Source organism: Oncorhynchus kisutch, linkage group LG11, assembly GCF_002021735.2.
Source record: "Oncorhynchus kisutch isolate 150728-3 linkage group LG11, Okis_V2, whole genome shotgun sequence".
Lineage (NCBI taxonomy): Eukaryota > Metazoa > Chordata > Actinopteri > Salmoniformes > Salmonidae > Oncorhynchus > Oncorhynchus kisutch.
In genome coordinates, this window is record NC_034184.2 from 10,068,617 (window position 1) to 10,212,795 (window position 144,179).

At 45.1% G+C, this 144,179-nt stretch overlaps 3 protein-coding genes, 1 long non-coding RNA gene and 1 pseudogene across 11 annotated transcripts in view; 4 read left to right on the forward strand and 1 right to left on the reverse strand.

Annotated features, from left to right (window-relative positions):
* The window catches only part of LOC109900068 (kinesin-like protein KIF19), a 79,339-nt gene extending 61,510 nt beyond the window's left edge, over positions 1-17,829 (forward strand). The window contains exons 5-19 of the mRNA XM_020495792.2: positions 1-34; positions 3,966-4,160; positions 9,302-9,448; positions 9,976-10,098; positions 11,022-11,178; positions 11,290-11,464; positions 11,701-11,899; positions 12,278-12,548; positions 14,559-14,674; positions 14,782-14,945; positions 15,179-15,284; positions 15,483-15,606; positions 15,909-16,303; positions 16,488-16,656; positions 16,873-17,829. The exon at positions 1-34 is cut by the window's left edge and continues 92 nt beyond it. Of these exons, the coding sequence (XP_020351381.1) occupies positions 1-34; positions 3,966-4,160; positions 9,302-9,448; positions 9,976-10,098; positions 11,022-11,178; positions 11,290-11,464; positions 11,701-11,899; positions 12,278-12,548; positions 14,559-14,674; positions 14,782-14,945; positions 15,179-15,284; positions 15,483-15,606; positions 15,909-16,303; positions 16,488-16,656; positions 16,873-16,988 (2,491 nt within the window). The 3' untranslated portion in view covers positions 16,989-17,829. The remainder of the gene's footprint in view (positions 35-3,965; positions 4,161-9,301; positions 9,449-9,975; positions 10,099-11,021; positions 11,179-11,289; positions 11,465-11,700; positions 11,900-12,277; positions 12,549-14,558; positions 14,675-14,781; positions 14,946-15,178; positions 15,285-15,482; positions 15,607-15,908; positions 16,304-16,487; positions 16,657-16,872) is intronic.
* A 5,451-nt stretch (positions 17,830-23,280) lies between these two features.
* On the forward strand, positions 23,281-41,986 carry LOC109888145 (casein kinase I). 6 transcript variants are annotated; one of them, XM_031835245.1, is made up of 11 exons: positions 23,314-23,593; positions 23,701-23,803; positions 35,740-35,850; positions 36,258-36,406; positions 36,582-36,810; positions 36,967-37,137; positions 37,402-37,550; positions 37,705-37,873; positions 38,192-38,331; positions 39,008-39,083; positions 40,050-41,986. In XM_031835245.1, the coding sequence occupies exons 2-10, from the start codon at positions 23,728-23,730 to the stop codon at positions 39,038-39,040; spliced, it is 1,227 nt and encodes a 408-aa protein (XP_031691105.1). In that variant the 5' UTR covers positions 23,314-23,593; positions 23,701-23,727; the 3' UTR covers positions 39,041-39,083; positions 40,050-41,986. The 6 variants fall into 6 exon arrangements, with proteins under 6 accessions (XP_031691101.1, XP_031691103.1, XP_031691105.1 ...); XM_031835241.1 differs by lacking the exon at positions 39,008-39,083 and having other exon boundaries at positions 23,281-23,593; XM_031835243.1 differs by having other exon boundaries at positions 23,313-23,803; positions 37,687-37,873.
* Positions 41,987-49,129: 7,143 nt separating this feature from the next.
* On the reverse strand, positions 49,130-69,089 carry LOC109900065 (monocarboxylate transporter 4-like). 3 transcript variants are annotated; one of them, XM_031835247.1, is made up of 8 exons: positions 60,116-60,248; positions 59,766-59,851; positions 55,766-56,044; positions 54,545-54,688; positions 54,028-54,164; positions 53,349-53,816; positions 52,928-53,108; positions 49,130-52,238 (listed from the first exon to the last, which is right to left on the reverse strand). In XM_031835247.1, the coding sequence occupies exons 3-8, from the start codon at positions 55,986-55,988 to the stop codon at positions 51,940-51,942; spliced, it is 1,452 nt and encodes a 483-aa protein (XP_031691107.1). In that variant the 5' UTR covers positions 55,989-56,044; positions 59,766-59,851; positions 60,116-60,248; the 3' UTR covers positions 49,130-51,939. The 3 variants fall into 3 exon arrangements, with proteins under 3 accessions (XP_031691107.1, XP_020351380.2, XP_031691106.1); XM_020495791.2 differs by lacking the exons at positions 59,766-59,851; positions 60,116-60,248 and adding an exon at positions 68,990-69,089; XM_031835246.1 differs by lacking the exon at positions 59,766-59,851 and having other exon boundaries at positions 60,116-60,247.
* Positions 69,090-69,160: 71 nt separating this feature from the next.
* LOC109900066 (uncharacterized) lies at positions 69,161-78,306 on the forward strand. Its single transcript, XR_002256548.2, has 3 exons — positions 69,161-69,340; positions 74,920-75,028; positions 76,232-78,306. It is a non-coding gene; the product is annotated as an uncharacterized LOC109900066 (long non-coding RNA).
* Positions 78,307-79,123: 817 nt separating this feature from the next.
* On the forward strand, positions 79,124-120,732 carry LOC116376359 (uncharacterized; annotated as a pseudogene).
* Positions 120,733-144,179: the final 23,447 nt, after the last annotated feature.

The following is a 144,179-nucleotide window of genomic DNA, read 5'->3' on the forward strand; positions in this document are numbered from 1 at the left end:
CATCACAGAGGTCTGCACTATCAACGCCCGAGAGGTGAGAGGTCACGTCTGGCCACGCTAACTCCATGCTTTACAAGATCAAAGAGCTTGTAAGCAAGCATTTCACGATAAAGTCTACAACTGTTGTATTCAGCGCATGTGACATATAATATTTGATTTGATCACACACTTTACATAAAACACATACAGTACCAGTCAAATGTTTGGACACCCATATTCATTCAAAGTTTTTTCTTTATTTTTACTATTTTCTACATTTTTTAAATAATAGTGAAGACATCAAAATCACATATGGTAACCGAATCATGTAGTAACCTAAAAGTGTTAAACATATCAAAATATATTTTTGATTTTAGATTCTTCAAAGTAGCCACCCTTTGCCTTGATGACAGCTTTGCACACTGTTGGCATTCTCTCAACCAGTTTCATTAGGAATGCTTTTCCAATAGCCTTGAACGAGTTCCCACATATATCGCAACAAAGCATCCTTCACTCATGCTGCCAAACAAACCTGATCATCCTACAGATTCTCGACTTCGGCGATGTCATCTATAAAATAGCCTCCAACACTCTACTCAACAAACTGGATGCAGTCTACCACAGTGCCATCCGTTTTGTCACCAAAGCCCCATACACTACACACCATTGCGACCTGTACGCTCTCGTTGGTTGGCCCTCGCTTCATACTCATCGCCAAACTCACTGGCTACAGGTTATCTACAAGTCTCTGCTAGGTAAAGCCCCACCTTATCTCAGCTCACTGGTCACCATAGCAGCACCCACTCGTAGCACGTGCTCCAGCAGGTATATCTCACTGGTCACCTCCAAAGCCAATTCCTCCTTTGGTCATCTTTCCTTCCAGTTCTCTGCTGCCAATGACTGGAACGAACTGCAAAAATCTTTGCATTTGGAGACTCATATCGCCCTCACTAGCTTTAAGCACCAGCTGTCAGAGCAACTCACAGATCACTGCACCTGTACATAGCCCATCTGTAAACAGCCCATCTATCTACCTACTGTACCTCATCCCCATACTGTATTTTTTTTATTTTTTATCTTGCTCCTTTGCACCCCAGTATCTCTACTTGCACATTCATCTTCTGCACATCTACCATTCCAGTGTTTAATTGCCATATTGTAATTACTTTGCCACCATGGCCTATTTACTGCATTAACTCCCTTATCTTACCTCATTTGCACTCACTGTATGTAGACTTGTTGTTTTCTTTTGTTCTACTGTATTATTGACTATGTTTTGTTTATTCCATGTGGAACTCTTTATCTTGGCCAGGTCGCAGTTGCAAATGAGAACTTGTTCTCAACTAGCCTACCTGGTTAAATAAAGGTGAAAAAATAAATCAATAAAAAGATATGCTGAGCACTTGTTGGCTGCTTTTCCTTCACACTGCCGTCAAACTCATCCCAAACCATCTCAATTGGGTTGAGGTCAGGTGATTGTGGAGGACCAGGTCATCTGATGCAGCACTCCATCACTCTCCTTCTTGGTCAAATAGCCCTTACATGCAAAGCACAATCACACCTCCTCCTCCATGCTTCACGGTGGGGCCCACACATGTGGAGAGCATCCGTTCACCCACTCTACGTCTCACAAAGGCAGGGCAGTTGGAACCAAAAATCTCACATTTGGACTCATCAGACCAAAGGCCAGATTTCCACCGGTCTAATGTCCATTGCTTGTGTTTCTTGGCCCAAGCAAGTCTCTTCTTCTTATTGGTCTCCTTTAGTAGTGGTTTCTTTGTAGTCATTTGACCATGAAGACCTGATTCACGCAGCCTCATCTGAACAGTTGAACTGTTACTTGAACTCTGTAAAGCATTTTATTTGGGCTGCAATCTGAGGTGCATTTAACTCAAATTAACTTATCCTCTGCAGCAGGGGTTACTCTGGGTCTTCCTTTCCTGTGGTGGTCCTCATGAGAGCCAGTTTCATCATAGCCCTTGATGGTTTTTGCGACTGCACTTGAAGAAACGTTCAAAGTTCTTCAAATGTTCCGTATTGACTGACCTTCATGTCTTAAAGTTATGATGGACTGTCATTTCTCTTTGCTTATTCGAGCTGTTCTTGCCATATTATAGACTTGGTCTTTTACCAAATAGGGCTATCTTCTGTATTCCAACCCTACCTTGTCATAACACATCTGATTGGCTCAAACACATTAAGAATGAACTTTTAGGCCTCCCGGGTGGCGCACTGGTTAAGGGCGCTGTACTGCAGTGCCAGCTGTGCCACCAGAGGCTATGGGTTCGCGCCCAGGCTCTGTCGTAAACGGCCGCGACCGTGAGGTCCGTGGGGTGACGCACAATTGAACCAGAACTTCTTCTTTAAGAGGCTCCTCTGTCCTCCGCTCGTTACCTGTATTAATGGCACCTGTTTGAACTTGTTATCAGTATAAAAGACACCTGTCCACAATCTCAAACAGTCACACTACAAACTCCGCTATGGCCAAGACCAAAGAGCTGTCAAAGGACACCAGAAACAAAATTGTAGATCTGCACCAGGCTGGGAAGACTGAATCTGCATTAGGTAAGCAGCTTGGTTTGAAGAAATCAACTGTGGGAGCAATTATTAGGAAATGGAAGACGTACAAGACCACTGATAATCTCCCTCGATCTGGGGCTCCACGCAAGATCTCACACCGTGGGGTCAAAATGATCACAAGAACGGTGAGCAAAAATCCTAGAACCGCATGGGGGGACCTAGTGAATGACCTGCAGAGAGCTGGGACCAAAGTAACAAAGCCTACCATCAGTAACACACTACGCCGCCAGGGACTCAAATCCTGCAGTGCCAGACGTGTCCCCCTGCTTAAGCCAGTACATGTCCAGGCCCGTCTGAAGTTTGCTAGAGAGCATTTGGATGATCCAGAAGAAGATTGGGAGAATGTCAGATGAAACCAAAATATAACTTTTTGGTAAAAACTCAACTCGTTGTGTTTGGAGGACAAAGAATGCTGAGTTGCAACCAAAGAACACCATACCTACTGTGAAGCATGGGGGTGGAAACATCATGCTTTGGGGCTGTTTTTCTGCAACGGGACCAGGACGACTGATCCGTGTAAAGGAAAGAATTAATGGGGCCATGTATCGTGAGATTTTGAGTGAAAACCACCTTACATCAGCAAGGGCATTGAAGATGAAACGTGGCTGGGTCTTTCAGCATGACAATGATCCCAAACACACCGCCCGGGCAGCAAAGGAGTGGCTTCGTAAGAACCATTTCAAGGTCCTGGAGTGGCCTAGCCAGTCTCCAGATCTCAACCCCATAGAAAATCTTTGGAGGGAGTTGAAAGTCTGTGTTGGCCAGCAACAGCCCCAAAACAGCACTGCTCTAGAGGAGATCTGCATGGAGGAATGGGCCAAAATACCAGCAACAGTGTGTGAAAACCTTGTGAAGACTTACAGAAAACGTTTGTCCTCTGTCATTGCCAACAAAGGGTATATAACAAAGTATTGAGAAACTTTTGTTATTGACCAAATACTTATTTTCCACCATAATTTGCAAATACATTTTTAAAAATCCTACAATGTGATTTCTGGATTTTTTTTGTTGTCATTTTGTCTGTCATAGTTGTAGTGTACCTATGATGAAATTTACAGGCCTCTCTCATCTTTTTAATTGGGAGAACTTGCACAATTAGTGGATGACTAAATACTTTTTTGCCCCCCAAGAATGAACTTTTAACAATGCACACTCGTTAATTGAAATGCATTCCAGGTGACTACCTCATGAAGCTGGTTGAGAGAATGCCAAGAGTGTGCAAAGCTGTCATCAGCTTTGAATAAGTAGGTGTGTCCAAACTTTTGACTGATACTGTAAATACAAACTATACATTGTTATCTAAATACGTATATTGTATATTATGAAGCCTACATAACACATCTACAAGCACTTCATATTAGAGATACATAGAGCTACATAGAGCTTTATGACTGTGTTCCTGCCAGATCATGGATCTGCTGATGAAGGGTAATAAGCAGCGTACCCAGGAGCCCACGGCAGCCAACCAGACTTCGTCCCGGTCCCATGCCGTGCTGCAGGTGTCGGTCAGGCAGACGAGCCGCTGTCGAGACCTTCTACAGGAAGTCCGCTTCGCACGCCTCTTCATGATCGACCTTGCCGGCTCAGAACGAGCCTCACAGGTGCAGAACACTATGTGTGTGTAGGGGTGTGTGTATGAGTATGGTGTAGGGGCGTGTGTGTGTTTTTTTTTCACTTGTTATGGTCTGTGACTTGTGTCCATAACATAACATCACAGTCTCCTTCCAGACATTCCAGTGTGTGTGTGCGTTTGGGGGGGGGGGGGCTCTAAGCCCTATATTGTACTAAAACCCATAGGTCCCTGATCAGAAGTAGTGTACTATGTAGGGAATAGGGTTTATAGGACACTTTAATAAAGGCCCTTCACAGTGTAAGAACAATGGATTTACACTGTAGACCATTAAGGGAAAGAAGGGGTTAATGTCCCTATAGTTGACCGTCTATCAGCGTCTTCTTTATGACAAAATGGATGATATCATTGATTTAATTATTATTTATTTTTTTTACATTTATTTAACTTGGCAAGTCAGTTAAGAGCAAATTCTTATTTACAATGACGGCCTACCAAAAGACAAAAGGCCTTCTGCGGGGACGGGGGCTGGGATAATAAAATTAATAAATATAAACAATATAAATATAGGACAAAACACACATCACAACAAGAGAGACAACACAACACTACATAAAGAGAGACCTAAGACAACAACATAGCAAGGCAGCAACACATGACAACGAGAGGTCGACCGATTATGATTTTTCAACAGCGATAACGATTATTGGTATCGTATTATCCAATACTGGATGAACACTTATTTTTACTTAATATAATACATAAATAAAAATCTATTTAGCCTCTAAAAAAATTATGAAACATGTTCAATTTTGTTGTAAAAAAAACAGTGTTGGAGAAGAAAGTAAAAGTGCAATATATGCCATGTAAAAATGCTAACGTTTAAGTTCCTTGCTCAGAACATGAGAACATATGAAAGTTGGTGGTTGCTTTTAACATGAGACTTCAATATTCCAAGGTAAGAGGTTTTAGGTTGTAGTTAATATAGTATTTATAGGACTATTTCTCTCTATACCATTTGTATTTCATATACCTTTGACTATTGGATGTTCTTATAGACACTTTAGTATTGCCAGTGTAACAGGATAGCTTCCGTCCCCCTCCTCGCCCCTACTTGGGCTCGAACCAGGAACACATCGTCAACAGCCACCCTCAAAGCATCATTACCCATCGCAAGGGGGAACAACTACTCCAAGTCTCAGAGCGAGTGACGTTTGAAACGCTATTAGTGCGCACCCCGCTAACTAGCTATCCATTTCACATCGGTTACACCAGCCTAATCTCTGGAGTTGATAGGCTTGAAGTCATAAACAGCACAATGCTTGAAGCATTGCGAAGAGCTGCTGGCAAAACGCACAAAAGTGCTGTTTGAATGAATGCTTACGAGCCTGCTGGTGCCTACCATCGCTCAGTCAGACTGCTCTATCAAATCATAGTGTCACGATCGTCGTATGGGGACCAAAGCGCAGCGTTGTTAGAATACATTCTTCTTTATTTCAGGAAGAACACTTAAACAAAACAAGTGTGGTGGAGGTACCTGTACCAGACAGGGGGAGACAGGCCAGGGAGAGAGGGGTGAGTGTGGTGGAGGTACCTGTACCAGACAGGGGGAGACAGGCCAGGGAGAGAGGGGTGAGTGTGGTGGAGGTACCTGTAACAGACAGGGGGAGACAGTCCAGGGAGAGAGGGGTGAGTGTGGTGGAGGTACCTGTACCAGACAGGGGGAGACAGGCCAGGGAGAGAGGGGTGAGTGTGGTGGAGGTACCTGTACCAGACAGGGGGAGACAGTCCAGGGAGAGTGGGGTGAGTGTGGTGGAGGTACCTGTACCAGACAGGGGGAGACAGTCCAGGGAGAGAGGGGTGAGTGGTGGAGGTACCTGTACCAGACAGGGGGAGACAGGCCAGGGAGAGAGGGGTGAGTGTGGTGGAGGTACCTGTACCAGACAGGGGGAGACAGTCCAGGGAGAGAGGGGTGAGTGTGGTGGAGGTACCTGTACCAGACAGGGGGAGACAGTCCAGGGAGAGAGGGGTGAGTGTGGTGGAGGTACCTGTACCAGACAGGGGGAGACAGGCCAGGGAGAGAGGGGTGAGTGTGGTGGAGGTACCTGTACCAGAGGGGGAGACAGGCCAGGGAGAGAGGGTGAGTGTGGTGGAGGTACCTGTACCAGACAGGGGGAGACAAGCCAGGGAGAGAGGGGTGAGTGTGGTGGAGGTACCTGTACCAGACAGGGGGAGACAAGGTGAAATCCTAGCAGCAGTACAGCAGGCAATGTGAGTAGGTTTCACAGCCACTTGGGAGAAGCTTTTATTTCTGGAGGTGGATTTCTTGTATAAAATGCCAGGGAATGGTCTTTGAACAGCAGGAGGGGCTTCAGATGATGCTTCAAAGACTCCTGACACTTGTTGGGCCCAAAGGCCTTTTACTTCACACCGTAGTGCTAATTGAATTTGTTTCTGACTCAGTTCCAGGTTGGAATGGTGTCCTCAGGTCTCTGCTGTTTGTTGGTTAGAACACCCTCCGTTTAGCTTGGAAAAATAAAACCTTGTAAGCAGTAATCTCTCCGGTTAATTTTGGTCAAAATTAGGTTGTAGGTTTGTAGTTTTGATCTGGAGTGAAGGCCATGCTGTGGAGGGTAGCATCCTGCATATGTACCTGCCGAAACATCCAAGTTTATCTAACTCCAAATCTATCCTTTTGTAAAAAGAAAACATGTTGAAAATGTGAGAGCTCACATTAAGCCGTGTCTCTCTCTCTGAGGGATGGTGCTGTAACTTTACCGTGACATCTATAGCACAGTTTTATGGTGCTGCTTACTTTTGTTGAACAGATTACAGTTGGAGTGACGCCAATACTGGCAACAGAATGTCTGCATCCCAAATGGCACCCTATTCCCTATAGTGCACTACTTTTGAGCTATGGGTCAAAAAGTAGTGCTCTACATAGGAAATATGATTCCATTTGGTTCCTGGAAGAACATAGGGCCTGTACTAAAGTTATCCTCTTGGTTCCTGGAGGATCATAGGGCCTGTACTAAAGTTATCCTCTTGGTTCCTGGAGGAACATAGGGCCTGTACTAAAAGTTATCCTCTTGGTTCCTGGAGGAACATAGGGCCTGTACTAAAAGTTATCCTCTTGGTTCCTGGAGGAACATAGGGCCTGTACTAAAGTTATCCTCTTGGTTCCTGGAGGAACATAGGGCCTGTACTAAAGTTATCCTCTTGGTTCCTGGAGGAACATAGGGCCTGTACTAAAGTTATCCTCTTGGTTCCTGGAGGATCATAGGGCCTGTACTAAAGTTATCCAACGTTGGGGCGGCAGCGTAGCCTAGTGGTTAGAGCATTGGACTAGTAACCAAAAGGTTGCAAGATTGAATCCCCGCGCTGACAAGGTACAACATCTGTCGTTCTGCCCCTGAACAAGGCAGTTAGCCCACTGTTCCTAGGCCGTCATTGAAAATAAGAATTTGTTCTTAACTGACTTGCCCAGTTAAATTAAAGTCTTTTCACATTTGGTATACTTAGAATTTCTCCTGTGAACTCTGAAGGCTTCTTAATAGGTGTTTTCTTCTCATATTCGTTGCTGTGGTTCCCTGTAGTCGTTCTACTCTAGGCAAAGTGCTTAAAAACCTATTCAGGGTCTGTGGGTCTCCCATGGGACGGTTGAGCTAACGTAGGCTAATGCGATTAGCATGAGGTTGTAAGTAACACAAAAAATTCTCAGGACATAGACATATCTGATATGGGCAGAAATCTTAAATTCTTGTTAATCTAACTGCACTGTCCAATTTAGAGTAGTCATTACAGTGAAATAATACCATGCTATTGTTTGAGTTTTGATCTTGAAAAGTTATTAATAAACAAATCAGGCACGTTTGGGCAGTCTTGATACAAAATTTTTAACAGAAATATAATGGTTCATTGGATCAGTAGGGAACTTTGCACATACACTATTGCCATCTAGTGGCCAAAATCTAAATTGCACCTGGGCTGGAATTACACATTATGGCCTTTCTCTTGCATTTCAAAGATGATGGTACAAACAAAAAAGAATCGGTTGGTTTTTTTCTTTGTATTATCTTTTACTAGATCTAAAGTGTTATATTTTCCTACATTCCTTTCACATTTCCACAAATGTCCAATTGTTTCCTTTCAAGTGGTATCAAGAATATGCATATCCTTGCTTCAGGGCCTGAGCTACAGGCAGTTAGATTTGGTGAATGTTGTTAGATTAGCGTCCATATTAAAACAGCCAGACCTCATAAACACAATGGTTTGTGTCCCAAATACCACCCAATTTCCAGGGCTCTGGTCAAAAGTAGTGTACTATACAGGGAATACGGTGCCATTTGGTACGCTACCATGACAAAAACATGCAATCATGCCTGAATGGAGAGAACACGTATATTTACCATGGAAACTTTTAGAACATTTAACCAGCTAGGCTCTTCTATGGATGTATATCATAGCCTATAGGCTACCGGTCTCTTAAGATATAGGAGAACAGAGGGGGTTCCACTACCTCTGGGATGTTTTCTGTCAGTGAGATGTGTTTTGTTCCAAGGCTGGTAACACTTTCTATAAAGTACCTATGTAATAACATCCCTTATAATGCATTATAATACATGTATGATGTGTTGTGACATTGACAGCGTTCATAGTAACTCATAAGCGGTTATAAAAAAGCTGCGTGATGTTTTACTTGCAACTCTTCCAATGTAACTGCAGACAGAGGAAAGAAAAGGAGGGTTAGAGCCCCCTCTGCTGGTTAACATAGGCAGTATCTGTCCTAGGCTGTAACTCATCAAACCCGAGACAATGGCCGTCTACTACTTTGTAGACAGACTGACTGATCTACAAATCACCTTGCATCCTAAATAACCACTCTATTAATTGTTGACCAGTCAGTCTGCTCAGTCGGTGATCAGCACAATGTATGCTCTGGAACATGTGGGGCGGCATGTTGTGGTTAGAGCGATGGGCCAGTAGCCGAAAGGTTGCTAGATTGAATGAGCTGACAAGGTCAAAAATCTTTCGTTCTGCCCCCGAATAAAGCAGTTAACCCACTGGTTGGCCGTCATTGTAAATAAGAATTTGTTCTTAACTGACTAGCCTAGTTAAATAAAGGTTAAATAAAAACACGAGACCAGATAGTAAACCTGCTTTCTCTCCCAGACACAGAACAGAGGTCAGAGGTTAAAAGAAGGGGCCCACATCAACCGCTCCCTCCTGGCTCTGGGTAACTGCATCAACGCCCTGAGTGAGAAACATGGTAACAAATATGTCAACTACAGGGACAGCAAGCTGACGCGCTTGCTGAAGGTACAGTACCCATAGTGGTTGGAGCGTTGAGCCAGTAACCGAAAGGTTGCTGGATCGAATCCCCGAGCTGACAAGGTCAAAATGTGTTGTTCTGCCCCTGAGCAAGACAGAAAACCTACTGTTCCCCGGGCGCCGAAGACGTGGATGTCGATTATGGCAGCCCCCCACACCTCTCTGATTCAGAGGGGTTGGGTTAAATGAGGAAGACACATTTCAGTTGAATGCATTCAGTTGTACAACTGACTAGGTTTCCCCCTTTTCCCTTTCCTATCGAAGACGTGCTGTATGATTACAATACACTATACTAGCACCATACCACACCACACCATACCACACAACATTCATCATGAATGACCACACCATACCACACTACACCACACACCATATCACATCACACCACATCATGCCACACCACACAAAACAATACAGTACAGTACTTTTTGTTGTCCTTTTGCATCATTCAGAAGGATTATTCTCCATTCCACTTGCATTCATTCACTTCCTGTTCTGATGTGCTTGATTGACAGGACTCGTTGGGAGGCAACAGTCGCACAGTGATGATAGCCCACATTAGCCCCGCCTCCCTGGCCTTCGAGGAGTCTCGCAACACGCTGAGCTATGCTGACCGTGCCAAAAGTATCCGCACACGGGTGAGTAATACACAACAAAACATTTCCCTCCTTCGCTGAGGTGTGGGACAAGAATTTTCAAATCAATCATTTTTCAAATCAATCAATCAACAATCAAATGTAATTTAAAAAGCCCTTTTACATAAACACAGTTATCAAAGTGCTTTACAGTAACCCACCCTAGACCCCCGAGATCAACTTAAAAGATTCCATTATCTCTGCAGCATAACAGTTATAACGACGCTGTCAATATTAGGCTTAATAGTTTGTCAGCTGGGTTCCTTCTTGCTGAATGTGTTCTACCACATCATGTTATTACAGTGTTATAAGACAGTTCTCTCTCTCCAGGTGAAGAGGAACCTGCTGAATGTGTTCTACCACATCATGTTATTACAGTGTTATAAGACAGTTCTCTCTCTCCAGGTGAAGAGGAACCTGCTGAACGTGTTCTACCACATCATGTTATTACAGTGTTATAAGACAGTTCTCTCTCCAGGTGAAGAGGAACCTGCTGAACGTGTTCTACCACATCATGTTATTACAGTGTTATAAGACAGTTCTCTCTCTCCAGGTGAAGAGGAACCTGCTGAACGTGTTCTACCACATCATGTTATTACAGTGTTATAAGACAGTTCTCTCTCTCCAGGTGAAGAGGAACCTGCTGAACGTGTTCTACCACATCATGTTATTACAGTGTTATAAGACAGTTCTCTCTCTCCAGGTGAAGAGGAACCTGCTGAACGTGTTCTACCACATCATGTTATTACAGTGTTATAAGACAGTTCTCTCTCTCCAGGTGAAGAGGAACCTGCTGAACGTGTGCTACCACATCATGTTATTACAGTGTTATAAGACAGTTCTCTCTCCAGGTGAAGAGGAATCTGCTGAATGTGTTCTACCACATCATGTTATTACAGTGTTATAAGACAGTTCTCTCTCTCCAGGTGAAGAGGAACCTGCTGAACGTGTCCTACCACATCGCTCAGTACACTAACATCATCTCTGACCTGCGCAGCGAGATCCAGCGGCTCAAGAAGAAGATCGCCGATCAGGCTGGACGTCAGCTCAACTCTGACCGAGCTGACATCCGCCATGTCCAGGGTAATGACCTCACCTTGACCTCTCTCATAGCTCCTTCACAGTGTCTGTGTCTGTCTGTCTGTCTGTGCCTCCAACAGACCTTAACACTCTCCTCTCCTGCCACCAATGTAGCGGAGGTACAGGCCCACAGCACGCAGGCGAGCCGAGCAGAGATGGACCAGCTGAGGGAGCAGCTCCTAGAGGCCTTCAGGAGTCAGATGGAGATCAGGAGGAGCCTGATGGAGCTGGACAACAGCAACATGGAGATCCAGATGGACACCTCCAAACACCTGCTCACCATCGCAGAGTATGTGTCTTATGACTGTCCCAAATGGCACTCTGTTCCCTGTACAGTGCACTACTTATGACCAGAGCCCTTAGGGCTCTATATAGGGAATAGGGTGCCATTTGGGACCTACAATAATCTCATAGCACTCCCTCTACACCTATAGCCTCTAGGTGTAGCAGTTTAATGACTGTGATAGTTAACAGAAATGTCTAAACAGCTGCTCACAATTGCGTGCATTGTTGTTCGTCTTGTAGTTGGGAGCAGGAGCGGAGTCGTTGTCTCAGGAAGTGGCGAGCAGAGAGGAGGAAGGAGAGCATCAGTAAGGAGGAGAGTGAGAAGGATTTTGACTGCCCTGAGTCACCCCCAGACAGCACTGAGACCCAGGAAGTAGCCATGGCCAGAGAGAAAGTGGTCACTCTCATTGCTGAACAGAACAAGATACGCGAACAGAAGGTAGGTTACTGTAGTCCTCTGCTCTCACCTCTGGGGGAGGCTACAGAATCACACAGTTTAGGCCACCTAGCTAGGCATTGATAAACTAGGCATTGATAGACTTGTTGTACAGTACTGGGGTGGCTGGTGGTAGGAGATATTGGAGGACGGGCTCATTGTCATGGCTGGATTGAACTGAATGGAACGGTACCAAGCACATGGTTTCCATTTGTACAATAGGCCGACATGTAGCATGATGAGGCCATCATTGTAAATAAGAATTTGTTCTTAACTGACTTGCTTAGTTAAATAAAGGTTAAATAAATAAATACAATATTTAAATATTATGGTGAGGGTTCCCATTGAGCCCTGCCTGCTGTTTGTCCTCCTGTCCTGTAGGCTTTACTGGAGCGCTGCTTCGTGGAGCTGCGGGAGCGTGCCAGGCGCCTGGAGGAGCTGCTCCCTTGCAGGGTGAGCTCTGAAGAGCAGAGGGAGGTGCTGGGCCTTCTCTGTAAGGTACACGAGCTGGAGATTGAGAATGCCGAGATGCAGTCCCACGCCCTGCTCAAAGACAACGTGATCCGGCAGAAGAACTTTGTGGTGCAGCGCTTCGAGCAGCACCGCCACCTCTGTGACGAGCTCATCCAGCAGCAGAGACGGTTTATTGACGGTATGTCCAAACAATGCTTTCCTTTTTTACTACACTAGCTATAGACTTCAGACTTGATTGAACGTGTAATAATTCAATATTGGTTATGTAGGTGTTGTACTATATATTTAGTGTTGTATTATGACAACTATTCTAACATGGATTGTATTGGGTCGTAGTATTCTAACCTATATTGTATTGTGTTGTAGTGTGAGTAGTATTCTAACCTGTATTGTGTTGTAGTGTGAGTAGTATTCTAACCTGTATTGTGTTGTGTTGTAGTGTGAATAGTATTCTGACCTGTGTTGTAGTATGAATAGTATTCTAACCTGTATTGTAGTGTGAGTAGTATTCTAACCTGTATCGTGTTGTGTTGTAGTGTGAATAGTATTCTAACCTGTATTGTAGTGTGAGTAGTATTCTAACCTGTATTGTGTTGTGTTGTAGTGTGAATAGTATTCTAACCTGTGTTGTGTTGTAGTGTGAATAGTATTCTAACCTGTGTTGTGTTGTAGTGTGAATAGTATTCTAACCTGTGTTGTGTTGTAGTGTGAATAGTATTCTAACCTGTGTTGTGTTGTAGTGTGAATAGTATTCTAACCTGTGTTGTAGTGTGAATAGTATTCTGACTTATGTTGTGTTGTGGTGTGAATAGTATTCTGACCACCTGTGTTGTAGTGTGAATAGTATTCTGACCACCTGTGTTGTAGTGTGAATAGTATTCTGACCACCTGGGTTGTGTTGTGTTGTAGTGTGAATAGTATTCTAACATATATTGTGTTGTGTTTTAGTGTGAATAGTATTCTAACCTGTATTGTGTTGCAGTGTGAATAGTATTCTGACATGTGTTGCAGTGTGAATAGTATTCTAACCTGTATTGTGTTGTAATGTGAGTAGTATTCTAACCTGTATTGTGGTGTGAATAGTATTCTGACCTGTGTTGTAGTGTGAATAGTAGTCTAACCTGTATTGTGGTGTGAATAGTATTCTGACCTGTGTTGTAGTGTGAATAGTATTCTGACATGTGTTGCAGTGTGAATAGTATTCTAACCTGTATTGTGTTGTAATGTGAGTAGTATTCTAACCTGTATTGTGTTGTGTTGTGAATAATATTCTGACCAGTGCTGTGGTGTGAATAGTATTCTGACCACCTGGGTTGTGTTGTAGTGTGAATAGTATTCTAACCACCTGGGTTGTAGTGTGAATAGTATTCTGACCACCTGGGTTGTAGTGTGAATAGTATTCTGACCACCTGGGTTGTGTTGTAGTGTGAATAGTATTCTAACCTATATTGTGTTGTATTGTGAATAGTATTCTAACCTGTATTGTGTTGAAGTGTGAATAGTATTCTAACCTTTGTTGTGTTGTAGTGTGAATAGTATTCTGACCTGTGTTGCAGTGTGAATAGTATTCTAACCTGTATTGTGTTGTAATGTGAGTAGTATTCTAACCTGTGTTGTGTTGTGGTGTGAAGAGTATTCTGACCTGTGTTGTGTTGTAGTGTGAATCGTATTCTAACCTGTATTGTGTTTTAGTGTGAATAGTGTTCTAACCTGTGTTGTGTTGCAGTGTGAATAGTATTCTAACCTCTCTTGTGTTGTGTTGTAGTGTGGATAGTATTCTAACCTGTGTTGTTGTAGTGTGAATAGTTTTTCAACCTGTGTTGTGTTGTAGTGTGAATAGTATTCTGACCTGTGTTGTAGTGTGAATAGTATTCTAACCTGTATTGTGTTGTTGTGTGAATAGTATTCTAACCTGTGTTGCAGTGTGAATAGTATTCTAACCTGTATTGTATTGTGTTGTAGTGTGAATAGTTTTCTGACCTGTGTTGTGTTGTAGTGTGAATAGTGTACTAACATGTATTGTATTGTGTTCTGGTGTGAATAGTATTCTAACCTGTGTTGTAGTGTGAATAGTTTTCTAACCGGTGTTGTAGTGTGAATAGTATTCTAACCGGTGTTGTGGTGTGAATGGTATTCTGACCTGTGTTGTAGTGTAAATAGTATTCTTACCTGTTTTGTGTTGTTGCAGACCACAGACTCCTGGTGCCCCCCCACCTTCAGGAGCTGTATTGGATGTACATGAGAGAGCTGGATGAGAGGAACCTGGACAGATCCCTGGACAAGGTCAGCGGGAGCACACTCAAGGTAGATAACAGAGAACGTGATTGAGATTGAAATCGAGATCAAGCACAGAGACACACAATTCCGACATATAAACATATCCTTCTCCCTGTACCATATGCTGTCTACAGGAGGGCTCCCTGCCCAAGATCACTCTGCCCAGCCGAAGTCGTGACCCGGTGCAGGACGTGGACTCAGACCAGGAGAGCGTTCGCACCATGGGCTCAGAGACCAGGCATGGCCGGGCCAAGACCCGCAGACATACCCTGCCACCCATCCTACCTGAACCTGAAGGGTAAGAGGACGGAGGGAGGGAGAGGGAGGGAGAGTGGGGATGGGAGGGAGAGTGGGGATGGGAGAGTGAGTGAAAGAGTGAGAGGGTGGTGTTTGGTTTAGGAAGAAGAAACCCTCCGTCTTATCCTTTTTAGGAAGGACATTAGTTTAACTGATGCTCTTTCTCTCTATCGATCTTTCTCCCTCTCTTGTGCTGTCTCTCTCTCTCCCTCCCTAACTCCGTCCCTCTCACAGAGACAACAACCATGTGTTTAAGGGCAGTCCCCATGCCAGGCAGATGAAACATTCTGCTGTGTTGACCCCTCCTCCAATCCACATCAACGGCCAGGGAAACAGAGAGGTGAGAACACAGTACCATCCACACTGTGGATATCTACTAGGCCTGATGCAGCTCCTGCCATTACACCTGTGGAGACACCATAGTAATGGAGGGTACAGCCATATCAGGGCTAGATTTCTACCAGGTTACATATCTGCATACTTCCCTATGAGAGTGTCAGTATAATGCCACATGTCCCTTCTCTTCTGTCCTCTCCAGCTGCAGCCATTGGCCCTAGAGACAACTCTGAACTACAGCCACCTCAGCCACAGTGTCAGCAGTCACCTGGACTCCTCCCCTGAGAGCAGCGAGACGGGCCAGGATGTCCCCCTCACACGAAAGGGTAAGAGACCTCCAGGGGCAACAGCAGACAGGAGAGATACAGGATAGGGAGAACTGCACGGACCACAAATTCATGGATTACAGAATATAGCCAGGGACAATAATATTTACATTTTATTATCTTATCTTAGGTCAGGATGTTGGTGTACTAGATGAGATCATAGTCTCCTTTGATTCTACACCTATATTGCTTGCTGTTTGGGGTTTTAGGCTGGGTTTCTGTATAGCACTTTGAGACATCAGCTGATGTAAGACAGGCTTTATAAATACATTTGATTTGATTGATTTGATTTGATTCACCAGAGAGGCAGCAGATCCTCAAAGGAGTTCACAACATTGCAGTGAAGGCTGCTCGCCGCCGCACCAAAGCCCTGGAAGGGGATGCCCTGCGACTGCCCCCTCCTCCCTCACCCCTGGACCCCAAGAAGCACAAGAGCATCCTGTCTCCGAGTGAGGCGCCCCCTAGGGGCCTGGCCCTGCTCCGCAGCCGGCAGCCCAGCCCCGAGCCCCGCCACGACACCTCAGATGAAAACTTATCCAGCAGCACGGGGGAGAGGCCTGTCTCCCAGGGCACCTGGACACGTCCACATAATCGCCAGCCGGCCTCCAAGAACCCAAACCTCTCCCTCCGCGAGCAGGACTTCGAGGCTCGCACCCGGAAGAGACGCTCCCGCTCGTTCGAGGTCACAGGTCAAGCAGTGAGTAGTGTTTATTATCTAGCTCCCTGAGTAGTATCTAATGATTCAGGACTTTATGTTAGTGGAGTCATCAGCAGCTGTGATTGATCGATTTGACAATTACATAGACATAATGAAGCGGCTCCAGTACATAGCCTACATGATATCAGCCTTAACACACTACCCCTGCCCTCCTCCTGCTCAGCTGTATCAGTCTAAGACAACGGCAGCCCAGCGTATACGCCCGTTGGACAGCACATCAGACCCCCACCTCCACATCAACGGGCAGCCCCAGGCCCCCTTTTTACGTCCCCAGCACAGGGGGGTCCCTTCTCTCACCAAAGTTCGGCTGCCACACAACAACCACCAAACAGGTCAGCCTCCTTTTACCCACACCTCCACATTAAAAATAATATTACTGCATGCAACCATGGTGTGGTTCAAGCCTTATGGCGTCCACTGCACTACAATCAGGACAAATTGGATTCATTGCCCTTGAATATCTCCTCACAGTGTAGCTAATTAAATATATCAACACACAGTTCTTAAACAGGGCTCTGTATACAGATTTTGACTCATGCTTTTTACAGGCCCCATCACAGAGTCCTCCGCAGGCCACCTGAGCAACCTGAAGCGTGTGTCTCAGCTGCGCCAGCCCATGCTCTACACCACGGGCACCGGAAGTCAGCGCACCCGCAGGCACTGAGGGCCTAAAGGCCTACTTCTCCTGGGTTATGTTCATTAGGGCATAGAATGGACATTTTTTGCAATGGAAACCAAAAATGAGTCCAGGTAGTCCCTTCCTGTTTTCTTCAGTTTGGTGCCTAATGATCATGACCCAGGGTTTTCTTACACAGGACTTCCCAATACCAGCACTACCCTGACCAGCTGACCCTGAGAATGTTGACTGGACTAGATGGACTGGACTGGTATGGAGAAAGCTGGACCTCCAATCTCCACCTTCATGCTCCTGATTGACCCACAGCCCAGTGGGGCCTTGAGCCCCCTTTTGTCCTCTGGCCTGTGACCTCTGACCTGTGACTTCCACACTGGCTGTACATTGAACCCAGATACCTAGCTTTTCCTCGTGCTGATCACTAGTAAGTAAGGTGGATGATGCCCTAAGACCTCACCATCACAGACCCCAAAGATCTTCTGTCTATGACTTTTACTCTTCTGTCTGTGACTTTGTCTTAAATGGCACCCAAGTTCTATATAGTGCACTACTTTTGACCTGGCCCTGGACAAACGTAGTGCACTATATAAGGAATAGGGTGCCATTTCAGACACAGACTGTGACTGTTTTCTCTGCTCCTCGTTTCCCTGCTCAAGTGGTCCTGTGAGTGACCGTCCAGTGGCCACCACTAACCGCTACTATCGCCCTGTACACATTCCGGTTCTACAGATGATTTGGTACGATTGTGATACTAAAGATTTTTTCTACATACAAATAATTACAAAAGCCTTGTGGACACACTGCATAATAGTTGTTTCTTCTCTCTTCTTCATGAACACGTTTTATAAATAAATATATTCTTTCTACAGCTTATCAGCGTACACCCAATATGTTCCCCCTGTTGATGATGCTTATTATTCATTATGGTTGAACTAAAAGATTATATGCAACAAAAATGTAATTCAATTGGAAACAATTAAATATATATGTCAAATGTAATTAAATAATAATGAATGTTGATGCTAATATTATGTACAATGTATGATAACAATAGCCTAATATATTCTATATGCTGTAAACTATTGTCTTTTAACAGTTTCACTCAATTCATTCTAATTTACTTAATAATTATGACACGCCCCTCACTATTGTCATTGGTTGCACTAATTCCACTGTTTGTCTACATAACCTGGTTCAAGCATTCATGACATTACCCTGAAGAAGACAGTGATGCCGAAACGTTAAATAAATAAATTACTGGGAGTTTAAATATACAGTGCCTTCGGAAAGTTTTCAGACCCCTTGACTTTTTCCACATTTTGTTAGGTTAGAGCCTTATTCTAAAATGGATTAAATAGTTTTTTCCCTCATCAATCTTCACACAATACCCCATAATCACAAAGGAAAAACAGGTTCATTGGGTATGACGCTATAAGCTTGGCACATCTGTATTTGGGGACTTTCTCCCATTCTTCTCTGCATATCCTCTCAAGCGCTGTCAGGTTAGATGCGGAGCTATGCTGCACTGCTATATTCAGGTCTCTCCAGAGATGTTCGATCGGGTTCAGGTCCGGGCTCTGGCTGGGCCACTCAAGGACATTCAGAGACTTGTACCGAAGCCACTCCTGCATTGTCTTGCCTGTGTGCTTAGGGTCGTTGTCCTCTTCGCCCCAGTCTGAGGTCCTGAGCGCTCTGGAGCAGGTTTTCATCATGGATCTCTCTGTACTTTGCTCTGTTCATCTTTGCCTCGATCCTGACTTGTCTCCCAGTCCCTGCCACTGAGAAACATCTCCACAGCATGATAATACCACCACCATGCTTCACCGTAGGGATGGTGCCAGGTTTCCTCCAGATGTGATGCTTGGCATTCAGGCCAAATAGTTTAATCTTGGTTTCATCAGACCAGAGAATCTTGTTTCTCATGGTCTGAGAGTCTATTGATGCCTTTTGTTAAACTCCAAGCAGGCTGTCATGTACCTTTTACTGAGGAATGGCTTCCGTCTGGCCACTCTCTCAGAAAGGCCTGATTGGTGAAGTGCTGCAGAGATGGTTGTCCTTCTGGAAGGTTCTCCCATCTCAACAGAGGAACTATAGAGCTCTGTCAGAGTGACCATCAGGTTCTTGGTCACCTCCCTGACAAAGGCCTTTCTCCCCCTATTATTTAGTTTGGCCGGGCGGCCAGCTCTAGGAAGATTCTTGGTTGTTCCAAACTTCTTCCATTTAAGAATGATGGAGGCCACTGTGTTCTTGGGGACCTTCAATGCTGCAGAAATGTTTTGGTACCCTTCCCCAGATCTGTGCCTCGACACAATCCTGTCTCAGAGCTCTATGGACAATTCCTTCGACCTCACGGCCTGGTTTTCGCTCTGACATGCACTGTCAACTGTGGGACCTTATATAGACAGGTGTGTGCCTTTCTAAATCATGTCCAATCAATTGAATTTACCACAGGTTGACTCCAATCAAGTTGTAGGAACATCTCAAGGATGAGCAATAGAAACAGGAGCTAAATTTTGAATCTCATAGCAAAGGGTCTGAATACTTATGTAAATAAGGGATTTCTGTTTTATAGATTTGATAAATGTTCAAAAAAATCTATGCATATTCATTTTACCCCTACCTACATGTACAAATTACCTCGACTAACCTGTACCCCCTCACATTGACTCGGTACCGGTAGCCCCTGTATATAGCCTCGTTATTGTTATGTAATTTTGTGTTACTTTTTATTTTATTTTTAACATTAGTTTATTTTAGTATATGGGGGGGTTGGGAAACCCTGCCATAAACAATCCATCTGTACAGTCACAACATGAGCACACCACTTAACTGCATGGCTACAAAGTGAACTCTGTAGACAGGACACACTCTACAAAGTGAACTCGGTAGACAGGACACACTCTACAAAGTGAACTCGGTAGACAGGACACACTCTACAAAGTGAACTCGGTAGACAGGACACACTCTACAAAGTGAACTCGGTAGACAGAACACACTCTACAAAGTGAACTCGGTAGACAGGACACACTCTACAAAGTGAACTCGGTAGACAGGACACACTCTACAAAGTGAACTCGGTAGACAGGACACACTCTACAAAGTGAACTCGGTAGACAGGACACACTCTACAAAGTGAACTCGGTAGACAGAACACACTCTACAAAGTGAACTCGGTAGACAGGACACACTCTACAAAGTGAACTCGGTAGACAGGACACACTCTACAAAGTGAACTCGGTAGACAGAACACACTCTACAAAGTGAACTCGGTAGACAGGACACACTCTACAAAGTGAACTCGGTAGACAGGAAACACTCTACAAAGTGAACTCGGTAGACAGGACACACTCTACAAAGTGAACTCGGTAGACAGGACACACTCTACAAAGTGAACTCGGTAGACAGGACACACTCTACAAAGTGAACTCGGTAGACAGGACACACTCTACAAAGTGAACTCGGTAGACAGGACACACTCTACAAAGTGAACTCGGTAGACAGGACACACTCTACAAAGTGTTTTTGAGAAGTTTTATTTTGAAAGGTAAACAAGTTGTTCAACAGTACTGGTGTGATCCATAACAGGTGTCTAGACATGAATATGGGCCTATGTCCTAGAGTCATTCGGCTGTCATAGGTATAGATTACATGTCAGCATATTGTTTTCATAAGAGTGGAAGTGCTGAATGTACCTGCTATGATTGGATTAGTTTACCTCACATTGGCAGGCAGGCAGCAGGCTTACCAGCAGGCTGTGTTCTAACATGCAGCAGTCGTGTGTGTACTTGTGCATGCACTAGCTAATTGTAAGGGGTTTTATAGTACCGTTGTCTTGGGTCAATGGGAATGTATTTCCACTAGTGGAGGCGGATGAGGGGAGGACGTTTCATAATAATGGCTGGAACGGGGTTAATGGAATGGCATCAAACACATATCACTCCACTACTTCTGCTGCAGCCATTACCACGAGCCCATCCCCAGTTCAACCTCCTGTAGTTTCCACATAAAGACGCCAACACAAACATGAGTGACTTTGTAGGCTATTAGCTTTTGTTTGTTGACATTTATCAAAGAAAGAAAAACAATTAGCTTTGCTGTCCAATGAAAATATTTAGGCTACACAAATAAATAATTTTATTACAGAAATAAATCATTTTATTGAACATTAAATCAGAATAAGCAAAATACCTAGAAACATTGTAATAACAAAGTCATGATCAAATCTTTCCTGCATGTTTCTCTGCTGAACTTCATTACACAACTACACAATACTTTTCGATCTCTGTTCTTTCTCGTCCCTCCTGCTCCGTGCATTGTGAAACACGTGCAGTCCAAATGACATAATCCAAACATCAAGAGCTGCGTCTGAGGGGCCAAACCACATAAATAGTGCCCCTAACAATTTCAGGGATTGGTCCATATGCGACCAATCACAAAAATCACAAACGCTCTTCAGATTAGTGGGCGTGGCCTCCAGGGTTTGGAGCTCTGTCATGAGTGAGAAAGCTTGTCCATCTGTTCCTGAGCCATAGAAAAGTCCTATTGACACTGAATCCTATTTCCATAATTTGAAATGTATGTTTTTGACATTCTTAGAAATACAATTGACATTTTACATTGTGAGAATTATATTTTTGCTCAGTTGTTGTTCTGTATGCAATATATATACAATGAGACCTATTAGAGTTTTTAGGGGGTTTTCCTGTGCCTGAGACACACACACACACACACACACACACACACACACACACACACACACACACACACACAACCATCTCTTAGCATGTCTTGACCTCAATGGCCTGACTTGCTGAGGCATCTTGAACTTAAGTCTAGAAATGAAAACAAATACTATTAAAATAGGAAAATGGGCAAACATGAGTAATGGCAATTTATGAATGACTGAATGTTTCCATTTTGAAGAAAACAATATATGAACTGTCCCTATATGAGCAGTTGACAGAGCCAGTAGGAGCCAGTAGTAATTTCCTTCTCCTGACCCATGGCCCAATGATTTGTGTCTATCCTAGATGTGTCCCTTCAAATAATATGTACCAAGGAAAAGTTAGATGCTGGGAGAGAGAGAGCTTTATCAACCTACTTCCATCTCTATCATGCTCCATCCACAACAAGAACTATGTGTTTTCTCTAATGCATGCATCCATCATCAACAGTTTTTTTTTTCTGCAGTTTGAATATCTTATTCTGGGTAGAAAAAAGAATGGATACTGTTAAAATTCTGAATCTCAAAATAATGACTCCCCCTGCACAGTATCCAAGACTAAACAACTAGGCAATGCAAGGTTCATGGATTCATTTGGCCTTTTTCCTGCTCCCATACTAAATAATCCTGTATATCTAGGGTATTTTGGTCTATTCAGCCCCAGACGAGTGGCTGTGTCACAGGATTACTGAGAGTGCAGGACAGGATTTATCCCTGATGTAACTTGTCTATCTCTATCTGTTTGTTTATCGTGTGTGTGCATGCGTGTGTGTTCGTACATATATTCATATGTCCTTGCTTGCCTGTCTTTTTGCTTTCTGTTGTTGTCCTCTCTGCTGATTTGGCCTCAAATAATTCAGGTCACAGTATATACCTTAGCCACTGTGACATCATGGCATTAGGGGTAGATTTAAGAACCCCCAAAATCCTAACCTAATTAGGGGAAACCACATTCTGTGACACCTTAGATCAGTGTCTAAGGAAATGGCACCCTATTCCCTAGTGCACTACTTTTGACCAGGGCACATAGGTCTCTGGTCAAGTGTAGTGCACAATATAGGGAATAGGGTGCAATTTGGGACATATATAGGCCTTATGTCAACTTCAACCTACTCTGTATGGGGTGGTGACCTACTGTGCCTCAGATTGTTTGTACATCACTTCGTTTTTAGATGAGTGTGATTGCCTAAGCATTCTAGCTATACATTCTATAATATGTTTTGTCCTTAACTCTTAAAACATGACACAAGGAAACAGAAAATTACATTATATTTCAAGTCTGTACATTTCCCTAGATCCTGCCATCTAGGTGCAACAAGGCGATACAGACAAAGACAATACCGATATAACTGTCCCCTCGAGTGGCTGTGTGACCGGATTCAGTACTTTTTTCATAGTTTCACCATCATTGTTGACAGGTTGTATGTTATGCCCATATTGATGCAGAAGTCCTGTTTATAAACATGAAATAGTACGTATTTAGTGTTGTTAGTTCGATTTTTTGATTCAGTGTATCAGTCTTTCTACATACAAAGTAACACTTGAATAATTTCCAAAGAGCAAAGCGCCCTATTTAAATGTGACCTGCGCAGGGTTGCTAGGAGAAATGATGTCACAAGCGAATGCCAGCCAGCCAGTCCACAGTGGAAGAAATTCCTACAGTGGAGAAGAGGCTTTTTTTTATTTTTTAGAAGGCTTCCATCAAAATCCGTCTCCATCGTTCTTGATTTTGGAAAGAATGATATTAAAAACAGCTAGAACATAATCTACACATTCTAAGCTTTCAGGCAATACCAATATCGTGGTGTTCCGAAGAAAATATAGATATAAAAGGGATGGGGACAATTGGATTGTTACAGAAGGAACTTGATCTTCTGGGATTCATGGGGAGGGGGGGCGTCTGAATAAAGGGGTTTGTATTCCAGCAAAGTAAGGTGATATTTGGGGTGGATTGGTAACCAAAAAGAGCAACAACACCAAGGTTGACTTTTTTTTCTTTCTCAAAACGATATTCTGAAGGTTGCTTCGTAAGAATAACATTGAACCATGGAATTGAGAGTGGGAAACCGATACAGGCTGGGCAGGAAAATTGGAAGTGGATCTTTTGGAGATATCTATTTGGGTGAGTAGCTAGCTAACGAAAATGTCATTAGTATTACACAACGTTACCGTAGGTTGGCTAACGTCAATCGAACATTTTAAACTAGCTAACGTTAGCTAGCTACCATATACAGCGTCTGTAACATGCTAACCTAGCTCGCTACATTGCTAACATTAATCCAAACCAGCTAGCTAGCTACGTTAGCTGGCCAGCTGATAGGAATTTGCAAATATGTTATTGGTTAGCATGACCAAAACAAACTGTCAATTCCCAGCACCTATTGTCCCCTTGGCAAGCCAATAACGTTCGCTAGCTACGTTGGCCACCATCCATAGTTACCTAACCTTAGCTTGGATCACGAATGAGAGGCTTTTTGATAATGTGTAAATTAGCTAGTTCACTTCACAAACCGACCGACCGAACAAGTCACCCAGCCCAACAGAGTTTGCCAGTAGTCACCCCATCTGTCAGTTAATTTCAAGGGCTGGAGGGCAGTTAGCTAGCTGCAGTAGAGCTAGCCAAATGTGCTTCCCAAGCAGTTACACTCAGTATATGATATATATGAAGCCCTTTATCTGCTTCCATACATCCAGATTAGTTCGTGGATACCATTTCTCTGTGTCCCGTATGACGGAAGTTATAGGTAGTTTACCAGCCAATGCTAACAGCGTAAGCACAATGATTGGAAGTCTATGGAATCTACTAACATGCTAGCAGTTGCCATAGACTTCCAGTCATTGCGCTGACGCTAATTGGCAAATTCCTTCAAACTGCACACAGACATAAATGGTATCCACGAGTTAATCTGGCTCTAGGGAAGTAGATAAAAGGATTCAATGCCAAAATACTGAAGTATTCCTTTAAGAGTTGTGTTGACATCTAGTTGTTTTTAGTGTGTTGTGTATGTGGCCCTGTGGTTTTTCCAGTCAGCTGGTATCTGAAATTACATTCTGATATGTTATCACCCCCAGGGTTGAGCTCACAGACCTTTGTCATAAGGTACGATGAACAGTTCCTGCTTTTTGCATGAGTCAATTTGAATCTTGTCATGCCATAATTGTAATGGTTTTGTTATAATGCTGATATGTTTCCTGGAGTGAAGTCATGTTTTTTTTCTTTGGGTAGTCCTAATATTCCTCCCCATGTTGAATGCTGAATAGGTTTTACTGGACCCAATCCAGTGTTTGAATTTGGTGTATGTTCTGTCCTCATTGTAGGTGTGTTCAGTTGTCTGTAGGAACTCCTGTGGTTGAGTTGAAGCAGGAACAGCCACAGGGTTGGACATGATTCTACAGCTTCTTGGCACTACTGTAGTTAGTGTATACAGGCAGAAAGAGCTTATTGTTTATGTGGATGACATCAGTGAAGCTTCTAACAGCCATGTCATTGTTTCACAAACCGTCAGTGTGTAACATATGAGAAAGTCAGATCAGATTATAACCCCCACTACTGCCCTGCCTGTGGTAGCCTGTCACGAGTCAAAACACCCCAGCTCTCCACCCTGCCCTTTTTCTAAACAAATAGGTCTAAACTCCATGTAAGTCCAAAAGGTTGCTTGACTTGCTTCTCAGTTGAATTTTTGTTTTTGAAAGGCTTGGGTCATTTGGCTACTGACTAGACACTGTGGCAGATGTTATTCCAATCTGTGAGTTGTTTAACACTAGAGCTGTGACTGTCTTGGAATTTGCAGTTACGGTAATTGGCCAGGCCAATGAATAGTCATCGACCACCATTGGCTGCAAAAGAAACACATTACGTTTCTCTGCAACTTCACTATTACTATTACACTTTGTAATTATCACTAGGACATTTTTATTATTTTATCAGATTAAAGAGATTAAATCCAGACAGGCTTGTTTTAGGTAAAACTTTATGAATGGACATAGAGAATTAGTGAACTCGTACACACAACCCACCCACCTGAAAGGACACCTCAATCAAAGCCAACTGCAGTGCATCTCACTCAGACACTGAAGCAAACCACATTTCTTCTTTCCCAAAAATGCATTAAAAACCTTGCCTTTACTTAATCCTTTCTGTAGGATATTACAAAAATACTTTACATTATGGGATAATGTAGCCTATCATAAATTAACGAGGAAAGTTTTTTAAGGGGGGGGGTATATAGACAGTTCTGATGGGCATGAAGATGAATTTGACAATCATTAGGCAATATAAACATGTCAAATCAAGTTGTATTGGTCACATACACATGGTTAGCAGATGTTAATGTTTTGTGTAGCGAAATGCTTGTGCTTCTAGTTCCAACAGTGCAGTAATATCTAACAATTTCACTAACTTATCCACACAAGTGTAAAGGGATGAATATGTACATATAAATATATGAATGAGCGATAGCTGTGCGGCATAGGTAAGATGCAGTAGATGGTATAGAGTACAGTATATACATAAGAGATGAGTAATGTAGGGTATGTAATCATTATATAAAGTGGCATTGTTTTAAAGTGACTAGTGATACATGTATTATATCCAATTATTAAAGTGGCTAGAGATTTGAGTCTGTATGTTGGCAGCAGCCACTCAATGTTAGTGATAGCTGTTTAACAGGCTGATGGCCTTGAGATAGAAGCTGTTTTTCAGTCTCTCGTCCCAGCTTTGATGCACCTGTACTGACCTCGCCTTCTGGATGATAGCGGGGTGAACAGGCAGTGGCTCGGGTGGTTGTTGTCCTTGATGATCTTTTTGGCCTTCCTGTGACATCGGGTGATGTTGGTGTCCTGGAGGGCAGGTAGTTTGCCCCCGGTGATGCGTTGTGCAGACCTCACTACCCTCTGGAGAGCCTTACAGTTATGCCACTGTACAGTTAACTCGTCCAACGCTCTAACCATTGCACTCCACGAGGAGCCTGCCTGTTACGCGAATGCCTTAGAAGCCAAGGTAAATTGCTAGCTAGCATTAAACTTATCTTATAAAAAAACAATCAATCATAATCACTAGTTATAACTACTAATCCAGTTTAGCAGGCAATATTAACCAGGTGAAATCGTGTCATTTCTCTTGCATTCATTGCACGCACAGTCAGGGAATATGCAACAGTTTGGGCTGCCTGGCTCATTGCGAACTAATTTGCAAGAATTTTACATAATTATGACATAACATTGAAGATTGTGCAATGTAACAAGAATATTTAGACTTAGGGATGCCACCCGTTAGATAAAATACTGAACGGTTCCGTATTTCACTGAAATAATAAACATTTTGTTTTCGAAATGATAGTTTCCGGATTCGACCATATTAATGACCAAAGGCTCGTATTTCTGTGTGTTATTATGTTATAATTAAGTCTGATTTGATAGAGCAGTCTGACTGAGCAGCAGCAGGCCTGTAATCATTCATTCAAACAGCACTTTCGTGCGTTTTGCCAGCAGCTCTTCACAAGCACAGCGCTGTTTATGACTTCAAGCCTATCAGCCTAATGGCTGGTGTCACCAATGTGAAATGGCTAGCTAGTTAGCTGGGTGTGCGCTAATACCGTTTCAATCGTCACTCGCTTTTAGATTTGGAGTAGTTATTCCCCTTGCGCTGCAAGGGGTGCAATGGGTCACGTTGGTGGTGCGATGGGTAACGCTGCTTCGAGTGTGGCTGTTGTCGATGTGTTCTTGGTTCGAGCCCAGGGAGGAGCGAGGAGAGGGATGGAAGCTATACTGTTACACTGGCAATACTATCGTGCCTATAAGAACATCCAATAGTCGAAGGTATATGAAATACAAATGGTATAGAGAGAAATGGTCCTAAAAATACTATATTAACTGCAACCTAAAACCTCTTACCTTGGAATATTGAAGTCTCATGTTAAAAGGAACTACCAACTTTCATATGTTCTCATGTTCTGAGCAAGGAACTTAAACGTTAGCTTTGTTACATGGCACACATTTTTACATGGCACATATTGCATATTGGCACATATTACTTTCTTCTCCAACACTTTGTTTTGGCATTATTTAAACCAAATTGAACATGTTTCATTATTTATTTGAGGCTAAATTGATTTTATTGATGTCTTATATTAAGTTAAAATAAGTGTTCATTCAGTATTGTTGTAATTGTCATTATTACAAATAAATAAATGTGCTGATTAATCGGTATCGGCTTTTTTGGTCCTCCAATAATTGGTATTTGCGTTGAAAAATCATAATCGGTCGACCTCTAATCCAGATGGGTTAGGGTAGTGTGATTGCGTCGTCTGTCGACCTATTGGGGTGGTAAGCAAATTGGAGTGGGTCTAGGGTTTCAGGTAGCGTGGAGGTGATACGATCCTTGACTATTCTCTCAAAGCACTTCAAGATGACAGTAGTGAGTGCTACGGGTTGATAGTCGTTTAGCTCAGTTACCTTAGCTTTCTTGGAACCACAACAATGGTGGCCCTCTTAAGCATGTGGGCGCAGCAGACTGGGATAGGGATTGATTAAATATGTCCTTCAACACACCAGCCAGCTAGTCTGCGCATGCTCTGAGTAAAACATTTAAACGGGTTAACCCTCGCAAGACTGCCGGCCCAGACAGCATCCCTAGCCGCGCAGACTAGCTGGCTGGTGTGTTTACGGACATATTCAATCAATCCCAGTCTGCTGTGCCCACATAGCCACGTGGCTAGGGATGCTGTCTGGGCCGGCAGTCTTGCGAGGGTTAACCCGTTTAAATGTTTTACTCACGTTGGCCACGGTGAAGGAGAGCCCACAGGTTTTGGAAACGGGCCTTGTCAGTGGCACTGTATTGTTCTCAAAACGAGCAAAGAAGTTGTGTAATTTGTCTGGGAGCAAGACGTCTGCGACGGGGCTGGTTTTCTTTTTGTAATCCGTGATTGACTGTAGACCCTGCCACATACGTCTCGTGTTTGAGCCGTTGAATTGTGACTCTACTTTAAACTGACGCTTAGCTTGTTGGATTGCCTTGCGGAGGGAATAGCTACACTTTGTATTCGGTCGTGTTTTCCGGTCGCCTTGCCATGATTAAAAGCAGTGGTCCGCGCTTTCAGTTTTGCGCAAATGCTGCCATCAATCCACGGTTTCTGGTTAGGGAAGGTTTTAATAGTCACCGTGGGTACAACATCACCGATGCACTTGCTAATAAATGTGCACACAGCCTGTCCATAGCCTCGTGATCAGCCTGTCCATAGCCTCGTGATCAGCCTGTCCATAGCCTCGTGATCAGCTGTTAACCACCCATTGCTTCACAAAAATGTATTATGTTGACACTTTTAATTTGAGGGCTTTATCTAAATCTGTGCAACCACTTATTGATAAGGGTAAACTCTGGTGAATTTTTGTCTTTTAGGGTTGCCTATAGCACATGCTCGTTTAGCTTCACTTTAGCAGGCGTATAATATATAGGTTATACGAATGGTGCATTAATGGGGGGGGCGTCTGGAATAAAACTAAATTGATTTGAGTGTAATTCCCCTTTAATTGCACCTCTGGCCCTTTTTTAATTGTGCGTCTAGTGAGTGAGGAATGTGCCGGTCTAGAAATGTTTATGTGCTGCTGCTGCTAGAAGCTTAACGTGTAAAGTGCTGGTTTCATGAGTTGAAATAAAAGATGATGTTCCATGCGCACAAAAAGCTCATCTCAAATGTTGTTCACATCCCTGTTAGTGAGCATTTACCAAGATAATTCATCCACCTGACAGGTGTGGCATGTCAGGAAGCTGATTAAACAGCATGATCACCTTGTGCTGGGTATAATAAAATTCCTCTCTCTAAAACACACAACACAATGCCACAGATGTCTCAAGTTAAGGGAGTGTGCAATTGGCATGCTGACTGCAGGAATGTCCACCAGAGCTGTTGCCAGACAATTTAATGTTAATTTCTCTACCATATGCTGCCTCCGTTGTTTTAGAGAATTTGTCAGTACATCCAACCGGCCTCACAACCGCAGACCACATGTAACCATGCCAGCCCAGGACCTCCCCATCAGGCTTCCTCAACTGCGGGATTGTCTGAAAGGAGGGTGGGGGATGCGGAGGAGTATTTCTCTCTGTAATAAAGCCCTTTTGTGGGGCTTTGGTTGAGCCTGGCTCCCAGGCCCACCCATGGATGCGCCCCTGCCCAGTGAAGTGAAATCCATAGATTAGGGCCTAATTTATTTAAATTGACTCATTTCCTTATGTGAACGGTAACACAGTAAAATCTTTTAAATTGTTGGCTGTCACATTTATATTTTTGTTCAGTGTAGATACAAATGGTATACATACTCATGATCTACTTCTTCCATGTAAGTCTACTTTGCATTTAATATTTTAATTGCGACGGTTTTTGTTTTTTCCTTCAACCCACACAGGTTATCACATCAACTGGCTACACACAGTGATACACAAATGCGCACTACACAGACGGGCAAAATTGCTGGAAATTGGCAGATAGTTAGGTTTGGCTTTTTCAGCCAATAGTCGCTAACCAGGGGTGGGATCATGTCAATATGACAGTTGCTGGGAAATTGCGGTGTCTGACTTGTGAGATTTGTTTGCGAAAGTTTAAGATAAACATGAAAAATTGCATATACTTTCAAAATTGTTTGGCAAACTACTCATAGGTGTGCTTTGACCTGTTGGAGACCCCTGCTATAGACAATGAACAGAATTGTGTGTGTGTATATATATATATATGTATGTGTGTGTGTATATATATATATGTGTATGTTTATTGGTGGAGAGACTCATCGATCGACCATATTGCTTGCTGAATGGCTATAAAATAGGCTACAGCATTGTCAATGAACTGTCAGGAAAATTTGAATGGCGAGAGCGACGTGTAGCCTAGCTCTAGTGTGATGTGATCACATTGGTACCTTGCTGCACTTACTCATTGCAAATGTAAAACAGGAAGAGAGAAATTTTGTGAATTCACACAACAACCCCACAGACCTCTGTGGCAGTGCGCGGCCTGTCAGTGACAGTGTCCCAGATAATAATTTATATTGGTCAAAAGCTTATTCGTTTGCAAAAAGAGCAATTTAAAAATCCAGCATGTTCCGAATAAATAATTGACGGATTGTTGCAGGACGATATTTTGCAATTGGTGTGAAAGGCATCATAAACAAGACGTGCCCATATAAGGGTTTCCGTTAAGAAAATGTAGGGCCGGACATTCAACCGGAAGCATTTAAATCGACTGTACATTTGAGAAATTTACCGAACCCCTAAGCATTGGGTGCGTAACCTGATAAAGGCGTCCACCCACGGTGCTCAGAATGACAAATCACATTTAGATTATGGTCATTAATTTTACACAGAACATGCAAATTGAGGATGCAATGATGTGTATCCTTACTTCGCACTTTGAAGATGTTAACTGTCCACGTGTACTTTTCCTCAGCCAACAACACGAGTACCAAACCGCAATATCACCAGCCTATGCATAGGCGGTGCGTGAGTTTCAAGTTTGGGGAAGCTCATTTTCACCATTAAAAATGCACCTTTTTATAATCAATCATTCCATGCATCATCACATATGTAAGAGCCTTCTATTCGTAATTTGATAGTCATCATTTAGGATCATATAATTCAATCACTGTTCGCAAAAAAATATTTCAATGCATGGCAGTGTGTGGATGGCGTAGATGCCTGGCCTATAGGCTATATCAGATACTTTTCTTTCGCAGTGCGTACTCACCTTGGATTTGGCGTATGCTCTCCACTGGTGCCAATAAGATAGGCTATAGGCCTGCTGCTGTTCCCTCAATTAATAATTTTGATAACTAAAAGACAGATTTGTCTTTTTCATTGTCTTTTCAGCAATGGTCATTTTGTTTTCCTGCGATTGAATAGTTTAATTTTGTGATATGCCTGACCTGTACTTTTCACTGACCGTCGCAGCTCAACAATCTTCTATTTGTTATTTGCCGCACGAGCAATTGTTTCCATTCCTTCCGACTGTAGGCAATGTGATTCAATACAATCCACAACGTAATCTTTCTTTTAAGGGGAAGCTAATGATCCTCTGTGGCCAAAGTATGCTTTAGTAGCCTGTTTTGAATAATTTTATTTATTCATGTATAGACAGGAATAGGCTTATTATGCCATATAATTTTGCCAATTCAATTAGGGAAAGCTTAGCTAGTATTAGTTTTCTTCCTAATTATTTGGACCAAAATATCGGACTTGAGAAAGGGCCTTTACTGAAAATAGGCTTTTTGCAGTATTTAAATCATGACATGAGCATCTAATTCTTCTTAAAGATCCAGATAGTTTCCTAAAGTAGCCTTTATGAATGGACATAGGCCTACAAAGCGAATCATCAAACTCACAATCACATCCTGCAAAAGGACCCATCAACGCTGGTTTGGATAGGATTGTCCGTTTGACACATTGTAGGAACCAGAACAACCTTGTCGACTGCTGTTGAATAATTAATAGTCAGACACATCCAACTTTTTTTCTAAAGACTGCTTTATTTACTAGCAAGAACTGAAAATATGCATTGTGTAAAAAGAAGTCCACATCAAGCTTTTCTTTTTAGGCTTCTGCAACCCCGCTCGCTGCTGGAGCACCAAACAACAGTTGGAAAGAGGAGATGTAGACGAAGTTAGCAGAACTGCTTATAATTGTTAAAACACTCCCGCTATTAGATTAAGTTGATCTACATTGTAAATAAAGTTAATACAGAAGTTAATTACTGATTTGTAAAAATGATTCTAAAAAAGGTATGGAACACAGTTATTAAGGGCTTACTTGGTACATCTATCTCATCATGCCCATCTAGTGTGGAGGTTGACAGGAGAATAATAACAAAACCAGTTGATATTGCCAATCATTTCAGATTTTTTTACACAGAAAATTAAATTACTAAGCAACAATGTAGACAAATTCTTCCAAACAAGCTATTGTCCAATGGATTGATGATCATATTATGAGCAATAAGATCTGCTCTTTTAGTCTACAAACTGTGTCAGTGGAGGTGTTAAACCTATTGAAGTCATTACCTGATGGTAAATCTACAGGTTATGGTTTTATGGATAATTTCTTTTGCTTCGCTGTGCTGCTCCCCAGATTGCAGTTCCACTGAGATACATATTTAATTGGTCACTGGAAAAGGGGATGTTTGCAAATGTATGGAAGCATGCGAAACTGTGTCCTATTCCGAAAGACTGCAAAGAACCCATTACTCCTGCCAATAGTCGACCAATTAGTCTACTCCCTACACTCAGTAAGATATTGGAGGGTATTGTGAGTAGACAAATGTGGGAGTATATGGAAAAGAATGATCTGATTACAGCCAATCAGCCTGCTTATCACAAAAACCATTCCACTACCACTGCATTGGTTGACATGGCTGACCAGTGGCTCAATGCTATCGATAATGACAGGTTTGTAGGTGTACTATTTTTAGATTTCAATGCAGCATTTGATTTAGTGGATCCTGAAATTATTTTGACAAAATTAATGCATTATGGTTTTAAGGAGGTAGCATTGAATTGGGTACAGTCATATCTAACTGACAGGAAACAGTCCACCTATATCAATGGTTCATTTTCTTCCCCTAATGTGTTAAACTGTGGAATACCACAGGGCAGCTGCCTTGGGCCACTTCTCTACTTAATATACACCAATGACCTTCCCTGTGCCTTAGTTGAAACTCAAGCTACTATATTTGCAGATGATACTAATATTTATGCAGCAAGACAATCGGTTCAACAGGTACAGCAAGCCTTGCAAGGAGATTTGGAGATTATCAGGAAATGGGTTTGCCAAAACAAACTTGCTTTAAACACCAAGAATACCAAAGTTATGTTGGTCTGTTCAACTAGGAAAAGGCCAAAACCGCATGGGATACAATTAAGTAACAAATAACATTTCGATTTAGAGCAATAAAGAAATGGAATAAATTAACTGAGCAAACTAGAAACCTTTCAATATATAAGTTTAAACATGATTTAAATACAATTTAAATATAGTATATAGAAATGTTGTGGGACTATAGTAGATGAAGAATCAATATTTTTTTATATATTTATTTTTAGATTGAGTATTTATTGGGTCATTATGTTAGTGTATTATGTATGTTTGTAATAGTGTGTTATGTGAAAGTGTGTTTGTATTATAAATTGTAATTGTTAAGGACTCTTGGAAGATTAGTCCAAATGGGGACAAAAAGAGATCCAAATCAAATACAAAATGTATGTAGGCCTATTAAACAGTTTGATGGCTATTTTATCTTCATCCACAAATGTCAATTACAGGGTTATTCAATTACTGTCACAGTCCTATTAAATGCACTGTTTGTGCATATTCAGGTTCAGAGACACTCACTGACCTTTGGGAAAGTAGATTTATTTTCTCCTTGCATGGCTGCAGTTTAACTTATGGTCAATATATAAATTGTTGCAGATGAGAAACCTCGTGTCCAATGTAACTCAATGTTCCAACTCAACAGACATGAAGTGTAATGAAATTGCACCACTGAGTGTAGGGCTGAGTGGATGTTTTTAATGAGTTGTGACTGTGAAATAGGAGACGTTTAGTGATAAGGCCATCCAGCCCACCCCACCTGCACCGAACCACTTAGGATATGGTGTGGGTGTTTTGCTTTTGACACCCTAGCTGGATTGCATAACCAGACCATACATCTATATCACTCTCCTAGGTCACATGAAACATTCTGACACCGGAAGACTTATGTTGAGTTCATATAGTTTGACTACCACGTGAAGTACAATTTGTTCATTTCTAAAGCATGTAGACTTGACTGCCAATTTTGTGGATAAGGCTAAACCGCTATGCCATGGGGGAAAAAATAAACGTGTCAGTCCTAAGTGCCTAGTTCTTATCCATTGTAATGGGAGAGACAGAATGTCATTTTAGAGAGGGAATGGATTATTCTCCATCCCAGGTCAGCTGTGTTCCTGTGTACTCTTCAGGTGATTGGGGGGAGGGCATTCATCCTACTCACACACAGAGGGGAATGGAACGCTACAGTCAGCTGTAATTCCCTCAGATTAATGCAGCCCCCTTTATGTAACCACATGTACGACTCATCCAACATGTTATTGTGTGTTCATGGAGGTGTTAAGTGCTTTTCAGGAGAGGGTCTGAGTCATTCACTGGCTGGTGGCTCTGTTGTGTAGCTGACTCTCGCTTCGAGTTCCACACCTGGAGTGTAGCCTACTTTTGAAAGGAAATGTCAGATTTATAAAGCTCCCATTTCCAACTGCTAGCACACAAGCAGCAAATGTGCACATCTTCAATGCATTTTTTGACTTGTAGCTTTTGCAAGCTGCCCAAAGAGAAGTAGGCCCAGTTCTAAAGTAGAAGAATAGAGAAGTAGGCCCAGTTCTAAAGTAGAAGAATAGAGAAGTAGGCCCAGTTCTAAAGTAGAAGAATAGAGAAGTAGGCCCAGTTCTAAAGTAGAAGAATAGAGAAGTAGGCCCAGTTCCAAAGTAGAAGAATAGAGAAGTAGGCCCAGTACTAAAGTAGAAGAATAGAGAAGTAGGCCCAGTACTAAAGTAGAAGAATAGAGAAGTAGGCCCAGTTCTAAAGTAGAAGAATAGAGAAGTAGGCCCAGTTCTAAAGTAGAAGAATAGAGAAGTAGGCCTGGTCACACATGCTGGCAGTACTCCTCATGAGGAAACGTTAAGATTACAGTTACAGTTGGTTTGTTTACCTGTTTGAGTTGCATTCTTTTGTGGCTGGTATGATATGAATGGGACTTGGTGTATATGCCCCGTCTACATGTTAGTCATTTAGCAGACACTCTTAACCATAATGGCTCTGGTTAAGTGTCTTGCTCAAGGGTACGTCGATTTTTCACCTGTCAGTCAGCAAGGGCATGCACATCACCAGGCCCATGAGTTTCCCCTCCCTTACTGGTCAGGTAAAACTGTCTAGGCCCTAGTCCTTTATAAGCCTAAATCATACTCTGCACTGAAAGCAATAACCCACCTGGTGGCTCTTTATCCATCTACATACATTTGTATTGACAGTATTTCCTCTTTCTCCCCCAGGCACAGACATCTCAGTGGGAGAGGAGGTTGCCATTAAACTGGAATGTGTGAAGACCAAACACCCACAGCTCCACATAGAGAGTAAGATCTACAAGATGATGCAGGGAGGAGGTGAGACATGGGTCTGAAACATTATACATGGGCCAGGCTGTGGCTATCAGTCTCTCTTTCCCCATCTCCCCCTTCTATCTACACCCTTCATTCTTCCTTCTCACCCTATTTTCCCCCAATGTCCAGTGATGTGAAAACCACATTAACTAGCAGGCAGTCATCCACATGAGTCAGTCATGCCAGCCAGCAGCCTGAGCGAATAGAGACTTAGTGGAACCTGTCATCAGATCACAGAGCCAGAGGAACAGCACTTGTGTGGGATAGGTATCACACAAGAAATCATGTTAACCCGATAAAGAATGGGATTTCCTTTCCCTACAGTGGGTATCCTTACAAATCACACTCTCCCTTCCTTTCCCTACAGTGGGCATCCTTATAAATCACTCTCTCCCTTCCATTCCTTACAGTGGGCATCCCGTCCATAAAGTGGTGTGGAGCAGAGGGAGATTACAACGTGATGGTGATGGAGCTGCTAGGCCCCAGTCTGGAGGACCTGTTCAACTTCTGCTCCCGCAAGTTCAGCCTCAAGACTGTCCTGCTGCTGGCTGACCAGATGGTGAGACACAACTGACCATTAAATCCTCAGCTCTTATGCTGGCTATTAGTGTCCTCTGTATCTTCTACAGTTATGGCCACTATGTGCTATAAAATCTGCTAACAAATTAGAAGCGCAAAGTAAAGCTGTCAAGGAGGTGTAGTGGCCACCCCTGCTCTCCTCTCTTCTCCTCCAGATCAGCCGGATTGAGTACATCCACTCTAAGAACTTCATCCACAGAGATGTGAAGCCTGACAACTTCCTGATGGGCCTGGGCAAGAAGGGCAACCTGGTATACATCATCGACTTTGGCCTGGCCAAGAAGTACCGCGACGCCCGCACACATCAGCACATCCCCTACCGCGAGAACAAGAACCTGACCGGCACTGCGCGCTACGCATCCATCAACACCCACCTGGGAATAGGTAGGTCGCACACCTAGAGGTTGATCACATGCGCGCACATTCCTCAGCACAAGCCTCATAGTGGAGCACTTTCCTTCGATCATGTCAGATCTGGAAAGGATGCTTTTTGAAGGTATTCGAACATGGCCAGTGTGACTTTCTCCTCTCCCTCTGCAGAACAGTCTCGGCGTGATGACCTGGAGTCTCTGGGTTATGTCCTGATGTACTTCAACCTGGGCTCTCTGCCCTGGCAGGGCCTCAAGGCCGCCACCAAGAGACAGAAGTACGAACGCATCAGTGAGAAGAAAATGTCCACCCCCATCGAGGTGCTCTGCAAGGGATACCCCTGTGAGTAATGTGATTTTTTTAAAAACATTTACTCCATCCTGGTTATGTTTACGAAGGGTTTCTGTGCTTGTCATGTAGTAACAATATACTCTTGGCGTGTTTCTGTCCATTTGTCTTGTCCTTTCCGCACCTCTCTACAAAGAGATCATGCTGTGACCCTGTAAACATGGGAAATAATTTCCCTTCCCAATGAGAAAGTATTCTGATTAAAAGATGATGAGAAAGTATTCTGATTAAAAGTAACACTTTTCTTCCTCCTCACAGCTGAGTTCTCCACCTACCTGAACTTCTGTCGTTCTCTGCGGTTCGACGACAAGCCAGACTACTCATACCTCAGACAGCTGTTCAGGAACCTGTTCCACAGACAGGGCTTCTCTTATGACTACGTCTTTGACTGGAACATGCTCAAGTTTGTGAGTACTGCCTCTTAATTGTTAATTAACCAGGATGAAACATATTAATGATTTATTACACATTAGTCCTCTTAACCATTAGCTAATGGTACCTCAGCGGCAGCTTTCTGATCTAGTCTCCATTTCTATCCTTCTGACTGCCCCTAATTCCAAGGGGGCCAACCGTGCAGCAGAGGAGGCGGAGCGGGAGCGGAGGGACAGAGAGGATAGGCTGAGACACAGCAGGAACCCCGGGGCCAGGGGACTCCCTGCCGCCTCAGGACGACCCCGAGGAACACAGGACACGGCGCCGCCTACACCCCTCACACCCACCTCACACACAGGTTAGTGTTTCTGACGCACATCTTAAACCCCTCACACACAGGTTAGTGTTTCTGACGCACATCTTAAACCCCTCACACACAGGTTAGTGTTTCTGACGCACATCTTAAACACCTCACACACAGGTTAGTGTTTCTGACGCACATCTTAAACCCCTCACACACAGGTTAGTGTTTCTGACGCACATCTTAAACCCCTCACACACAGGTTAGTGTTTCTGACGCACACCTAGATGACTTTGATGTATGGATTACTTAACAATGTGCTTGACTATTGTCTTGTCATGGTCAGGGAGCATAGTATTTATTTCTCCTCTCTAGCCAACACGTCTCCACGACCGGTGTCTGGTATGGAGCGGGAGAGGAAAGTGAGCATGCGGCTTCACCGGGGAGCTCCCGTTAACGTCTCCTCGTCCGATCTGACGGGACACCAGGACACCTCCCGCATGTCCACCTCACAGGTACAAGCTCGCCCCATCCCTAGCGTCACCCCCTCGGGCCTCACCAGATGACCCTTAACCTCATACGACCATGCCCCATCGTGACCCACTCCTGCAGAGAAATATGCAACACATAACTAACGAAGTTGTCTATAGAAACTTGAAGCAGGAATGTCCTGACGGTCTTGAAATGTCAGTAAGAGTAGCTATACGTCTAGCAGTGCATCAGTAAGGCCAGGATCACATCAACATAATCTTTTAAAACATGAATGAACATAAAGCTGTTTATTGGAGGGAGGAACTTCAGCTAGCTATGTAAAGGGCCCTGGCGTTAGCCTGCCAAAACAAGACAAGGATAAGAAGGGGAAGGAAATCCACACCAGGATTGAGAGGAAACCCTGAACATCTCCCCACTCTCCTTGGGCAGCGTCAACATCTCCCCACTCTCCTTGGGCAGCGTCAACATCTCCCCACTCTCCTTGGGCAGCGTCAACATCTCCCCACTCTCCTTGGGCAGCGTCAACATCTCCCCACTCTCCTTGCCCATGTCTTAACGTTTCCACCAGGTTGTCATGGGAGTTTATCTCCCACTCCCAGGGCATTGGTGTGACGGTAAGCATGCCATACTACAGACCCAGATCCACTTGTCTGACTTGCCCTATGGCCTTCTCTCTCCCTCCTTCCCCCCCAACCCCAGAATAGCATTCCCTTCGATCATCACGACAAGTAGAGGCTCGCCACATCCTCGTGTGATGGCCCGATGGCCACACTAGGTGAGTCCCGCTCAGGCTGGCGCTGTGTCCTAAAGCACCAGGGATGCACGTCTCCTGTCTTATTGGGCAGCGCTGTCTGTCTGCAGGCTCTCCATTCCTCTGTTACACTATGAAAGGGGGTTGAGACCATGTGATCACTGGAGACAAGTAGCTTCAATGTTAGCAGCTAATATCGCTGATGACAATAGGAGCTAGACTTCAGCAGGCCAGACTCCTCTCTTTCATAGCGTACTGATCAGTGTGTGAGTCTTCATATCAAACACTGCAGCCCTTGAGAACTGGAGTGCTGCATTCCAGCCTTGTGATAACAAATATGTGGGGAATTAGTGTTTCCCTTATTCCTGGCTGTCACCCCACCTAGCTCTGTGACCTGTGACCTATCCTCCGCTCAGTGCGCGTGGCTTGTTGCAGTGGTTGGACTGTGCTGATTCCTGTCTGACGTTCTCCAGCATGTGACTGCATTAGGTCCTATTCTGCTCCTAACTCTCTAGTGTCCTTCAAACCCTCTCTCCCTTGACTTTTACCACTGCTCAATGCTGCATGGTTTTTCATACATCTCCAGAGATTCTCCTCAAGCTACAGTTTAGGTTCGCCACGGCTGAAAGCGTAAACTCTGGTGAATACTGAATTGAGTTTTATTTTTCTGACACGTGAATGACGCACCAGACTAAAGCCATGTGATGAGGTGGCCCAACGCTGCCTACCCTCATCTATCACCCTCAGCATATCTGCTGCACTACTCAGAAATACTGCTGCTGCTACTGAGAAATATGACAAGATGACGCTATTTTCAACCCTTCATGCATGTCTTGAACCTTATGAAGAATATTGTACGTCTGGTATTTTTAATGACATTTTAAGTGCAGAAGAGAATGAAGTATAATGAATGGTAAGATGGAGATTCCATGCAGAGAAGCTAGAGTAGAGATCCCTGCCTGCAAGTATAACAGTTTCTCTTTCTCTCAGATGGTGCCTGGTATGATCCCTGGTATGATCCCTGGTGGCCTCCACTCTGCAGTGCCTCGATGAGACAATACCCACAATGCACCTGGCACAGCGGAGGACTGCACCAAGCCTGGCTCAACCAATCAGCTGCCAGCCAGCCTAACTACTTCAGAAACCATCTGAAGACCACCTCTTTCCTCTCCTGACCTAGTGTTCTCTGGTTGATCCTCTCTTTTTCCCACTAGATCTCTTGTTCCTTTCCCGCTCGCCCTTGATTTCCTTGTACTCTCTCCCAAACTCTTACAATCGTTGTGATAAAGAATCTCTGAACTACAGACCACATCTGCAACCTTTTTTCTGGGAGACATTTTCAACGTCTGTGCAGAGGCCATGGTCTTTGCTGCCATGGCGATCTAACAGATTTAATTAAGATGACAAATGGAACGACAACAACCGCCACCGTTATCGCCATGGTTACTACTTATCATCCATGGCACTTTGTCAATAGACACCAAGTTCTACTCCCACAGTACATTACTAAATAACCCTAATCGATAAATCTGATATGAAAAGAGCTAATCGATGATTGCGGCTCTATTTGAAATGGATCGGTTTTGGTTTTTCATTTGTACTTATTTACAGACCTCTTCTCTGACCACCAGCAGGCTTTTGTTTTCACAGCCCTGATCTGTAACTCTAAAGCCATTTGTAATATATACTATTTGCATGTTTTAACACTGGACATCCCTTTGACCAAACTGAGGTGTATGAGTCAGGTGGAGGGTTTCAACTCTAAACCACAATTGAAGTCTGTTTTCTTTATGGGGTTCTATGATCAACATCCCTCAAGTTGTATGTGTTATGGAGGAGCCCCTGTTAAGGTTTCCTCTTCTCACACTGAGTCAGACTGCCTCATGGTCTACTGTACAGATCTACATTCTCATTCTGTTATTTGTAATGTTTCTAGGCTGTGAAATTGTATTTTAATGAAGATGTGAAATGTTTCAGCTTTTTCCCTTTTTGGTTTCCTTATTGTGGTGAATTTGGGTTTCTGACCGTAGGTCTCACTTGGGGCTGCTCTAAAGTGGGACATCACTGTCCTATAATCGGTCTGTTTTGGGCTGTCAATCATTGTCTGTTCCCAGGCTTTTGCCTTGTCTGTCCACAAAGATGAAGTGCAGGATCGTTTTAGTTAGAGTTCCTCAAATACACCAGATACCCAGAGACTTAAGTGTCTGTTAAATGGCTGCCATTTTAAACTATAATTTGTTTTGAGTGTGAATGGAGTTTTTATATCAAAGGCTCACAATTACTTACTGGCTCCATGTGAACACTAGTGTTATTTTTACATTTTTTGAGAAGTAAAATGGTCCTGCACTGATGTGGCTAGAAGCAGTTGACTAAACCGCTGTCATTACTTCATCTATTCCCTGATAAAAGAACCGATTTACACTTCTCTTGGGTGGGCTATGGCCTTGGATGTTCCAGTTGATGGTCGTGTTCCCCTGCTCAGACGTTGCATGCATCGACCAGTGATTGCATGCCACATCATCGAATGTGCCGTCAGGTACCTGATTGCGATAATGAGGTTAGCTGATGCGTTGTAAGATCTAGCATGCGTCGGCAAGGCCTGGGCAGAGTAACACGCCATGTCTTTACTGGTTCTCAGCAAAGAGTGGAACAAGAGTTTGGGATATTCAATTTGACCTGAGGATAATTTCAATCAGCAAGATGAGATTTAAGGGCAGGCACAGCTGAACTGTTGCCATGGTTCAGCTCTATAGGACTGTTTTAATAATTATTGACTAGTCATTTCTGGTTTGACTCATGGCCAGTTTGGTCAATCACTGACTCACCCTCCTCTGTGTAATTAACTAAGCTACCAGCTCTAAGAATATTCCTTTATCTCCCATTTGTGTACTTTTAAAAACTGTAAATAAATGAAGTACTTTGTACTACCCTGTGTGCTTTCATTTTCAAATGTGATTTTTTTGTATTTATGGATGTTTTAATTTCTACCACTAGACATGCACACTATGATTTGCCCTAAACTGGGACACCTGATGGGAAGAGAGACACCCAAAAGACAAGTGGAGATGGACTGTGACCCAACCTGGGGAACTAAGATAATGGGCGTAATGCCAACCTAGAGATGGTGCTAGTGGGGCACCTATCTAGGATATATAAACAGGTGCATTATGAGTGTCTGATTCAGATGTTGTGACCTGTCACATGTAATACCTGAGTAAATGATTATGCTTGCATTTTACTTAACTCTCCGACGCTAGTTATTCACATACACAACATGGTGTCAGAAGTGTGAACCCAAAGCCAAGCACTAAGGAAAAAGGGATAAGTTATGTGGACAATGTAATCACTATCGGTTAAACGTAAATAAGTGAGCGAGGACGACAAGCCTGCCATGTCAGTCAAATTCCGGTGCCTAGCGCCATGGATATGAAAGGCGATTTGTATCAAAACAACCAGTTTTTCCGTGATCAGTGGGAAAATTATGAAATTCCTACAGGTTTAGATAAAAATGAGCGCCATATGCTTCAGCGTCACCTAGATCTGGGGGAAGAGGATAGAGCAAATCCAAAGAAAATCCTTGACATTTTACAAAGACATTTTGAACCCACTCGTAATGTGATTTATGAAATATTTGTTTTTAGCACGTGAACAAACTCAAGCAGAGATGTCTGGTCAATATGTTATGAGGCTGCGTCAATTGTCTGATTTATGTGATTTTCGGGTCAATGAGAGACGAAATGATCAGAGACAGACTTGTGATTGGCTGTAAAGGTAAGAGCAAGTATGCCACGCGAACCCCAATTTACGCTGACCAAAGCCATAGATTTATGTAGAGCAAGCGAACAGATCCAATTTTTAAAAATTAACAGATTCTCAATTATGCCACTCGGAACAAAGAGAGACCATGTCGATAAAAAATGGAAACAATTAATCAAACAGTGATAAGGCAGAAAAATACTAAACATGGGTGTATGTACTGTGGATCAACACGCAAAAGCCAAATGCCCCACATATTGGGTTATATGCAAATTCTGTCTAATAAAATTAAACATTTAGCTAAAAGTGTGCAGACAAAGACAAGGTAAGCCTGTCAATCTGCTAGAACACGATACATGCAGTGATCATAATGCTGATGAAGTGCACATGCTATACATGACAGACTTTGAACAATTATGTTCAAAGTTGCAAAGATAAATGGTAACTGATTTAATCCAAGCAGCACTATCAAACGCCAGCTAGATGTTTTGACAGCTGAAGGCCTGAAGCCAGACCCCAAGAAGGTGGAGGCAGTACAGCAAATTCCCCCACCTACAGACACAAAAGCAGTGCAGCGACTGCTTGGTTTTGTAAATTACTGTCTGACGTATGTGAGCCATTGTGTTGGCTGACCAATAAAGTTGTGCTGTGGGCATGGCTTCCTAAACATGAGGCTGCATTGGAGCAACCAACCAATACTGAGGTACTATGACCTCTGAAGAAGTGACCCTACAATGTGATGCAAGTGACAAAGGCCTATAGGGGAAGCTCTCCTGCAGAAGCGGCAGCCCATTGCATTTGCTTCAAGGACATTGTCACCCACAGAGCAAGGATATGCCCAACTTGAAAAGGAGTGCTTCGCCATAGTGTTTGCCTGTGACCGTTTTGATCAATACCTTCATGGTGGGGCCTTTATCACGGGGGACACTGATCACAAACCTCTTGATGTTATCATCGAAAAACCTCTTGTCTTTTTTTTTTATTTTTATTTTATTTCACCTTTATTTAACCAGGTAGGCTAGTTGAGAACAAGTTCTCATTTGCAACTGCGACCTGGCCAAGATAAAGCATAGCAGTGTGAGCATACAACAAAGAGTTACACATGGAGTAAACAATTAACAAGTCAATAACACAGTAGAAAACAAAGGGGGGGTCTATATACAATGTGTGCAAAAGGCATGAGGAGGTAGGCAAATAATTACAATTTTGCAGATTAACACTGGAGTGATAAAAGATCAGATGGTCATGTACAGGTAGAGATATTGGTGTGCAGAAGAGCAGAAAAGTAAATAAATAAAAACAGTATGGGGATGAGGTAGGTGAAAAGGGTGGGCTATTTACCAATAGACTATGTACAGCTGCAGCGATCGGTTAGCTGCTCAGATAGCTGATGTTTGAAGTTGGTGAGGGAGATAAAAGTCTCCAACTTCAGCGATTTTTGCAATTCGTTCCAGTCACAGGCAGCAGAGTACTGGAACGAAAGGCGGCCAAATGAGGTGTTGGCTTTAGGGATGATCAGTGAGATACACCTGCTGGAGCGCGTGCTACGGATGGGTGTTGCCATCGTGACCAGTGAGCTGAGATAAGGCGGAGCTTTACCTAGCATAGACTTGTAGATGACCTGGAGCCAGTGGGTCTGGCGACGAATATGTAGCGAGGGCCAGCCGACTAGAGCATACAAGTCGCAGTGGTGGGTGGTATAAGGTGCTTTAGTGACAAAACGGATGGCACTGTGATAGACTGCATCCAGTTTGCTGAGTAGAGTGTTGGAAGCCATTTTGTAGATGACATCGCCGAAGTCGAGGATCGGTAGGATAGTCAGTTTTACTAGGGTAAGCTTGGCGGCTTGAGTGAAGGAGGCTTTGTTGCGGAATAGAAAGCCGACTCTTGATTTGATTTTCGATTGGAGATGTTTGATATGAGTCTGGAAGGAGAGTTTGCAGTCTAGCCAGACACCTAGGTACTTATAGACGTCCACATATTCTAGGTCGGAACCATCCAGGGTGGTGATGCTAGTCGGGCATGCAGGTGCAGGCAGCGACCGGTTGAAAAGCATGCATTTGGTTTTACTAGCGTTTAAGAGCAGTTGGAGGCCACGGAAGGAGTGTTGTATGGCATTGAAGCTTGTTTGGAGGTTAGATAGCACAGTGTCCAAAGACGGGCCGAAAGTATATAGAATGGTGTCGTCTGCGTAGAGGTGGATCAGTCTGCCCCGAAGCGACTTCAAAGGATGTTAAAGCTTCAGCGTTATCAACTACAGGCAGTATACAAGAAAGGAGTAGAGCTTCACATTGCAGATTTCTTGTAGAGGGCAGCACTACCAACAACTAGTCACCTGCAATATCGGACAAATGAGACAGTATATGCTCTACAGGCTGAGGTTGAAGATGTGAACCATGCTACTGATTAAAACATCTCCCCGCAGACACAGGATGCTATTAAAGCTCATTCAACAGAGGACAAGACTTCTTGAATGCTTCAGTTTTTTATCCTAAGAGGCTGGCCGGACACAAGAAAGAGTACACCCATCCTGGTGAGGGACTACTGGACATACAGAGACAAACTCACAATGCAGGAAGAAGTCGTCTACAAAGGCGACAGGATGGTAGTGCCAGAAACTCTATGCCCAATGATTCTCTCTCGTATCCATGCTGGGCACTCAGGGGTCGAAGCCAGTCTCAGGAAAGCCAGAGACTCAGTATTCTGGCCCAACATGACCCAAGAAATTAAACATTTCGTGGCTGTGTGCAGCATATGTAATGCTAATCTACCTAAGCAGCAAAAGGAAACGCTGCAGCCACATGACATGCCAACACGTCCTTGATCTAAAGTGGGAATGGATCTGTTCACAGTAAAGAACGTTCCTTTTCTGATTATAGTGGACTACTATTCAGACTTTTGGGAGGTGAAGAAAGTGATTGACACAACAGCCGCTTGCATCATCGACTGTTGTAAGCAGCAGTTTAGCAGATATGACATACCTGACAGTGGTGTAGTTACGGATAATGGGCCCCAGTTCACGAGTCAAGACTTTGCATTGTTTGCAAAAGCCTAGGAGTTCCATCATGTGACGTCCTCACCCTACCAGAGTCAGTAATGGTAAGGCGGAGTCAGCAGTGAAAATAGCAAAGACTATGCAGGAAGACACAGATGTGTGACAAGCCATTTTGGCATAGAGAAATGCACCCAGTTCAGGAGAGCATAGGGCATAGGAGGGCCACATGGGAAGGCCACTGTGAATATATCTTCTAGATGGTGTGGGCAGGGCACATAATGAGGAGACGGGGAAGATCTCTGCCAACCATGCCTTCACAATTTCAGGAGGCTGTGGAAGAGGAAGGAGAGGCTCCCAGAGTTGCCTAACATCCCAGGAGTGCCAGGAGAGGACCTGAGGATACCAGAGGTGCCCAACATCCCAGAGGTGGCAGGAGAGGACCGGAGGATACCAGAGGTGCCCAACATCCCAGGAGTGCCAGGAGAGGACCTGAGGATACCAGAGGTGCCCAACATCCCAGAGTTGGCAGGAGGGGACCTGAGGATACCAGAGGTGCCCAACATCCCAGAGGTGACAGGAGAGGACGTGCCCAACATCTCAGAGGTGGCAGGAGAGGACCTGAGGATACCAGAGGTGCCCAACATCCCAGAGGTGACAGGAGAGGACCTGAGGATACCAGAGGAGCTCCAACATCCCAGAGGTGACAGGAGAGGACCTGAGGACACCAGAGGTGCCCAATATGCTACCAGTGCGACACACTAGGGCAAAGGCTAACATAAGACCTCGCCAGCGGTGCGGGGATTATGTCCCTTAAGAGATGGACAATGATTTTTTTTTATCCTATAAAAAAAAAATGCTTAATGTAAATAGGTATTTTCACTGTGGTATTATAATAGTATGAAGTGCTCGAGTTAATTCTATATGAAAAGGAGGATGTTAAGATAATGGGCATAGTGTCAACCCAGAGATGGTGCTAGTGGGGCACCTATCTAGGATATATAAACAGGTGCATTATGAGTGTCTGATTAGGATGTTGGGACCTGTAACATGTAATACCTCAGTAAATTATTATACTTGCATTTTACCTAACTCTCCGACGTGTGTTATTCACATACACTTAAAGGACTGTGACCCGACCTGGGGAACACTCACCAAGAAGGACTGTGACCCGACCTGGGGAACACTCACCAAGAAGGACTGTGACCCGACCTGGGGAACACTCACCAAGAAGGACTGTGACCCGACCTGGGGAACCCTCACCAAGAAGGACTGTGACCCGACCTGGGGAACCCTCACCAAGAAGGACTGTGACCCGACCTGGGGAACCCTCACCAAGAAGGACTGTGACCCGACCTGGGGAACCCTCACCAAGAAGGACTGTGACCCGACCTGGGGAACCCTCACCAAGAAGGACTGTGACCCGACCTGGGGAACCCTCACCAAGAAGGACTGTGACCCGACCTGGGGAATCCTCACCAAGAAGGACTGTGACCCGACCTGGGGAATCCTCACCAAGAACGACTGTGACCCGACCTGGGGAATCCTCACCAAGAAGGACTGTGACCCGACCTGGGGAATCCTCACCAAGAAGGACTGTGACCCGACCTGGGGAATCCTCACCAAGAAGGCTGCAGACCGGAAGCAGTGGTGCGCTCTTGTGGACGCCTCAGGTACCTCAACACACACAGATGATTTAGTGAGTTAGTAAATGTTTATCACCCTGTTTGAGATGATCTCCTAGATCAGGGGTATTGAAATCTTACCCTACAAGGTCCGGACTACTGATGGTTTTCTCATGAATTGCTGCCACCTGGTGTCTTAAGCATAAATGAGTCCCTGATAAGAGGGGAAGAATGACATTAAGCAGTGGAACTGTCTTTAAGGTTCCAACATTTATTATCATAGTCAAATACAAACCACTCCTGTATTAACAACCATTGACCCATAAAGGGTGATTTTGGACAGCCTTGAACATTCTCCTGGTGCTGTACCTCAACAAAAAAAAGATGATTCTGCTGACTGAGATACCCTACGAAGTGTGTTTACCATGGTTCTCAAGCCGATCTCAATGTCTAGGTGCCAATCCCATCTGAAGTGATTAAGGGCCGTTGTTTATTTGGCACATTGTGCTACCACCAAGACTACCTCCATCTATGGTACTAAATACAACACATCCTGCCTACGAGGATTGGAGAGTAGGCCTTGGCTTAAACACTCACTAACATGTTTGTGTTTCCATTCCCAATAGAGCATCTAAAGAGAGAGAGTCAACATGCTCACTATCAAGTGTTAAAGAACCAGCCACTTTCTCCACAGAAGAGATATTTATTGGGATGGCATAGGAACACGTCAAGAAGCAGCCGTATCTCAGAAGAATATGAATTGAATTAATCCACATGAACGTTTGACATTCAACCATGAGGGTGCTCGTGGACATGGTTGTGGTTTATAAGTGTCTGCAGATCTATAATTCATAAATACAAAGATCTCACACAGACAGACAAAATAGGCAGACCAATATATACAATATACCAACATGCAGAATCATATAGGACAATACTGACTACACACAGTTTTCCAAGTGCAAAGCCAACCTTCGTAGAGCAGAGCGAAGTGCTTCACTTTGTTTAGCTGGGATAACTTATCAGGTGACATCACAGGCATTGTAATACACTGCATCAGTGTAAGAAAATATCAACATACCACTATATATTCTATTACTGGGTAATCAGCTTTTCATATTGTCAATTTCACAGCATCCCCAGATGCCAATGTATTAGGTTTAAGGCACTACTATATAAAATAGGTCTTACTCCATATTACATCAGTGGACTGGGGTTAGCTATAATGCCATATCCTGTCACATGTTAAGGGGTCCCGCTTTTCAGATCTAAAGAGATAGACAGTTGTGTAGGGTTTGGTTAAGTTTGGATACACCAACACTACATAACAGGATCTTTGTAAACTCCCAGCTGTAGACTGCCAACATTCTTACTCCACCTGTCAGCGTAAACAACATAGACAAATGCTTGAAATATCCTTTAAAATGTACATCTGCAGTCCGAACAAAAACACTGAAACAAGCACTGCATTCTAGCAGAAAAGTGACACGCTAATGCCCTCATATATATATATATAAAAATGTCCAGTTCAATGTGATTTATCAAACATCTCAGCTATGACAAAATCCTTACATTGGAAGACAAACAGTGAAATATATGTAATAAAATAAGGCTTAAACTTATTCAGTTCATGGAGTAAATATATATTTATATCAGAAACTGTGTGTGTGCGCGTGTGTTAGGTTACTGGCTGAAGATGACTTTTTTATTGAAAGAAACGGATAATGATTTCAACAGAGAGATGCTCTCATAAAATTTCACCATAAAGACCTAGTGCAGTCAAAAACGGGATTTCTGTTTTTATTTTGACACGAGGTTGGAATAATACTGTGAAATTGTGAAAATGCCCTTTAAGTGTAAGAGCTGTTTGAAAAGACTGCCTGAACTTGAAGCCAGTTTTGGTGGGATGGAGTTTTGTCCTGCCTGGTGACATCAATAGACCAATAAGAAACAGAGTTCCAAACCTCTTTGCCAATAACTGATAGTTTTCCCTTCCACACTCAGACCAATATTCTTGCTTGAGAAATTGCTCTTTGCTAAGAAAGCTTTATTTTATTTGACCATTTTAATGGAAAACAATCACAGTAAGGTACTTAAATTATTACCCAGAAATGATTTGCCATTGAGATTTTTAAAAACTGTTGCATTGGACCTTTAATAAAATAGTATATGTCACACCATCAATCATACAATAACCCATGTTGCCTGCAACCTGCCACAACATGGGTAGTTGAAATAATACTTTTGTGGCTACTTTCTCGAACACAGATCACACCTAGTCCTGAACTAAAAAAACACTTTTAATTAAGAATTTCCATTGAGCATGCTTCTCAGTCCAGGACTAAGCTGAATCTGGGTTTGGGAAACCGGCTCGAGGTCTTAAAAAAATAAAATTAAAATAAAACTCTTCTCGTACAGAGATGTTTCTTGTCTTTGAAAAGAAATCACTTCAAGATCTCAAGTCACTGGAGGCCACTGTCACCCAGGAGGAAAGAAGTCACTTCAAGATCTCAAGTCACTGGAAGCCACTGTCACCCAGGAGGAAAGAAGTCACTTCAAGATCTCAAGTCACTGGAGGCCACTGTCACCCAGGAGGAAAGAAGTCACTTCAAGATCTCAAGTCACTGGAAGCCACTGTCACCCAGGAGGAAAGAAGTCACTTCAAGATCTCAAGTCACTGGAGGTCACTGTCACCCAGGAGGAAAGAAGTCACTTCAAGATCTCAAGTCACTGGAGGCCACTGTCACCCAGGAGGAAGGAAGTCACTTCAAGATCTCAAGTCACTGGAAGCCACTGTCACCCAGGAGGAAAGAAGTCACTTCAAGATCTCAAGTCACTGGAAGCCACTGTCACCCAGGAGGAAAGAAGTCACTTCAAGATCTCAAGTCACTGGAAGCCACTGTCACCCAGGAGGAAAGAAGTCACTTCAAGATCTCATGTCACTGGAAGCCACTGTCACCCAGGAGGAAAGAAGTCACTTCAAGATCTCAAGTCACTGGAAGCCACTGTCACCCAGGAGGAAGGAAGTCACTTCAAGATCTCAAGTCACTGGAAGCCACTGTCACCCAGGAGGAAAGAAGTCACTTCAAGATCTCAAGTCACTGGAGGCCACTGTCACCCAGGAGGAAGGAAGTCACTTCAAGATCTCAAGTCACTGGAAGCCACTGTCACCCAGGAGGAAAGAAGTCACTTCAAGATCTCAAGTCACTGGAAGCCACTGTCACCCAGGAGGAAGGAAGTCACTTCAAGATCTCACGTCACTGGAGGCCACTGTCACCCAGGAGGAAAGAAGAATTCCATTGTTTCTTTCATCTCTCCTCACTGTGGAGTGTCTCCATAAACAAATACCATCACTGTGGAAATGTCCTGGAAATGAAGTTGTTCGTTATTATTTTCTGTATCAACAACTGATGAGTCAGGCAGTGACAAGTATTGGTTAGTTCAAGGTTGAATGGGTGTGTGTGCACATGCTCTTTGGTTCCTGAAAGTGTGTGTGGCAGTGCGATTCCAGAAAACATTTAGTGTTCTTTCTGGTATGGGTGCTGGTCTGTACACAGCTAATTCTCCAGTGTTAAATCTACCACTCTTCCAGTGTCTATATGGGTCCACACTTTCCAGTGTTAAATTAACAAACCGCTTAGTGTAAAGCCTTATTTTCAAATTTCCCAGGTTGTCTTTCAAGTAAATTGTGGAGTTACCACCCATGACTGTATTTGTTAATGACAGAGACATGGTTGTTGCATTTGTTCATTTTCAGTCTTGTGGCCTTCACCAACTAAGATCCTAAGCAAATGTTATCATTAAAATTGAATTCTTTATGACAATACATATTTCATAAAGCCTTATTTTGATGTATCCTGTGAGTGGCCTGAAACTCACGGTTTGGCCTGCAAGTAAATTTATGCTGGCTTGCAAAGTGATGTGTAATTCCTAATGGAATCCAGCCAGAGTGGGATATCCAACATTTGGAATGTTTTATTTTTTATTCAGAATGATTGCCAGGATTGGGAATACTAACATACTGTAGGAGACTACCAAAAGTATCTAAACTGGAACAACCATTTCAGTAACAGGTGCAATAAGTCCAGGTAACATATTGGATTAGTTTAGAAAAAGGTACGTTATATTTGAGTAGAACAAGATTAATTCATCTGCAAAAACATAAAACAAAGATTTTAAAAAACAAACATGCAATTTACCATGCTGGGAAATATGATAATGATTGGAGTCAAAGCTGGTTATTAACACCAACTTGGGGTTCTATTACACCACTCAGTGTTAATGTAACACCTACAGAGTTAATTTAACTCCTATATCAACACTATATATATGTTACTGTAAAAACAACACTATGTAACACTGTGCATATTAAAAGTACACCAAACACGTACAGCGCACCGCAATCCATCCCTCCCTCCGTCAGAGTATGTACTCATGTCTTCCCTATTGGTACTTCATCGGGCTCATCAGTCACTCTCTTCATAATTCATTAGCAATCTCCCCTCTATCACAGAGCCGTCTCTGGGTTCCCCACCCCTCCACTCTTCTCTGCTCCCTCCATCGCCTTTCCCGAGCCTGCCCTCACCCCGTCCGGCTGCTCGCTCTCAGTCTTCCCTCCCTCTGGCAGGCTGTTGAGCTTCTCCATCTCTGCGGGGGCTCCATTCTCTAGATGTGCTTCGGGCTCGTCTGGCTTCTTCTTGATGCACAGGAAGTTGCCCAGGCAGATGACAATGGAGGCCAGAATGACCTCACAGCCAGCAAGCAGGAACACATGCATGTAGTTATGGGTGGTGTCCAGCAGACGACCTACGCAGAGGAAAGGAGAAGAGAGAGGTTATACAGGTATGAAGAGTTCATTACCTCCTATCCATTCAAGGCATAAGCGGTTTATTACTAGCTAAAGCAGTTTATTAGTAGCTAAAAATGTTCTTATGTAATTTCTGTCTATACTGGCTTCTGATTGTTTGAAGACTTCGTTCTAGACCACTAACCCCGGCTCAGCCCTAACCCCATGCCCACACCCCGGCTCAGCCCTAACCCCATGCCCACACCCCGGCTCAGCCCTAACCCCATGCCCACACCCCGGCTCAGCCCTAACCCCATGCCCACACCCCGGCTCAGCCCTAACCCCATGCCCACACCCCGGCTCAGCCCTAACCCCATGCCCACACCCCGGCTCAGCCCTAACCCCATGCCCACACCCCGGCTCAGCCCTAACCCCATGCCCAAACCCTGGTTGAACCCTAACCCCATGCCCACACCCTGGTTGAACCCTAACCCCATGTCCACACCCTGGTTGAACCCTAACACTAGCCATAACCCTAACATTAATCCTAGCATCATGTCCACACCCTGGTTGAACCCTAACACTAGCAATAACCCTAACATTAACCCTAGCATCATGTCCACACCCTGGTTGAACCCTAACACTAGCCATAACCCTAAGGACATGTCCACAACTAACTCTAACCTAATGCTTCCCTGTGGGTACCGACCTGCTCCAGGCGGTCCCACCAGCACAGCGATTGCCTCCATGAGCAACACCAGCCCTAAAGCGCTGGAGAACTTCTTGGTGCCCACGATGGCCATGAGAACCTCGAACTGCAGCGCACCTACCATCCCGTAAGAGAGGCCAAAGAAGATACAGAACACCACCAGACCAGGATAGTCTGTCGCCTGCCAAAAGAGAAGCAACAATTAGTTACATTATACGACCATTGAAATATAATTATGATTACTGATGAATCATTTTAATTATATGGATCCAATAGCTTCGTATCTCGAGATCCGGTCAATACAGGAATGCCATAATGATACAATAAATGTATTAAATATGATGTATGTATTGTTAACATCCATATACACTGTAAATACATCCATCCAAATAATATCAATCAAAACTAGTTCCAGCCTTACCTGTGAGCTGACCACGTCGGTGATGCCATTAAAGAGTATGGCGAAGCTGAACAGATACACACATCTAGGACGGACCCACTTCATCCCCGCGATCAGCCCACACGTGGGCCGGGCGAAGATATCAACAAACCCTAGGATGGTGAGGAGGAGGGCAGACTTGGTGTCTTCATTCCCCATCTCCTTGGCATAGCTCACCACAAACACAGGGGGCACAAACAGACCCAGTACCATGATGGACGCAGCTATGGCATAGATGAGGAAACCTCGGTCTTTAAATACGCTAAAGTCCAGGAGCTTCTTTGGAGGTTTGGGCTTTTTTTCTGTTTGGTCTACAGCCTGTAACTCCTGGTCCTGGGGCTTCTTGGGGCCCACCAGGGGCCTCATCAGGGCCCCACATGCGCAGCAGTTGAGCAGCAGACCTCCCAGGATGAGGAAGCCGCCTCTCCAACCGTAGTGGTACTGCAGTACCTTTGGGGGTGAAATATGAAGAAAAACATTAACAATATCGATGATCCGTAACTCCAACAGAGCATATAATTTCCCCATTGTATTTATTTTAATCGTTCATCAGAGTAGCACACATCTTTCATTGTGTTCATCTCTACATCATAATACTGATCATAATCATAATACTGATCTAAAATGCAGAGAGGGAGACTGAAGAGGAGAAGTGTAGTACCTGTCCCAGAGGTGAGAGGCAGCAGAGGGCCACAGGGCTCCCGGCAGCAGACAGTCCGTTAGCTAGAGGCCTCTTCTCACTAAAGTAACGATTCAGCATGATCAGAGATGGCTGGAAGTTCAGTGCCAGGCCCAGACCTGGTAGAAAAGGGGAAACAGTTCAATTGTGTGTGTTTACTAACCCGATATAACTCCAGTACAGAGGTAGATGTGTGTTTACTAACCCGATATAACTCCAGTACAGAGGTAGATGTGTGTTTACTAACCCGATATAACTCCAGTACAGAGGTAGATGTGTGTTTACTAACCCGAGATAACTCCAGTACAGAGGTAGATGTGTGCTTACTAACCCGAGATAACTCCAGTACAGAGGTAGATGTGTGTTTACTAACCAGTTATAACTCCAGTACAGAGGTAGATGTGTGTTTACTAACCCGAGATAACTCCAGTACAGAGGTAGATGTGTGTTTACTAAGCCGATATAACTCCAGTACAGAGGTAAATGTGTGTTTACTAACCAGTTATAACTCCAGTACAGAGGTAAATATGTATGATACTGGTGGCCAAGGACGCCAGAATCATTCCCAAGGAGGCAAAGAGCCCTCCCACCATCATCACTGGCCGACACCCAAACTTGTTCACCAACACACTGCACAGTGGACCTGCAGACACACACATATGCACAATGAGGTGTGTGTAAGGCCAGCACAGAGCTGAGTAATAAAGAAAAGTGTTCCAGTTCTCTGCCCCTTCCACTTGGAATGAGCTACAAAAGGACAGGCAATTACAGGAGCCTCTCTTTGAATGAGTTGAAATCTAAAATCTAAGGTGGAAAAAGAATTGGGGGGCTGTCAATTTCACCAAACCTCCCCCCCAAAATATATTCTGTTCAATGTAGATAATGTGTGCTTAGTGCTTTAGGTTGTAAATGTCTCTGACATTTTGTGCTGCTATTTTGGCCAGGTCTCTCTTGTAAAAGAGAGGTTTCATTTCAATGCGACTGACCGAACATAGTAATATTGTAATATTGTTGTATTAGACATTTTGTAGATTTTCAGTGGTAAAGTAGTGGTGTAACAATGTGTTGTATGATGTATTGTTTAATTTAAATGTTTTGTGATGTAATTGCCTCCCCCTTACTGGGGATCAATAATAAACCACAGGAAGGCGAGCTGCTGCCCTGGCAGGAACTAATGGGGATCAATAATAAACCCCAGGGAGAGTAGCTGCTGCCTTGGCAGGAACTACTGGGGATCCATAATAAACCCCAGGGAGAGTAGCTGCTGCCTTGGCAGGAACTAATGGGGATCAATAATAAACCCCAGGGAGAGTAGCTGCTGCCTTGGCAGGAACTACTGGGGATCCATAATAAACCCCAGGGAGAGTAGCTGCTGCCCTGGCAGGAACTACTGGGGATCCATAATAAACCCCAGGGAGAGTAGCTGCTGCCCTGGCAGGAACTACTGGGGATCAATAATAAACCCCAGGGAGAGTAGCTGCTGCCCTGGCAGGAACTACTGGGGATCCATAATAAATACAAATACCTAGTAAAATAAAATGACATACATGAAGATCCTGTCAGTTTGGTGTAGACTCTGGAGGTTGTAACGCCCAGGTCTGACACCTTCTCTACTCTTTCTTTCTTGTACTGTCTCACCATTGGGAAAACACTTCAGTTGAATATACACAATACCAGTATGCACGTATGCATGTATGTATGCATGCGTGTGTGTGTGTACCTGTGCCATAGAGCATGGCCAACAGTATAGAAGAAATCCATGCACAGTCGCTATATCCCACTCCGAACTCCCTGATCAATTCCTTGAAAAACACACTGACAGCCTTGGGGAAGGCATAGGAGAACCCAGTGATGACAAACCCTCCGGCCAGCACAGCCCAGCCCCACCCTCCGTCTGGCGCCTTCACATCACTAGGCTCATCGTCTACCACGGCTCCTCCCATGATGCTCTCTGCTAGGAGATTCCCTCAACCCTCTGTCCCGTCAGCTTGGGTCAGAACTGAGAGAGAAGAGATGTAGACAGTAATAGAGAAGTGGGTAACATCAGGGTTAGACACACAGTGTATAAGGGAGGGTCAAGTTATTACTACAAGTTATGAGATTGGGGCATCAGTCCGTTATTGGTCTTCTAAGTATAACTCCATAAGACTAAAACATTAGTAATACTTGGTAGTGAGCCGTTAGATCTGTCTGGTACCAGAAACAACACTCTTTGGGATAGGGATTTTCAAGTGAAAGCTACTGTAGTTAACAATCAAACAGCATGGATACAACACTTGGCAATAGGCCGAGGCCTAGAATTTAAGAGTTGGTACATAAGCTAATATTTTAGCAATGTGAATCAATTATCAATAGGCAGAATCATAAGATAAGGCCTACAGCTTAACGCCAACAAGCAAAGAAAGACAGTCAGGTTGTGTGCTTATTTATCTGTGTTGAACTCTGGGATCTTCTCAGGGGCTCTGGTACACATTCCAAAGTTCTTCCATATAAATCAATAAAGTGGCGAGGACTCAATGTCCTAAGGGTGTCTATCAGGAGCTTAGCCCAAAAACATATTTGTGTGCTACAGAGGTCATCCAGGAGAGAGTCCCCTATGAGACATGGACAGTTTGACAACAATTGAATTAATGCATTCACAGTATTTTATAGTTCTAGGGAGGGTTTGACTCAGCCTATGTGACCTCTGATTGGCCGAGCTTCAGGTCAGTCCTTCCATTTGAGTCACAGTGTGAAAGAAGGTGTGGCTGAGTTAGGTCATGTTCATAACAATGTCCATAACTGGCTGTAACTTCTTGATGCAGTCACAGAACCTGTTTCAATGTTCATGTCATTTCCTTGTGTTTCCCTGGATACCAAAATTGACATAGATCATGATTTTTTTTTTTTTTAAGTTATTACATTCTCAAAAGGACACTCAGAGCCAAAGAGTAGGAAATGTAAGGTTTTGGCACTCTGTGTCCTTTGGGGAAGAGAATGTAAGGTTTTCAGTGAGGTTCAAACTCTTATTATTGTAGCAGTCTGGTCCCATGTTGTTTTCCAGGGACTACACTCTGCAACATCTGGTTGTTGTGCAAAGTAGAAGGGTTTCCATTGATAGAGGCCATTTGCTGCCGGGTCCAAGGCTAGTTCCATTGTTATTCAATGGTGCCATTTGGGTGGCTGTAATCTCAATTTTAAAGGGGGAGAACAGAAGAGGGAGAAGGGTCTTTCTCTGTGTGTTCCTGGATGAGCTGAAACCAATGAAGAACTATAACAGCAAATCAAAACAAGGAGACATCCTGTTCCAGCACCCACACCCTGCAGAAAAGACACAGCAGCGTCCTCCACAGTACACTAAATAAAAGCGCGCAGACTTTCACATCAATTGACTTACGTCAATGGGACACTTCTGGGAAAATTCAGATCTGCAGTTAGACTATCGGTTATATACTCCTTCAGTGTCTATTAGCCCTCTGATCTCTCAATTATTTCTTTAGTACAGAAAAAAGGTTTGTAGTCAAGGTATTACACAATATCTGTGATATTCCAGGAAGTTGCTTTTTATTTTATTATTTCACCGTTATTTAACCAGGTAGGCCAGTTGAGAACAAGTTCTCATTTGCAACTGCGACCTGGCCAAGATCAAGCAAAGCGACAGAGTTACAAACAAATGTACAGTCAATAACACAAAATAAAATATTTTTCTATTTATGTTCCCTTGTGTGCAAATGTAGACAATAAATAGGCGAAATAATTACAATTTAGCATTAACACTGGAGTGATAGATGTGCAAGTAGAAACACTGGGGTGCAAAAGAGCAAGAGGATAAGTAACAATATGGAGATGAGGTAGTTGGATGGGCTATTTACAGATTGGCTATGTACAGGTACAGTGATCGGTAAGCTGCTCTGACAGCTGATGCTTAAATTTAGTGAGGGAGATATAAGTCTCCAGCTTTTTTTTATTTTTGCAATTCGTTCCAGTCATTGGCAGCAGAGAACTGGAAGGAAAGGCGGCCAAAGGAAGTGTTGCTAACACTGCTGGAGCGAGTGTTGCGGGTGGGTGTTGCTATGATGACCAGTGAGCTGAGATAAGGCGGGGCTTTACCTAGCAAAGACATATAGATGACCTGGAGCCAATGGGTTTAGCAACAAATATGTAGTGAGGGCCAGCCAGCGAGAGCATACAGGTCGCAGTGGTAGGTAGTATGTAGGTAGTATTTGGTGACAAAACGGATGGCACTGTGATAGACTGCATCCAATTTGCTGAGTAGAGTGTTGGAGGCTATTTTGTAAATGACATTGCCAAAGTCAAGGATCGGTAGGATAGTCAGTTTTACGAGGGTATGCTTGGCAGCATGAGTGAAGGAGGCTTTGTTGCGAAATAGGAAGACAATTATAGATTTATTTTTGGATTGGAGATGTTTAATGTGAGTCTGGAAGGAGAGTTTACAGTCTAGCCAGACACCTAGGTATATATAGTTGTCCACATATTCTAAGTCAGAACCGTCCAGAGTAGTGATGCTAGTCAGGCGGGAGGGTGTGGGCAGCAAATCGGTTGAAGAGCATGCATGTAGTTTTACTAGCATTTAAAAACAGTTGGAGGCCACAGAAGGAGTGTTGTATGGCGTTGAAGCTTGTTTGGAGGTTTGTTAGCACAGTGTCCAAAGAAAGGCCAGATGTATACAGAATGATTTCGTCTGCGTAGAGGTGGATCAGAGAATCACCAGCAGCAAGAGCGACATCATTGATATATACAGAAAAGAGTCGGCCCGAGAATTGAACCCTGTGGCACCACCATAGAGACTGCCAGAGGCCCTCCGATTTGACTCACTGAACTCTATCAGAGAAGTAGTTGAACTGTCCCAGTAGCCAACAACAGTCTCTTATATAAGGAGGCTGCAGTGAAACGGTTTCAGGGAGGGTAGCCGAGGGGATGACTGTTTCATATTTTAGGTGATTACCTGCCGAGGGGGGATAAACTTTGAGGAGGCCAGGATCATTCCCAAGGAGGCAAATCACAGATGTGGCACCTCATTGTGCACGTTATGTTACACATCATGAAATATATTGATACAAATTACAGACAGTAGCCTATAAGTAGCAAAATAGACATCAATTAATTGAATATGAAATGCATTTCACAGTGATTGACATGGGCCTATACTGTTTATATGTTAATGAAGTCAGTTTGAATAATATTTAGCCTACGTTGCTCGTTTGTGTCAATTGCAGCTCTGGAAGAGAGAATCAACACTACAGTGGTGAAAGTGGAGTGGGGTCGTGTTTTCTGTGATTTATATTCATGAATGTATTTTTTTTTACAAAAAGGTATCTCTCCCCCAAAGGGCTTTATTGGCAAGGGAAACATGTCTACATTGCCAAAGCAAGTGAAATAAACAATCAGAAATTAACAGTAAACATTACACTCAAAAGGTTTCAAAGGAAGAGACATTTCAAATGTCATTATGGTTATGTAGTGTTGTAACGAGGACAAAAGGGAAAATAAATAAACAAATATGGGTCTGTAGTCAAAAATATCTAGAAAATAGCATAGCTCAACTAGGTTGTCGCTCTCCCTCCTGCCTTCCCTCCCACTTCTCTCCTAAAAAGCTCTGTTGACGTCAGAGATACACTTGTTTTTGTGAGGAAACATCTAAAAATAACAGGAATTTCGCAATATGAAAAGTGTATCCTAAAATACTACATGTCATGTCTCAAAATGGATATGCATCTTACCTCTATATTGTTTTATGTCCTCCAGATTACACTCTTTAAAAATGCAAAGAGGTGGGTGGGGCTGGCTTAAGAGGGTGTGCACAACACTGAATGGGTGTAGACAAAGGAGAGCTCTCCAGTAATAGTACAAAAACATTCAAAAGGCCATTTTCTTAACAGTGTGGTTACAAGTTTGTCAACAGAATAACTTTCCACTAAAAAGCCATCTACTCAGAAATACTTTTTTTGCCAGCAAGTGACAGAATAAATACAACTTGAATATTGTTGATAATCTATTAATAAATATGAGTTAAAAAAAATCAAAGTAAACATCAGATTCCACAGCATTGAATCTGTAGCAAATCACCTACCCTTGATGCAGCTGTAACTCTCTGAATGGGATGTGAGGTGCGAGTCTTCTGTATGAACTACTCCAGTGTCGCATGTAGCCGCCTGGCTCCCAACCAACAGGCAAACATACACTTCTCCCCTAGCCCCACCTCTATAACCGGGTATCCCAACCCCTCGTGCTCCATGCAGCATTCAGCCAGCACCCCACTATCAGCTCTCCTAAAATAAGATTGACATTTCCCATCCCAGGACACATGCACGATTACTAGGATCACTTTCTCTGTGGATAACAGGCAATGCTGTACAGGCGGGAAACATTCAGATCTTTAACGAAGAGGGGTGCACTGTTACCGTGTTGCTCACATTGCCTAGAAGGCCGTGTCAGTTTGGGATTGGACATCCCACGGCATCAAGATCGAATGCTTTCCTGCTAGGACTTCTGCCAGGCCAAACTGACATACACCACATTTGCAAACACATTCTCTCGCACACCTGTGGCACTGATCCTTGTAGACCACGGATTGGCTATGACAGAGTACTGATGTCTGTTCAGAATATTCAGGGCTAAAGATCCAGTGGGACCAGGCAGGTTGTGTCGCAGGCTAGATGTGTTCCCCCTCTACACCAACACTATAGCTAACAGTATGGGTCTGGCACAGGACAAGCCTTGGGACCTGTTATTTTATCATCGGGGCTTCCAGAAGCCAACAAGTACTAGCTAACCATATCCATGTGGCATTACTGTCGCTCTTGACTTCAGGAATACGTTTCCTGCCAAAGCAGTGAACATCTGTTGAACCCTGAATCCTAAACCAGTAGTTAAAAAGGTTGTAAACCAGTAACTGAACCAGTAACTGAAAGGTTGATAGATCGAATCCCCGAGCTGACAAGGTAAAAATCTGCTGTTCTGCCCCTGAACAAGGCAGTTGACCCACTGTTCCTAGGCTGTCATTGTAAATAAGAATGTGTTCTTAACTGACTTGCCTAGTCAAATAAAAAAATTAAATACAAATCCCTAGAGCTGGCCGCCTGGCCAAACTGAGCAACCATGGGAGAAGGGCCTTGGTCAGGGAGATGACCAAAAACCTGATGGTCACTCTTACAGAGCTCCAGAGTTCCTCTGTGGAGATGGTGGTCCTTCTGGAAGGTTCTCCCATCTCTGCAGCACTCCACCCATCAGGCCTATTTGGTAGAGTGGATGTCCTTGAGTGTCTCAATGTCCGAGTGGCTCATCCAAAGCCCAGACTTGAACTCGATTTAACAGGTCTGTAGAGACCTGAAAATAGTTGTGCAGCGACGCTCCCCATCCAACCTAACAGAGCTTGAGAAGGATCTGCAGAGAATAGTGGGAGAAACTCAAATACTGGCGTGTCAAGCTTTTTTAATTTTATTTAACTAGGCAAGTCAGTAAAGAACAAATTCTTATTGACAATGACGGCCTACACCAGCCAAACCCAGACGACGTTGGGCCAATTGTGCACTGCCCTGTGGTACTCTCAATCACAGCCGGTTGTGATACAGCTTGTAGAGTCATACCCAAGGAGACTCAAGTACTATGTATAGGGTCTGTGACACCATTTTCCCCCCCTTTATTTAACTAGGCAAGTCAGTTAAGAAAAATTCTTATTTTCAATGACGGCCTAGGAACAGTGGGTTAACTGCCTGTTCAGGGGCAGAACGACAGATTTGTACCTTGTCAGCTCGGGGATTTGAACTTGCAACCTTCCAGTTACAAGTCCAACGCTCTAACCACTAGGCTACCCTGCAAATAAATGTAATCAATTTTAGAATAAGGCTGTAACATAACAAAGTCAAGGGGTCTGAAAGCTTTCCGAATGCACTGTATGTTCTGTACACTGTAAAAAAATGTGTTGAATCAACTTAAAGCTAGAATCCTTACTTGAAACAATAACACTGCAGACACCACGCCTCTGTTTTGATAAAAAGATGAGGGATGGGCCTGGAGAAATGTAACCACTCTCAAATGTATAAAACAGAGCAATGGATGCAAGGACCGACAATACATGAAATCAAAATGATATTTTAAGCCATGTTGAGGCTATACATTGTTTACAAACATTGGGGTAAAACAAGCATATTTTGGGTTCTGATGGGGTACGACAGTTGAAGTAAGCTTTAGGAAAGTATAAGATAGTGGCTTGCGAAAGTATTCACACCCTTGGCATTTTCCTATTTTGTTGCCTTACAACCAGGAATTAAAATGTTTTTTTTTTGAGGTTTTATCATCACTCTAAAGATGTACAAATATTTTCTTGGGTGAAATAAACAAGAAATAAAACCCCCCAAAAAACAGAACTTGAGCATGCATAACTATTCACCCCCACCCCCCCAAAGTCAATACTTTCTAGAGCCACCTTTTGCAGCTGCAAGTCTCTTGGGGTATGTCTCTATTAGCTTGGCACATCTAGCCACTGGGATTTTTGCCCATTCTGCAAGGCAAAACTGCTCCAGCTCCTTCAAGTTGGATGGGTTCCGCCAGTGTAATGCAATCTTTAAGTCATACCACAGATTCTCAATTGGATTGAGGTCTGGGCTTTGACTAGGCCATTCCAAGACATTTAAATGTTCCCCCTTAAACCACCCGAGTGTTGCTTTAGCAGTATACTTAGGGTCATTGTCCTACTGGAAGGTGAACCTCCATCCCACTCTCAAGTCTCTGGAAGATTGAAACAGGTTTCCTTCAAGAATTTCCCTGTATTTAGCACCATCCACCATCCCTTCAATTCTGACCAGTTTCCCAGTCCCTGCAGATGAAAAACATCCCCACAGCATAATGCTGCCACCACCATGCTTCGCAGTGGGGATGGTATTTTCGGGGTGATGCGGTGTTGGGATTGCACCAGACATAGCATTTTCCTTGATGGCCAAAAAGCTCAATTTTAGTATCACTGACCAGAGTACCTTCTTCCATGTTCGGGGAGTCTCCCACATGCCTTTTGGCGAACACCAAATGTGTTTGCTTTTTATTTTTCTTCAAGCAATGGCTTTTTTCTGGCCACACTTCCATAAAGCCCAGGTCTGTGGAGTGTACGGCTTAAAGTGGTCCTAAGGACAGATACTCCAATCTCCGCTGTGGAGCTTTGCAGCTCCTTCAGGGTTATCTTTGGTCTCTTTGTTGCCTCTCTGATTAATGCCCTCCTTGCCTGGTCCGTGAGTTTTGGTGGGCGGCCCTCTCTTGGCAGGTTTGTTGTGGTGCCATATTCTTTCCATTTTGTAATAATGGATATAAAATGGTGCTCCGTGGGATGTTCAAAGTTTCTGATATTTTTTTATAACCCAACCCTGATCTGTACTTCTCCACAGCTTTGTCCCTGACATGTTTGGAGAGCTCCTTATTCTTCATGGTGCTGCTTGCTTGGTGGTGCCCCTTGCTTAGTGGTGTTGCAGACTCTGGGGTCTTTCAGAACAGGTGTTTATATACTGAGATCATGTGACACTTAAATATAGTCCATCTGTGTGCAATCTAACTAATTATGTGACTTCTGAAGGTAATTGGGGCTTCATAGCAAAAGGGGGTGAATACATATGCACACACCACTTTACCACTTTAAGTTTTTTTTGTTTATGTCTGTGTATGTCCATTACATGAAACTTTTAAATTACAGGTTGTAATGCAACAAAATTGTAAAAATGCCAAGGGGGATGAATATTTTTGCAAGGCACTGTATATTCTTCAAGAATCACTGGATATATATAATCTATAACTCCAAAAATGGATGTAGCGACCAAGGATTCTAGCTTTAAAATATCAAGGCAACAAGCTGCAACAGGATTGTGAGCTTGCTCAACAAAATAGTATTGCATTTGATTTAACATACAATTTTAAGGCAACCAAACGCAATAGGATTGTTTATATGAGCAATAGGAGTTTGCGCAAAAATTGGACATATAGCTGAACCAACTTTCAGTTGAGTGAACATACAATTCAACCATATGTTCATATTTCCCAGGGTGCCTTGCCTTTCGAGTGAACTGAAGTTACTTACCACCCATTACTTTATTTGTTAGCGACACAGACATGGTTGTTGTATTCAATGGTTCTTAGGCCAGGGCATTCACCATGTGATTGTCTAAGTGAATATGTCATCATAAAAATTAAACTATGACAATACATAACATAAGGTCTTTCTTTGAGGACCTCATTACACCCTAACATAGTGGTCTGAAACTCCTGGTGTACAAGCCACATCAAGCCTGGAAGTGACATTACACTGGCTTTGAGGATATTCAACAATATGACATTTTAAAATCACCCGCAATCTGCATTGAGAAAGACTTCCAGGTTGGGGAATATTGATTATTGAGACTACCTAAATCTCATTAACTGGGACCGCCATCTCCGTATCAGGTGCAACAACTAATAACAGATTGGATGAGTTTAGAAAAAAATATATGTTTGTGTAGCATAAGATTAAATCAACGTACATGCAAAAACGCAGGTATTGAAACAAACAATTGAGAAGAAAAAAAACCTGCAATAGAGCATTCTGGGAAATATGACAATGCTGGGTGTGGTTGAGCAAACATTAATTTATAATTTTACAAGCTGGTTCAAATTCAGCTCACTTCGAGCAGTTTGTTGAGTAAACAAACTTTTGCAAATTCATGTCCTTTTGAAGTCACAAAATAATGCTGATTAAGCAATTGGTGAATTTATATATACAGTATTTTTTTGCCTCAAATCTCACTGACTTATCTTTGCTATTAGGTCTTATTCATACTTTCCATGAAAGAGCATGGGAGTCACATTGCTCCAAATGTCTTTCTGAGAGAACAGGCTAAAGGCTGAAACCATCAATCTTGTTTCAGAATTTGAACATGTGAAATCCCTGGAGATAAAATGAGATCGGAATAATGCATAATCTCTTTCTAATGTTTAACAGCTTTTTCCTGTTGAGGCTGAGCAATGTTATGATCCGAGTCAGGGAGAGGATGCCCGCGCAGATCATACACCACAACAGCCTACGCGCTCAACATGACAGTAGCAACTTACACTGTAATCGAAAACTCATTTATATGGTTATTTTGAGAGTTATCAAAATTAAAATACTGCAACATACTGTAAATGGTGCACTGTAAAAAAAAAAGTAGCTTTTGTTTATGGTAACTTACTAGCAGCCAATTACCTGCAAGTTACTGAATATTTGCACAAAAAAAAATGTAAGTACAGTATGTTACTATAAAATTCAAAGGAGCTTTGGTTTAACAGTACATTACTGTAAAGAAGTGCTTTCTATACAGTAATGTACTGTTAAGCTAAAGTTTCTTTGGAATTTACAGTAACTTACAGGTAACTGGCTGCCAGTAAGTTACCGTAAAAGCAAGTAACTTTTTTTTTACAGTGAGAGGAAATAATTGCTGTATTTTCCATCCAACAGAATACAATACTGTATTTTTGGAGCACCAAAAACCTTTTCACCACTAGTGGGTGCATGGTATTGTTGTTTCCTAGGCTCATTAACAAATGGAGGTGTGCCTTGTAAGAGGCTACATTTGTTGCACCCGTTAGTGGGTTAGGGTTAGAGCACTGTACCAACTCCTATGTGGTTATAGACCCATCACTTTTAAATGTATAGGGGACAGAATGGAGTGGCAGAAAGTCGGAAACTTTTAATAGTGGAGTATTTTGACGTGTCCTTTTGGTCTGTTTTGCCCTGTAGTTGCTGCCAGTTTGGAAGCCTTTGTTAAGGCCTCCAGTTGTAAGTGTAAGGGAAATAAAACACCAAACATTCATTAATAAGCTGTCGTGTGTAAACCTGCTTGCACCAATCCCATGTACTGTAGTTACAGCTAGTGTGAAATACAAACCCCTACACCTCAATGAATTTGATTAATTCATCCATTCAGATTACGGTAGCATTTACTATTTTTTTTAACAGTCAATAAAGTCAATGAAACAGTATTGTACGCTGTGTCATTACACAGTACTTGCTTTGATACTGTATTTCATATTGCAGTACACCTACTGTAATTCTAATACAGTAACTTACCACTAGCTGTAAGTTACTGTCAAATTCACTCTCACCTTTACAGTATAGGCTATAGCCTAGTTGAGAATTCTCAACTCCACAATATGTAAATCACACCTCATGGAGTTGAGTGGCGATGGGTTTTGGCGGAGTGTACCTCCAACTATACTGAACAAAAAATAAAAATGTAACATGCAACAATTTCAAATGTTTTCCAGAGTTCCAGTTCATATATTGAAATCAGTCAATTGAAATACATTCATTAGGCCCTAATCTATGGATTCACATGACTGGGAATATAGATGTGCATCTGTTGGTCACAGATACAGTAAAACAAAAGGTAGGGGTGTGGATCAGAAAAACAGTCAGTATCTGGTGTGACCACCATTTGCCTCATGCAGTGTGACACATCTCCTTTGCATAGAGTTGATCAGGCAGTTGATTGTGGGCTGTGGAATGTTGTACAATGGCTGTCCAAAGTTACTGTATATTGTCGGGAACTGGAACACGCTGTCGCACACGTTGATCCAGAGAATCCTAAACATGCTCAATGGGTGACATGTCTGGTGAGTATGCAAGCCATGGTAGAACTGGGACATGTTGAGATTCCAGGAATTGTGGACAGATCTGTGACATGGGGCTGTGCATTATGCTGAAACATGAGGGGATGGCGGCGGATCAATGGCACGACAATGAGCTTCAGGAGCAGGTATCTCTGTGCATTGAAATTTCCATCGATAAAATGCAATTGTGTTCATTGTCCGCCCAGCCAATACCATAAACCCACCGCCACCATGGGGAACTTTGTTAACAACGTTGACATCAGCAAACCACTCTCCCACATAACGCCATACACGATGTCTGTGGTTGTGAGGCCGGTTTGACATACTTCCAAGTTCTCTAAAATGACATTAACGGCTTATGGTAGAGAAATTAACATTAAATTCTCTGGCAACAGCTCTGGTGGACATTCATGCAGTCAGAATGCCAATTGCACACCCCCTCAAAACATCTGTGGCATTGTGCTGTGTGAAAAAAACTGCACATTTTAGAGTGAGTGGGACACGATAGTGTGTCCCACCCGCCAACCCCTCTTTTACGCTACTGCTACTCTGTTCATCATATATGCATAGTCACTTTAACCATATCGACATGTACATACTACCTCAATCAGCCTGACTAACCGGTGTCTGTATATAGCCGGTCTTTTTATTTCTTTACCTACCTATTGTTCACCTAATAGCTTTTTTGCACTATTGGTCAGAGTCTGTAAGTAAGCATTTCACTGTATTTGGCGCACGTGACAAATATACTTTGATTTGTCCCCAGCACATGGTGAACCTGTGTAATGATCATGCGGTTTAAACAGCTTCTTGATATGCCACAACTATCAGGTGGATGGATTATCTTGGCAAAAGTGAAATGTGCACTAACAGGGATGTAAAGAAGAGAAATAGGATAAATAGGAAATAAACACTTCTAAGATATACATTAATGATTTATATTGTTGATACTGTGTATTGGTCAATGAGAGGATTTGAAGCCACCGCTCGGCCATATTGTCACTCCCTAGAAGAAGCAGTCGTCCATAGGAATGAATGGAATTCTACAGTATTTACATTCAAATGTTTCAAGGATTGTAGTGGGAACAGTAACATTTGTACTTTCTAAAAATGATGATGTTTTTATATATTTTACATTTTTTGTGTTCAACCTGCATAATATAATGTAAAAGTATGTATTAAGATGTCTAATAAAAAAAACATGTCAAAAACAAATTTAGATATTAATAAATGCATTTCTATAGCTTCTAAAATATGTTTTACAACTGTAGGTGAGTGCCAAGATGGCGGCGCGGTGTTTTTAAAACAGCGCCCCCGTCAGTCATTTAGTGTATATATAAATCATTGATAAACATCCTACCGTAATATGTTAAATAACATCAGCTTGTGATATGGAACTTCACCTGTTTGACTTAGCCTAAAAACACATCTTCCTATCACAACAACCTGTTTGGCTACTAAAACTCATCACATCTACTAGTCTGAAGACCCTACGTTGAATTGCATTTAATTCTACGTTAGGCATAAATGCGCGTTTGGATCATAAAAGTTCCTCTACAAGCCATTATGTTGAATAAAATTATATTTGAACTTACTTTCAACGGTTGGCCGTGTGGTTGGGCCTTTTGCATGTAGGAATGTGAGACAATATATACACAGGAAAGTATAATTACATCCATTTTTCAAAGCGCTGCTAGTGAGTTCATATTTCTATCACCCGAAGCATGGCACAAGATGAAAATACATGCAGGAGACCCATGCATATTTTCCGAGCTCTGTGCATGCTTCAGGTGGTAGAAATCTGGACACATTACCAGCCCTTTGAAAAGTTGATGTAATTATACTTTCCTGTTGATATATTCGCACATTCCTACCTGCAAAAGGACCAACCACATGGACAAACGATAAAGTACGTTAAAATATAATTTCATTCAACATTCTTGCTTGTAGAGGTTGTGAGATGTAACTTACTTGATCCAAACGCTAATTTATGACTGACATTGAATCAATCCAAAGCAATTCAACGTTCTTTTCTTTAGGCTACAATTCAAAGCAATTCAACGTTCAATTCTTTAGGCTACACAGCTACAGTTGTGCAAAAATGACCATAGGGGCATACAGACACAAATAATAAGTAATGCAATATGGATATGAAGTGATGACTTTGTATTAAAGCTCTTATAATGAAGCTTTATAATAAACACCACTGAATGAGGCTGCAAGTCACGATTTATCGACAAAACGGACCTCAGCAATCGGTGACATACAAAATTATCAACGGGTATGGAACTTCAATCATGCCAATGTTCAGCAGTTGCCTAATGATCAGGGTTGTTCATACCTGAGGATGCTTTGTCTTCTGGTCCGGATCATGCGTACACGCCTCCTTCTCATGCACGTTTTTTATTTTAGGGAATGATCTAAGAAACTTGCGTAAGAGGGCTCGGTCCTAAAGCCCTCCATTTTCACATATTTATTCCATGTCTGTGGGTTATACGTTGGTATGATACCCATTTGTCGGAGGTAGCTAAATGTTGTGTAATCATTTTTTTGTCATTGTGGGCAGGACTTTACTTTTTGTTCTTCACAAACCAATTTTGTACATGGAATAATTACACAGATGGACAACGCCAGGGTTTCCATAGAAACATGCGATCAAGTTTGCGTTCAACGCTTTGTTTACATGCTAACGGTGATACATTTATAGCTAAATTTATATATTTTTGCATCATGTAGGCTAGGAGCTATATTAGTTGCATGCTGTCGAGGTAGCGTTAGCCAACCACCTGCTAGCTTAGCCCTCCTAATGTAGCTAACATCAGCTACGAATTTCTCCTGGCAGCTGTCATGTGTATCTGTGTATCTGAAATGTATGTCTCTCTCTTTCTCGCTCTCTCTCTCTTTGTTTGAGTAATGTTCAAATCATATTGTGTTAGTCACATGCGCCCGAATACAACCTTACAGTGAAATGCTTACTTACGAGCCCCTAACCAACAATGCAGTTTAAAAAAAATACGGATAAGAATAAGAAATAAAAGTAACAAGTAATTAAAGAGCAGCAGTAAAATAGCGAGACTATATACAGGGGGGTACCGGTACAGAGTCAGTGTGCAGGGGCACCGGTTAGTTGAGGTAATATGTACATGTAGGTAGAGTTATTAGAGTGACTATGTATAGATGATAACAACAGAGAGTAGCAGTGGTGTAAAAGGGGGGGAGGGGGTTGTAATGTTGTATTATTTATTATGTATCTCATGACTCCTTGCAGCCTGCATAACACAGGCTGCAGCTAGAATGGGGGCGTGCTCGGTCCTCCTTTTCTTGTAGTCCACAATCATCTCCTTTGTTTTGATAACATTGAGGGAGAGGTTCTTATCCTGGCACCACATGGCCAGTTCTCTGACCTTCTCCCTATAGGCTGTCTCATCGTTGTTGGTGATCAGGCCTACCACTGTTGTGACATTGCCATGCAGTCCTGGGCCATGCAGTTCTGGGTGAACAGAGAGTACAGGAGGGGACTGAGCACGCACCCCTGAGGGGCCCCCGTGTTGAGGATCAGAGTGGCAGATATGTTGTTATGACCATCCTTTCAAAGCACTTCATGGCTACAGACGTGTAGCTTCGTCTATGGGTCGGAAGTCATTTAGGCAGGTTACCTTAGTGTTCTTGGGCACAGGGACTTTGGTGGTCTGCTTGAAACATGTTGGTATTACACACTCAGGGACAGGTTGAAAATGTCAGTGAAGACACTTGCCAGTTGGTCAGCGCATGCTCGGAGACAACGTCCTGGTAAACCGCCTGGCCCTGCGGCCTTGTGAATGTTGACCTGTTTAAGGGTCTTACTCACATCGGCTACAGAGAGCGTAATCACACAATCGTCTGGAACAGCTGATGCTCTCATGCATGCTTTAGTGTTGCTTGCCTCAAAGCGAGCATAGAAGTAATTTAGCTCATGTGGTAGGCTCGTGTTACTGGGCAGCTCTCGGCTGTGCTTACCTTTGTAGTCTGTAATATTTTGCAAGCCCCGCCACATCCAACGAGCGTTGGAGCAGGTGTAGTACGATTCAATCTTAGTCCTGTATTGACACTTGCCTGTTTGATGGTTCGTCTGAGCGCATAGCGGGATTTCTTATAAGCGTCCAGGTTAGAGTCACGCTCCTTGAAAGCAGCAGCTCTACCCTTTAGCTCAGTGCTGATGTTGCCTGTAATCCATGGCTTCTGGTTGGGGTATGTACTTACAGTCACTGTGGGGATGATGTCATTGATGCAGTTATTGATGAAGCCAGTGACTGATGTGGTGTACTCCTCAATGCCATCTGAAGAATCCCGGAACATATTCCAGTATGTGCTAGCAAAACAGTCCTGTAGCTTAGCATCTGCATTATCTTACCACTTCTTTAAAACCTCTTTGGGCTGAGATCCCGCTAACGGGATCGATATGACAACAGCCAGTGAAAGTGCAGGGGGCCAAATTCAAAACAACAGAAATCCCATAATTAATATTCCTCAAACATACAAGTATTTTACACCATTTTAAAGATACACTTCTTGTTAATCCCACCACAGTGTCCGATTTCAAAAAGGCTTTACAGCGAAAGCAAACCAAACGATTATGTTAGGTCAGAGCCAAGTGACAGAAAAACACAGCCATTTTTCCAGCCAAAGCAGAAATAGAGATAAAAAAAACAGAACACTCATAGGACTTCATGTTACACAATACATGTATTTTTTGTTCGAATAAGTTCATATTTGTATAAAAAAATCTCAGTTTACATTGGCGCATTACGTTAAGTAGTTCCAAAACATCCGGTGATTTTGCAGAAAGCCACATCAATTTACAGAAATACTCATAATAAACATTGATAAAAGATACAACTATTATGCATGGAATTATAGATACACTTCTCCTTAATGCAACCGCTGTGTCAGATTTTTTTTTTTACTTTACGGAAAAAGCACACCATGCTATAATCTGAGTACAGCGCTCAGAGACCAAAACAACCCAAACAGATATCCGCCATGTTGTGTAGTCAACAGAAGTCAGAAATAGCATTATAAATATTCACTTACCTTTGATGATATTCATCAGAATGCAATCCCAGGAATTCCAGTTCCACAATACTTTTTGTTTTGGTCAATAATGTCCATCATTTATGTCCAAATACCTCCTTTTGTTAGCGCGTTCAGTTCACAAATCCAAATTCATGGCGCGCGATCACTATGAGCAGACAAAAAGTAAAAAGGTTCCGTTACAGTCCGTAGAAACATGTAAAACGATGTATAGAATCAATCCTTAGGATGTTTTTAACATCTTAATCTTCAATAATGTTCCAACCGGAGAATTCCTTTGTCTGTAGAAATGCAATGGAACAGAGCTCGCACTCACGTGAATGAGCATGGCCAGCTCGTGGCTCTCTGGCAGACCTCATTCGCCCCCACTTCACAGTAGAAGCATCAAACAAGGTTCTAAAGACTGTTGACATCAAGTGGAAGCCTTAGAAAGTGCAATATGACCAATATCCCACTGTATATCGATAGGCAATGAGTTGAAAACCTACAAACCTCAGATTTCCCACTTCCTGGTTGGATTTATTTCTCAGGTTTTTTGCTGCCATATGAGTTATGTTATACTCACAGACATCATTCAAACAGTTTTAGAAACTTCAGAGTGTTTTCTATCCACATATACTAATAATATGAATGTCTTAGCTTCTGGGACTGAGTAGCAGGCAGTTTACTCTGGGCACCTTATTCATCCATGCTACTCAATACACCCCCCAGCCATAAGAAGTTAATGACCGAGTCACTGGTGCTTCCGGCTTTAGTTTTTGATTCTAATCAGGAATCAGGAGGATATAATTATGTTGAGATTTGCCAAATGGAGGGCAAGCTTTGTATGCGTCTCTGTGTGAAGAGTAAAGGTGGTCTAGAGTTTTTTTCTCCCTCTGGTTGCACATGTAACATGCTGGTAGAAATGAGTTGAAACGGATTTAAGTTTCCCTGTATTAAAGTCCCTGGCCACTAGGAGCTCTGTTTCTGGATGAGCTTTTTCCTGTTTACCTATGGCCTTATACAGCTCATTGAGTGTGGACTTAGTGCCAGCATCGGTTTGTGGTGGTATATACACAGCTACTAAAAATATAGATAACAATTCTCTTGGTAAATAGTGTGGTCTACAGCTTATCATGAGATACTCTACCTCAGGTGAGCAAAACCTTGAGACTTCCTTAATATTTGATTTCGTGCACCAGCTGTTGTTTACAAATATACACAGTCACCCCTTATCTTACTGGAGGCAGCTGTTCTATCTTGCTGATGCAGCGTAAATCCCGCCAGCTGTATTCTATCCATGTCGTCCTTCAGCCACATACTGTAAGATATTACAGTTAATGTCCCGTTGGAAGGATATTCGTGACCGTAGCTCGTCTATTTTGTTATCTAATGATTGTACATTGGCTAATAGGACTGATGGTAGAGGCAGATTACCTACTCGCCTTCGGATCCTTACAAGGCACCCCAACCTACGTCCCCGATATCTCTGTCTCTCTCTCCTGCGAATAACGGGGGTGAGGTTCTTGTCAGGTGTCTGCAGTAAATCCTTTGCATCCGACTCATTAAAGAAAAAATCTTTGACCAGCACGAGGTGAGTAATCGCTGTCCTGATATCCAGAAGCTCTTTTCGGTCATAAGAGACGGTGTCAGTAACATAATGTACAAGATAAGTTACAAATAACGTGAAAAAACACATACATTAGCACAATTGGTTAAGAGCCCGTAAAACGGCAGCCATCTCCTCCAGCGCCATTGGTATCCATGATTTAGAAAGGGACACACCCGTCTATATAAGATCCCACTGTTGATAGTGCATGTCAGAGCAAAAACCATGCCATGAGGTCGAAGGAATTGTCAACAGAGCCAGGATTGTGTCGAGGCACAGATCTGGGGAAAGGTACCAAAAAAGTTCACAGTGGCCTCCATCATTCTTAAATGGAAGAAGTTTGGAACCACCAAGATTCTTCCTAGAGCTGGCTGCCCGGCCAAACTGAGCAATCAGGGGAAAAGGGCCTTGGTCAGGGAGATGACCAAAAACCCGATGGTCACTCTGACAGAGCTCTATAGTTCCTCTGGGGAGATGGGAGAACCTTCCAGAAAGACAACAATCTCTGCAGCACTCCACCAATCAGGCCTTTATGGTGGAGTGGCCAGACGGAAGCCACTCCTCAGTAAAATGCACATGACAGCGAGCTTGGAGACCTAAAGGTCTCTCTGACCATGAGAAACAAGATTCTCTGGTCTGATGAAACCAAGATGGAACTCTTTGGCCTGAATGCCAAGCATCACATCTGGAGAAAACCTGGCACCATCCCTACGGTGAAGCATGGTGGTGGCAGCATCATTCTGTGGGGATGTTTTTCAGGGGCAGGGACTGGGAGACAAGTCAGGATCGAGGCAAAGATGAACAGAGCAAAGTACAGAGAGGCCCTTGAGGAAAATCCACTCCAGAGCGCTCAGGACCTCAGATTAAGGTAAAGGTTCAACACAGGAGTGGCTTCGTGACAAGTCTCTAAATATCCTTGAGTGGCCCAGCCAGATTAAAGGTCTGAATAGTTAGGTAAATGGATTATTTCATTTAAAAAAATGTTTTAAATAAATTAGCAAACATTTATAAAAACCTATTTTTGCTTTGACTTTATGGGTTATTGTGTGTAAATTTATGAGGGGGAAAATAAACTATTTAATACATTTTTGGATAAGGCTCTAACGTAACAAAATGTGGAAAAAGTCAAGGGGTCTGAATACTTTCCGAAGGCACTGTAAGTGATTTGAAGTTTTAACTGTCTAAGACTGTCACTTTGCCTGAAATATGTGAAAGCCCTCTCCATGTTTCCTCCGTGTTCTCAATTTGGAGAGGTCATCTAGTGTCATGGTGGTTTCAGTGACCGGTGTAAGTGTATTTCCTGATGTCATGGTGGTTTCAGTGACCGGTGTAAGTGTATTTCCTGATGTCATGGTGGTGTCAGTGACCAGTGTAAGTGTATTTCCTGATGTCATGGTGGTGTCAGTGACCAGTGTAAGTGTATGTCATGATGTCATGGTGGTGTCAGTGACCAGTGTAAGTGTATGTCATGATGCTGTCAGTGACCGGTGTAAGTGTATTTCCTGATGTCATGATGGCTTTTGCATCCAGTGTGCATGTGTACCTTCCAGTGCCATGAGGGCTTCGGCCTCTTGTGAGTGACTGTATGTGTGTGTCCTCTTTCTGTGACTCAGCGCTCAGGCTGGTGACATTCAGAAGCAGAGAGAGGAGTACGAAAGGATGAAATGAGATCTCCAACATAAGGCCCAGGAGGTGGAGGGAGAGCTGGCTATACGGAACCAGGTACACAAACACACACACACACACACTTGACAAGGGAAGTGGGAAGGTGCAGTGGTAGGCTACTCTCTAGTTTTAACATAAGAGTGTCATCATGATTTCACCACATCAGCCAGATGGGAGAGACCTTTACATCCACAACCTAGACAAAAGAGCAGTTAATCTACCTTGATTAAATCAGTCAATCACCATTAGACCACCTTTCTGCCAAGCCTATGTGTGTTTCTGTGTGTATGTGCGAGCGTACGTGTGTGTGTGTGGTATTTCAGTCTAAACTCTGTGGCATGCAGTGTGTCCTGCTGCTGGCTGTTGTCCTGGCTCTTTGCTGTGTCACTCAATCTCTAGATAAAATACACATTTTTGAGCTGCAGTGTATGTGTGTATTTGTCTTACTGTGTGTGTATGATTGTCTGTGTGTGGGTCTGTGGTGTGTCTGTTTGTGTGTGTAGTTGTCTGCATGCGGGTCTGTGGGTGTGTGTGTGTTCGCGAATGTGTGTGTGTGATTACCCCCCTTTCCCAAATCTGTGAGGTAAGAAGAGAAGGTGCTAACTCCTGCTGTGATGAATGAGGTTGGGTGAGGCTAGCTGGTCTGCTGGTGCTGGCTCTGTCTATGGAGTCTAGAATAGGTCAGCTGGAAATATACCTTCCGTGGAGGTCTGTATGGACTGTCGGAAACCTCATCAACAATTCATCATCCTCTATTTAACTACTATGACACATCCAGATGAATTTGAGGAATTCTTTATACGTTAATCTCCAAGGATTTTCTCTCTATCCATCACATGTTCAGGAGATGATGACAGACTTTGATAATGCAATGGGGCAGGGAGAGCATGAGTTCAACCTGAGGATGGATCTTTAAAGACTGCTGAACAATTAATCAAATTCGCCACCCGGACTATTTACATTGACCCCACCTTTTTTATTTGGTTTATTAGTAAATATTTTAATAACTCTATTTCTGCATTGTTGGTTAAGGGTTTGTAAGTCAGCATTTTACAGTAAGGTCAACACCTGTTGTATTCGGCGCATGTGACAAATAGAATTTGATTTGATTTGAGATGAGATGAGAGCCGTGGTCCAGTCTCACAAACTCAGAGTAAGGAGCAGGTGTGTAGGTCTGTGTGTAAACACTCCCAGGAAAACTGGGATGATACGTTCTGATCCCTGACAAGCGCAAGTGTGTGTGTGTGTGTCTCTCCCCAGTTGAAGCTGCTCTCTAATGAGACAGAGGTCCACTCCCAGGCCTAGGCTGTGGAGGCCCTGAAGGCCTCAGAGGATCTCTGTCAGCACACACAGCTACAGCACAGAGACTGGGAGATAAAGGACATCACCTCCGTCAAGGACGCACTTAAAACGATTCATGCCAGCCTTATTTCCCATTGTCATTTCAAAGGAGCTAGAAGACAAACTAAAAGCTATGCAGACCAAGAGGAAGAGAGAGAAGGAGAGAGGAAGGGAGAGGAGGGGAGAGGAGGAGAGAGGAAGAATTATACAATAAGAAGGGAGTCCTAGATCTTACCACTACTACTATACAAATGCAACAGACAGAGGCACAAAGAAAGACCAATTAGCAGCATAGGAGTAGAAGTCCTAGACTAATGGTGGTCTATTGGATGGTGTCTTGATGTTCCTATCTGTAGGCATGATGAATTGGACCGGGGAGTGCGTGAGAGAGAGGCTCAGCTGGATGCATTACGGGACGCTTACAGAGAACAGCTACAACTGGCAGAGACAGATACCGATCATCTACGGTCACAACTGGACGCTATTCCAACACACACACATGCAGGCCCCGGAGAGACCACAAGGAAATAATGCGAAACAGACACACACAGTGTCTCACCTGTCTATGTGTGTGTTTATTCTGTGTTAACTGGGTCTGTGTTTTGACTGTGTGAGTGTGTGTGTTTTATCCATGATGTGTGTTTTTTTCTGGTCCAAGGCCCTGGATGATCACAGTGTTTGTACATGCTCAGAGTGTGTGAGAGTGTGTCTTCAGCTTTCCCACCCGGCCCGAAATGTATAAATTATATATTTTCTAAACAGAGACCAGTTCCGAATGAACCAGACGACAGTCAGACCTGTTCCGAATTAACCGGACGACAGTCAGACCTGTTCTGAATTAACCAGACGACAGTCAGACCTGTTCCGAATGAACCGGGCGACAGTCAGACCTGTTCCGAATGAACCGGGTGACAGTCAGACCTGTTCCGAATGAACCGGGTGACAGTCAGACCTGTTCCGAATGAACCGGGCGACAGTCAGACCTGTTCAGAATGAACCGGGCGACAGTCAGACCTGTTCAGAATTAACCAGATGACAGCCAGACCTGTTCCGAATTAACCCGGGCGACAGTCAGACCTGTTCCGAATGAACCGGGCGACAGTCAGACCTGTTCCGAATGAACCGGGTGACAGTCAGACCTGTTCCGAATGAACCGGGTGACAGTCAGACCTGTTCAGAATGAACCGGGCGACAGTCAGACCTGTTCCGAATGAACCGGGCGACAGTCAGACCTGTTCCGAATGAACCGGGTGACAGTCAGACCTGTTCCGAATGAACCGGGTGACAGTCAGACCTGTTCCGAATGAACCGGGTGACAGTCAGACCTGTTCCGAATGAACCGGGCGACAGTCAGACCTGTTCAGAATGAACCGGGCGACAGTCAGACCTGTTCCGAATGAACCGGGTGACAGTCAGACCTGTTCCGAATGAACCGGGTGACAGTCAGACCTGTTCCGAATGAACCGGGCGACAGTCAGACCTGTTCCGAATGAACCGGGCGACAGTCAGACCTGTTCAGAATGAACCGGGCGACAGCCAGACCTGTTCCGAATGAACCGGGTGACAGTCAGACCTGTTCAGAATGAACCGGGCGACAGTCTGACCTGTTCCGAATGAACCGGGCGACAGTCAGACCTGTTCCCGAATGAACCGGGTGACAGTCAGACCTGTTCCGAAAGGCCCATGGAAAAATAAACCCATGCTGATTTGGCCTACTTGTCCTTAAAAACTGTCTACAACAATTACTAAAAACTATTAGTTGTGTTTGGATGTGTAGCCTGTGGTTCAAAACTTTATAGTCTATTGTTTTATTGGTTTGTACAATAATTATTCTCCACCTCACGGTTCAGCTGCTAGAGATTTGAGCTGTAAATGCATAAGGCCTATATTTCAAAAGTGAATATAAAGGAAGAGGAGTTTAGGCCTAACCCTAAAGAGACCGAGAGGAAGATAGAGATATGTCGGCGACATGTTCAACACCGACATGCATTTCTTTATACTTGTCACATAGGCCTATAGGTATACTGAATGAGGATAATTCGATCATTTTCTATCAGAATTATTTTCTTAATGATAAGCATTATATTGTTAGATTAACTCTGGTAGGCCTAAAATATTCTTCCTCACCTAAAGTTGCTTAACTTTATTAGAGTAATATCAAAAGTATCGTTTAAAGAGAAAATACCAACAGGTATTAAATAAAGTTTTGCATCTCGCCCTCTTTGGTTTTTCCTTTTCACCGTGTGAGTGCGATTAGCACTATAGTAGATCAATCGGTATTCTATTATATTGCTGCAAACACATTACATTTGGAACTTAATTTGGGCAAAGAAAATGGCTTAACAGAATGAAACAAAACACTTGTTGCATCTCTAATGAATTGGTTTAAACCTTCAAAGGTTTTGAAAAGGCTTATATTGCTGCAATTACCAACAAAGACGAGTGCCTACCGTAGGCCTACCCAACAAATGACAGCAATAGGCTAATGCTATTTATTTTATAATAGGCTTACTTTTAACTTATCTAAAATTAATCACAGAGCACAAAATTAAAAAGACAATTCGGACTTAATTTAGCCAAAGAAAATGTCTCAACAACATGAAACAAAAGACTTTTTGCATATTTAAATAACTGGTTTAACTAGGCCTATAATAATAATAATAATGATCAAATAAATGCTAATAAATATGAAAATAAAACAATACAAGTAAACAAATTGTATCAAACTTGAATAGCGAGTTGTACACATTTGGCCACTACAGTATAAAACCTTGTCCAAGGACATTCCCCTTTTCGGCTTCTTTTCACTCTGTCTCCTCAAACGTTCGTTTTACAATAATACAGTGAAAATATACAGAGGAAAAACACAGCCTGCAAATGTAACACAACAATACCAAATATATTCAGGACTCACCTCCAGGATGCTAAAGGTACTCTTGATGAAAGGAGGTGAACATTTTAGTGTAGTTTCGGTACAACAACTAACCTGTGTTTTATTGTGTTGTGAAGGCTTCGTATGGAGCTAGAGACAATGCGTAGTGGCACGTACATCATTCAGGTCTCTAAGGAGACGGTTGTCAAGGACACAGAGCTGCTGGCCTTTAAGAAGAGAGAGAGCAAACTACGGCCCGAACTGGATCGGAGCAGGGGGGAGATGGAGAGGTCTGCTTGTGTGGGTGTTTGCGTACGACATGCGTTTGTGTTAAAACCATAAGCAGTGTGTGCTTGTCCTAGCTTTAAAGGGTCATTTATCAACTTCATATTCATCATCTTCAACATATGTGAACATGGCTAATTTCTATGTTTTCTAGTAAAGAAGATAGTTGAAGATACACTGCATGGTCAAAAGTATGTGGACACCCCTTCAAATTAGTGGATTCAGCTATTTCAGCCTCACCCGTTGCTGGCAGGTGTATAAAATCGAGCACACAGCATTGCCATCCCCACAGACAAACATTGGTAGTAGAATGGCCCGCAGTGAAGTGCTTAATGACTTTCAACGTAGCACCGTCATCAGATGCCACCTTTCCAACAAGTCAGTTCGTCAGATTTCTGCCCTGCTAGAGCTGCCCCGGTCAACTGTAAGTGGAAACATCTAGGAGCAACAACGGCTCAGCCACAAAGTGCAAGGCCACACAAGGTCACAGTACGGGACCAGCGAGTGCTGAAGTGCGTAGCGCATAGAATATGTTATATGTTCTCAGTTGCAACACTCACTACCGAGTTCCATGCTGCCTCTGGAAGCAACGTCAGCACAAGAACTGTTTGTTGGGAGCTTCATGAAATGGTTTTCCATGGCCGTGCAGCCGCAAACTGCCTAAGATCACCATGCGCAATTCCAAGTTCGCCGTCATTGGAATCTGGAGCACTTTATACTCGTTCTCTGTAGTGATGAATCACGCTTCACCATCTGGCAGTCCGACGGACGATTCTGGGTTTGGGGGATGCCAGGAGAATGCTACCTGCCCAAATGCATAGTGCCAACTGTAAAGTTTAGGGGAGGAGGAATACAGTGCCTTGCAAAAGTATTCACCCCCTTGGCGTTTTTCCTATTTTGTTGTATTACAACCTGTAATTTAAATTGATTTTTTTTTGGATTTCATATAATGGACATACACAAAATAGGTGAAGTGAAATTTTAAAAAATCTCAAAAATAAGAAACAGAAAAGCGTGGGTGCGTATGTATTTGCTATGAAGCCCCTAAATACGATCTGGTGCAACCATTTACCTTCAGAAGTCACATAATTAGTTAAATAAAGTCCACCTGTGTGCAATCTAAGTGGCACATGATCTGTCACATGATCTCAGTATATATATACACTTGTTATGAATGGCCCCAGAGTCTGCAACACCACTAAGCAAGGGGCACCACTAAGCAAGCTGTCACGCCCTGACCTGAGATATCTCTGTTTTCTTTTATTTTGGATAGGTCAGGGTGTGACTAGGGTGATTTGTTTTTACGCTAGTTTTTGTATTGTCTTGGGTTTTTTGTATGCCTAGGGTTTTTGTAGGTCTAGGTGATTTGTATGTCTATGGTGGCCTGATATGGTTCCCAATCAGAGGCAGCTGTTTATCATTGTCTCTGATTGGGGATCATATTTAGGTAGCCATTTCCCTTTGGTGTTTGTGGGATCTTGTCTATGTGTAGTTGCCTCGTTTGTATAGCTTCACATTTCGTTTTGTTATTTTGTTAGTTTGTTCAGTGTTCAGTCTTTAAATAAATAATAATGTACGCATACCACGCTGCGCCTTGGTCCGATCCTTATAACGAACGTGACAGAAGATCCCACCACAAAAAGACTGAGCAGCGTGTTCAAGAGGAGTGGACATCCTGGGCCCGGGAGAAAGATGAGTGGAGGACATCCTGGACCTGGGAGGAGGTAATGGCAGGGGAAAAGACCCTGCCATGGAAGCAGGTGGAGATAGCACAGGAGGAATGGCGACGATACGAGGGGACACGGCTAGCACGGAAGCCAGAGAGGGAGCTCCAAAAAATTGGGGGGCACACGGCAGAGTCAGGGGTTAGACCTGAGCCAACTCCCCATGCTTACCGTGGGGAGCGTGTGAATGGTCAGACACCGTGTTAGTGATGCGCACGGTGTCTCCAATTTGCATTCATAGCCCGGTGCGCTCTATTCCAGCTCCTCGCACTCGCTCTGATATGCGTGTCTTCAGCCCGGTTCCACCATTGCCGGCACCACGCATCAGGTCTCCAGTGCGCCTCCACAGTCCAGCGCTTCCGGCAACAGTTCCCAGTCCAGCGCTTCCGGCGACAGTTCCCAGTCCAGAGCTTCCGGCGACAGTTCCCAGTCCAGAGCTTCCGGCGACAGTTCTCAGTCCAGACATTCCGGCGACAGTTTCCAGTCCAGAGTTTCCAGTGACGGGCCACAGTCCGGAACCTCCAACGATGGGCCACAGTCCGGAACCTCCACCGACGGTCCACAGTCCGGGGTCTCCACCGACGGTCCACAGTCCGGGGTCTCCACCGACGGTCCACAGTCCGGAACATCCACCGACGGTCCACAGTCCGGGGTCTCCACCGACGGTTCCCAGACCAGCGCTTCCGGCGACGGTTCCCAGTCCAGAGCTTCCGGCGACAGTTCTCAGTCCAGACCTTCCGGCGACAGTTTCCAGTCCAGAGCTTCCGGTGACGGGCCACAGTCCGGAACCTCCAACGACGGGCCACAGTCCAGAACCTCCACCGACGGTCCACAGTCCGGAACATCGACCGACCGTCCACAGTCCGGTGTCTCCACCGACGGTCCACAGTCCGGTGTCTCCACCGACGGTCCACAGTCCGGGGTCTCCACCGACGGTCCACAGTCCGGGGTCTCCACCGACGGTCCACAGTCCGGGGTCTCCACCGACGGTCCACAGTCCGGGGTCTCCACCGACGGTCCACAGTCCGGGGTCTCCACCGACGGTCCACAGTCTGGAACATCCACCGACGGTCCACAGTCCGGGGTCTCCACCGACGGTTCCCAGTCCAGCGCTTCCGGCGACGGTTCTCAGTCCAGAGCTTCCGGCGACAGTTCTCAGTCCAGACCTTCCGGCGACAGTTTCCAGTCCAGAGCTTCCGGTGACGGGCCACAGTCCGGAACCTCCAACGACGGGCCACAGTCCAGAACCTCCACCGACGGTCCACAGTCCGGAACATCCACCGACGGTCCACAGTCCGGGGTCTCCACCGACGGTCCACAGTCCGGGGTCTCCACCGACGGTCCACAGTCCGGGGTCTCCACCGACGGTTCCCAGTCCAGCGCTTCCGGCGACGGTTCCCAGTCCAGAGCTTCCGGCAACAGTTTCCAGTCCAGAGCTTCCGGTGACGGGCCACAGTCCGGAACCTCCAACGACGGGCCATAGTCCGGAACCTCCACCGACGGTCCACAGTCCGGAACATCCACCGGCGGTCCACAGTCCGGGGTCTCCACCGACGGTCCCCAGTCCGGGGTCTCCACCGACGGTCCACAGTCCGGGGTCTCCACTGACGGTCCCCAGTCCGGGGTCTACACCGACGGTCCACAGTCTGGAACATCCACCGACGATCCCCAGTCCGGGGTCTCCACCGACGGTCCCCAGTCCGGGGTCTACACCGACGGTCCACAGTCTGGAACATCCACCGACGGTCCCCAGTCCGGGATCTCCACCGACGGTCCCCAGTCCGGGGTCTCCACCGACGGTCCCCAGTCCGGGGTCTCCACCGACGGTCCACAGTCCGGAACATCCACCGACGGTCCACAGTCCGGGGTCTCCACCGACGGTCCACAGTCCGGGGTCTCCACCGACGGTCCACAGTCCGGGGTCTCCACCGACGGTCCACAGTCTGGAACATCCACCGACGGTCCCCAGTCCGGGATCTCCACCGACGGTCCCCAGTCCGGGGTCTCCACCGACGGTCCACGGTCCGGGGTCTCCACCGACGGTCCACGGTCCGGGGTCTCCACCGACGTTCCACGGTCCGGGGTCTCCACCGACGTTCCACGGTCCGGGGTCTCCACCGACGGTCCGGGGTCTCCACCGACAGTCCGGGGTCTCCACCGACGGTCCCCGGTCCGGGGTCTCCACCGACGGTCCACGGTCCGGGGTCTCCAGCGATGGTCCGTAGTCCAGAGCCTCCGGCGATGATCCACGGTCCGGTTCTACAAAGGCGGAGGGATCAGCGTAAAGAGGGGGGGGCTGCGTCCAGAACCGGATCCGCCACCGAGGGTAGATGCCCACCCGGGCCCTCCCCTATAGGTTCAGGTTTACGGCTGGGAGTCTGCACCTTTGGGAAGGGGGTACTGTCGCACCCTGACCTGAGATATCTCTGTTTTCTTTATATTTTGGTTAGGTCAGGGTGTGACTAGGGTGGGTACGCAAGTTTTTGTATTGTTTAGTTTTTTTTGTAAATCACAGTTTTCATTTTTTTTTGTCTTATTTCTTGTTTGTTTCACAATGAAAAAATATTTTGTATCTTCAAAGTAGTAGGCATGTTGTGTAAATCAAATGATTCAAACAAAAATCTATTTTAATTCCAGGTTGTAATGCAACAAAATAGGAAAAATACCAAGAGGGGTGAATACTTTCGCAAGCCACTGTAATGGTATGGGGCTGTTTTTCATGGTTCGGGCTAGGTCCTTTAATTCCAGTGAAGGGAAATCTTAATGCTACAGCATGGGGCTCCCGAGCGGTCTAAAGCACTGCATCTCAGTGCTAGAGGCGTCACTACAGACCCTGGTTCGATTCCAGGCTGTACCACAACGGGCCGTGATTGTAAGTCCCATAGGGCGGTGCACAATTGGCCCAGCTTCGTCATTGTAAATAAGAATTTGGTAAGAATTTGTTCTTAACTGACTTGCCTAGTTAAATAAAGGTTAAATAAAATAAATAAACAATGACATTCTAGACGATACTGTGCTTTGTGGCAACAGTTTTTGGAAGGCCCTTTCCTGTTTCAGCATGACAATGTGCCCGTGCACAAAGCGAGGTCCATACAGAAATGATTTGTCGAGAACGGTGTGGAATAACTTGACTGTTCCATGTTCCAACATCAAATGAAAAGCCTTACCAGAAGAGTAGAGGCTGTTATAGCAGCAAAGGGGGTACCAACTCCATATTAATTGATTGATTGATTGATTTTGGAATGAGATGTTCGATGAGCAGGTGTCCACATACCTTTGGCCATATAGTGTAAGTGTTTCCAATTAAATCGTCAACCAGTTAGTAGACTATGCCTACACACAATGCACACTGATGATGTCATTTCACGCAGACATATGTTGATCTTTGGGTGGTGCTGTAGAATATGAAGTTGAAACATTTTGGAATTTCCCATTAACTTGTGTGTGTTTGCATGCGTGTGTGTCCGCGTGTATGTGTGTGTATCCCAGGTACAAGCAGCAGCTATGTGTGGGTGTGGCACGAGAAGGTTCTGGAGCAGAGGAGAATCCAGAGACGCTGTGAAGACAACAAGGCTGAACACTAACTGCACAGTGAGGGGTTAATTAATAGCGGGCCTGACACAGGCCAGAGACCAGGTGAGTCTCCTACAGCTAGTCTGGTTCATACACCTATAGACACCTAACTAGATCACAACTTGCTGGGTCTGACACTAATTACGTTGGTAACCAGTTTATAATAGCAATAAGGCACCTCGCGGGTTTGTGGTACATGGCCACTATACCAAGCCTAAGATCTGTATCCAGGCACATTGCGTTGTGCGTAGGAACAACACTCAGCTGTGGTGTATTGGCCATATACCACATCCCCCTTGTGCCTTATTGCATAATTATAGTGACACTAAAGCTGAATTCAATCAGTTGATTAGTGATACACCAATTTTCCTGTTGTCCTCAGACTAGTGCAGAGCTGAGAGAGAAGGAGATAGAACTACAGGACATGGTTACGGCACACTGTTACCATGGAGAGAGACCAGGCCCTGGGTCGGCCACTCAGAGAACAGTTGAGAGACCAGCTAAAACATGGGAGGGATGTCGTCCAATCATGTTAGAGCTTTAACTACTTGTCACAGAGTGAAAGGTGATAGTGATGGGTTACAGTAACATGACAGGCCTGTTATGAGAGAGAGAGAGAGAGAGAGAGAGAGGATGTCAAGGGACAGTCGTAGCCAGATGTCCTACTGCACATCTATTTCTGTTTATAAGAGACATGTTCAGTATTACTAACCCCTTCACCCCAGAAACCAGTGTTGTTACAACAGTTATTCTAGAAAGCAGCAGGAGTCCTCCACTTGTAGTGGAAGTTGGAGTAGGGTGTTAGAGTAGCATACTGTGGGGGACTATAGTGTTGGAGAGGGGGAGGGTAAGAAGGAATGGCTGTGACTGACATTACCCCAGGACCCCTAAAGCTTACTACAAGCTCTACGAAGACGAAAGATTCGGAGTGTTGCGAAGTCATTTTCCGGCACAAATAATACGTAATACGCTCCGGCATTCGCCATACTTTTCTGTTACCTGAAAATGTAGACACGCCATATCATTCCTTCCACAGCCGTGGGGGCAGTGTTGTCTCTTGGTTCCTCTGTCTGATCTTTAGGCTATTCATCAAAGTAGCCTTTTTTGCACTGATAACCAGGCTGCCAGCTAGCTACTATTAGCATGGGAAGGTGACTCTTCCTTGTTTTCACAAAATGAAAAGACTTGTAGTAACCTTAACCCTCGAGTGATGTTACCACAGCTATTCTGAAGAACAGCAGGAGCCCCAAACGTGTCCTGGATAGTGAGAGAAGGGGAGTAGGGTGATAGACAGAAGCATGGGGAGGAGGAGGGGAGTTTGGGTGTGAGAGATGGATTTTTTTGAGGGACCTTAGCTAGGGCATGACTGAAACAATATCCCCTCGCCCCAGGCTGGCCATTCATCTTGAGCATGTAAAGGTCTTTAAATAGTTCAACCAGTGATGCTGCAGCCCACTGACAGATCGGCATGTACCCTCTCTCTGACACATTCTAACTGATCTTATACCACGCCAACAGACTACAGCCACCCTTACTCTTTCACATTTGTTCTTTTTTAATCTTTATTTTAAATAGGCAAGTCAGTTAAGAACAAATTCCTATTTACAATGACGGCCTAGGAACAGTGGGTTAACTGCCTTGTTCAGGGGCAAGAACGACAGATTTTTACCTTGTAAGCTCGGTATTCGATCTAGCAACCTTTCGGTTACTGGCCCAATGCTCTAACCGCTAGGCTACCTGCCGCACCCAAGCTAACAGACAACAGCCAGGACAAAGTGACAGACTGGAAGGGAATGGGGGGATTATGACAGAGACAGGAGAGGCTGTTGCCAAGTGAGGAGAGGTAGCCTTTAAATGCCCCTCGGCACCTGAAACCAAAATTTCCCAGGAGATAGACATATCTGATATGGGCAGAAAGCCTAAATTCTTGTCAATCTAACTGCACTGTCCAATTTACAGTAGCTATTACAGTGAAAGAATACCATGCTATGCTATCAATAAACCAATTAGGCACTGTCACGCCCTGGTCTAAGTATTTTGTGTTTTCTTTATTATTTTGGTCAGGCCAGGGTGTGACATGGGTTATTTATGTGGTGTGTTTTGTCTTGGGTTTTTTTAGGGTATGGGATTGTGGCATAGTAGAGTTGTCTAGGTAAGTCTATGGTTGCCTAGAGTGGTTCTCAATCAGAGGCAGGTGTTTATCGTTGTCTCTGATTGGGAACCATATTTAGGCAGCCATATTCTTTGAGTGTTTCGTGGGTGATTGTTCCTGTCTCTGTGTTTGTTTGCACCAGATAGGCTCAGTCACTTTGGTTTTGTCACGAATCCCGCTTCCTGAGTCTGTGTTTGCCTGTGTTTCTGTCCTGGAGTGTGTTTCCGGTGTCCTGGAACGCACCCTGTCTGGTTGCCGGGCGAACTAGCTTGTTGGGAGATTGATGTTCACCCGCACCTGTATCCCATCAATAATCTGCACACCTGTCCTGATCATCACCTCTCCCCTTCAAAAGCTCTGATCTGACATCCATTCCCTGCCGGATCGTTAGCCATGAACACCATTCACCCGGAACCCATACCCCATCCCTGTCTGCTCGTCGCCAGTGTGTTGTTATCCATTGGATCTGCATATCCACTCCCATCAACCCACCTCCGCTGCCCGCTCCTCCTCCCGGAACTATCTACCTCCACGTTCTCATTGATTAATAAATACTCACCATCTTTATACTCACCTTGTCCTGGTCTGCTTCTGGGTCCAATTCTGGTAATCCATGACAGGTTTTTCTTTTTTCATTGTTTTGGAAGAGAAGATAACGAGCGCCATTCTCCTTGCGGAGATGGTGCTAAATCCATCAACACGGTCGGTCCCTGGGATTGGGCTGGCCAACACGATTCGGTTTGCTTGGAAGGAAAAGGAGTTGGAGCCTTTAGGATGGGAAACTTTTGGAAGGATAATATTGATGGGGATTCTAAAGCTGACGGTGAAGGACGTGTTTTGTTTCCAAGGCAACTCGTTGGAGGGAGCATACGACGTGGCACTATATACAGAGGAGAAACACGATGATATCCTGAGAAGGGCAAGAGCAGTGGGAGGTGAGAGGCCGATGAGCCACTATGAAATAACAAGCCTGGCAAAGAACAACTTTAGGGTTGTAACTGTCAACATTTACAACCAATACATTAAGGACGAAGAGGTGAGGGCCTTTCTGGGGAGATACATGGATAACGTCTCCTCAGCAAGGCACCTCAAAGACTCCCTTGGGTTTTGGAATGGGAGGAGAGGCTTCCAGGCCCTCCTCAGGGAGGACCCAAAGGGACATGGTGGCTACCTCCATTCTCCGGCTATGTTCTCCCTAGGGGCTGACAGGGGGACGTTGTTTTATGCTCGTCAGCCCCCATTTTGCAGGCGCTGTATGGCCTACGGCCACATTTTCGCCTCGTGCAGCACAAGAAAATGCAGATTTTGTGGATCTGAGGAACACGAGGCGAGGGATTGTGACAAGCCTAAGGCGTGCCACGGGAGTGGCTCGTCAGCACACCTGTGGCGGGGGTGCCCGGCTCGTCAGAGGTCATATGCGTCTGCGGCTGGGGGGGGGGGAGCAGGAGCGGGGGATGGGGGAAGAAGAGGAGGGGAAGGAAGCACGCCTCATGACCAGAGTGCAGGTCCAGAGGGGAAGGCCGAAAGGAATGAGGAGGAGCAAGAAGCGGCAGATGGAAGAGAGAAGGAAACAGAAGGCACGGGAGTAGGAGAACCAGGAAAAGCGGCAGAAGAAGGCAACCGAGTGGAGGAGCATGAGAGAGAAGAAAGCGAGGGAGGAGTGGTGGAGAAGGAGACGGTGGAAGAGCAAGTGGAGTGGGGGGCAAGTGCCCTGGTGGAAGAGATGAGGGGTATGGTGGAGGAGCTGTCGGGGGGGGGAGGGTGGTATCTCTCCACTGCTGCCATCACCAAAGAAGAGAATGAAGAGGAGGGTGCGATTGGCCGACAGTGAGAGGGAGGGGATGGTCAAGAGAGTGATGGGGGTAGGAGAAACCTCTGGGTTGCTGCTGGTCTCCCCAGGCCCTCAACTTCTGTTGTGTGGGGACACACCTAACAAGACTCAGGACTGGGTACAGGAGGAGGTGGGGAGTTTTTTGTTTGGGGACTCAGCCTCCCCAATTATTTTCCAAACCAGCTGCAGCACTGGGGAGGGGGAGGAGTGTGGGGTTAGACCCAGGGTGCAGGGCACCCCGGAGCCAAACACTATTCCTGCATCCTGGGTTGGTGAGATGGAGGAAGAGGGGGGGATGTCGGGAGTACGGATGGTGTTTTCACCGGTAGATATGGAGCAGGGGAGCATCGGGTGAGTCTCCTGTTTTTGTTTTTGTTTCTGTCTGGGTTTAGAATTTGAGTGTATTACATGTTTTTATTTCATTCTTTCATGGGGTCTAATTTTACTTTTGTTAGTTTAAATGTAAGGGGTTTAAGGGATTTTGTTAAGAGGAGGGCGGCTTTTAGTTATTTGGAGGGTGTGGGGTTTGATTTTAGTTTTTTTTACAGGAGGTTCACCTGAGGGATGGAGGGGATGTTAGTAGGTTTAAGAGGGAGTGGGACAAGGGGGAGTCGGTTTGGGGTATTGGGGGGGTGCACTCATCGGGTTAGGGATTTTGTGTGGGCACAGGGAGGTAAAAGTGGAGGATTCTTTTGTGGTAATGCAGGGGAGGGTTATAGGAGTGGATGTCACGATAAGGGATTGTAAATTTAGATTAGTGGTGGTGTATGGGCCACAGGTGGTGGCAGACAGGAGGGAGATGGTGGACTGTCTGACGCCCCTGTGTGTCACAAATAGGAAATTAGTGATAGGGGGGGATTTTAATACAGATTTAGGAATAGGGGGGATAGCAGTGCAGGCACCATTACCGGGCTAATGGCTTGCCATGGTCTGGTTGATGGTGGTCTGCACACTACTCCGAAAATGGCCGGTCCTACATGGCGCAACTCCAGGGGGGTTGAGCGGAGGCTCGACTATATTTTTGTACCCAGGTCTTTGGGTAAGTTTCTTTTCGGATCACGATGGGGTGCTCCTGCAGGTGGGGTCACCAGTCTGCCTCTTTGGTAGGGGGTACTGGAAGTTAGATCGGGATGTGCTGGAGGAGCAGGCTTTTGTTGACGGGTTTTATGGTTTCTTTTGGAGGCTTGAAGGCCTCCGGTCCATGTGCGAGGGGGTGTTAGAGTGGTGGGAATTAGTTAAGGTGAGGATTAGGGCTTTTATAATAGGGTATTGCAAGAGGGAAAAAAGGGAGGAGAGGAGGGAGGTGGATCGTATCCAAAGGTTAATTGAACTCGAGTACGAGGCAGGCAACCTCGGCGGGTCGTTTGACTGGGAGAGATCCGCTACCCTAAAGGCGCAGCTCAGGGAGTTGCAAGAGCGGAAGGCTCGAGCTTTCCTGGAGCGTGCGCATAGTGGCTTTCTAGAACACAATAAGACTTGTTCTGCTATGTTCTTTAAGTCGGTTAGGGCCAGACAGAGTAGGAAGGTAATGCATGGCGTTAGGGAAGAAAATGGTAGTATAGTTAGAGAACCAGAGGATATGGTCACGGTGACAACTGATCATTTCCAAGGTTTATTTAAGGAAAGGGAAATAGATGTAGAGCAGGGAAATGTGTTTTTAGAACACTTGTCCAGGCGGTTGCCGGAGGACATTAGAGAAGTGATGGAGGCCCAGATCTCACTAGAAGGGGTTGAGAGCGCTCCTAGGAGGATGGGAAAAGGGAAGGTGCCTGGGATGGATGGGCTGCCGGCTGAGTTTTATCTCAAGTTTTGGGGTATACTTGGACCAGTGGTCCTCGAAGTCTTGAAGGCCATCCTTGAGACGGGGGTCCCGGGGGGATCAATGGCTGTTGGTGTGCTGTCACTTTTATATAAGAAGGGGGAAGTAACAGACCTTGGCAACTGGCGGCCGTTGACCATGCTGTGTGTAGATTACAAGCTACTTGCAAAGGTTTTAGCAGACCGGTTGCGCACAGCCCTTGCCTACGTCGTCCATGAGGATCAGACGTGCGGGGTAGAGGGCCGCTCTATTAGATGGAACCTACAGTTAATCAGGGACTCCATCGCTTGGGTTGAAGATAGAGGACTGCCTTTAATGGTAGCAGCGCTAGATCAGGCGAAAGCCTTTGATTGCGTGAATAGATCCTTTTTATTCAGAGTGTTAGGTCGATTAGGATTTGGGGAGAAGTTCATAGGATGGATTCGTACATTATATGTCGGAGCGGGGTGCCGAGTTAGTGTAAATAGTCACTTGGGTGACGTTTTTGACCTCTCGTCTGGGGTCAGGCAGGGGTGCCCACTCTCGGCTCTCCTCTTCGTTCTGTACAAGGCTTGTTGATCCCTGGAAGTGGTGGGCTGCGTGTTAAGATGACGCAGTACGCCGACGACACTTCCTTGCTACTGTGCAAGGACTCGTGCCTGACAAGGTCCCTTGCCATCTTTGGGGATTTCACCCGAGCGTCGGGAGCGGTTCTGAACCATGCAAAGTCTTCCGTCAAGTTTTTCGGAAGATGGCGCGGTAGAACGGATGTGCCTGGGGGGTTATCTCTCTGTGAGGGGGCCCTGAGGATTCTCGGGGTCCATTTTGAGACCTCCGGCTCAGCGACGCTAAACTGGAACATGCGTATCGCAGTGGTACAGAGGAAGCTAGCAATGTGGAAGGCTAGGTATTTGTCTTTTTTGGGCAAAGTCCTGGTCCTAAAGGTGGATGTGTTGCCGTCTCTTTTGTATTTGGCGTACATCTACCCATTGCCGGCTTGTCTGAGGAGGCCTGTAGTGAGGCTTGTGTTTCAGTTCATGTGGAGTGGCAGGTGCGAGTGGGTCGCCAGGGCACGCATGATCTGTCCCATCGGGGAGGGAGGTAGGGGGGTACCACATTTCCCCCTCAAGCTGGACACAATTTTTGTTTCTTTCTTGTTAACGGAGCTTGCTCATCCAGTGATACACCCGTCCGGTTACCTCCTGCGGGTGTTCTTCTCGTATCAGGCGAGAAGCGTAATGGTGTGGTCTAACAAGGGTCCTCGGGCGGAACAGCTGCCGTGGGACTTTGGTCATGCGGCCAAGTGGCTGCGTGCGCACCCTGAGGTTGAAGTTGCCCGAGTAGGTTTAGATCACAGGCACCTGTACGAGGAGGTCAGAAAGGCAGGGAGTCCGGCGCCTGTAGTGGGCATCTCGGAAGTGGTCTGGGAGGGAGTGCAGGCGCGGGGTCTGGACAACAGGCTCAAGGACCTGAATTGGTTGAGCCTCCATAAGTGGTTGCTGGTACGTTCCATCATGTACCGGTATAGTTTGGTGCAATCCCCCACCTGTCCAAGATCCTCTTGTGGCAGGGAGGAGACTGTACGCCATGTCTTTTGGGACTGTGCCTTTGCCGGAGTAGTATGGGCTAGGGCACGGGTGTTGTTAGGTTTGGTAAGGGGGGATTTTGTATTGACGTGGGCCAGGTTAGAGAGAGGTGTAGGGAGAGCGAGAGGGACGGATAGGGACAGGTTTCTGCTCTGGCTTCTCATGAGTTTTTTTTTAACCTGGATAACACTCGCCAGTCCAGCTTCCCTTCCCCATCCACCGCTGCCCCCTGGACACTGATCTCTTGGCTACATAGCTGATGCACGCTGGACTGTCCATAAATCACGGTACTCCATTCTGCTTGTTTGTTTTATCTGTTGGCCCCGTTGCCTAGTCTACGCCATTTTACCTGCTGTTGTTGTGCTAGCTGATTAGCTGTTGTCTCACCTACTGTTTTAGCTAGCTTTCCCAATTCAACACCTGTGATTACTGTATGCCTCGCTGTATGTCTCTCTCAAATGTCAATATGCCTTGTATACTGTTGTTCAGGTTAGTTATCATTGTTTTAGTCCACAATGGAGCCCCTAATTCCACTCTTCATACCCCTGATAACTCCTTTGTCCCACCTCCTACACATGCGGTGACCTCACCCATTACTACCAGCATGTCCAGAGATACAACCTCTCTCATCATCACCCAGTGCCTGGGCTTACCTCCGCTGTACCCGCACCCCACCATACCCCTGTCTGCGCATTATGCCCTGAATATATTCTACCATGCCCAGAAACCTGCTCCTCTTATTCTCTGTCCCCAACGCTCTAGGCGACCAGTTTTGATAGCCTTTAGCCGCACCCTCATACTACTCCTTCTCTGTTCCGCGGGTGATGTGGAGGTAAACCCAGGCCCTGCATGTCCCCAGGCACCCTCATTTGTTGACTTCTGTGTTCGAAAAAGCCTTGGTTTCATGCATGTCAACATCAGAAGCCTCCTCCCTAAGTTTGTCTTACTCACTGCTTTAGCACACTCTGCTAACCCTGATGTCCTTGCTGTGTCTGAATCCTGGCTCAGGAAGGCCACCAAAAATTCAGAGATTTCCATACCCAACTATAACATCTTCCGTCAAGATAGAACTGCCAAAGGGGGAGGAGTTGCAGTTTACTGCAGAGATGGCCTGCAAAGTAATGTCATACTTTCCAGGTCCATACCCAAACAGTTCGAACTACTAATTTTGAAAATTACTCTCTCCAGAAATAAGTCTCTCACGGTTGCCGCCTGCTACCGACCCCCCTCAGCTCCCAGCTGTGCCCTGGACACCATTTGTGAATTGATCGCCCCCCATCTAGCTTCAGAGTTTGTTCTGTTAGGTGACCTAAACTGGGATATGCTTAACACCCCGCCAGTCCTACAATCTAAGCTAGATGCCCTCAATCTCACACAAATCATCAAGGAACCCACCAGGTACAACCCTAACTCTGTAAACAAGGGCACCCTCATAGACGTCATCCTGACCAACTGGCCCTCCAAATACACCTCCGCTGTCTTCAACCAGGATCTCAGCGATCACTGCCTCATTGCCTGTATCCGCTACGGAGCCGCAGTCAAACGACCACCCCTCATCACTGTCAAGCGCTCCCTAAAACACTTCTGTGAGCAGGCCTTTCTAATCGACCTGGCCCGGGTATCCTGGAAGGACATTGACCTCATCCCGTCAGTTGAGGATGCCTGGTCATTCTTTAAAAGTAACTTCCTCACCATTTTAGATAAGCATGCTCCGTTCAAAAAATGCAGAACTAAGAACAGATACAGCCCTTGGTTCACCCCAGACCTGACTGCCCTCGACCAGCACAAAAACATCCTGTGGCGGACTGCAATAGCATCGAATAGTCCCCGTGATATGCAACTGTTCAGGGAAGTCCGGAACCAATACACGCAGTCAGTCAGGAAAGCTAAGGCCAGCTTCTTCAGGCAGAAGTTTGCATCCTGTAGCTCCAACTCCAAAAAGTTCTGGGACACTGTGAAGTCCATGGAGAACAAGAGCACCTCCTCCCAGCTGCCCACTGCACTGAGGCTAGGTAACACGGTCACCACTGATAAATCCATGATTATCGAAAACTTCAATAAGCATTTCTCAACGGCTGGCCATGCCTTCCGCCTGGCTACTTCAACCTCGGCCAACAGCTCCGCCCCCCCCGCAGCTCCTCGCCCAAGCCTCTCCAGGTTCTCCTTTACCCAAATCCAGATAGCAGATGTTCTGAAAGAGCTGCAAAACCTGGACCCGTACAAATCAGCTGGGCTTGACAATCTGGACCCTCTATTTCTGAAACTATCTGCCACCATTGTCGCAACCCCTATTACCAGCCTGTTCAACCTCTCTTTCATCTCGTCTGAGATCCCCAAGGATTGGAAAGCTGCCGCAGTCATCCCCCTCTTCAAAGGGGGAGACACCCTGGACCCAAACTGTTACAGACCTATATCCATCCTGCCCTGCCTATCTAAGGTCTTCGAAAGCCAAGTCAACAAACAGGTCACTGACCATCTCGAATCCCACCGTACCTTCTCCGCTGTGCAATCTGGTTTCCGAGCCGGTCATGGGTGCACCTCAGCCACACTCAAGGTACTAAACGACATCATAACCGCCATCGATAAAAGACAGTACTGTGCAGCCGTCTTCATCGACCTCGCCAAGGCTTTCGACTCTGTCAATCACCATATTCTTATCGGCAGACTCAGTAGCCTCGGTTTTTCGGATGACTGCCTTGCCTGGTTCACCAATTACTTTGCAGACAGAGTTCAGTGTGTCAAATCGGAGGGCATGCTGTCCGGTCCTCTGGCAGTCTCTATGGGGGTGCCACAGGGTTCAATTCTCGGGCCGACTCTTTTCTCTGTGTATATCAATGATGTTGCTCTTGCTGCGGGCGATTCCCTGATCCACCTCTACGCAGACGACACCATTCTATATACTTTCGGCCCGTCTCTGGACACTGTGCTATCTAACCTCCAAACAAGCTTCAATGCCATACAACACTCCTTCCGTGGCCTCCAACTGCTCTTAAACGCTAGTAAGACCAAATGCATGCTTTTCAACCGGTCGCTGCCTGCACCTGCATGCCCGACTAGCATCACCACCCTGGATGGTTCCGACCTAGAATATGTGGACGTCTATAAGTACCTAGGTGTCTGGCTAGACCGCAAACTCTCCTTCCAGACTCATATCAAACATCTCCAATCGAAAATCAAATCAAGAGTCGGCTTTCTATTCCGCAACAAAGCCTCCTTCACTCAAGCCGCCAAGCTTACCCTAGTAAAACTGACTATCCTACCGATCCTCGACTTCGGCGATGTCATCTACAAAATGGCTTCCAACACTCTACTCAGCAAACTGGATGCAGTCTATCACAGTGCCATCCGTTTTGTCACTAAAGCACCTTATACTACCCACCACTGCGACTTGTATGCTCTAGTCGGCTGGCCCTCGCTACATATTCGTCGCCAGACCCACTGGCTCCAGGTCATCTACAAGTCTATGCTAGGTAAAGCTCCGCCTTATCTCAGCTCACTGGTCACGATGGCAACACCCATCCGTAGCACGCGCTCCAGCAGGTGTATCTCACTGATCATCCCTAAAGCCAACACCTCATTTGGCCGCCTTTCGTTCCAGTACTCTGCTGCCTGTGACTGGAACGAATTGCAAAAATCGCTGAAGTTGGAGACTTTTATCTCCCTCACCAACTTCAAACATCAGCTATCTGAGCAGCTAACCGATCGCTGCAGCTGTACATAGTCTATTGGTAAATAGCCCACCCTTTTCACCTACCTCATCCCCGTACTGTTTCTATTTATTTACTTTTCTGCTCTTCTGCACACCAATATCTCTACCTGTACATGACCATCTGATCTTTTATCACTCCAGTGTTAATCTGCAAAATTGTAATTATTTGCCTACCTCCTCATGCCTTTTGCACACATTGTATATAGACCCCCCCTTCGTTTTCTACTGTGTTATTGACTTGTTAATTGTTTACTCCATGTGTAACTCTTTGTTGTATGCTCACACTGCTATGCTTTATCTTGGCCAGGTCGCAGTTGCAAATGAGAACTTGTTCTCAACTAGCCTACCTGGTTAAATAAAGGTGAAATAAAATAAAAAGTCTCTTTAAACGGGGGCTGTGGGAAGCCAGGTAGAACATGGTGAAGACAGGGAGAGATTGGGGGGTGGAAGGGATAGTGAGGAGGGTGGAAGGAGATTTGAGGGGGAGGATGAAGAGGGAGGAGAGGAAGTGGGGGCAGCATGCTGCTCGGGAGAGGTGGAAGGGGGGTTTAGGGCTGGGTGTCATTTAGATTTGTAAGGGGATAGATTAGGGACGGGGAGATAGGGAAAGGTAGTTTGTAGGGTGACGGGTGACGGGGAGGGAAGATGCTCCCCTGAGGTTTTGTTTGGGGTTTTTGTTTAGTTAAATTAGTTAAATTAAAATATCATTATTTGAGTATGTATGAGAATTATGAGTTGTAAAGAATGAATGATATTGAAGATAATAAATTATTTTTTATTTAAAAAAAATTAAAAAAATAAGGCTGTTTAGGTTTTTCACGTTACGTTTATTGTTTTGTATTGTATCGTCATTATCTTTATTAAAGATGTATGAAGATAACCACGCTGCATTTTGGTCCTCCTCTCCTTCGACGGAAGAAAACCTTAACAGGCACATCTGGGCAGACTTGATACAACACTTTGAACAGAAATGCAGTGGTTTATTAGATCAGTCTTAAACTTTGCACATACACTGCTGCCCTCTAAATTGCGCCTGAACTGGAATAATATATTGTGGCTTTACAATTTTTTTGTTTGTTTGTAAAATGCATGTTTTTTCTTTGTATTATCTTTTATCAGACCTAATGTGTTAAATTCTCCTACATTCATTTCACATTTTCACAACCTTCAAATTGTTCCCTTTCAAATGTATCAAGAATATGCATATCCTTGCTTCAGGTCCTGAGCTACAGGCAGTTAGATTTGGGTATGTCATTTTAGGCGAAAACTGGGAAATAAAGTGTCCGATCCTTAAGAGGGTTTTACACCACCTCTATTGCCACAGCATGTGGCTGTTAACACCACCTCTATTACCACAGCATGTGGCTGTTAACACCACCTTTATTAGCACAGCATGTGGCTGTTGACACCACCTCTATTAGCACAGCATGTGGCTGTTGAAACCACCTCTATTACCACAGCATGTGGCTGTTGACACCACCTCTATTACCACAGCATGTGGCTGTTGACACCACCTCTATTACCACAGCATGTGGCTGTTGACACCACCTCTATTACCACAGCATGTGGCTGTTGACACCACCTCTATTGCCACAGCATGTGGCTGTTGACACCACCTATATTACCACAGCATGTGGCTGTTGACACCACCTCTATTACCACAGCATGTGGCTGTTGACACCACCTCTATTACCACAGCATGTGGCTGTTGACACCACCTCTATTACCACAGCATGTGGCTGTTGATACCGGACTCTATTTGATTTATCACTAATGTTATACAGTTTATATAGGTGTATACACCACTTTTCCTCCGACTCCTGACTCCTGGCCTGGTGCTACTGAGCTTCCTGGTCTGAAGTTCTCAACCTTCATCTGATACTAGACCCTCTTACCTCTCATCTCATCCTATTCTTCCTCTTCTTCAAAAGGGCCCTATGTCAGGGTGCTCTCCACAAGTAGTACCCTACTTTTGACCTCAAAAAATGAAGTTTCACTGATTTCTTTCATTCAGTAGTTTCACTATTCTATCAGTCAATACTTTCACTGTTCTCCATTCAACAGTTTATTATAAATTTTTTCAATAGTTCTACTGTTCTGTTTTCCATTCGTCGTTGAAGCTACTTGGCTCGACTTTCGGAATGGCGACTGACTGAAGGGGACCAGGGCTCCACGCTGACCTTATTTACAAGGAGCACGTTGGAGCAAGTACAGTGCCTTGCGAAAGTATTCGGCCCCCTTTGCGACCTTTTGCCACATTTCAGGCTTCAAACATAAAGATATAAAACTGTATTTTTTTGAAGAATCAACAACAAGTGGGACACAATCATGAAGTGGAACAACATTTATTGGATATTTCAAACTTTTTTAACAAATCAAAAACTGATAAATTGGGCGTGCAAAATGATTCAGCCCCCTTAAGTTAATACTTTGTAGCGCCACCTTTTGCTGCGATTACAGCTGTAAGTCGCTTGGGGTATGTCTCTATCAGTTTTGCACATCGAGAGACTGAAATTTTGAGGTTGGATGGAGAGCATTTGTGAACAGCAGTTTTCAGTTCTTTCCACAGATTCTCGATTGGATTCAGGTCTGGACTTTGACTTGGCCATTCTAACACCTGGATATGTTTATTTCTGAACCATTCCATTGTAGATTTTGCTTAATGTTTTGGATCATTGTCTTGTTGGAAGACAAATCTCTGTCCCAGTCTCAGGTCTTTTGCAGACTCCATCAGGTTTTCTTCCAGAATGGTCCTGTATTTGGCTCCATCCATCTTCCCATCAATTTTAACCATCTTCCCTGTCCCTGCTGAAGAAAAGCAGGCCCAAACCATGATGTAGGTGCACACAAAGAAATTTAGGAGTACAATGAAAAATATATGAGGTAATAAAGTTAGAATCATACATTTTTCTATGCGCACTGGTCCTCCTAAATTAACATTCTTGGTTGCACAGCAAAATATTTAGGCACATATGCAAGTAAAATGGTGGCACTGTAGAGCCCTGCAGGATGTGGGGAGAAGCAAATATGCTATTAAATAATAATTTTACTGCACATTACAGATTCACTAAGTAAAAGGTAGATACTAAATGATGTCTGGTAAACATAAAGAAACCGGGAACTTTAACAGTCAACACCCCGCAAAACTAGTTAACTATGGCGGCAGTGACTAGCCTCAACCAAGACCACTTCCTCTCTGGTAGCTGAATTGGAGGAGAACTGTGCTGCCCTCTCAGCTGAGATGGCAACCTGGCTAACAATGTCCCTCCCACCCATGTAATCATCCCTGGATGTGGTCCAACTGACAGTAGAGTTACTTGGCTTTCTTCAATCCCCAGATTCCACTCTTGATTCTCAATATATTCCATTTAGCAGACGCTTTTATCCCCAAAGTTAATTCTCCCATTCCACACGCGCGTGCGCGCACACACACACGCGCACACACACACACACACACACACACACACTTCAGTGTTCTCTCCCCTTCTGATGCCCTTATGTTTCTAGAGAGGGGCTCTGATCCCGTCCACAGACTTTTTTAAGTGGTGCCCTTTCCTTCAGCATCCCAAGTGGTCTGATGCCCTTTCATATTGGCTGACCAACATGCCTGTCCCTGTTGTCTCAATGGCACTTACCCTGCACCCTCAGCAAGACTTTAATGCCAAAACATGTTGGGTTTGAACTTGAACTTTAATTTTGTTCCCAAGAGTGGCTATCCTTTGTCGGCCTATGGGACCTAGATATCAAAGGGTATTTGTCACATGCTTCGTAAACAACAGGTGTACACTAACAGTGAAATGCTGACTTACGGCTCCTTGACCAACAATGCAGAGTTAAAGATAAAGATATATATATAGAAGTAGTGGCACGAGGAATAAATACACAGTTAATAACAATAATGACTAAAAATAACATGGTTATATCTTGATTAGACAATTATTCAACCCCGAATAGTATGTAGAAACATATTTGGCAGCTATTTAAAACTTCTTATGGATCAAATCACGTTAACAGGGTCGATTTGACAACATCCGGTGAAATGTCAGAGCGCCAAATTCAAATTAAATTATTCTAAATATTTAACTTTCATACAATCACAAGTGCAATACACCAAAATAAAGCTTACCTTCTTGTTAATCCAGCCATCATGTCAGATTTCAAAAAGGCTTTATGGCGAAAGCAAACCATGCTATTATCTGAGGACAGCACCCAATCAAACAAACACATGACAATCATATTTCAACCTGCCAGGTGCGACACAAAACTCAGAAATAACAATATAATTCATGCCTTACCTTTGAAGATCTTCTTCTGTTGGCACTCCAATATGTCCCATAAACATCACAAATGGTCCTTTTGTTTGATTTATTCTGTCGTTATATCCCCAAAACGTCCATTTATTTGGCACGTTTGATTCAGGAAAACACAGTTCCAAATCGCCCAACATGCCTACAAATGATCTAATAAATTACCTGTAATCTTGGTCCAAACATTTCAAACAACTTTCCTAATCCAACTTTAGGTATTTTAAAACATAAATAATCAATCAAATTTAAGACGGGATAAACTGTGTTCAATAGCCGATAAAATGAAAGTGTAGCGAGCGCCAGGTCGTGATACCCAAACAAAAGATTCCACTTGGCTCGACTCCCAGAAAGGAAAGGGCTAATTCTTCATTACTCAAAGGAAAAACATCAACCAATTTCTAAAGACTGTTGACATCTAGTGGAAGCCATAGGAACTGCAAGCATATTTCTATTGAAACGGGCTTGCCATAGAAAACCAATGGAAAACAGCTTGACCTCAAAAGAAAATTCCCTGGATGGATTGTGCTCGGGGTTTCGCCTGCCAAATTAGTTCTGTTATACTCACAGACATTATTCAAACGGTTTTAGAAGCTTCAGAGTGTTTTCAATCCAGATCTACTAATAATATGCATATCCTAGCTTCCGGGCCTGAGTAGCAGGCACTTTTCATCCGGACGTGAAAATACTGCCCCATATCCCAGAGAGGTTTTAAAGCTGTGAGTCTTTCTGGGTTAGTCTCTAATAGCTTTGCAAACCTGGATTGTACAATATTTGCCCATTATTCTTTAAAATATTATTCAAGCTCTGTCGAGTTGGTTGTTGATCATTGCTAGACAGCCATTTTCAAGTCTTGCCAAAGATTATCAAGCCAATTTAAGTCAAACCTTTAACTACTCAGGAACATTCAATGTCGTCTTGGTAAGCCACTCCAGTGTAGATGATTTCTTGGTTATTTTCCTGCTGAAATATTGTATTTTCAGCTGTTTGAAGCTGGTGTACAAAACCGAAAGTAAAAGAGGCAAGAATGTCACTTAAGAACAGGAAGCATAGAAATTGCGCACATAGAACAGATATACCGCTTCTTAGACTTGCTTTCAGCGCTAATGACAGATCTACAACTTACCCTTCTATATGAACTTGGTCAGGTCGGCCAAAAAGTTACATATTGCAGCTTTAAATGGTTGAGCATTTTGCCATGTCCTTTTGGTCTGTTTTGCTGACCGTTTGGAAGCTTTTTTAAGACCTCTGTACGTGTAGATGATATAAAACACCAAATATTCATTCATATGCTGTAATGTGTAGACACTTAACCTATTAGACCGCCTGCTTGCACCAATGGCTTGTAATTGCAATAAAATCATGTGAAATACAAACCCCTCCCCTCAATTAATTTCATTAATCCATTCATCCATTACATTCATTCATCCATTACATTAATTTATTCATCCATTACATTCGTCCATTCCATTCATCCATTATATTCATCCATTATATTCATCCATTACATTCGTACATTACATTCATCCATTATATTCATTCATCCATTACATTCATTCATCCATTACATTAATTAATCCATTCATCCATTACATTCATCCATTATATTCATTCATTCATCCATTACATTCATTCATTTACTTTTTTACAGTATCCTACTATTTTACGGTATTGTACTGTGTGTCATGACACAGTACTTGCTTTGATACCATATTTATATTACAGTAGGTGTACTGTAATATGAAAAACAGAATTTTACTTCCCACCGAGCTGCCTGTAAGTTACTGTCAAATTCATGGCAATCCCTTTGCAGTGTAACCTTAAACATCAACATTCTGAAACAGTATCTTACCGATTCCTACCGACGGTGTATATGGAGGGTCTGAAACTGGACACCCTATTGTCCTAGGGCCTAAGGTCAGGTGTCTATGGCTTCCTGAAAAGGTCGCTACCCCAAGTTGAATTTAGAACAGGCAAAAACTCAGTATCGGTTTTCACTCAGCCGGTCATATCGTTTGTCAAAGTGATGTACTTTATTTGGGTGTTTTCTAAAGGGCACTTTAGAATGAATACTTAGAACAATCAACCATAATATACAGCAGTGGTTCCCAAACGGGCACGCAAGGGACCGCCCCCCCCCCCCAAAAAAAAAAATACAAAATAATAATTATATCTATATATTAGTACCAGTCAAACGTTTGGACACACCTACTCATTCAAGGGTTTTTCTTTATTTAGACTATTTTCTACATTGTAGAATAATAGTGAAGACATCAAACTATGAAATAACACATATGGAATCATGTAGTAACCAAAAAAAGTGTTTAAAAAATCATATATATTTTATATTTCAGATTCTTCCAAATTGCAACCCTTTGCCTTGATGACAGCTTTGCAAACTCTTGTAATTCTCTCAACCAGCTTCATGAGGAATGCTTTTCCAACAGTCTTGAAGGAGTTTGCACATATATTACTCTGCACCCTGATCTCTCATTTGATGAACATATCAAAAATATTTAAAGGACAGCTTTTTCCATCTTCCTAACATTGCAAAAATCTGAAACTTTCTGTCAAAAAAATTATGCAGAAAAATTGATCCATGCTTTTGTCACTTCTAGATTAGACTACTGCAATGTTCTACTTTCCGGCTACCCGGATAAAGCACCAAATAAACCTCAGTTAGTGGTAAACCCCGCTGCTAGAATCTTGACTAGAACCCCAAAATTGTATCATATTACTCCAGTGCTAGCCTCTCTACACTGGCTTCATGTTAAGGCTAGGGCTGATTTCAAGGTTTTACCGCTAACCTACAAACCAGTACATGGGCTTGCTCCTAGCTATCTTTCCGATTTGGTCCTGCCGTACATACCAACACATACGCTACAGTCACAAGACGCAGGCCTCCTTACTGTCCCTAGGATTTCTAAGCAAACAGCTGGAGGCAGGGCTTTCTCCTATAGAGCTCCATTTCTATGGAATTGTCTGCCTACCCATGTGAGAGCGCAGACTCGGTCTCAACTTTTAAGTCTTTATTGAAGACTCATCTCTTCAATAGGTCCTATGATTAAGTGTAGTCTGGCCCAGGGCTGTGAAGGTGAACGGAAAGGCACTGGAGCAACAACCACCCTGCTGTCTCTGCCTGCCCTCTCTCCACTGAGATTCTCTGCTTCTAACCCTATTACGGGGGCTGAGTCACTGGCTTACTGGTGCTCTTCCATGCTGTCCCTAGGAGGGGGGCATCACATGAGTGGGTTGAGTCACTGACGTGATCTTCCTGTCCGGATTGGCGCCCCCCTTGGGTTCGTGCCGTGGGGGAGGTCTTTGTGGGCTATACTCGGCCTTGTCTCAGGGTAGTAGGTTGGTGGTTGAAGATATCCCTCTAATGGTGTGGGGGCTGTGCCTTGGCAAAGTGGGTGGGGTTATATCCTGCCTGTTTGGCCCTGTCTGGGGGTATCGTCGAAGAGGGCCAAAGTGTCTCCCGACCCCTCCTGTCTCAGCCTCCAGTATTTATGCTGCAGTAGTTTGTGTCGGGGGGCTAGGGTCCGTCTGTTATATCTGGAGTATTTCTCATGTCTTATCCGGTGTCCTGTGTGAGTTTAAGTATGCTCCCTCGAATTCTCTCTCTTTTTCTCTCTCTCTTTTTTCTCCCGGAGGACCTGAGCCCTAGGACCATGCCTCAGGACTACCTGGCCTAGAGCTAGTTAGAGACAGCAGGTGCGGTAGAGAGAGAGTCCAAAACAGCAGGTCCGGGACAAGGTAGTTCATCCAGTGAACAGGTCAGGGTTCCATAGCCGCAGGCAGAACAGTTGAAACTGGATTCTCAACTGTTCTGCCTGATGCTATTGAACCGTGACCTGTTCACTGGACGTGCTACCTTGTCTCGGACCTGCTGTTTTGAACTCTCTCTCCCTCTAACCGCACCTGCTGTCTCTAACTAGCTCTAGCTTTATAAATACATTTCATTGATTGATATGCTGCTTTTCCTTCACTCTGTGGTCCAACTCATCCCAAGCCATCTCAATTGGGTTGAGGTCAGGTGATTGTGGAGGCCGGGTCATGATGCACACTCCATCACTCTCCTTCTTGGTCTAATAGCCCTTACAGCAGCGTGGAGGTGTGTTGGGTCATTGTCCTGTTGAAAAACGAATTATAGTCCCACCAAGCGCAAACCAGATGGGATGGCGTATCGCTGCAGACTGCTGTGGTAGCCATGCTGGTTAAGTGTGCCTTGAATTCTAAATAATTAACCGACAGTGTCACCAGCAAAGCACCCCCACACCTCCTCCTCTATGCTTCACGTTGGGAACCACACATGCGGGGATCATCTGTTCACCTACTATGTGTCTCACAAAGACATGGCAGTTAGAACCAAAAATCTAAAATTTGGACTCATCAGACCAAAAGACAGATTTCCATCAATCTAATGTCCATTGCTCGTGTTTCTTTTCCCAAGCAAGTCTCTTCTTCTAATTGGTGTCCTTTAGTAGTCGTTTCTTTGCAGCAATTCGACCATGAAGGCCTGATTCACGCAGTTTCCTCTGAACAGTTGATGTTGAGATGTGTCTGTTACTCAAAGCATTTATTTGGGCTGCAATCTGAGGTGCAGTTAACTAATTTATCTAATTTAACTAATTTATCCTCTGCAGGAGAGGTAATTCTGGGTCTTCCTTTTCTGTGGCGATCCTCATGAGTGCCAGTTTCATCTTAGCGCTTGATGGTTTTTGCGACTGCCCTTGAAGAAACTTTCAAAGTTCTTGACATTTTACGCATTGACTGACGTTCATGTCTTAAGCTAATGTCTTCACCTTTATGTCTTAAAGTAACGCCCCAGTAGGGGCCGGGGTTAGAGCATTGGGTCAGAAACCAAAAGTGTTGCTAGATCGAATCCCCGAGCTGTAAAAATCTGTTGTTCTGCCCCTGAACAAGGCAGTTAACTCACTGTTCCTAGGCCATCATTTTAAATAAGAATTTGTTCTTAACTGACTTGCCTAGTTAAATAAAGGGAAAAAATATATATAAAAAATGATTGACTGTTGTTTCTCTTTGCTTATTTGAGCTGTTCTTGCCATAATATGGACTTGGTCTTTAACCAAATCTTCTGTATTCCACCTCTACATTGTCACAACACAACTGATTGGCTCAAATGCACAAATTAACTTTTAACAAGGCACACCTGTTAATTGACATGCATTCCAGATGACTACCTCATGGAGCTGGTTGAGAGAATGGCATGAGTGTGCAAAGCTGTCATCAAGGCAAAGGGTGGCTACTTTGAAGAATCTCAAATACTGTATAAAATATATTTGGATTTGTTTAACACTTTTTCGGTTACTACATGATTCCATATGTGTTATTTCATAGTTTGGAATTCTTCACTATTGGAAAATAGTGCAAATAAAGAAAAACCCTTGAATGACTAGGTGTGTCTTTTGACTGGTACTGTATATACAGTGAATTTTGAAATTATTCAGACCCCTTCCCATTTTCCACATTTTGTTATGTTACAGCCTTCTTCTAATAATAATATATATACGCGTCTGTGAGCAGTTTCAGCCAAAGACCACTCGATGGGGGCAAGGAACTGATTGTAGTCGATGAGTGATGGCGGCCATCTTTTTTTATGAGTGATGGCTGGCAAACCATTTTTATATATATACACATATATACAGTTGAAGTCGGAAGTTTACATACAGTCATGGCCAAACGTTTTGAGAATGACACAATTATTCATTTGTTTGTTCATTTGTTCGCTCCTTCAGTGTCTTTAGATATTTTTGTCAGATGTTACTATGGAATACTGAAGTATAATTACAAGCATTTCATAAGTGCCAAAGGCTTTTATTGACAATTACATGAAGTTGATGCAAAGAGTCAATATTTGCAGTGTTGACCCTTCTTTTTCAAGACCTCTGCAATCTGCCCTGGCATGATGTTAATTCACTTCTGGGCCACATCCTGACTGATGGCAGCCCATTCTTGTATAATCAATGCTTGGAGTTTGTCAGAATTTGTGGGGTTTTGTTTGTCCACCCGCCTCTTGAGGATTGATCACAAGTTCTCAATGGGATTAAGGTCTGGTGAGTTTCCTGGCCATGGACCCAACATATCAATGTTTTGTTCCCCGAGCCACTTAGTTATCACATTTGACTTATGGCAAGGTGCTCCATCATGCTGGAAAATCATTTTTCCAACAATTGTTTACAGACAGATAATTTCACTTATAATTCATTATATCACAATTCTAGTGGGTCAGAAGTTTACATGCACTAAGTTGACTGTGTCTTTAAACTGCTTGGAAAATTCCAGAAAATTATATCATGGCTTTAGAAGATTCATGTAGGCGAGTCAATTGGAGGTGTACCTGTGGATGTATTTCAAGGCCTACCTTCAAACGCCTCTTTGCTTTACATCACGGGAAAATCAAAAGAAATCAGCCAATACCTCAGAATTTTCTTTTAGACCCCCACAAGTCTGGTTCATCCTTGGGAGCAATTTCCAAATGCCTGAAGGTACCACACTCATCTGTACAAACAATAGTATGCAAGTATAAACACCATGGGACCATGCAGCTGTGATACCACTCAGGAAGGAGACGTGTTCAGTACTTTGGTGTGAAAAGTGGAAATCAATCCCAGAACAACAGCAAAGGACCTTGTGAAGATGCTGGAGGAAACAAGTACAAAAGTATCTATATCCACAGTAAAACGAGTCCTATATCGACATTACCAGATAGGCCACTCAGCAAGGAAGAAGCCACTGCGCCAAAACCGCCATACAAAAGTCAGACTATGGTTTGCAACTGCACATGGGGACAAATATGGTACTTTTTGGAGAAATGTCTTCTGGTCTGTTGAAACAAAAATAGAACTGTTGGGCCATAATGACCATGTTTGGAGGAAAAAGGGGGAGGCTTGCAAGCCGAAGAACACCATCCCAACCGTGACGCACAAGGGTGGCAGCATCATGTTGTGGGGGTGCTTTGCTGCAGGAGGGACTGGTGCACTTCACAAAATAGATGGCGTCATGAGGAAAATTATGTGGATATACTGAAGGAACATCTCAAGTCAGGAAGTTAAAGCTTGGTCGCAAATGGGTCTTCCAAATGGACAATGACCCCAAGCATACTTCCAAAGTTGTGGCAAAATGGCTTAAGAACAACAAAGTCAAGGTATTTGAGTCGCCATCACAAAGCCCTCAATCCTATAGAAAATTTGTGGGCAGAACTGTAAAAGTGTGTGCGAGCAAGGAGGCCTACGAACCTGACTCAGTTACACCAGCTCTGTCAGGAGGAATGGGCCAAAATTCACCCAACTTATTGTGGGAAGCTTGTGGAAGGCTACCCGAAACATTTTACCCATGTTAAGCAATTTAAAGGCGATGCTATCAAATACTAATTGAGTGTATGTAAACCTCTGACCCACTGGGAATGTGATTAAAGAAATAAAAGCTGAAATAAATAATTCTTTATACTATTATTCTAACATTTTACATTCTTAAAATAAGGTGGTGATCCTAACTGACTTAAAACAGGGAATCTTTTTCTTGGATTAAATGTCTTGAATTGTGAAAAACTGAGTTTAAATATATTTGGCTAAGGTGTATGTAAACTTCCGACTTCAGTTGTATATACAGTACCAGTCCAAAGTTTGGACACACCTACTCATTCCAGGGTTTTCTTTATTTTTACTATTTTATACATTGTAGAATAATAGTGAAGACATCAAAACTATGAAATAACACATATGGAATCATGTTTTAACCAAAAAAGTGTTAACAAATCAAAATATATTTTAGATTTGAGATTCCTCAAAGTAGCCATGCTTTTCCTTGATGACAGCTTTGCATACTCTTGGCATAAAGGACCTCTACCCTAACCTCCAGCACAGAGCTCAGCCAAGCCCACTGATAGCGCTGCACAGCCTAGCCCATTGACAGCGCTGCACAGCCTAGCCCACTGACAGTCCTGCACAGCCTAGCCCAATGACAGTGCTGCACAGCCTAGCCCACTGACAGCGCTGCACACCTAAGCCCACTGACAGCTCTGCACAGCCTAGCCCACTGACAGCGCTGCACAGCCTAGCCCACTGACAGCTCTGCACAGCCTAGCCCACTGACAGTCCTGCACAGCCTAGCCCACTGACAGTCCTGCACAGCCTAGCCCACTGACAGCTCTGCACAGCCTAGCCCACTGACAGTCCTGCACAGCCTAGCCCAATGACAGTGCTGCACAGCCTAGCCCACTGACAGCGCTGCACACCTAAGCCCACTGACAGCTCTGCACAGCCTAGCCCACTGACAGCGCTGCACAGCCTAGCCCACTGACAGCTCTGCACAGCCTAGCCCACTGACAGCGCTGCACAGCCTAGACCACTGACAGCTCTGCACAGCCTAGCCCACTGACAGCTCTGCACAGCCTAGCCCACTGACAGTCCTGCACAGCCTAGCCCAATGACAGTGCTGCACAGCCTATCCCACTGACAGCGCTGCACACCTAAGCCCACTGACAGCGCTGCACAGCCTAGCCCACTGACAGCGCTGCACAGCCTAGCCCACTGACAGCGCTGCACAGCCTAGCCCACTGACAGCTCTGCACAGCCTAGCCCACTGACAGTCCTGCACAGCCTAGCCCACTGACAGCTCTGCACAGCCTAGCCCACTGACAGCTCTGCACAGCCTAGCCCACTGACAGCGCTGCACAGCCTAGCCCACTGACAGCTCTGCACAGCCTAGCCCACTGACAGCGCTGCACAGCCTAGCCCACTGACAGCTCTGCACAGCCTAGCCCACTGACAGTCCTGCACAGCCTAGCCCAATAACAGTGCTGCACAGCCAAGCCCACTGATAGCGCTGCACAGCCTAGCCCACTGACAGTCCTGCACAGCCTAGCCCAATGACAGTGCTGCACAGCCTAGCCCACTGACAGCGCTGCACACCTAAGCCCACTGACAGCTCTGCACAGCCTATCCCACTGACAGCGCTGCACACCTAAGCCCACTGACAGCTCTGCACAGCCTAGCCCACTGACAGCGCTGCACAGCCTAGCCCACTGACAGCTCTGCACAGCCTAGCCCACTGACAGTCCTGCACAGCCTAGCCCAATGACAGTGCTGCACAGCCTAGCCCACTGACAGCTCTGCACAGCCTAGCCCACTGACAGCTCTGCACAGCCAGGTATAAACACTGTTTACTCACAACCCCTAGAAGTTCCACACAGTCTTGGATCAACCCACACCTCAACACCAACCTGTCATCACCATGTCATCACCAGCATGTCTCACTGCTTACTCTGTGTTCGCTCACACCGACAACCTCTCCCATCTCCTCCCCTCCTGCATCACAAACAAATCTACCATGCATGCTGTATCCCTAACCCCATCCATCACCAGCCCCCATTCCAATCACCTCCCACCACAAGAACCACGCGCACCCTACCAGAACCCTTAAAAACCATCACTATCACATGCCTCCGCTACCACCCTATCATTCTGCTGATAGACCCTAACTAGCCTAAAGCCCAGGCCAACAGGTGTCAACACTAACCCTTCACACAGCTGAGTGCCGACCTGTAAGGAGGGTATTAATGTACACAGACAGACAGTTAAAATGTAATATGAGTATTTATGGTTACAGCTAGCTAGTAGTGGACTGGCTGTGGAGGCATAACCCTCAACCTCTAGCATATAGAGAAGGGTAGTAATATAATCGTGACTCAGTCACACACATGCCTGAGTAACCTGTGTGTGTGTGTGTGTGTGTGTGTGTGTGTGTGTGTGTGTGTGTGTGTGTGTGTGTGTGTGTGTGTGTGTGTGTGTGTGTGTGTGTGTGTGTGTGTGTGTGTGTGTGTGTGTGTGTGTGTGTGTGTTCTCTCCGTGTTTATCAGCGGCAGGTACGCCAGAGTACACCCAGGTTCTAGAAGAGGAGGTAGCAGGGCTGCCGGTACTGGCGCATAGAGGACCACTAGAGGGCTCCACCAGACCACTCAACACTGCTTTCGTTATCCCGGCAACCACACTCACCCCCATCGACTCCGTCAACGCATACCTCCAGAACCACATCCGCTCCCTCAATGAGACATTTCAATAGTATACTATATAGTGGTACTAGGACAGAGATAATGGTGTCACTTGGCACACTTTATCAAGTTCTGACTAGAGATCTGAAAATGGTGGTTACTTGTGTTTCAGTCTACTGCTATGCAAAATATGTTTTATTTCTATTCATCAATGATGATAGGAATTTGTCTTGATGTTGTAAGTATAAAAAACGACGACAACATAAAATTCATAGCCATTGTCTACATGATGTTTTCTGCAGGTGGTCTGTAAGTGTAAAAGGTGGCCAACGCTACAGCTCGGGCTAGCTAATCTGGAGGCTGCCCTGGCCTCGCTCATGCAACAGGTACTGACTCTCTCCAGTATCTCAGCTGGAGACTACCCTGGCTTCGCTCGAGCAACAGGTACTGCCTCTCTTCATCCCAAATCCAGCCCTTCTTTAAGTTAAACTGCAGGCACTGGTATATGTTTAGGCTATTATTGAAGGACTTCAAAACAGTATTAGTAGCCATTATCCACCCGCAAACCCTCTCTCCCAACAGTGCCACTCCAAGATGGAGGGGGAGGAGCTGCGTCTGGAGCTGGCCAATCAGAAGAGGAGCTGGCCATCTGAGGAGACAGGACTATGTTGGAGTCTGGTTGCTGTGGAGATGGAGCTGGAGGAAGTGAGGCAGGAGAAGGAGGAGTACCAGAAAGAAAGCATCCTGAACAACCTGGACACTGTCGCCCTGGATAACCAGGTAAGGCTCAAACATAAGACTTTTAATCAACCATAAACAACCACATACATTGTAAACAAGAGACAATGCATGTAAATAGCAACAAAATGTTGTTGCCGTTTTAATCCTCTGTCAGAACACTTTAATAATGAGATTTGAGGTCAGGTTATTGTCCGCTTGTAATAACTGACTTTACACTGCCATGACACAAACTGTTGTTGTGTACAGGTGTCTGCACTGAAGATGGACATCGCCAACAGAAGGGATCCCATCATCTGTGAAGAGGTAAACCATCTCAGGCAGCAGAAGGGATCCCATCATCTGTGAAGAGGTAAACCATCTCAGCCAGCAGAAGGGATCCCATCATCTGTGAAGAGGTAAACCATCTCAGCCAGCAGAAGGGATCCCATCATCTGTGAAGATGTAAACGATCTCAGGCAGCAGAAGGGATCCCATCATCTGTGAAGAGGTAAACCATCTCAGCCAGCAGAAGAGATCCCATCATCTGTGAAGAGGTAAACGATCTCAGGCAGCAGAAGGGATCCCATCATCTGTGAAGAGGTAAACCATCTCAGCCAGCAGAAGGGATCCCATCATCTGTGAAGAGGTAAACGATCTCAGGCAGCAGAAGGGATCCCATCATCTGTGAAGAGGTAAACCATCTCAGCCAGCAGAAGGGATCCCATCATCTGTGAAGAGGTAAACCATCTCAGCCAGCAGAAGGGATCCCATCATCTGTGAAGAGGTAAACCATCTCAGCCAGCAGAAGGGATCCCATCATCTGTGAAGAGGGCAACCATCTCAGTCAGCAGAAGGGATCCCATCATCTGTGAAGAGGTAAAGAATCTCAGCCAGCAGAAGGGATCCCATCATCTGTGAAGAGGGAAACCATCTCAGCCAGCTGAAGGGATCCCATCATCTGTGAAGAGGTAAACCATCTCAGCCAGCAGAAGGGATCCCATCATCTCTGAAGAGGTAAACCATCTCAGCCAGCAGAAGGGATCCCATCATCTGTGAAGAGGTAAACCATCTCAGCCAGCAGAAGGGATCCCATCATCTGTGAAGAGGTAAACCATCTCAGTCAGCAGAAGGGATCCCATCATCTGTGAAGAGGTAAAGAATCTCAGCCAGCAGAGGGGATCCCATCATCTGTGAAGAGGTAAACCATCTCAGCCACCAGAAGGGATCCCATCATCTGTGAAGAGGTAACCCATCTCAGCCAGCAGAAGGGATCCCATCATCTGTGAAAAGGGCAACCATCTCAGCCAGCAGAAGGGATCCCATCATCTGTGAAGAGGTAAACCATCTCAGCCAGCAGAAGGGATCCCATCATCTGTGAAGAGGTAAACCATCTCAGCCAGCAGAAGGGATCCCATCATCTGTGAAGAGGTAAACCATCTCAGCCAGCAGAAGGGATCCCATCATCTGTGAAGAGGGCAACCATCTCAGCCAGCAGAAGGGATCCCATCATCTGTGAAGAGGTAAAGAATCTCAGCCAGCAGAAGGGATCCCATCATCTGTGAAGAGGGCAACCATCTCAGCCAGCTGAAGGGATCCCATCATCTATGAAGAGGTAAAGAATCTCAGCCAGCAGAAGGGATCCCATCATCTGTGAAGAGGTAAACCATCTCAGCCAGCAGAAGGGATCCCATCATCTGTGAAGAGGTAAACCATCTCAGCCAGCAGAAGGGATCCCATCATCTGTGAAGAGGTAAACCATCTCAGTCAGCAGAAGGGATCCCATCATCTGTGAAGAGGTAAAGAATCTCAGCCAGCAGAGGGGATCCCATCATCTGTGAAGAGGTAACCCATCTCAGCCAGCAGAAGGGATCCCATCATCTGTGAAAAGGGCAACCATCTCAGCCAGCAGAAGGGATCCCATCATCTGTGAAGAGGTAAACCATCTCAGCCAGCAGAAGGGATCCCATCATCTGTGAAGAGGTAAACCATCTCAGCCAGCAGAAGGGATCCCATCATCTGTGAAGAGGTAAACCATCTCAGCCAGCAGAAGGGATCCCATCATCTGTGAAGAGGTAAACCATCTCAGCCAGCAGAAGGGATCCCATCATCTGTGAAGAGGTAAACCATCTCAGCCAGCAGAAGGGATCCCATCATCTGTGAAGAGGTAAACCATCTCAGCCAGCAGAAGGGATCCCATCATCTGTGAAGAGGTAAACCATCTCAGCCAGCAGAAGGGATCCCATCATCTGTGAAGAGGTAAACCATCTCAGCCAGCAGAAGGGATCCCATCATCTGTGAAGAGGTAAACCATCTCAGCCAGCAGAAGGGATCCCATCATCTGTGAAGAGGGCAACCATCTCAGCCAGCAGAAGGGATCCCATCATCTGTGAAGAGGTAAAGAATCTCAGCCAGCAGAGGGGATCCCATCATCTGTGAAGAGGTAAACCATCTCAGCCAGAAGAAGGGATCCCATCATCTGTGAAGAGGTAAACCATCTCAGCCAGCAGAAGGGATCCCATCATCTGTGAAGAGGTAAACCATCTCAGCCAGCAGAAGGGATCCCATCATCTGTGAAGAGGTAAACGATCTCAGGCAGCAGAAGGGATCCCATCATCTGTGAAGAGGTAAACCATCTCAGCCAGCAGAAGGGATCCCATCATCTGTGAAGAGGTAAACCATCTCAGCCAGCAGAAGGGATCCCATCATCTGTGAAGAGGTAAACCATCTCAGCCAGCAGAAGGGATCCCATCATCTGTGAAGAGGGCAACCATCTCAGTCAGCAGAAGGGATCCCATCATCTGTGAAGAGGTAAAGAATCTCAGCCAGCAGAAGGGATCCCATCATCTGTGAAGAGGGAAACCATCTCAGCCAGCTGAAGGGATCCCATCATCTGTGAAGAGGTAAACCATCTCAGCCAGCAGAAGGGATCCCATCATCTCTGAAGAGGTAAACCATCTCAGCCAGCAGAAGGGATCCCATCATCTGTGAAGAGGTAAACCATCTCAGCCAGCAGAAGGGATCCCATCATCTGTGAAGAGGTAAACCATCTCAGTCAGCAGAAGGGATCCCATCATCTGTGAAGAGGTAAAGAATCTCAGCCAGCAGAGGGGATCCCATCATCTGTGAAGAGGTAAACCATCTCAGCCACCAGAAGGGATCCCATCATCTGTGAAGAGGTAACCCATCTCAGCCAGCAGAAGGGATCCCATCATCTGTGAAAAGGGCAACCATCTCAGCCAGCAGAAGGGATCCCATCATCTGTGAAGAGGTAAACCATCTCAGCCAGCAGAAGGGATCCCATCATCTGTGAAGAGGTAAACCATCTCAGCCAGCAGAAGGGATCCCATCATCTGTGAAGAGGTAAACCATCTCAGCCAGCAGAAGGGATCCCATCATCTGTGAAGAGGGCAACCATCTCAGCCAGCAGAAGGGATCCCATCATCTGTGAAGAGGTAAAGAATCTCAGCCAGCAGAAGGGATCCCATCATCTGTGAAGAGGGCAACCATCTCAGCCAGCTGAAGGGATCCCATCATCTATGAAGAGGTAAAGAATCTCAGCCAGCAGAAGGGATCCCATCATCTGTGAAGAGGTAAACCATCTCAGCCAGCAGAAGGGATCCCATCATCTGTGAAGAGGTAAACCATCTCAGCCAGCAGAAGGGATCCCATCATCTGTGAAGAGGTAAACCATCTCAGTCAGCAGAAGGGATCCCATCATCTGTGAAGAGGTAAAGAATCTCAGCCAGCAGAGGGGATCCCATCATCTGTGAAGAGGTAACCCATCTCAGCCAGCAGAAGGGATCCCATCATCTGTGAAAAGGGCAACCATCTCAGCCAGCAGAAGGGATCCCATCATCTGTGAAGAGGTAAACCATCTCAGCCAGCAGAAGGGATCCCATCATCTGTGAAGAGGTAAACCATCTCAGCCAGCAGAAGGGATCCCATCATCTGTGAAGAGGTAAACCATCTCAGCCAGCAGAAGGGATCCCATCATCTGTGAAGAGGTAAACCATCTCAGCCAGCAGAAGGGATCCCATCATCTGTGAAGAGGTAAACCATCTCAGCCAGCAGAAGGGATCCCATCATCTGTGAAGAGGTAAACCATCTCAGCCAGCAGAAGGGATCCCATCATCTGTGAAGAGGTAAACCATCTCAGCCAGCAGAAGGGATCCCATCATCTGTGAAGAGGTAAACCATCTCAGCCAGCAGAAGGGATCCCATCATCTGTGAAGAGGTAAACCATCTCAGCCAGCAGAAGGGATCCCATCATCTGTGAAGAGGGCAACCATCTCAGCCAGCAGAAGGGATCCCATCATCTGTGAAGAGGTAAAGAATCTCAGCCAGCAGAGGGGATCCCATCATCTGTGAAGAGGTAAACCATCTCAGCCAGAAGAAGGGATCCCATCATCTGTGAAGAGGTAAACCATCTCAGCCAGCAGAAGGGATCCCATCATCTGTGAAGAGGTAAACCATCTCAGCCAGCAGAAGGGATCCCATCATCTGTGAAGAGGTAACCCATCTCAGCCAGCAGAAGGGATCCCATCATCTGTGAAAAGGGCAACCATCTCAGCCAGCAGAAGGGATCCCATCATCTGTGAAGAGGTAAACCATCTCAGCCAGCAGAAGGGATCCCATCATCTGTGAAGAGGTAAAGAATCTCAGCCAGCAGAAGGGATCCCATCATCTGTGAAGAGGGAAACCATCTCAGCCAGCTGAAGGGATCCCATCATCTGTGAAGAGGTAAACCATCTCAGCCAGCAGAAGGGATCCCATCATCTCTGAAGAGGTAAACCATCTCAGCCAGCAGAAGGGATCCCATCATCTGTGAAGAGGTAAAGAATCTCAGCCAGCAGAGGGGATCCCATCATCTGTGAAGAGGTAAACCATCTCAGCCACCAGAAGGGATCCCATCATCTGTGAAGAGGTAACCCATCTCAGCCAGCAGAAGGGATCCCATCATCTGTGAAAAGGGCAACCATCTCAGCCAGCAGAAGGGATCCCATCATCTGTGAAGAGGGCAACCATCTCAGCCAGCAGAAGGGATCCCATCATCTGTGAAGAGGTAAAGAATCTCAGCCAGCAGAAGGGATCCCATCATCTGTGAAGAGGGCAACCATCTCAGCCAGCTGAAGGGATCCCATCATCTATGAAGAGGTAAAGAATCTCAGCCAGCAGAAGGGATCCCATCATCTGTGAAGAGGTAAACCATCTCAGCCAGCAGAAGGGATCCCATCATCTGTGAAGAGGTAAACCATCTCAGCCAGCAGAAGGGATCCCATCATCTGTGAAGAGGTAAACCATCTCAGTCAGCAGAAGGGATCCCATCATCTGTGAAGAGGTAAAGAATCTCAGCCAGCAGAGGGGATCCCATCATCTGTGAAGAGGTAAACCATCTCAGCCACCAGAAGGGATCCCATCATCTGTGAAGAGGTAACCCATCTCAGCCAGCAGAAGGGATCCCATCATCTGTGAAAAGGGCAACCATCTCAGCCAGCAGAAGGGATCCCATCATCTGTGAAGAGGTAAACCATCTCAGCCAGCAGAAGGGATCCCATCATCTGTGAAGAGGTAAAGAATCTCAGCCAGCAGAAGGGATCCCATCATCTGTGAAGAGGGCAACCATCTCAGCCAGCTGAAGGGATCCCATCATCTATGAAGAGGTAAAGAATCTCAGCCAGCAGAAGGGATCCCATCATCTGTGAAGAGGTAAACCATCTCAGCCAGCAGAAGGGATCCCATCATCTGTGAAGAGGTAAACCATCTCAGCCAGCAGAAGGGATCCCATCATCTGTGAAGAGGTAAACCATCTCAGCCAGCAGAAGGGATCCCATCATCTCTGAAGAGGTAAACCATCTCAGCCAGCAGAAGGGATCCCATCATCTGTGAAGAGGTAAACCATCTCAGCCAGCAGAAGGGATCCCATCATCTGTGAAGAGGTAACCCATCTCAGCCAGCAGAAGGGATCCCATCATCTGTGAAAAGGGCAACCATCTCAGCCAGCAGAAGGGATCCCATCATCTGTGAAGAGGTAAACCATCTCAGCCAGCAGAAGGGATCCCATCATTTCTGAAGAGGTAAACCATCTCAGCCAGCAGAAGGGATCCCATCATCTGTGAAGAGGTAAACCATCTCAGCCAGCAGAAGGGATCCCATCATCTGTGAAGAGGTAAACCATCTCAGCCAGCAGAAGGGATCCCATCATCTCTGAAGAGGTAAACCATCTCAGCCAGCAGAAGGGATCCCATCATCTGTGAAGAGGTAAACCATCTCAGCCAGCAGAAGGGATCCCATCATCTGTGAAGAGGTAAACCATCTCAGCCAGCAGAAGGGATCCCATCATCTGTGAAGAGGTAAACCATCTCAGCCAGCAGAAGGGATCCCATCATCTGTGAAGAGGTAAACCATCTCAGCCAGCAGAAGGGATCCCATCATCTGTGAAGAGGTAAAGAATCTCAGCCAGCAGAGGGGATCCCATCATCTGTGAAGAGGGCAACCATCTCAGCCAGCAGAAGGGATCCCATCATCTGTGAAGAGGTAAACCATCTCAGCCAGCAGAAGGGATCCCATCATCTGTGAAGAGGTAAACCATCTCAGCCACCAGAAGGGATCCCATCATCTGTGAAGAGGTAAACCATCTCAGCCAGCAGAAGGGATCCCATCATCTGTGAAAAGGGCAACCATCTCAGCCAGCAGAAGGGATCCCATCATCTGTGAAAAGGGCAACCATCTCAGCCAGCAGAAGGGATCCCATCATCTGTGAAGAGGGCAACCATCTCAGCCAGCAGAAGGGATCCCATCATCTGTGAAGAGGTAAAGAATCTCAGCCAGCAGAAGGGATCCCATCATCTGTGAAGAGGTAAACCATCTCAGCCACCAGAAGGGATCCCATCATCTGTGAAGAGGTAACCCATCTCAGCCAGCAGAAGGGATCCCATCATCTGTGAAAAGGGCAACCATCTCAGCCAGCAGAAGGGATCCCATCATCTGTGAAGAGGTAAACCATCTCAGCCAGCAGAAGGGATCCCATCATCTGTGAAGAGGTAAACCATCTCAGCCAGCAGAAGGGATCCCATCATCTGTGAAGAGGTAAACCATCTCAGCCAGCAGAAGGGATCCCATCATCTGTGAAGAGGTAAACCATCTCAGCCAGCAGAAGGGATCCCATCATCTGTGAAGAGGTAAACCATCTCAGCCAGCAGAAGGGATCCCATCATCTGTGAAGAGGTAAACCATCTCAGCCAGCAGAAGGGATCCCATCATCTGTGAAGAGGTAAACCATCTCAGCCAGCAGAAGGGATCCCATCATCTGTGAAGAGGTAAAGAATCTCAGCCAGCAGAGGGGATCCCATCATCTGTGAAGAGGGCAACCATCTCAGCCAGCAGAAGGGATCCCATCATCTGTGAAGAGGTAAACCATCTCAGCCAGCAGAAGGGATCCCATCATCTGTGAAGAGGTAAACCATCTCAGCCACCAGAAGGGATCCCATCATCTGTGAAGAGGTAAACCATCTCAGCCAGCAGAAGGGATCCCATCATCTGTGAAAAGGGCAACCATCTCAGCCAGCAGAAGGGATCCCATCATCTGTGAAGAGGTAAACCATCTCAGCCAGCAGAAGGGATCCCATCATCTGTGAAGAGGTAAACCATCTCAGCCAGCAGAAGGGATCCCATCATCTGTGAAGCGGGCAACCATCTCAGCCAGCAGAAGGGATCCCATCATCTGTGAAGAGGTAAAGAATCTCAGCCAGCAGAGGGGATCCCATCATCTGTGAAGAGGTAAACCATCTCAGCCAGAAGAAGGGATCCCTTCATCTGTGAAGAGGTAAACCATCTCAGCCAGCAGAAGGGATCCCATCATCTGTGAAGAGGTAAACCATCTCAGCCAGCAGAAGGGATCCCATCATCTGTGAAGAGGGCAACCATCTCAGCCAGCAGAAGGGATCCCATCATCTGTGAAGAGGTAAAGAATCTCAGCCAGCAGAAGGGATCCCATCATCTGTGAATAGGTAAACCATCTCAGCCAGCAGAAGGGATCCCATTTTATTTTATTTTTTTATTTCACCTTTATTTAACCAGGTAGGCTAGTTGAGAACAAGTTCTCATTTGCAACTGCGACCTGGCCAAGATAAAGCATAGCAGTGTGAACAGACAACACAGAGTTACACATGGAGTAAACAATTAACAAGTCAATAACACAGTAGAAAAAAAGGGGGGAGTCTATATACATTGTGTGCAAAAGGCATGAGGAGGTAGGCGAATGATTACAATTTTGCAGATTAACACTGGAGTGATAAATGATCAGATGGTCATGTACAGGTAGAGATATTGGTGTGCAAAAGAGCAGAAAAGTAAATAAATAAAAACAGTATGGGGATGAGGTAGGTGAAAATGGGTGGGCTATTTACCAATAGACTATGTACAGCTGCAGCGATCGGTTAGCTGCTCAGATAGCTGATGTTTGAAGTTGGTGAGGGAGATAAAAGTCTCCAACTTCAGCGATTTTTGCAATTCGTTCCAGTCACAGGCAGCAGAGTACTGGAACGAAAGGCGGCCAAATGAGGTGTTGGCTTTAGGGATGATCAGTGAGATACACCTGCTGGAGCACGTGCCACGGATGGGTGTTGCCATCGTGACCAGTGAACTGAGATAAGGCGGAGCTTTACCTAGCATGGACTTGTAGATGACCTGGAGCCAGTGGGTCTGGCGACGAATATGTAGCGAGGGTCAGCCGACTAGAGCATACAAGTCGCAGTTGTGGGTGGTATAAGGTGCTTTAGTGACAAAACGGATGGCACTGTGATAGACTGCATCCAGTTTGCTGAGTAGAGTGTTGGAAGCCATTTTGTAGATGACAAGCCAGCAGAAGGGATCCCATCATATGTGAAGAGGTAAACCATCTCAGCCAGCAGAAGGGATCCCATTGTTTGTGAAGAGATAAACCATCTCAACCAGCAGAGGGGATCCCATTGTTTGTGAAGAGGTAAACCATCTCAGCCAGCAGAAGGGATCCCATCATCTGTGAAGAGGTCAAGAATCTCAGCCAGCAGAAGGGATCCCATCATCTTGAAGAGGTAAACCATCTCAGCCAGCAGAAGGGATCCCATCATCTTGAAGAGGTAAACCATCTCAGCCAGCAGAAGGGATCCCATCATCTTGAAGAGGTAAACCATCTCAGCCAGCAGAAGGGATCCCATCATCTTGAAGAGGTAAAGAATCTCAGCCAACAGAAGGGATCCCATCATCTTGAAGAGGTAGACATAGAGGTTACTAAACACACAGTGTTGGTGGAGAATATGTTCCATTGTGTTACTGTGTCCTTTGCATCCAACATATTCATGTTGGTAACAAGTATGTTGACCCATAATCACATTTGTTTATTTTTCAAGCTATAACAAACTATATGTTACATGAAGCAGGTTTTTAAAGGACTAAAAAGTTTAGTCTGTTTTGTGTTTTCCTTTTTGCCATGTAAAATCAGGTATTGTAGTGACAAACCTAGTACATATACACCTATCTCTCTCTCTATCCCTCTCTCTCTCCCTTCCTCTCTTCCTTAAGGGGGAGATGGTGAGGCAGCTCCAGAAGGAGAACTTGTGTTTTAGACAACAGCCGCCGACCCAGGGCCTGAAGCCTGGTGTGGCAAGGGGGTATGGGCCAGGGTGTGGGGAGGTAAGCTCAGCGCCCATCTCAGTGACCATCTCCTTTAGTCCAAACTGAAGCAAGCAGTACAGTGTATCACCCGTCTGACCAGAGACAAACAGCAGCTGATTAAGATGTGCAACAGGCTCTGGGCACAACTGGCCGACGCTGGACTGGAGGGTAGGATTGATGCTACTGTAGAAAACACATACTAACACTGCTTAACCATATCACATAATTAAAAGACACAGCTCTTTCTGCATGATGAGTGCTAGGCTATATAGACAAGATACCAGATAACCATACTGTGTTGATGTGGTTCTGAGGGATGGTTTACGACACTCTTTTACTGTGTTACTTTGTTAGTTCCAGCGAGCAAAGACCACCATCACCATCAATCATAGTTATTCCGCCATTGCCACATATATACCATAGGTGTCGTAAAAGAGTGTCGTAAACCATCACTCAGAACCACATCAATACATCTTCCTTTTTTTACGTTATTTGTTTCGCTGTCGTATTCAACAGCAAGGTGAAATGTTTGACGTCTTACTTACAGATTTGAAATTAAAAGTGTCATTTTGTAGACCTAACCTCATCTATGCTTCGAGATCAGATTGTGTTTGGTATAAGTGACTCCAGAGTTAGAGAAAGATTGCTGTGGAAAAGTGAGTTAAATTTGAACACTGCAGTAAAAATATGTCATGCGAATGAGCTGGTACAATTGCATATTCAAACCTTTAGCTCCACACCAGCAAACACTGCTAGGGAGGTGGAAAGTGCAGCAGTTGCTTTTGTAGACAAGGACACAAGGGGGCGCTATGAGCAAAGGAAGCCACAAGCAATATGACTGATCAAAGGAGCCACAAGCAATATGATTGTAACAGGTGTGGCACCATGCCAGGAAGTGTCCTGTCTTTGGAAAATGTTGCTACAAGTACAAGGGGAAACATTTCTTGGGGAAAATATGTTTAGCAAAGGACAGGTAGTGGAGACAAAATGTTCACACCATTGTCTGGAGAAGGAGGAGGAGAATGAACAAAGTGATTTATTTTTGGGCACTGTGGATTGCATGGAGGACGGGCATTGGTGACCACTGGGTTGTACCATTCGTGGTCAGTGGTACAAGTTTGACCTTCAAGCTGGATACAGGAGCTAGAGCCAACCTAATCAATATGAGAGATTTTCATGAGATAAAGCACAAACCATTCATCATGCAAAGGCTGTGGCTCTCAAAGCCAAGCAATTGAGACTGAAGGTTTGTGTCCGCTAACTGTAAAGGGGAAAACAAGAAGCCACACACTTATGTTTGCGATAGTACCAGAGGGGCATGATTCTCTTTTGGGGGATACAGCATGTGAGTTGTTGGGACTTGTTAAGTACGTGTACACCATTAATGACTTGGACTGGCTGCACAGTGTTCAACGGCTGACAAGTAATCAAAATGGTGAGGAGATTGATCAAAGATATTCAGATGTGTTCACAGGATTTGGAGCATTGTCTCTCATTCACTCTGTTGCTCCCACAGAGAATGCCAAGTCAGTGATTCATGCACCACCCAAAGTTCCGGGGCCACTACAGAAGGATCTAAAGGAGGAGTTGGGAAGAATGGTGAAACTCAATGTGCTCGTGAAAACAGAGGAGCCAACAGACTGGGCCAATTCTATGGTGTGTGTTTGGAAAAGGAATGGAGTTCTGAAAGTCTGTGTGGACCCCAAGGACCTTAATAAATGTATCAAACGGGAGCATTTTCAGATTCCCAAGAGGGAGGAGATGGTGTGTGAAATGGCTGGTGCACACTATTTCTCCAAGTTGGATGCAGCACCAAGCTTTGTAGAGTCAATACCCCCTTTGGAAGATATTGCTTTAAGAGGTTACCTTTCGGCATAAGTTCTGCCCCCGAGCTCTTTCCCAAGGTCATGGAAAGGGTCATTGAGGGGTTAGAGTTCATTTGAGTGTATGTGGAGGATTGTGTGGTCTGGGGGTCCACTATTCAGGAACACAATGATGCTAAATCGGGCTAAATGTCAGTTCTGTGTGAAGGAAATCACATTTCTTGGGGTTAAACTGTTCTCGGAGGGTTTGCAGCCTGATCATGCCAAGGTCAAAGCGGTGAGGGAGGTGGCTAATCCCACAGATAGGAAATGCATTCAGCGTGTTTTGGGTATGGTCAATTATTTGGGGAAGTTTGTATCAAACCTGTCAGCTTAAACAGTGAACTTAAGGACACTCCTTCAGGACAAGACAGAGTTCTCATGGAACAGAGAACATGATAGAGAGTAGAACAATGTGAAGAACATTTTGGCTGAAGAGTCAGTGCTAACTCTTTTAGAACCTGACAGGCCTACTGTCCACGGACTCCTCCAACGATGGCATTGGACCCGTGCTGTTTCAGGAGCATCAAGGTGTGTGGAAGCCTGTGTATTATGCAGCCCTCCCTTTGACACTGATGCTGAGAAGCGTTATGCTCAAATAGAAAAGGAGTGTCTAGGGTTGGTCGTTGGTTGTGAGAAGTTTCACTGTTACATTTCTGGCTTTCCAAAGGTGATTCTAGAAACAGACCATGAACCCCGTATTCCAATCTCTCTAAATCTAAATGACATGCCTCCTCGTCTCCAAAGGATGATGATGAGGTTGCAACGCTATGATTTTGTTCTAACCAATGTGCCTGGGTCAACTTTAGTGGTAGCAGATGCCCTCTCAAGGGATCCACCAGTGGTGTCACAAATCAGCCTCAGTCAGGAGTCTATGGAGGAGGAGGTTGTCTTGCATGTGAATATGGTCAGGGAGTCAATATGGTCAGGGAGTCACTTCCTGTTTCTGAGCAGCAGCTAAGGAGAATAGCTTAAGAGACCACAACAGATCCCATTCTTTGCAAAGTGATCCATAATCTGGAAAATGGCTGGCAAAAGGCTCTTGTAAGCAGTACTTCCCACTAAGGGCAGAGCTGTCAGTGGTCAATGGAGTGATGTTGAAGAACAATAGAATGGTGATACCTACTTCAATGAGACAGGAGATGCTACAGAGTGTGCATGAAGGACAATAGAATGGTGATACCTACTTCAATGCACCAGGAGATTCTACAGAGTGTGCATGAAGGACATCTGGGAGCTGATTGACCAAATATAAATTCTGACATTGAGAAAATGGTGGGAAATTGTGATGCATGTGTCACATTTCATTATAGACAGCCCAAGGAGCCCATGGCTATTGGAGAGGTACCCACCACAGCCTGGAAGAAGGTTGGAGTCTTCTTGTTTCACTGCAATGGTAAAGACTATTTGTTGACTATCGACTACTTGTCAAAGTACCCTGAAATTGCACTCTTGTCCAGCACAACAGGTCTATGGTGATAGGTGGGATGGTCTGAGAGTGGCTGAGGGTTGGTCTATGGTGATAGGTGGGATAGTCTGAGAGTGGCTGAGGGTTGGTCTATGGTGATAGGTGGGATGGTCTGAGAGTGGCTGAGGGTTGGTCGATGGTGATAGGTGGGATGGTCTGAGAGTGGCTGAGGGTTGAGATTAAAGAGCTGAGGTCTATGGTGATAAGTGGGATGGTCTGAGAGTGGCTGAGGGTTGGTCGATGGTGATAGGTTGGATGGTCTGAGAGTGGCTGAGGGTTGAGATTAAAGAGCTGAGGTCTATGGTGATAGGTGGAATGGTCTGAGAGTGGCTGAGGGTTGGTCTATGGTGATAGGAGGGATGGTCTGAGGGTTGGTCTATGGTGATAGGGTGGATGGTCTAAGAGTGGCTGAGGGTTGAGATTAAAGAGCTGAGGTCTATGGTGATAGGTGGGATGGTCTGAGAGTGGCTGAGGGTTGGTCTATGGTGATAGGCGGGATGGTCTGAGAGTGGCTGAGGGTTGGTCTATGGTGATAGGTGGGATGGTCTGAGAGTGGCTGAGGGTTGGTCTATGGTGATAGGTGGGATGGTCTGAGAGTGGCTGAGGGTTGGTCTACGGTGATAGGTTGGATGGTCTGAGAGTGGCTGAGGGTTGAGATTAAAGAGCTGAGGTCTATGGTGATAGGTGGGATGGTCTGAGAGTGGCTGAGGGTTGGTCTATGGTGATATGTGGGATGGTGGGATGGTCTGAGAGTGGCTGAGGGTTGAGATTAAAGAGCTGAGGTCTATGGTGATAGGTGGGATGGTCTGAGAGGGGCTGAGGGTTGGTCTATGGTGATAGGTGGGATGGTCTGAGAGTGGCTGAGGGTTGGTCTATGGTGATAGGTGGGATGGTCTGAGAGTGGCTGAGGGTTGAGATTAAAGAGCTGAGGTCTATGGTGATAGGTGGGATGGTCTGAGAGTGGCTGAGGGTTGGTCTATGGTGATATGTGGGATGGTGGGATGGTCTGAGAGTGGCTGAGGGTTGAGATTAAAGAGCTGAGGTCTATGGTAATAGGTGGGATGGTCTGAGAGTGGCTGAGGGTTGAGATTAAAGAGCTGAGGTCTATGGTGATAGGTGGGATGGTCTGAGAGTGGCTGAGGGTTGGTCTATGGTGATAGGCCGGATAGTCTGAGAGTGGCTGAGGGTTGGTCTATGGTGAGATGGTCTGAGAGTGGCTGAGGGTTGGTCGATGGTGATAGGATGGATGGTCTGAGAGTGGCTGAGGGTTGAGATTAAAGAGCTGAGGTCTATGGTGATAGGTGGGATGGTCTGAGAGGGGCTGAGGGTTGGTCTATGGTGATAGGTGGGATGGTCTGAGAGTGGCTGAGGGTTGGTCTATGGTGATAGGTGGGATGGTCTGAGAGTGGCTGAGGGTTGAGATTAAAGAGCTGAGGTCTATGGTGATAGGTGGGATGGTCTGAGAGTGGCTGAGGGTTGAGATTAAAGAGCTGAGGTCTATGGTGATAGGTGGGATGGTCTGAGAGTGGCTGAGGGTTGGTCTATGGTGATAGGTGGGATAGTCTGAGAGTGGCTGAGGGTTGGTCTATGGTGATAGGTGGGATGGTCTGAGAGTGGCTGAGGGTTGGTCGATGGTGATAGGTGGGATGGTCTGAGAGTGGCTGAGGGTTGAGATTAAAGAGCTGAGGTCTATGGTGATAGGTGGGATGGTCTGAGAGTGGCTGAGGGTTGGTCTATGGTGATAGGTGGGATAGTCTGAGAATGGCTGAGGGTTGGTCTATGGTGATAGGTGGGATGGTCTGAGAGTGGCTGAGGGTTGAGATTAAAGAGCTGAGGTCTATGGTGATAGGTGGGATGGTCTGAGAGTGGCTGAGGGTTGGTCTATGGTGATAGGTGGGATAGTCTGAGAGTGGCTGAGGGTTGGTCTATGGTGATAGGTGGGATGGTCTGAGAGTGGCTGAGGGTTGGTCGATGGTGATAGGTGGGATGGTCTGAGAGTGGCTGAGGGTTGAGATTAAAGAGCTGAGGTCTATGGTGATAGGTGGGATGGTCTGAGAGTGGCTGAGGGTTGGTCTATGGTGATAGGTGGGATAGTCTGAGAATGGCTGAGGGTTGGTCTATGGTGATAGGTGGGATGGTCTGAGAGTGGCTGAGGGTTGGTCGATGGTTATAGGTGGGATGGTCTGAGAGTGGCTGAGGGTTGAGATTAAAGAGCTTAGGTCTATGGTGATAGGTGGGATGGTCTGAGAGTGGCTGAGGGTTGGTCTATGGTGATAGGTGGGATGGTCTGAGGGTTGGTCTATGGTGATAGGTTGGATGGTCTAAGAGTGGCTGAGGGTTGAGATTAAAGAGCTGAGGTCTATGGTGATAGGTGGGATGGTCTGAGAGTGGCTGAGGGTTGGTCTATGGTGATAGGTGGGATGGTCTGAGGGTTGGTCTATGGTGATAGGTTGGATGGTCTAAGAGTGGCTGAGGGTTGAGATTAAAGAGCTGAGGTCTATGGTGATAGGTGGGATGGTCTGAGAGTGGCTGAGGGTTGGTCTATGGTGATAGGTGGGATGGTCTGAGAGTGGCTGAGGGTTGGGATTAAAGAGCTGAGGTCTATGGTGATAGGTGGGATGGTCTGAGAGTGGCTGAGGGTTGGTCTATGGTGATAGGTGGGATGGTCTGAGAGTGGCTGAGGGTTGGGATTAAAGAGCTGAGGTCTATGGTGATAGGTGGGATGGTCTGAGAGTGGCTGAGGGTTGGTCTATGGTGATAGGTGGGATGGTCTGAGAGTGGCTGAGGGTTGGGATTAAAGAGCTGAGGTCTATGGTGATAGGTGGGATGGTCTGAGAGTGGCTGAGGGTTGAGATTAAAGAGCTGAGGTCTATGGTGATAGGTGGGATGGTCTGAGAGGGGCTGAGGGTTGGTCTATGGTGATAGGTGGGATGGTCTGAGAGTGGCTGAGGGTTGGTCTATGGTGATAGGTGGGATGGTCTGAGAGTGGCTGAGGGTTGGGATTAAAGAGCTGAGGTCTATGGTGATAGGTGGGATGGTCTGAGAGTGGCTGAGGGGTGGGATTAAAGAGCTGAGGTCTATGGTGATAGGTGGGATGGTCTGAGAGTGGCTGAGGGTTGGTCTATGGTGATAGGTGGGATGGGCTGAGAGTGGCTGAGGGGTGGGATTAAAGAGCTGAGGTCTATGGTGATAGGTGGGATGGTCTGAGAGTGGCTGAGGGTTGGGATTAAAGAGCTGAGGTCTATGGTGATAGGTGGGATGGTCTGAGAGTGGCTGAGGGTTGGTCTATGGTGATAGGTGGGATGGTCTGAGAGTGGCTGAGGGTTGAGATTAAAGAGCTGAGGTCTATGGTGATAGGTGGGATGGTCTGAGAGGGGCTGAGGGTTGGTCTATGGTGATAGGTGGGATGGTCTGAGAGTGGCTGAGGGGTGGGATTAAAGAGCTGAGGTCTATGGTGATAGGTGGGATGGTCTGAGAGTGGCTGAGGGTTGGTCTATGGTGATAGGTGGGATGGTCTGAGAGTGGCTGAGGGGTGGGATTAAAGAGCTGAGGTCTATGGTGATAGGTGGGATGGTCTGAGAGTGGCTGAGGGTTGGTCTATGGTGATAGGTGGGATGGTCTGAGAGTGGCTGAGGGGTGGGATTAAAGAGCTGAGGTCTATGGTGATAGGTGGGATGGTCTGAGAGTGGCTGAGGGTTGGTCTATGGTGATAGGTGGGATAGTCTGAGAGTGGCTGAGGGGTGGGATTAAAGAGCTGAGGTCTATGGTGATAGGTGGGATGGTCTGAGAGTGGCTGAGGGTTGGTCTATGGTGATGGGTGGGATGGTCTGAGAGTGGCTGCGGGTTGAGATTAAAGAGCTGAGGTCTATGGTGATAGGTGGGATGGTCTGAGAGGGGCTGAGGGTTGGTCTATGGTGATAGGTGGGATGGTCTGAGAGTGGCTGAGGGTTGGTCTATGGTGATAGGTGGGATGGTCTGAGAGTGGCTGAGGGTTGAGATTAAAGAGCTGAGGTCTATGGTGATAGGTGGGATGGTCTGAGAGTGGCTGAGGGTTGAGATTAAAGAGCTGAGGTCTATGGTGATAGGTGGGATGGTCTGAGAGTGGCTGAGGGTTGGTCTATGGTGATAGGTGGGATAGTCTGAGAGTGGCTGAGGGTTGGTCTATGGTGATAGGTGGGATGGTCTGAGAGTGGCTGAGGGTTGGTCGATGGTGATAGGTGGGATGGTCTGAGAGTGGCTGAGGGTTGAGATTAAAGAGCTGAGGTCTATGGTGATAGGTGGGATGGTCTGAGAGTGGCTGAGGGTTGGTCTATGGTGATAGGTGGGATAGTCTGAGAATGGCTGAGGGTTGGTCTATGGTGATAGGTGGGATGGTCTGAGAGTGGCTGAGGGTTGAGATTAAAGAGCTGAGGTCTATGGTGATAGGTGGGATGGTCTGAGAGTGGCTGAGGGTTGGTCTATGGTGATAGGTGGGATAGTCTGAGAGTGGCTGAGGGTTGGTCTATGGTGATAGGTGGGATGGTCTGAGAGTGGCTGAGGGTTGGTCGATGGTGATAGGTGGGATGGTCTGAGAGTGGCTGAGGGTTGAGATTAAAGAGCTGAGGTCTATGGTGATAGGTGGGATGGTCTGAGAGTGGCTGAGGGTTGGTCTATGGTGATAGGTGGGATAGTCTGAGAATGGCTGAGGGTTGGTCTATGGTGATAGGTGGGATGGTCTGAGAGTGGCTGAGGGTTGGTCGATGGTTATAGGTGGGATGGTCTGAGAGTGGCTGAGGGTTGAGATTAAAGAGCTTAGGTCTATGGTGATAGGTGGGATGGTCTGAGAGTGGCTGAGGGTTGGTCTATGGTGATAGGTGGGATGGTCTGAGGGTTGGTCTATGGTGATAGGTTGGATGGTCTAAGAGTGGCTGAGGGTTGAGATTAAAGAGCTGAGGTCTATGGTGATAGGTGGGATGGTCTGAGAGTGGCTGAGGGTTGGTCTATGGTGATAGGTGGGATGGTCTGAGGGTTGGTCTATGGTGATAGGTTGGATGGTCTAAGAGTGGCTGAGGGTTGAGATTAAAGAGCTGAGGTCTATGGTGATAGGTGGGATGGTCTGAGAGTGGCTGAGGGTTGGTCTATGGTGATAGGTGGGATGGTCTGAGAGTGGCTGAGGGTTGGGATTAAAGAGCTGAGGTCTATGGTGATAGGTGGGATGGTCTGAGAGTGGCTGAGGGTTGGTCTATGGTGATAGGTGGGATAGTCTGAGAGTGGCTGAGGGGTGGGATTAAAGAGCTGAGGTCTATGGTGATAGGTGGGATGGTCTGAGAGTGGCTGAGGGTTGGTCTATGGTGATGGGTGGGATGGTCTGAGAGTGGCTGCGGGTTGGTCTATGGTGATAGGTGGGATGGTCTGAGAGTGGCTGAGGGTTGGTCTATGGTGATAGGTGGGATGGTCTGAGAGTGGCTGAGGGGTGGGATTAAAGAGCTGAGGTCTATGGTGATAGGTGGGATGGTCTGAGAGTGGCTGAGGGGTGTGATTAAAGAGCTGAGGTCTATGGTGATAGGTGGGATGGTCTGAGAGTGGCTGAGGGTTGGTCTATGGTGATAGGTGGGATGGTCTGAGAGTGGCTGAGGGTTGAGATTAAAGAGCTGAGGTCTATGGTGATAGGTGGGATGGTCTGAGAGGGGCTGAGGGTTGGTCTATGGTGATAGGTGGGATGGTCTGAGAGTGGCTGAGGGGTGGGATTAAAGAGCTGAGGTCTATGGTGATAGGTGGGATGGTCTGAGAGTGGCTGAGGGTTGGTCTATGGTGATAGGTGGGATGGTCTGAGAGTGGCTGAGGGGTGGGATTAAAGAGCTGAGGTCTATGGTGATAGGTGGGATGGTCTGAGAGTGGCTGAGGGTTGGTCTATGGTGATAGGTGGGATGGTCTGAGAGTGGCTGAGGGGTGGGATTAAAGAGCTGAGGTCTATGGTGATAGGTGGGATGGTCTGAGAGTGGCTGAGGGTTGGTCTATGGTGATAGGTGGGATAGTCTGAGAGTGGCTGAGGGGTGGGATTAAAGAGCTGAGGTCTATGGTGATAGGTGGGATGGTCTGAGAGTGGCTGAGGGTTGGTCTATGGTGATAGGTGGGATGGTCTGAGAGTGGCTGCGGGTTGGTCTATGGTGATAGGTGGGATGGTCTGAGAGTGGCTGAGGGTTGGTCTATGGTGATAGGTGGGATGGTCTGAGAGTGGCTGAGGGGTGGGATTAAAGAGCTGAGGTCTATGGTGATAGGTGGGATGGTCTGAGAGTGGCTGAGGGGTGGGATTAAAGAGCTGAGGTCTATGGTGATAGGTGGGATGGTCTGAGAGTGGCTGAGGGGTGGGATTAAAGAACTGAGGTCTATGGTGATAGGTGGGATGGTCTGAGAGTGGCTGAGGGGTGGGATTAAAGAGCTGAGGTCTATGGTGATAGGTGGGATGGTCTGAGAGTGGCTGAGGGGTGGGATTAAAGAACTGAGGTCTATGGTGATAGGTGGGATGGGCTGAGAGTGGCAGAGGGGTGGGATTAAAGAGCTTATGTTTGGTAATGTATTATTGTTATGTGACAGCTTTATATAAAAGTACCATGTATGTAAAATGTATGTATATGTAGCAAAAAAGCTGTAAGAAATACTACGATATTTGTCCTCCGAAGACTGTTAATAAACAGGTTAATGAAAAAGGCAACACCCAGTGGGGCTCATCCACACTTGGCTTTATTGTCTTACAGAGCAGCGCCCTTGGAATGTGGCCGGTCACCTGCAGAAAACTTAATGGGATGCAAGTTACATTCCAGGTTGCCCAGTTTCTGCCTGAATGACTGCCCATTAGCTGTGAAGGACAGGGCCCTACTGCTGAAGGCAAGACAAAAACTCTATGACAAAACTGCTAGAGTGTTGTCACCGTTAGCAGCTCAGGATGTGGTTTGAATTCGTGGTCTGGATTCATGGGATAGAAAGGTGAGTATGGGAGGAGGGTCCGCCTCGGTCATATACATTCAGGACAGAAGATGGGGCTGTGTATCAATGCTATAGGCAAAACGTTTTGAGAACACAGGAGATGTTTGAGGACGCTCAGGACAGAGGCATACCTCCACTGGACACAGAAAAAAGAAACAAGAACAAGTGGGGATGTGGCAGAAGGTACTGGGAGTAGGACAGAGGCTTCGGACACAGTGCCCCAGACCCTGCGCAGGTCTGAGAGGGCCAGCAGGCCTCCAGAAAGATTGAATATTCACTGGTGATGTTTAATGGACCCAAGACTCATTCAGCTTTTGGGGTTTGTTTTGATATTTTCACTACTGACTCATTTGAAACAGGGATGAATTGGTATTTGTGAATTGACATTGTTGGTGATGAAATGTATATGTTTGTCAAATATATATATATATACAGTTGAAGTGGGAAGTTTACGTACACTTAGGGTGGAGTCATTAAAACTCGTTTTACAACCACTCCACGCATTTATTGTTAACAAACTATAGTTTTGGCAAGTCAGTTAGGACATCTACTTTGTGCATGACACAAATCATTTTCCAACAATTGTTTACAGACAGATTATTTCACTTATAATTCACTGTATCACAATTCCAGTGGGTAAGACGTTTACTTACACTAAGTTGACTGTGCCTTTAAACAGCTTGGAAAATTCCAGAAAATTGTGTCATGGCTTTAGAAGTTTCTGATAGGCTAATTGACATAATTTAAGTCAATTGGAGGTGTACCTGTGGATGTATTTCAAGGCCGACCTTCAAACTCAGTGCCTCTTTGCTTGACATCATGGGAAAATCAAAAGAAATCAGCCAAGACCTCAGAAAATGTTTTGTGGACCTCCAAAAGTCTGGTTCATCCTTGGGAGCAATTTCCAAACACCTGAAGGTACCACATTCATCTGTACAAACAATCGTACCCAAGTTTAAACACCATGGGACCACGCAGCCGTCATACTGCTCAGGAAGGAGACGCGTTCTGTCTCCTAGAGATGAACGTACTTCGGTGCAAAAAGTGCAAATCAATCCCAGAACAACAGCAAAGGACCTTGTGATGATGCTGGAGGAAACAAGTACAAAAGTATCTATATCCACAGTGAAACGAGTCCTATATCGACATAATCTGAAAGGCCGCTCAGCAAGGAAGAAGCCACTGCTCCAAAACTGCCATAAAAATGCCAGACTACGGTTTGCAACTGCATATTGGGACAAAGATCGTACTTTTTTGAGAATTGTCCGTTGATCTGTTGAAACAAAAATAGAACTGTTGGGCCATAATGACCATCATTATGTTTGGAGGAAAAAGGTGGAGGCTTGCAAGCCAAAGAACACCATCCCAACCGTGAAGCACGGGGTTGGCAGCATCATGTTGTGGGGGTGCTTTGCTGCAGGAGGGACTGGTGCACTTCACAAAATAGATGGCATCATGAATTAAAATGATGTAGATATATTGAAGCAACATTTCAAGACATCAGTCAGGAAGTTAAAGCTTGGTCGCAAATGGGTCTTCCAAATGGACAATGACACCAAGCATACTTCCAAAGTTGTGGCAAAATGGCTTAAGGACAACAAAGTCAAGGTATTGGAGTGGCCATCACAAAGCCCTGACCTCAATCCTATAGAAAATGTGTGGGCAGAACTAAAAAGGCGTGTGCGAGCAAGGAGGCCTACAAACCTGACTCCGTTACACCAGCTCTGTAATGGGCCAAAATTCACCCCACTTATTGTGGGAAGCTTGTGGAAGGCTACCCGAAACGTTTGACCCAAGTTAAACAATTTATAGGCAATGCTACCGAATACTAATTGAGTGTATGTAAACTTCTGACCCACTGGGAATGTGATAGAATGATTTATTTCAGCTTTCATTTATTTTATCTACTATTATTCTGACATTTCACATTCTTAAAATAAAGTGGTGATCCTAACTGACCTGAAACAGGATTTTTTACTAGGATTAAATGTCAGGAATTGTGAAAAACTGAGCTTAAATGTATTTGGCTAAGGTGTATGTAAACTTCCAACTTCAACTGTATATTACAAACATACATATAACCTCTAGTCCGCTATATCTTACAAGTAACGGAACAGCTGAAAAAGGTGCGAAAATCGTGAAGAGGCAATTGTGGGTTGACATAGCTTGTTAATGAAATGTGTGTTTGTAAAAAATAATATATATATATCACACATTTCATCACCAACAATGTCAATTCACAAATACCAATTCATCCCTGTTTCAAATGAGTCAATAGTGAAAATATCAAAACAAACCCCAAAAGCTGAATGAGTCTTGGGTCCATTAAACATCACCAGTGAATATTCAATCTTTCTGGAGGCCTGCTGGCCCTCTCAGACCTGCAGGGTCTGAGGCACTGTGTCCGAAGTTTCTTTCCCACTCCCAGTATACACTACCGTTCAAAAGTTTGGGCTCACTTAGAAATGTCCTTGTTTTTGAAAGAAAATAAGAAAAGAAATGGTCCATTTAAAATATCATCAATTGATCAGAAATGCAATACAGACATTTTTAATGTTGTAGATGACTATTATAGCTGGAAACAGCAGATTTTTTATGGAATATCTACATAGGCATATAGAGGCCCATTTTCAGCAACTATCACTCCTGTGTTCCAATGGCACGTTGTGTTTGCTCATTTTAAAAAGATGTGTTGTGATTTGTCGGGTGGTGTGGTCCAGTTGTGATTGGTTGGGTGGTGTGGTCCAGCTGTGTTGGGATTGGTCGGGTGGGGTGGTCCAGCTTTGTTGTGATTGATGGGGTAGTGTGGTAGTGTTGACAGTTAGGACAGGAAGTATTCTCCCCTGTGTTGTTCTACCACCCCGCCGGGCACCCTGATCCCCCTGCTCTGCGGGATTATGGGGGATTCAGCAAAGATGACACGCAGCGCCAGGGGCCGGGGAAAAAATACAAACACCCTGGATGCCTCCTCTCACACATGCGCACACACACACCCCGACACACACACCCCGACACACGTACACCTCTCCATTCTATTTTCTCACACTTTATCTCTCTCTCTGTTCTCCAGTCTGCTCCCAAACCCTCCCTGGCCCCAGTGTCTATGGAGCCAGAGAGACACCCATCCAGAGACACCCAGCACCAGCAAAGTCGACTCTCTGCCCTGGAACAACTGCAGTACCAGCTCAACACACAAGTCTGACCTCTCACCTCTGACCCCTAATCGTTGACCTCTTACCCCTTGATGTCAACGAGACAGCAGTGAGAAAGTGACATTGTCATTTCTCAGGTTAGGACTCATAATGTAGTGCAGTGCACTGTATGCCCATCAGAGGGATCGTTTCTCTCGAGGAACTGCAGTAAAGCCACGTTTCTCTCTAGGAACTGCAGTAAGCCACTTTTCTCTCCAGGAACTGCAGTAAGCCACGTTTCTCTCCAGGAACTGCAGTAAGCCACATTTCTCTCCAGGAACTGCAGTAAGCCACGTTTCTCTCCAGGAACTGCAGTAAGCCACGTTTCTCTCCAGGAACTGCAGTAAGCAATGTTTCTCTCCAGGAACTGCAGTAAGCCACGTTTCTCTCCAGGAACTGCAGTAAGCCACATTTCTCTCCAGGAACTGCAGTAAGCCACGTTTCTCTCCAGGAACTGCAGTAAGCCACGTTTCTCTCCAGGAACTGCAGTAAGCCACGTTTCTCTCCAGGAACTGCAGTAAGCCACGTTTCTCTCCAGGAACTGCAGTAAGCCGCGTTTCTTTACAGGAACTGCAGTATGCCCACAGAAAGCAGAGAAAGAGGGGCCCTAAATTGTTGAGGCCTCTCTTCTCAGAGAGCGACAGTGGAGACAGAGACCGGGTCAACAACCCCTGGGGCCAGCAGCACAAGGACAAAGACAGACGAGGTAACAACAGTAATATCTGTCTACATTGTCTGATACCACCTGACTTGAGGACCAATGCAAAAGCTAGGCCTCTCAACTCACTTGATAAATATACAGAGTTGATGTCTGGGCTATAAAGGATGATTAACTTTAGCAATAGAGGAAACATGGCTCTGATATCATACTCCCCTTCAACATGCTGGGCAAAATGTTTTCACAACACTTTATCGTCACTTCTTTCTCTCCTCTCTTCCTCAGCGTCCTATCACTACGGAGAACACCCATCCTCCTCCTCTCAGCCAATCACAGAGTTCCCTGCGGCCGGACCTCGGGTCATGACCCCCTTTCAGCCCATCGGTTCCTCTGCTGCTGTCGTCAGTGGCTATGGAGAGGTTACTGAGGGAGATGTGGCAGATACTGGGCCGAGGCCTCAGCCCCTCCAAACTCACACCCCGGGAGATCTGCTCTGAGAGAGGTGAGATCTCTCTCACTGTCTTTTTTTAACTCTTCCTTGCTTTCTTTCTCTCTGAAAAGAATTTGCCCATTGGGCAAGTCAGGAGTATTTTTTTGTTTCCCCAAAGATTATTATCACTTGCCTCAAAATCTTAATTAGCTATTTTACAGGCAGAAGTGCCTACACATAGGGGTGGAATCAGAAAGATCACTACTGGAATTCTTAGTATATTGGTTGTTATCAGTAAAATACATTCCCAGAGCAGGCTCAACTTGCCCGACAATCATGAATGCCATTAATTGTCTGTCTTTCACTTATACAATGGGGAGGAACCAGAAAGATCAGAACCAGAAAGATATGATTTAGGCTCCTGGAATTCTTGACTTTAAAAAAAGAAAATCACCTGCCCTTTGGGGCAATCTCACTTGGCCCAGGCAATAGAGTAACCCTTTATATCAATCCCTGCCCTCTCTCTCTTTCTTTCTTTCCATCTCTATCTCTCTCTTTTTCTCTCTCTGGGTGTACTCTGTGAGTCACACCATTATAAAACAACTTGTGTGTCTGCATTCTATTGGGCATTTAGCACATAGCAGATTATCTGGCACAGGAAGTCTAGTATTACTCTGTCACAACACACACACACACCCATACACACACACACCAATGTTAGTGACATCTGCCATGTACATCAGTATGTGTTAACTAGACCACAGACCATAAGGCTCTTTGTATTAGATAATAATAGTGTTTATAATTTCACATAGCTGAGGTTTAAGTAAAGACAGTGTGGCAGTTTGGCCACAGAGGAGGAGGCAGGTTGCCCAACTGGTGGCCTTGTATCTGTCCAAAATGGCACCTTTTTCCCTGTATAGTGCACTACTTTTGACCAGAGTCATATGGGCCCTGGACAAAATGAGTGCAATACATGGGGAATAGGGTGCCATTTGTAACATAACTGTAGAAAAGGCCCATGGAGTTGGTGGAATAATCCTTTAATTAATTGCCATTTACTCAGCTGGGCCAGGGGCGCTTTAATTAGGTCAGGTGGAAATGTCAGACAGATCTCAACTCCATAAAAGGAGGAAATTGCCGCCTGATCTCGCTGCTTTCTCTTCCTTAACTCTATCTGACCCAGAAGTTCTGTGCGTCCATAAATCCATGTAAGTCCACCGACTCTGTTACCTTTCATCTGAACTATCTGTTGCGATCCGGAGACGGGCCATCAGTTATTGTTTATAGTTATTACCGCGGAGCGCGGCTTGGAGCGCACACTTCAAACATATTGTGTAATGTGAATTGTCAATGACCACGGCCCTACGGATCCTCATAGGCCAATTATGCAATCGATATGGTTCATATGTATTGAAATTAATTATATGTACACATGAAGACAATTGAAAGAGTGAAATGAGAAACGTCATTGTTTGCTAACTGATTGACTTTGATAATGGGGATTATAGATTGTATCACCATTCACTGTTTGTATTCTTTCATGATTTATGATAAATAGTTACGAGCCTTAATAAACTGGACTGTTGAACTCCCTAAATTATGTTAATAATGAATGATATGATTTGATTTTTTATTATGAATTTGATTGGATACATGTTATTTGTTTCCTTTGTGATGCAGCACAGACTACTCAGTAAATATACCACTTTATGGTTAAAGGAATTCCTGCCTCAGTCTCATCCATTCCTCTGTCACCTGACACGTGACCACCTGTTCACCTTCACTGTCAGTCATCCTACCTGTCCAGCTACCCACACAGATTCCATTAATCTTTCAATAACCTTGTGTCTGGTGCCAGATCACAGAGGTGACAGGGTGAAGGCTCTGACCAGGGACTGTTCTGCACTGGGAAAAGTTTCTCAATCAGTGGACAGTGGAGCCACTCATGGTTTAGGTCTGGCTCTGTTGACACTGGTGTTGTTTGCAGAGCCCAGGGCACTGGCCAGGGCACTGGCACACACAGCCACTGCCTGCTGGAAGAAGTGCTGACTGATAGCCTGGCTCTAATGCCTCAGCAACAGACACAGCAACAGTTCACAGACAGTAGTGAAGGCCATCCAACAGTGTGTCCATCTTTCAGATAAGATTCAGATTAGAGACATTGCTTCACAGTTAGCTCAGCAGTAGACTGCCAAGAGTTTCCACATTATGCTGAGTAAACGTTGAAAAGAAGATACTCTGGGGCTGGGGAGGATTGGGCTAGGGGGGGATGGGGCTAGGGGGGGATGGGGCTGGGGGAGGCATGCAACACACAAGTATACCATCAGAGACTTCAACTAATCTTTAGAAGCGTTGTTATAGATTCATCAAATCAAACTTTATTTGTCATATGTGCCGAATACAACAAGTGTAGACCTTACTGTGAAATGCTTACTTACAAGCCCTTAACCAACAGTGCAGTTCAAGAAGAGTTAAGAAGATATTTACCAAATAAATGAAAAAAAAAGAACAAGAAGTAACCCAATATCATAACAATAACGAGGCTATATACAGGGGGTACAGAGTCAGTGTGCGGGGGTACAGGTTAGAGGTCATTTGTACATGTAGTTAGGGGTAAAGTGACTATGCATAGATAAAAAACAGTGAGTAGCAGCAGTGTACAAAACAAATGGGGGGGGGGGTCAATGTAATAGTCCGGGTGGCCATTTGATTAATTGTTCAGCAGTCTTATGGCTTGGGTGAAGAAGCTGTTAAGGAGCCTTTTGGTCCTAGACTTGCCGTGTGGTAGCAGAGAAAACAGTCAATGACTTGGGTGACTGGAGTCTCTGACAATTTTATGGGCTTTCATTTGACACTGCCTATTATATAGGTCCTGGATTGCAGAAAGCTTGGCCCAAGTGATGTGCTGGGCCATACACAGTACCATACCAGGTGGTGATGCAACCGGTCAAGATGCTCTCGATGGTGCAGCTGTAGAACCTTTTGAGGATGTTGGAACCCATGCCAAATCTTTTCAGTCTCCTGAGAGGGAAAAGGTTTTGTTGTGCCCTCTTCACAACTGTCTTGGTGTGTTTGGACCATGATAGATCACTGGTGATGTGGACACCAATGAACTTGAAACTCTCGACTCGCTCCACTACAGTCCCGTTGATGTTAATGGGGGCCTGTTCGGCCCGCCTTTTCCTGTAGTCCATGATCAGCTCCTTTTTCTTGCTCACATTGAGGGAGAGGTTGTTGTCCTGCCACCACACTGCCAGTTCTCTGACCTCCTCCCTATAGGCTGTCTCATCGTTGTCAGTAATCAGGCCTACCATTGTTGTGTTATCTCATATCTCCAAGGTGGCATAGCAGTTCAGACGTCTTTTGTCCTCGTCTTGTCGTGTCCTGTATATATATATATTTACAACTTTTTCACGTACATTTTATTTTTATTTTCCATCAACTCATCTTCAAAACACTCTCCTGCAACCCGCCTCACCAATGTATATTTATAAAAAAGTATTATTTACCTCAGATCTGTAATCCTCCAAGAAGCTAGCCAGAAACTCCAGGAGGCTGGCCTGAAACTAGCCAGAAGCTAATCCAGAAGCTAGTTCAGAAGCTAGTTGGCTCCTTTACTGGCAAGTCGTTGGTGTTCAGCTAACCACGGTTTGTGGTCATCGGCTATCCTTTGGCTCGAAAGTCTATCGCCAGTTCTGTACGGCGCAGCGCGGCTCGGAGCGGAGCATACCGGACCAATTTTTCTCTCCATGTCCCTGGATTTCGACTGCTCTCTGTACATTCATGCCCGGATCTCACAGCTAGCTAGCTGCTATCCGTGTGACTATCGGCCTTCGTCGATTCCGGAGCAAACATCAATTGTTCCGGAACTAGCAAGCTCCGTCAATCACTCCTGAGTTCCATCAATCGCACCTGGGCTGCAGTCGCCTATCCGGACCCGTTTTGCTGCCTTCGCGGAGCCCCACCGGGCCTTCACAACTGGACTGCCGACGTTATCTACCCGAAGGAGTTATTCGGCTGGCTCCTCCGTCGCGACGTTACCTGAACGCCCATCTGCGGCCTGCTAACCGTTAGCTGTTTTACCGGCTGCTATCTGAATAGACAATCGGACAATTTTTTATTATTTTTTATTATTATTATTATGTTTTCTTCTTGGGCCTCTATAACTATATCTATTGTTTTTATTTTTGTTGTTGTTGTGTGATTTGGATTGATCCCCTCTACCACACGGAACCCCACTAATCTACTGACGGAGCGCAGGAGGTGGCTAACAACAGACCTCCATCCTATGCTAGCTTGCTACCGATGCCCTGGCTAGCTGTCTAAATCACCAACCAACCTCTCCACTCACCGGACCCTTTTGATCACTCGACTAAGCATGCCTCTCCTTAATGTCAATATGTCTTGTCCATTTCTGTTCTGGTTAGTGTTTATTGGCTTATTTCACTGTAGAGCCTCTAGTCCTGCTCACTATACCTTATCCAACCTATTAGTTCCACCACCCACACATGCAATGACATCTCCTGGTTTCAACGATGTTTCTAGAGACAATATCTCTCTCTTCATCACTCAATACCTAGGTTTACCTCCACTGTATTCACATCCTACCATACATTTGTCTGTACATTATACCTTGATGCTATTTTATCGCCCCCAGAAACCTCCTTTTACTCTATGTTCCAGACGTTCTAGACGACCAATTCTCATAGCTTTTAGCCGTACCCTTATTCTACTCCTCCTATGTTCCTCTGGCGATGTAGAGGTGAATCCAGGCCCTGCAGTGCCTAGCTCCACTCCTATTCCCCAGGCGCTCTCTTTTGACGACTTCTGTAACCGTAATAGCCTTGGTTTCATGCATGTTAACATTAGAAGCCTCCTCCCTAAGTTTGTTCTATTCACTGCTTTAGCACACTCTGCCAACCCGGATGTTCTAGCTGTGTCTGAATCCTGGCTTAGGAAGACCACCAAAAACTCAGACATTTTAATTCCAAACTACAACATTTTCAGACAAGATAGAACTGCCAAAGGGGGCGGTGTTGCAATCTACTGCAAAGATAGCCTGCAGAGTTCTGTCCTACTATCCAGGTCTGTACCCAAACAATTTGAACTTCTACTTTTAAAAATCCACCTCTCTAAAAACAAGTCTCTCACCGTTGCCGCCTGCTATAGACCACCCTCTGCCCCCAGCTGTGCTCTGGACACCATATGTGAACTGATTGCCCCCCATCTATCTTCAGAGTTCGTGCTGCTAGGCGTCCTAAACTGGAACATGCTTAACACCCCAGCCATCCTACAATCTAAACTTGATGCCCTCAATCTCACACAAATAATCAATGAACCTACCAGGTACCTCCCCAAAACCTTAAACACGGGCACCCTCATAGATATCATCCTAACCAACTTCCCCTCTAAATACACCTCTGCTGTCTTCAACCAAGATCTCAGCGATCACTGCCTCATTGCCTGCATCCGTAATGGGTCAGCGGTCAAACGACCTCCACTCATCACTGTAAAACGCTCCCTGAAACACTTCTGCGAGCAGGCCTTTCTAATCGACCTGGCCGGGGTATCCTGGAAGGATATTGATCTCATCCCGTCAGTAGAGGATGCCTGGATATTTTTTTTAAAATGCCTTCCTAACCATCTTAAATAAACATGCCCCATTTAAGAAATTTAGAACCAGGAACAGATATAGCCCTTGGTTCTCCCCAGACCTGACTGCCCTTAACCAACACAAAAACATCCTATGGCGTTCTGCATTAGCATCGAACAGCCCCCGTGATATGCAGCTGTTCAGGGAAGCTAGAAATCATTATACACAGGCAGTTAGAAAAGCCAAGGCTAGCTTTTTCAAGCAGAAATTTGCTTCCTGCAACACTAACTCAAAAAAGTTCTGGGACACTGTAAAGTCCATGGAGAATAAGAACACCTCCTCCCAGCTGCCCACTGCACTGAAGATAGGAAACACTGTCACCACTGATAAATCCACCATAATTGAGAATTTCAATAAGCATTTTTCTACGGCTGGCCATGCTTTCCACCTGGCTACTCCTACCCCGGACAACAGCACTGCACCCCCAACAGCAACTCGCCCAAGCCTTCCCCATTTCTCCTTCTCCCAAATCCATTCAGCTGATGTTCTGAAAGAGCTGCAAAATCTGGACCCCTACAAATCAGCCGGGCTAGACAATCTGGACCCTTTCTTTCTAAAATTATCTGCCGAAATTGTTGCCACCCCTATTACTAGCCTGTTCAACCTCTCTTTCGTGTCGTCTGAGATTCCCAAAGATTGGAAAGCAGCTGCGGTCATCCCCCTCTTCAAAGGGGGGGACACTCTTGACCCAAACTGCTACAGACCTATATCTATCCTACCGTGCCTTTCTAAGGTCTTCGAAAGCCAAGTCAACAAACAGATTACCGACCATTTCGAATCTCACCATACCTTCTCTGCTATGCAATCCGGTTTCAGAGCTGGTCATGGGTGCACCTCAGCCACGCTCAAGGTCCTAAACAATATCTTAACCGCCATCGATAAGAAACATTACTGTGCAGCCGTATTCATTGATCTGGCCAAGGCTTTCGACTCTGTCAATCACCATATCCTCATCGGCAGACTCGACAGCCTTGGTTTCTCAAATGATTGCCTCGCCTGGTTCACCAACTACTTCTCTGATAGAGTTCAGTGTGTCAAATCGGAGGGTCTGCTGTCCGGACCTCTGGCAGTCTCTATGGGGGTGCCACAGGGTTCAATTCTTGGACCGACTCTCTTCTCTGTATACATCAATGAGGTCGCTCTTGCTGCTGGTGAGTCCCTGATCCACCTCTACGCAGACGACACCATTCTGTATACTTCCGGCCCTTCTTTGGACACTGTGTTAACAACCCTCCAGGCAAGCTTCAATGCCATACAACTCTCCTTCCGTGGCCTCCAATTGCTCTTAAATACAAGTAAAACTAAATGCATGCTCTTCAACCGATCGCTACCTGCACCTACCCGCCTGTCCAACATCACTACTCTGGACGGCTCTGACTTAGAATACGTGGACAACTACAAATACTTAGGTGTCTGGTTAGACTGTAAACTCTCCTTCCAGACCCATATCAAACATCTCCAATCCAAAGTTAAATCTAGAATTGGCTTCCTATTTCGCAACAAAGCATCCTTCACTCATGCTGCCAAACATACCCTTGTAAAACTGACCATCCTACCAATCCTCGACTTTGGCGATGTCATTTACAAAATAGCCTCCAATACCCTACTCAACAAATTGGATGCAGTCTATCACAGTGCAATCCGTTTTATCACCAAAGCCCCATATACTACCCACCATTGCGACCTGTACGCTCTCGTTGGCTGGCCCTCGCTTCATACTCGTCGCCAAACCCACTGGCTCCATGTCATCTACAAGACCCTGCTAGGTAAAGTCCCCCCTTATCTCAGCTCGCTGGTCACCATAGCATCTCCCACCTGTAGCACACGCTCCAGCAGGTATATCTCGCTAGTCACCCCCAAAACCAATTCTTTCTTTGGCCGCCTCTCCTTCCAGTTCTCTGCTGCCAATGACTGGAACGAACTACAAAAATCTCTGAAACTGGAAACACTTATCTCCCTCACTAGCTTTAAGCACCAACTGTTAGAGCAGCTCACAGATGACTGCACCTGTACATAGCCCACCTATAATTTAGCCCAAACAACTACCTCTTTCCCAACTGTATTTAATTTTAATTTATTTATTTATTTTGCTCCTTTGCACCCCATTATTTTTTATTTCTACTTTGCACATTCTTCCATTGCAAAACTACCATTCCAGTATTTTACTTGCTATATTGTATTTACTTTGCCATCATGGCCTTTTTTGCCTTTACCTCCCTTCTCACCTCATTTGCTCACATTGTATATAGACTTGTTTATACTGCATTATTGACTGTATGTTTGTTTTTACTCCATGTGTAACTCTGTGTCGTTTTATCTGTCGAACTGCTTTGCTTTATCTTGGCCAGGTCGCAATTGTAAATGAGAACTTGTTCTCAACTTGCCTACCTGGTTAAATAAAGGTAAAATATATATATTTTTTTTTAATCAGCAAACTTAATGATGGCGTTGGAGTCGTGTTTGGCCACGCATTCATGGGTGAACAGGGAGTACAGGGGACTAAGTACACACCCCTGAGGGGCCCCAGTATTGAGGATCAGCATGGCAGGTGTGTTGTTGCCTACCTTTACCACCTGGGGGCATCCCAACAGGAAGTCCAGGATCCAGAGGGAGGTGTTTTGTCCCAGGGTTCTTAGCTTATTGATGAGCTTCATGGGCACTATGGCATTGAACGTTGAGCTGTAGTCAATGAACAGCATTCTCACATAGGTGTTCCTTTTGTCCAGGTGGGAAAGGGTAGTGTGGACTGCGATTGAGATTACGTCATCTATGGATCTGTTGGGGCGGTATGCGAATTGGAGTGGGTCTAGGGTATTCGGGAGGATGCTGTGGATGTGAGCCATGACCAGCCTTTCCAAGCACTTCATGGCTAACAGAATTCAACACAATCGGTAACTGTTGGTACCTGTTACCAAATTATGCCTATTGGTGCTTGATTGAATGAATACCAAAGTACTTAGTAGGTAGAAATGACATGTAAATACCTAGTGATTTCTGTACTGTAAGCTAGAGTGCTAAAGTATTATCAGAGGCTGGAGCAGAAGGTAATGTCTTGGCAAGGCCACCAGGGGAGTGTTTCTGACAGCAGAACCAGTCTGTCACCCAGGTTAGGTACATACAGTTACTACCTGCTCACTGTGTAGACCCGTGGTCCACCTGGCCTTACACCTCAGGAAGTAGAGGATACATTGATGTTTATATTGTATTTCCTGTCCCAGATGCTCACATTGAAAAGCACTATTTTCTGTGCCTTTTTCATGTTTTTCTCCCATTATGACAAATCTAGTGTTGTGGTCTTGTTGTACAGGTCCTGAACAGGCATTGATATCGTAGCAAATCATGAAATAGTGATTTCTTCCCCCCCCCCCCCAATAAAACAATAACGTTTTTACATTTTCTGAAATGTTTCCTTTATTGAGAAG

Excerpts from the sequence above, each read along its gene's own strand:
- LOC109888145 (XM_031835240.1), top strand. The coding sequence starts at position 23,728 with ATGGAATTGAGAGTGGGAAACCGATACAGGCTGGGCAGGAAAATTGGA. Across the intron at positions 23,804-35,739 it reads TTTTGGAGATATCTATTTGG|GCACAGACATCTCAGTGGGA; the intron begins GTGAGTAGCTAG and ends TTTCTCCCCCAG. Across the intron at positions 35,851-36,257 it reads CAAGATGATGCAGGGAGGAG|TGGGCATCCCGTCCATAAAG; the intron begins GTGAGACATGGG and ends CATTCCTTACAG.
- LOC109900065 (XM_020495791.2), bottom strand. The coding sequence starts at position 55,988 with ATGGGAGGAGCCGTGGTAGACGATGAGCCTAGTGATGTGAAGGCGCCA. Across the intron at positions 53,109-53,348 it reads CCGACGTGGTCAGCTCACAG|GCGACAGACTATCCTGGTCT; the intron begins GTAAGGCTGGAA and ends CTCTTTTGGCAG. Across the intron at positions 52,239-52,927 it reads GGTGGGACCGCCTGGAGCAG|GTCGTCTGCTGGACACCACC; the intron begins GTCGGTACCCAC and ends TCCTCTGCGTAG.